The sequence below is a fragment of the Megalobrama amblycephala genome, linkage group LG7, assembly GCF_018812025.1.
Source record: "Megalobrama amblycephala isolate DHTTF-2021 linkage group LG7, ASM1881202v1, whole genome shotgun sequence".
Classification (NCBI taxonomy): domain Eukaryota; kingdom Metazoa; phylum Chordata; class Actinopteri; order Cypriniformes; family Xenocyprididae; genus Megalobrama; species Megalobrama amblycephala.
The window spans coordinates 13309786-13418607 of record NC_063050.1 but is presented as its reverse complement, the minus strand read 5'-3'; the positions used below and the strand labels follow the sequence as shown (position 1 = coordinate 13418607).

General features: G+C 38.6%; 5 protein-coding genes and 1 pseudogene across 15 annotated transcripts; 4 read left to right on the top strand and 2 right to left on the bottom strand.

Annotated features, from left to right (window-relative positions):
* The first annotated feature begins 1582 nt into the window (after positions 1-1582).
* Positions 1583-11763, top strand: LOC125271715 (B-cell receptor CD22-like). 6 transcript variants are annotated; one of them, XM_048195896.1, is made up of 9 exons: positions 1583-1715; positions 1879-1922; positions 9762-10106; positions 10190-10435; positions 10515-10778; positions 10867-10951; positions 11031-11088; positions 11174-11245; positions 11322-11763. In XM_048195896.1, the coding sequence occupies exons 1-9, from the start codon at positions 1705-1707 to the stop codon at positions 11340-11342; spliced, it is 1146 nt and encodes a 381-aa protein (XP_048051853.1). In that variant the 5' UTR covers positions 1583-1704; the 3' UTR covers positions 11343-11763. The 6 variants fall into 6 exon arrangements, 1 of the variants encoding a protein (XP_048051853.1); XR_007185706.1 differs by lacking the exons at positions 9762-10106; positions 10190-10435; positions 10515-10778; ... (2 more) ...; positions 11174-11245; positions 11322-11763 and adding exons at positions 3775-4421; positions 4741-4804; positions 4902-5044; positions 5488-5602; positions 8517-9312 and having other exon boundaries at positions 1592-1715; positions 1879-2061; XR_007185704.1 differs by lacking the exons at positions 9762-10106; positions 10190-10435; positions 10515-10778; ... (2 more) ...; positions 11174-11245; positions 11322-11763 and adding exons at positions 3775-4024; positions 4741-4804; positions 4902-5044; positions 5488-5602; positions 8517-9307 and having other exon boundaries at positions 1605-1715; positions 1879-2061.
* Positions 11764-12736: 973 nt separating this feature from the next.
* On the top strand, positions 12737-64692 carry LOC125271711 (B-cell receptor CD22-like). 6 transcript variants are annotated; one of them, XM_048195892.1, is made up of 16 exons: positions 12737-13791; positions 13955-13998; positions 25975-26138; positions 26472-26534; positions 26711-26794; positions 26888-27058; positions 29448-29699; positions 45152-45499; positions 59587-59844; positions 60151-60489; positions 62673-62927; positions 63092-63358; positions 63437-63533; positions 63717-63765; positions 63888-63968; positions 64054-64692. In XM_048195892.1, the coding sequence occupies exons 4-16, from the start codon at positions 26480-26482 to the stop codon at positions 64156-64158; spliced, it is 2361 nt and encodes a 786-aa protein (XP_048051849.1). In that variant the 5' UTR covers positions 12737-13791; positions 13955-13998; positions 25975-26138; positions 26472-26479; the 3' UTR covers positions 64159-64692. The 6 variants fall into 6 exon arrangements, 1 of the variants encoding a protein (XP_048051849.1); XR_007185700.1 differs by lacking the exons at positions 25975-26138; positions 26472-26534; positions 26711-26794; ... (9 more) ...; positions 63888-63968; positions 64054-64692 and adding exons at positions 14346-14784; positions 15104-15167; positions 15266-15408; positions 15855-15969; positions 18207-18901 and having other exon boundaries at positions 13667-13791; XR_007185698.1 differs by lacking the exons at positions 25975-26138; positions 26472-26534; positions 26711-26794; ... (9 more) ...; positions 63888-63968; positions 64054-64692 and adding exons at positions 14346-14387; positions 15104-15167; positions 15266-15408; positions 15855-15969; positions 18207-18901 and having other exon boundaries at positions 13695-13791.
* Positions 19242-24409, top strand: LOC125273124 (B-cell receptor CD22-like). Its single transcript, XM_048198392.1, has 8 exons — positions 19242-19254; positions 19644-19808; positions 19892-20130; positions 20185-20485; positions 20559-20649; positions 22423-22468; positions 23662-23897; positions 24037-24409. The coding sequence occupies exons 1-8, from the start codon at positions 19242-19244 to the stop codon at positions 24080-24082; spliced, it is 1137 nt and encodes a 378-aa protein (XP_048054349.1). The 3' UTR covers positions 24083-24409.
* Positions 64693-74986: 10294 nt separating the features above from the next.
* On the top strand, positions 74987-95559 carry LOC125271717 (sialoadhesin). The gene is made up of 8 exons (XM_048195898.1): positions 74987-75020; positions 84968-85030; positions 85214-85549; positions 93341-93592; positions 93988-94251; positions 94330-94435; positions 94584-94835; positions 94921-95559. The coding sequence occupies exons 2-7, from the start codon at positions 84976-84978 to the stop codon at positions 94666-94668; spliced, it is 1098 nt and encodes a 365-aa protein (XP_048051855.1). The 5' UTR covers positions 74987-75020; positions 84968-84975; the 3' UTR covers positions 94669-94835; positions 94921-95559.
* LOC125273185 lies at positions 82067-82183 on the bottom strand (annotated as a pseudogene).
* Positions 95560-100812: 5253 nt separating the features above from the next.
* On the bottom strand, positions 100813-101825 carry LOC125271719 (macrophage mannose receptor 1-like). The gene is given in 2 exon segments (XM_048195899.1): positions 100813-101574; positions 101576-101825. Coding segments are annotated over 2 exon segments (762 nt in total). The 5' UTR covers positions 101771-101825; the 3' UTR covers positions 100813-101007.
* Positions 101826-108822: the final 6997 nt, after the last annotated feature.

The following is a 108822-nucleotide window of genomic DNA, read 5'->3' as shown; positions in this document are numbered from 1 at the left end:
AACTGAACAGTTTTAGGGCACCATTGACTTCCATAGTAGTTTTTTCCTACTGTGGAAGTCAATGGTGCCCCAAAGTGGCCTGGTTACAAACTTTCTTCCAAATATCTTTCTTTGTGTTCAACAGAACAAAGAAAGAAAATTATACAGATTTTGAACAACTTGAGGGTGAGTAAATGATGACAATTTTCATTTTTGGGTGAACTATCCCTTTAAGAGGACTGTTGCTATGGTCACGCGAACGCGCCTAAATAACTTTAAGCTTAAAGGGATAGTTCACTCAAAAATGAAAATTGTCATCATTTACTCACCCTCAAACCTGTGTGAATTTCTTTGTTCTGCTGAACACAAAGAAAGATATTTGGAAGAATGTCAGTATCCAAACAGATCTCGCTCCACATTTACTGCCATAGTAGGAAAAATAAATACTATAGTCGTCAAAGGGGGGCGAAATCTGTTTGGTCTTATAACTGGTCTCTCAGTTTTGTCAGGCTTGTCTATAGGCTGATTTTAGAGGCACTTTCAGAGACTAGTTAAGAAATATATTTCTTCATAGTCATTCCACTCGCTATGATAATGTGGTGCAGTTACATGTATCTTCCTCTAGAGGGCGCGTCAGGTCGGTGAGGCTGTAGAGGTGCGCAGTGACGCGCTGTCCGAGGTGCTGATCAAAAAAACTAAAATAATAATATTTATAATAATTAAAAATAAACATTCATCAACAGTGACGTGTGTGGAATATTCAGAGTTCTACTGCTACACAATAAACTCGTTTGAGATGCTCAGTAGACCTATAAGAGTAAACAATAAAAACAAATCTGTTCTTTAAAATAAAATTATTAGTGATTTTAACAGTATATAAGAAGAATGTCACTGCAACTTTGTCTTTCATCTCACAGTGTTTTTGCACCACTTTTGTAACCTATAAAGGCCCAAAGTCTTGTTCTGAAAGAGCTGGTGAAACTGGTCAAGAGCTTCTTCTTTTCGTTCAGCACATTGAGCTTCAGTTCACACACCTCATGACATCAAACCCCAGAAACACCTTCTGTAAGAGCCCGTTTGACTTTACACCGTGAGAGCATCTTGAGCTCAATATAGTTAAACACATTCACTAAATTACAGTATAGCTATAGGATTACAGTCAATTATCAGTTATTAAATCATCAAATCTTTGACTCTGTTTATGTGAAATATCTGCTGATTTGTGTTTGTGTTGATGATGTTTAGATGAAGTCAAAGAGAAGCTGTTCCTCAAGACGAGATGTTACACATTTATCTTGCATCAGTATATACTAAAAAAAGAAAAGAGGAAGTGTCATTTTTCCAGTGCATGTGAACGTCACATTGTCTGAGTTTCCACAGTATTTCAGTGAACTTCAGTTCAGCTCCTCTGTGACTGAATTAATGCATTAATACTGATTCAAAGAGGCTTGAGCGACTTCTGTAAGACATTTGTCAGACATTTTCATCACGGTTTGCTAAATCATATTTTCAAAAAATTGTCTGTATACACACACACACACATGCACATATGAATATATATATATATATATATATATATATGTGTGTGTGTAAATCTGCACAAGTGTCATGTGACTGTGAGGGTTTTGCACTCATTCAGAGGAAGTGAAGAGAGACAGGATGTGTGAAAACAGTTAAACTACTGCATTCAGATCATAGAGTCATTTTTACACACAAACACTGCAGATGAAAGTAAGGTAGGACAGATATATTTTACAATGCAAAAAACAAGTTTTTCTACAGTTTCAATAGAGAGATTATTGAATATGATATATTAAGTACTTGTTTCATATGTATCTCCTCATGCAAACAAAAGTTTTATATTTGTGTAATTGTAACAATCTTCCTCGTGTCTTCCAGAATGTTTCGTCTTTTCTCTCTGATTTCTCTGTTTGTGATTCCTGGTGAGTCTGAACATAATTCATATTTTCACACACACACTGAAGAAACCTCCATCTTTCAGGATGTTTTGTCTGTATTTAATATCAAGAAAGTGTAGAGTTCACAGTTCTGCTAAACTGATACAGACACTTCAATATATGGGTCATTCTACAGAAACGTCCACTTTTGGTATGACAAAATGTCTTAAAATGTATTTCTTTTTCTAACATTTAAACTTAGACCACATTATTATATTACACTTTGAATTTATGAATACACATAAATGACAGCTTAATGAGTTTTTATTTTTTTTGTACATTTATTTAAAGACTGCATGTCCCCTTTTTTGTCACTGGTGTTACCTTACTTCTCTGGTATTTTTCATTTTTATGAAATATTATTTCTCAATTTTTTCAGCACATGCAGTCAGAGTTACAGAATAATAATGATAATGCAAAAAATAAGGAGATTATGTGTTTTTTATTTTAATCAGGTTAGTTAAAAGTGTGATTGAATGATAATAATTCAATTTCGCAACCATGTATTTGCTATAACAATGAAAATATTGGAAAAATAGTTATAAAAAAGTAATGATGCAATCCTTTAAATCTTAATTCTTGAGTGTAGCAGAATTCAATGGATGTAAAATTATTATCATGTCACATGACACATTTTATTTAATGTGACAGACAAAAAACAGTAACACCAGTGACAAAATGAATCTCCAGTGACGTATACATAGGACCAAAGATCCTTAATTTTTCAACTATAATTAAGTAGATTGGACAAAATTTTTACATTTGGTGTACAATAAAAGACTATCATTGACACTTAGTGAAAACAGTCAGAAAAAGATCATAAACAACATTTTAAAACTGTCTGTAAAATACGCTGTCTGTAAAGTCGCTGCACTGAATTTAGCCAAATACCCTTAATTTAGCCATATCTGCCCAAAGGAGGATTAACAATGAGAAAGAAAAGTTAGAATCATGTAATCTTAGTGCTATCTTATGCAAAAGAACTAAATGAATAGCTTTAAATAAAGTTTATCTATAAATGGGTAACACCAGTGACGGTAACACCAGTGACAATTTCATAAAAAGGTAACACCAGTGACAGTAACACCAGTGACATTTTTCATGAAAAATGCATTTTATAAAATGGCTGCTGCAAGGTGTCAACCCACATGTTGTCAATCATGATATATTCACTAAATCAAGTAGTTTAATCCATTTGTATTCTAGTTTTTTATAATTCCCTAGCAATAAAGTAGGTCACACCAGTGACTTCAACTAAAAGCTTCGTATGAAATTATGATTTTCTAATTAAATTTTCTGATAATTGAAAAGAGATAGAGGACTTTCCATTGACCTTTCTTCACTGATCTTCAGGAAATAGGAAGGAGGAAGTCAAGTGATGTCATCAGTGTGATTATTTATTTCAAAATAAGAGATTTTTGTTAAAGGTAAAACCATTGACACAACACCAGGGGACAACTACATTCATTATATATTTTATAATATTTATTTGGCATTTGTTTTTTTTATGTTATTTACATTATATATTTGATAGTTATGCATACATTATTGTAATTAAAATGGTAGAAAAACCTGTTTCTGAGCTCAAAATAAAGCACTTTCCCTCTGTATATGACTGTGGGGACGAGTACTTCTGTGGCGCTTGGAATTTTTAGAATTAATTAAAAAACAAATATTGGCACATTGATGGCTCAAGAAGGTTTAATTGTTCATAAACATATTGTTTCATATTAAAATATATATAAAAAAATGTAATCCTAAAGTGTTTTTCAAGTGTAATATTTCTGTAAAGTCTAGGGACAGAAAAGTGGACGTTTCTGTAGAATGACCCATATAGTAACAGATCAAATTAGTCTTTTTAGACGCTTAAAAAACGTTGGGTTATTTTATTAACCCAACCGTTGGGTTACACATATTGGGTCACTAGGTTGGGTTATTTACCAAAAATGTTGGGTCATTTTTAAAATCGTTGGGTTATTTTTATTAATAACCCATCTGTTGGGTTAAATGCGGATCCCGTGACGGTTCAAATTTTAACGGTCCAGGGACAGTCAACGGAAAGAAGCTGCTGCAGCCTGATTATGAAGGTAAGCCATGTCGTTTTCGTATATAAAACTTTTATAACATTAGGTATTGTGTAGTGAAACATTAACTTACGTATATTCTACAACTGAATTTTATATTTTTACTAAGGAAGAGTAGGTCTCCGCAATCACTATCCAATATTACGCATGTTTTACGGTCTTCGTGATAATCTTTCATAATATGACAACTAAAATTGAGCTTCAGGCTTTAAAAAAGTAACTTACTTTTTTTGTACAGATCTTTTAGAAATGCGGAACGAAAGTGCCGTTTGAGCCGAGCCGCGCCGCACGGACCGTTTATCAGCTCGGCCTACGCAGCGCGAGCTCGGTCATCGATCCTCGATCATACGGCACCAGCACCACAACAGTGCTGTTTGAATTCGCTAAAATCTAAGATATTGTAAGATGAAAGAGCGCAATATTCCCAACAGCTTCTATGCAAAAGCTGGAAAAACGTTGTGCAACCAATGAACGATTAGTTCATGAGTAGTTATCGATAAATAACTTACTGTTTATTAGATTTACTGTAGTAACACTAACTGCAAATCTGGTATTTGCAGAAATGTGGTATATTAATAATGCATGTTCTATATAGTAATGCATGTAAATGTATTACAGGGGTATCTGAAGCATCTTTGTACTATTATTTCTTATGAAGCTAACGTTATGTTAGTTCTTGCATTTGTGTTGTACTAAATGTGTTTATACTTGTGTTTTAGACAAATGGAATAATTTGTGAAGCAAAGACTACAACAACCTGCTATTTAATGGAAACATTTGAAGGTAAGCTATTTAAATAAGTGACAACTTTTTTAAAATACTGACAATATTTTTAGTATTTATTTATATACTAAAATATTTTAGTTTTATTGTAACACAGAGCAAGAAGTGGATGAAAGTTTTATGCTGCTGGATGACCGTGGTTCTCAACTGGTCCTAGATTATCCCCAGCAATACACATTTTTGATGTCTTCCTTATCTGACACCCTTTTCCGGCCTTGGAGTCTCTCTGCTAACAAGCTGGTAAGTTAAATCAGGATTAGAGAGACAAAATGTCCAGTGCTAGGGCTACTACAGAACCAGGTTTGGGAAACACTGGGGTACAGTTTATTACTCTTGTTTTGTTTTTTTCTCAGTTGTCTTCCTTCATTTTAATACATTATGTTTTAATTTAAATAGAATCCAAGTTGTTTAATGACTGACAACGATTTAGTATCAAAAGAACGCAAGAAGTCCTCACAGCCAAGCTAATGTGTTCATTAGATGTACAACACCTCAACAAACTGCATGGATTTGATGCTTTGGAACAAAAACTATTGAAGAAATGGAATGCTGAGTTTAATGATGTTCAGAATAGTGAAGGGTTGTTTTATTTTGGGAAAAAATGTATTGACCATGTCATGCTTGTGAAATTTGTCCACACACACATGGTATAAATATTTTTTTTTTAAACTTGTCTTTCAAAGATGGTCATGGAGAAACTGCCTTCAAAACCCTTCCCGCTGTCCTGCCATCATCGCCATGTCTCACAGTTGGGAAAATGGTGCTGAAATGAAGCACAGCTTAACTGACAATCACTCTGTAAGTAAAAGCAACACTGCAAAATTAGCTTTGATAAATTACACTGCTCTGTATTGATTCTGCTTGTTAATGTGTTAGTTTACCCAAAAATGAAAATTCTGTCATTAATTTCTCACCCTCATGTTGTTCCACAACTATAAGACCTTCACTCATCTTTGGAACGCAAATCAAAATCTTTTTAAAGATATTTAAAGAAATTTCTGTCCCTCCATTAAGAGTCCACGCAACTAAAATGTTTAAGGCCCAGAAGGGTTATTTGAAATTATTTAAAGGTCCCGTTCTTCGTGATCCCATGTTTCAAACTTTAGTTAGTGTGTAATGTTGTTGTTAGAGTATAAATAAAATCTGTAAAATTTTAAAGCTCAAAGTTCAATGCCAAGCGAGATATTTTATTTAACAGAAGTCGCCTACATCGAACGGCCAGTTTGGACTACATCCCTCTACTTCCTTCTTTAATGACGTCACTAAAACAGTTTTTTGACTAACCTCCGCCCACAGGAATACACAAGAGTTGCGTTTGTAGAGTGTGTTTGTCGCCATGTCGTCGAAACGCTGTTATTTTCATCCCGCAGTCCAATCACCGGGTCTGATTCCGGCTCAAATTGATAGGGTAAAATTAAAGACATGTTTACAATAACACTGAGCGCGTGCATCTCCCCGTTATGGTAAGAGGCGTGACTTTTCCGGGCACGGTGCGCTCAGAGCTGTCGAATCACAACACAGGAACCGCTGTCACAATCAGAACTCGTTACGTATTTCTGAAGGAGGGACTTCATAGAACAAGGAAGTCATCAGCCCGTTTTTATGACAGTGGAAACAGCGGTATACAGATAAGTAAATTATGTGAAAAATACTGTGTTTTTTTACACACGAAACATGAACACATGTTATATTGCACACTATAAACACAATCAAAGCTTCAAAAAACCACAAAAAACGGGACCTTTAAAAAATGAAAAGACACTTTAAACCTGAAATTAAACCCGCCAGTAGGTGGCAGCAAGTCCCTGCTAATGAGCGAGTCATTGAGATTCAACTGAATTCAACCGATTCATTCAAACGGCTGATCGATTCAGGATTGATCAGTGCTCAGAGACGCAAAACAATTCTGTGGACTTTGTTTGGAACTATTTTCGTTGGCGAAATAGAGTGAAACAGGCGATTTAGTGTCTAAAATGAAAGTCCATTGATATTAAGTTATTGTTCATTAAAGGTCCCGTTTTTCGTGATCCCATGTTTCAAACTTTAGTTAGTGTGTAATGTTGTTGTTAGAGTATAAATAAAATCTGTGAAATTTTAAAGCTCAAAGTTCAATGCCAAGCGAGATATTTTATTTAACAGAAGTCGCCTACATCGAACGGCCAGTTTGGACTACATCCCTCTACTTCCTTCTTTAATGACGTCACTAAAACAGTTTTTTGACTAACCTCCGCCCACAGGAATACACAAGAGTTGCGTTTGTAGAGTGTGTTTGTCGCCATGTCGTCGAAACGCTGTTATTTTCATCCCGCAGTCCAATCACCGGGTCTGATTCCGGCTCAAATTGATAGGGTAAAATTAAAGACATGTTTACAATAACACTGAGCGCGTGCATCTCCACGTTATGGTAAGAGGCGTGACCTTTCCGGGCAAGGTTCGCTAAACTGCTGTCGAATCACAACACAGGAACCGCTGGCACAATCAGAACTCGTTACGTGTTTCTGAAGGAGGGACTTCATAGAACAAGGAAGTCATCAGCCCGTTTTTATGACAGTGGAAACAGCGGTATACAGATAAGTAAATTATGTGAAAAATACTGTGTTTTTTTACACGCGAAACATGAACACATGTTATATTGCACACTATAAACACAATCAAAGCTTCAAAAAACCACGAAAAACGGGACCTTTAAACTGTACACCGAATAAAATCAATATCACATTTGTAATTGTTGATATTTGGAGAAAAATGGCGCTGTGTAATACTGGTTAACTATATTAAGTGATATAAATATAAAAGATATACTGGAGCATTTTTGCCCTTTACCTTGAATTCTGGGTCATTCTAAAGGCATTTTAATAGACTAAACCACGCACAGTGAATATTTACACTCTAAATATGCATGCGCACTAGTCTAACCTAACTGTTACTAGACTATGTCACATATTGCATGCGTGCGCTCAATGGGTGTGTTTTTGTTTGGTTTTGTAAATTGAGGGACATACTTGATAATTTCAGATCGTTAAATCAACAATTGCGATATCATAGACATAGACGATATATATCGCATACCCTACAACACTGGCCCGATCAGACAAGTGACCGTTCCGTCTACTGTCCCGAGCGTCGTTCACACTGGCCCCGGGCCATCGGGCAGTCCTTATTGTCGAGCCCTGAAACTTCATCCACTGTTCCCTTAACGCTGTGCTCTCTGGGAAGCTGAAAAAGGCAATCTTTCCATCACAACCAAAAACACACTTCTTTGGTGACCACTGTTGAAAAATCTCTCAGCTTCCGTATCCCGAACGAAATGCGTTGATGGGCGTGCTCTTTATCAGAGAGAAGTGCCCATACAAGGAATTCCGCCCTTTATTATGTGATAAGGGATACGATAAAGGGCCATGCTCGAAAAAAACTATCCGAAACCATCCAACTCGTGTTTTGAAATTTTGGCCATGTTTAGCATGGGAATACAACTCTTTAACAGTGTAAATAAGTCAGAATACATGAAATAGCATTAGACCCCCCTCCCCCCTTTATGTAAAATGTAAAATTTTACATGGGGGGGGGGGTGAACTAACCCTTTAACAGCAGGTGTAATGCAGTGACTATATTTTAATTCAGTATAGCACTGCTTCAGTGTAACTTTTGCATAATTTTACATTGCTTATGTTGTCACAGTGCATGCCAACTAAACTTTACTTATTCTTTGAAGGTTGGCACTAATATAATGCATTACCTGAGCAGTGAGACAAGCCAGGATCCACATGACTTGATGCCTTGAGGACAAAGAGAACTCCCAAGTTTTTAACACATCAATGCATACAATGTACAGTGTTGACCCACAAAATAGAACCAGAGTCCTATTCCATTATTCCTACCTGTGGCCGACCTTATTGCGGACCTTAAGCGCCTGCTGTACGCGATATGTTTATTTATTGAAGGATTTAATGTTATGAATTTATGTGTACTCGTAGTTTTTCATTTAGTGTTCATTTTGTATTTGTGTGTTCTGTATATGTGCATATTTTATGCATGTTTTGAGTTTACATGGTTGCGAAAGTTTTAAATATAGGTTTTAATTGTGTACTGTTTGCAAATTTATAGGTTTTGAATTTAATATTTACTGTACACTTTTGTGTAGGTTTAAATAATGTTCATTTTGAATTTTTGTGTTCTGTATACATATTTTATTTATGTTTTGAGTTTACTCTGTACATGTTTGTGTAGGTTTTGAATGTGTAATGTTTGTACGAATTTGCATAGGTTTTGAATTGATTTACACTTGTGTGTTTTGAATTTAATATGTACACTTATATTTACATTAAATGGCTCCACAATATTTAATTTGTAATTTAAAATATATTTGTTAAAACATATTTTATACAAATAAACAATCTAGAAAACAAAGTGTATTTTATATATTAAAATAATGTCATGAATAAAAGTTAATAGTCATAGTTAGTAAATAACCCAACAAGTAACCCAACTATGGGTTAACATAGCACCTTCCCAACTGTGGGTTATTTTTAACCCAACTGGCTTTTAACCCAACCATTGGGTTAAAAATAACCCACAGTTGGGAAGGTGCTATGTTAACCCATAGTTGGGTTACTTGTTGGGTTATTTTTAACCCAACATTTTTTAGTGAGTGTAAATACTGGCTATTGATGCCATTTTTTTGTTTGTGTAAAGTGTTTATTATATTTGTATTTGTGATATATTTGTGACATAGAGATTGTTAGTACGATCAGCAGACATCTTATATGTTGATGTTGTTGTATTTTGTCTTGTGGATGATTACAATTACTAAACCTGAAGAGTAAAGCAATGTTTTATTAACTATATAACAAGCAAAGCAAATCCTGAAGTAGAAGAACTGTTTCTGTGATCTTGAGAAAAGTAAAAACACAAACACAGTATGGTCAAAATCTGTATTTGCCTGTTTTATATTTTCCAGGGATTTGCAGTCAGGAATGGGAGATTCAGTACTCAAATATGATGAAATGTGTCCTAAAGGGTTCAACAACAAGTTTATCAGGCACTTATAAACACCCAGATCGTCTCACTATGACAGAGATATATTGGACCTTAAACCCAGTTAAAGATCAAGAAAACATCAATCTGTTGAATCTCCCAGATTACAGAGACAGAGTTCAGTACTTCCCCAATAAAGACAAAACATTCGTTCTCACTCTCAGTAATGTGAGACATGAGGATGAAGGAAGGTACTGCCTCAGAATTGTGACAAATAAAGAAAAACAAACATATCTTGGTTTTCCTGGGATCGAGCTCAGAGTCACAGGTACAGTCAAACTGATATTGCACTGACAGATTTGACTCTGTTCTTTCATATAAATATTAAATCTGTTTTGTCTGTGATTTCAGAGCTCAGAGTGGAGATTCCTGAAGAGGTCGTTGAGAAAGATTCACCTGTTTTATTCTGTAACACCACCTGTATCCTCTCAGGAACAGACTTTATCTGGTATAAAAACGGCAAGCGTTTATCAGAACGGAGCGGCACGAATCAGCTGTTGCTGCAGTTGGTCAGCAGTGATGATACGGGAAACTACAGCTGTGCAGCGAGAGATCAGGAACATCTGCCGACTCCTGCCGTCACTCTCAGCGTCAGATGTACCGCACACTTTCACCTTTCAGTTCAATCCAGACTGATCAAATGATCGACTGTAAGTCATTCTTACTCTTTTTTCAGATCCTCCAAAGAGCGTCTCAGTGTCCATCAGTCCGTCTGGTGAAATAGTGTCAGGAGATTCAGTGACTCTGAACTGCAGCAGTGATTCAAACCCTCCTGCTCTGAACTTCAGCTGGTTTAAGGAGAATGAAACCTCAGCTGTTGGATCTGGACAGAGTTTCAGCATCTCCAGCTTTAGCTCCAGTTTCAGTGGACGCTTCTACTGTGAGGCTCAGAATAAATATGGATCTCAGAGATCAGAGTCTGTTTCTCTCACTGTTAAAGGTGAGAATGGTCTCAGTTTTGTAGGTCATTGTCTGTATTTAGTGAGTGAAGCACTGAGTTTCTCTTTCTCTCGTCTGCACGCCTGAAGAAAGCAGCTGGTCTCTGATCACAGTCACAGTGGGAATCACTGCAGCTGTTGTCATGACTGTGATTGTGATGCTGTTGATCAGAAGGTGAGAGAGACTCTGTGTCTGTACCGTCATGAAGATCACAGTCAGTTTGTGTTCATGTTCATTGCTTCTTCTCTCTCAGGAATCGAGTGACTCCATCAGAAGAGCAAAAGCACAGAGGATCACGACAACATAAAACAGTGTGACAATCGTCTCCTGCTTCTTCTCATTTGTGTCCTGTCAGTTATGAAGGCAGAATTCATTCTCTCATCATTGTGTCGTCAGGTCGAGTCTCCTGAGGACGCCTACATGACCCTTGACCCCAAGTCCAGATGTTCTGAATACGACACACTGGATGTGAGTTCTTCTGCTGTTGTTGTGAAGGTGTTACATGAGATCTTATTTCTAATGCATATGTTCACTTCTTCTCTAGAATATGAAGAGACGAGCCTGAAGATCAGGATTCTACATATTATAACATGGGCAAATGATTATTATATCTTATATTAATTTAATTTCACAGTTCATTTCACATTCATTTATAATGTTGTGCTGCTAAAAATGAGAGAACATCTCAAGAGTCAAATACATCAATCTAGTGGATGTTCATGTTGACGCAGCATTGCATATAAATCACAATTTGCAACTAACTCGAGCACAACGGTCATACGATTGTGTAGCGCATGTTTAGAAAAGCGGAAGAAAAGCAGCACAGTTTAATGCAAAAACACATTCTGTGTGAATTTTCCTTGCTATTATTGCCTTCAGCTTGTTTACGACAGACGACTATTATTGTCACTTTCCATTTATTTCTCTGCTTTAATGATATGCATTGTGAAAAAAGTGTTATACAAATAAAAAAATAATTGAAACGACATTGTGTTGTATCACTGTTTGCTTTATTTCAGTCAGTGTGAATTATACAGTGAATCTTCAGCAGTGATTATTTTAAAAAGTTATTTCTATCGGCTGTTTTCAGTGATAAATAGCGGCTGTTTTGTTGATATTCTGTGCAACACTGATCAAACAGAGAAATTTTTTTTTTTTAAAGGGATAGTTCACCCAAAAATGAAAATTCAGTCATCATTTACTCACCCTCAAGTTCAAAATCTGTATGAATTTATTTGTTCTGTTGAACACAAAGGAAGATATTTTGAAGAATGTGTTAAACTGAACAGTTTTAGGGCACCATTGACTTCCATAGTAGTTTTTTCCTACTGTGGAAGTCAATGGTGCCCCAAAGTGGCCTGGTTACAAACTTTCTTCAAAATATCTTTCTTTGTGTTCAACAGAACAAAGAAAGAAAATTATACAGATTTTGAACAACTTGAGGGTGAGTAAATGATGACAATTTTCATTTTTGGGTGAACTATCCCTTTAAGAGGACTGTTGCTATGGTCACGCGAACGCGCCTAAATAACTTTAAGCTTAAAGGGATAGTTCACTCAAAAATGAAAATTGTCATCATTTACTCACCCTCAAACCTGTGTGAATTTCTTTGTTCTGCTGAACACAAAGAAAGATATTTGGAAGAATGTCAGTATCCAAACAGATCTCGCTCCACATTTACTGCCATAGTAGGAAAAATAAATACTATAGTCGTCAAAGGGGGGCGAAATCTGTTTGGTCTTATAGCTGGTCTCTCAGTTTTGTCAGGCTTGTCTATAGGCTGATTTTAGAGGCACTTTCAGAGACTAGTTAAGAAATATATTTCTTCATAGTCATTCCACTCGCTATGATAATGTGGTGCAGTTACATGTATCTTCCTCTAGAGGGTCAGCTTCAGGTCGGTGAGGCTGTAGAGGTGTGCAGTGACGCGCTGTCCGAGGTGCTGATCAAAAAAACTAAAATAATATTTATAATAATTAAAAATAAACATTCATCAACAGTGACGTGTGTGGAATATTCAGAGTTCTACTGCTACACAATAAACGCGTTTGAGATGCTCAGTAGACCTATAAGAGTAAACAATAAAAACAAATCTGTTCTTTAAAATAAAATTATTAGTGATTTTAACAGTATATAAGAAGAATGTCACTGCAACTTTGTCTTTCATCTCACAGTGTTTTTGCACCACTTTTGTAACCTATAAAGGCCCAAAGTCTTGTTCTGAAAGAGCTGGTGAAACTGGTCAAGAGCTTCTTCTTTTCGTTCAGCACATTGAGCTTCAGTTCACACGCCTCATGACATCAAACCCCAGAAACACCTTCTGTAAGAGCCCGTTTGACTTTACACCGTGAGAGCATCTTGAGCTCAATATAGTTAAACACATTCACTAAATTACAGTATAGCTATAGGATTACAGTCAATTATCAGTTATTAAATCATCAAATCTTTGACTCTGTTTATGTGAAATATCTGCTGATTTGTGTTTGTGTTGATGATGTTTAGATGAAGTCAAAGAGAAGCTGTTCCTCAAGACGAGATGTTACACATTTATCTTGCATCAGTATATACTAAAAAAGAAAAGAGGAAGTGTCATTTTTCCAGTGCATGTGAACGTCACATTGTCTGAGTTTCCACAGTATTTCAGTGAACTTCAGTTCAGCTCCTCTGTGACTGAATTAATGCATTAATACTGATTCAAAGAGGCTTGAGCGACTTCTGTAAGGCATTTGTCAGACATTTTCATCACGGTTTGCTAAATCATATTTTCAAAAAATTGTCTGTATACACACACACACATGCACATATGAATATATATATATATATATATATATATATATATATATATATATATATATATATGTGTGTGTGTAAATCTGCACAAGTGTCATGTGACTGTGAGGGTTTTGCACTCATTCAGAGGAAGTGAAGAGAGACAGGATGTGTGAAAACAGTTAAACTACTGCATTCAGATCATAGAGTCATTTTTACACACAAACACTGCAGATGAAAGTAAGGTAGGACAGATATATTTTACAATGCAAAAAACAAGTATTTCTACAGTTTCAATAGAGAGATTATTGAATATGATATATTAAGTACTTGTTTCATATGTATCTCCTCATGCAAACAAAAGTTTTATATTTTTGTAATTGTAACAATCTTCCTCGTGTCTTCCAGAATGTTTCGTCTTTTCTCTCTGATTTCTCTGCTTGTGATTCCTGGTGAGTCTGAATATAATTCATATTTTCACACACACACTGAAGAAACCTCCATCTTTCAGGATGTTTTGTCTGTATTTAATATCAAGAAAGTGTAGAGTTCACAGTTCTGCTAAACTGATACAGACACTTCAATATATAGTAACAGATCAAATTAGTCTTTTTAGACGCTTAAAAAACGTTGGGTTATTTTATTAACCCAACCGTTGGGTTACACATATTGGGTCACTAGGTTGGGTTATTTACCAAAAATGTTGGGTCATTTTTAAAATCGTTGGGTTATTTTTATTAATAACCCATCTGTTGGGTTAAATGCGGATCCCGTGACGGTTCAAATTTTAACGGTCCAGGGACAGTCAACGGAAAGAAGCTGCTGCAGCCTGATTATGAAGGTAAGCCATGTCGTTTTCGTATATAAAACTTTTATAACATTAGGTATTGTGTAGTGAAACATTAACTTACGTATATTCTACAACTGAATTTTATATTTTTACTAAGGAAGAGTAGGTCTCCGCAATCACTATCCAATATTACGCATGTTTTACGGTCTTCGTGATAATCTTTCATAATATGACAACTAAAATTGAGCTTCAGGCTTTAAAAATGTAACTTACTTTTTTTGTACAGATCTTTTAGAAATGCGGAACGAAAGTGCCGTTTGAGCCGAGCCGCGCCGCACGGACCGTTTATCAGCTCGGCCTACGCAGCGCGAGCTCGGTCATCGATCCTCGATCATACGGCACCAGCACCACAACAGTGCTGTTTGAATTCGCTAAAATCTAAGATATTGTAAGATGAAAGAGCGCAATATTCCCAACAGCTTCTATGCAAAAGCTGGAAAAACGTTGTGCAACCAATGAACGATTAGTTCATGAGTAGTTATCGATAAATAACTTACTGTTTATTAGATTTACTGTAGTAACACTAACTGCAAATCTGGTATTTGCAGAAATGTGGTATATTAATAATGCATGTTCTATATAGTAATGCATGTAAATGTATTACAGGGGTATCTGAAGCATCTTTGTACTATTATTTCTTATGAAGCTAACGTTATGTTAGTTCTTGCATTTGTGTTGTACTAAATGTGTTTATACTTGTGTTTTAGACAAATGGAATAATTTGTGAAGCAAAGACTACAACAACCTGCTATTTAATGGAAACATTTGAAGGTAAGCTATTTAAATAAGTGACAACTTTTTTTAAAATACTGACAATATTTTTAGTATTTATTTATATACTAAAATATTTTAGTTTTATTGTAACACAGAGCAAGAAGTGGATGAAAGTTTTATGCTGCTGGATGACCGTGGTTCTCAACTGGTCCTAGATTATCCCCAGCAATACACATTTTTGATGTCTTCCTTATCTGACACCCTTTTCCGGCCTTGGAGTCTCTCTGCTAACAAGCTGGTAAGTTAAATCAGGATTAGAGAGACAAAATGTCCAGTGCTAGGGCTACTACAGAACCAGGTTGTTTGGGAAACACTGGGGTACAGTTTATTACTCTTGTTTTGTTTTTTTCTCAGTTGTCTTCCTTCATTTTAATACATTATGTTTTAATTTAAATAGAATCCAAGTTGTTTAATGACTGACAACGATTTAGTATCAAAAGAACGCAAGAAGTCCTCACAGCCAAGCTAATGTGTTCATTAGATGTACAACACCTCAACAAACTGCATGGATTTGATGCTTTGGAACAAAAACTATTGAAGAAATGGAATGCTGAGTTTAATGATGTTCAGAATAGTGAAGGGTTGTTTTATTTTGGGAAAAAATGTATTGACCATGTCATGCTTGTGAAATTTGTCCACACACACATGGTATAAATATTTTTTTTTTAAACTTGTCTTTCAAAGATGGTCATGGAGAAACTGCCTTCAAAACCCTTCCCGCTGTCCTGCCATCATCGCCATGTCTCACAGTTGGGAAAATGGTGCTGAAATGAAGCACAGCTTAACTGACAATCACTCTGTAAGTAAAAGCAACACTGCAAAATTAGCTTTGATAAATTACACTGCTCTGTATTGATTCTGCTTGTTAATGTGTTAGTTTACCCAAAAATGAAAATTCTGTCATTAATTTCTCACCCTCATGTTGTTCCACAACTATAAGACCTTCACTCATCTTTGGAACGCAAATCAAAATCTTTTTAAAGATATTTAAAGAAATTTCTGTCCCTCCATTAAGAGTCCACGCAACTAAAATGTTTAAGGCCCAGAAGGGTTATTTGAAATTATTTAAAAAATGAAAAGACACTTTAAACCTGAAATTAAACCCGCCAGTAGGTGGCAGCAAGTCCCTGCTAATGAGCGAGTCATTGAGATTCAACTGAATTCAACCGATTCATTCAAACGGCTGATCGATTCAGGATTGATCAGTGCTCAGAGACGCAAAACAATTCTGTGGACTTTGTTTGGAACTATTTTCGTTGGCGAAATAGAGTGAAACAGGCGATTTAGTGTCTAAAATGAAAGTCCATTGATATTAAGTTATTGTTCATTAAAGGTCCCGTTTTTCGTGATCCCATGTTTCAAACTTTAGTTAGTGTGTAATGTTGTTGTTAGAGTATAAATAAAATCTGTGAAATTTTAAAGCTCAAAGTTCAATGCCAAGCGAGATATTTTATTTAACAGAAGTTGCCTACATCGAACGGCCAGTTTGGACTACATCCCTCTACTTCCTTCTTTAATGACGTCACTAAAACAGTTTTTTGACTAACCTCCGCCCACAGGAATACACAAGAGTTGCGTTTGTAGAGTGTGTTTGTCGCCATGTCGTCGAAACGCTGTTATTTTCATCCCGCAGTCCAATCACCGGGTCTGATTCCGGCTCAAATTGATAGGGTAAAATTAAAGACATGTTTACAATAACACTGAGCGCGTGCATCTCCACGTTATGGTAAGAGGCGTGACCTTTCCGGGCAAGGTTCGCTAAACTGCTGTCGAATCACAACACAGGAACCGCTGGCACAGTCAGAACTCGTTACGTGTTTCTGAAGGAGGGACTTCATAGAACAAGGAAGTCATCAGCCCGTTTTTATGACAGTGGAAACAGCGGTATACAGATAAGTAAATTATGTGAAAAATACTGTGTTTTTTTACACGCGAAACATGAACACATGTTATATTGCACACTATAAACACAATCAAAGCTTCAAAAAACCACGAAAAACGGGACCTTTAAACTGTACACCGAATAAAATCAATATCACATTTGTAATTGTTGATATTTGGAGAAAAATGGCGCTGTGTAATACTGGTTAACTATATTAAGTGATATAAATATAAAAGATATACTGGAGCATTTTTGCCCTTTACCTTGAATTCTGGGTCATTCTAAAGGCATTTTAATAGACTAAACCACGCACAGTGAATATTTACACTCTAAATATGCATGCGCACTAGTCTAACCTAACTGTTACTAGACTATGTCACATATTGCATGCGTGCGCTCAATGGGTGTGTTTTTGTTTGGTTTTGTAAATTGAGGGACATACTTGATAATTTCAGATCGTTAAATCAACAATTGCGATATCATAGACATAGACGATATATATCGCATACCCTACAACACTGGCCCGATCAGACAAGTGACCGTTCCGTCTACTGTCCCGAGCATCGTTCACACTGGCCCCGGGCCATCGGGCAGTCCTTATTGTCGAGCCCTGAAACTTCATCCACTGTTCCCTTAACGCTGTGCTCTCTGGGAAGCTGAAAAAGGCAATCTTTCCATCACAACCAAAAACACACTTCTTTGGTGACCACTGTTGAAAAATCTCTCAGCTTCCGTATCCCGAACGAAATGCGTTGATGGGCGTGCTCTTTATCAGAGAGAAGTGCCCATACAAGGAATTCCGCCCTTTATTATGTGATAAGGGATACGATAAAGGGCCATGCTCGAAAAAAACTATCCGAAACCATCCAACTCGTGTTTTGAAATTTTGGCCATGTTTAGCATGGGAATACAACTCTTTAACAGTGTAAATAAGTCAGAATACATGAAATAGCATTAGACCCCCCTCCCCCCTTTATGTAAAATGTAAAATTTTACATGGGGGGGGGGGGGTGAACTAACCCTTTAACAGCAGGTGTAATGCAGTGACTATATTTTAATTCAGTATAGCACTGCTTCAGTGTAACTTTTACATAATTTTACATTGCTTATGTTGTCACAGTGCATGCCAACTAAACTTTACTTATTCTTTGAAGGTTGGCACTAATATAATGCATTACCTGAGCAGTGAGACAAGCCAGGATCCACATGACTTGATGCCTTGAGGACAAAGAGAACTCCCAAGTTTTTAACACATCAATGCATACAATGTACAGTGTTGACCCACAAAATAGAACCAGAGTCCTATTCCATTATTCCTACCTGTGGCCGACCTTATTGCGGACCTTAAGCGCCTGCTGTACGCGATATGTTTATTTATTGAAGGATTTAATGTTATGAATTTATGTGTACTCGTAGTTTTTCATTTAGTGTTCATTTTGTATTTGTGTGTTCTGTATATGTGCATATTTTATGCATGTTTTGAGTTTACATGGTTGCGAAAGTTTTAAATATAGGTTTTAATTGTGTACTGTTTGCAAATTTATAGGTTTTGAATTTAATATTTACTGTACACTTTTGTGTAGGTTTAAATAATGTTCATTTTGAATTTTTGTGTTCTGTATACATATTTTATTTATGTTTTGAGTTTACTCTGTACATGTTTGTGTAGGTTTTGAATGTGTAATGTTTGTACGAATTTGCATAGGTTTTGAATTGATTTACACTTGTGTGTTTTGAATTTAATATGTACACTTATATTTACATTAAATGGCTCCACAATATTTCATTTGTAATTTAAAATATATTTGTTAAAACATATTTTATACAAATAAACAATCTAGAAAACAAAGTGTATTTTATATATTAAAATAATGTCATGAATAAAAGTTAATAGTCATAGTTAGTAAATAACCCAACAAGTAACCCAACTATGGGTTAACATAGCACCTTCCCAACTGTGGGTTATTTTTAACCCAACTGTTGGGTTATTTTTTAACCCAACTGGCTTTTAACCCAACCATTGGGTTAAAAATAACCCACAGTTGGGAAGGTGCTATGTTAACCCATAGTTGGGTTATTTTTAACCTAACATTTTTTAGTGAGTGTAAATACTGGCTATTGATGCCATTTTTTTGTTTGTGTAAAGTGTTTATTATATTTGTATTTGTGATATATTTGTGACATATAAGATGTCTGCTGATCGTACTAACAATCTCTATGTTGATGTTGTTGTATTTTGTCTTGTGGATGATTACAATTACTAAACCTGAAGAGTAAAGCAATGTTTTATTAACTATATAACAAGCAAAGCAAATCCTGAAGTAGAAGAACTGTTTCTGTGATCTTGAGAAAAGTAAAAACACAAACACAGTATGGTCAAAATCTGTATTTGCCTGTTTTATATTTTCCAGGGATTTGCAGTCAGGAATGGGAGATTCAGTACTCAAATATGATGAAATGTGTCCTAAAGGGTTCAACAACAAGTTTATCAGGCACTTATAAACACCCAGATCATCTCACTGTGACAGAGATATATTGGACCTTAAACCCAGTTAAAGATCAAGAAAACATAAATCTGTTGACTCTTCCAGATTACAGAGACAGAGTTCAGTACTTCCCCAATAAAGACAAAACATTCGTTCTCACTCTCAGTAATGTGAGACATGAGGATGAAGGAAGGTACTGCCTCAGAATTGTGACAAATAAAGAAAAACAAAAATATCTTGGTTTTCCTGGGATCGAGCTCAGAGTCACAGGTACAGTCAAACTGATATTGCACTGACAGATTTGACTCTGTTCTTTCATATAAATATTAAATCTGTTTTGTCTGTGATTTCAGAGCTCAGAGTGGAGATTCCTGAAGAGGTCGTTGAGAAAGATTCACCTGTTTTATTCTGTAAGAGCACCTGTATCCTCTCAGGAACAGACTTTATCTGGTATAAAAACGGCAAGCGTTTATCAGAACGGAGCGGCACGAATCAGCTGTTGCTGCAGTCGGTCAGCAGTGATGATACGGGAAACTACAGCTGTGCAGCGAGAGATCAGGAACATCTGCCGACTCCTGCCGTCACTCTCAGCGTCAGATGTACCACACACTTTCACCTTTCAGTTCAATCCAGACTGATCAAATGATCGACTGTAAGTCATTCTTACTCTTTTTCAGATCCTCCAAAGAGCGTCTCAGTGTCCATCAGTCCGTCTGGTGAAATAGTGTCAGGAGATTCAGTGACTCTGAACTGCAGCAGTGATTCAAACCCTCCTGCTCTGAACTTCAGCTGGTTTAAGGAGGATGAAACCTCAGCTGTTGGATCTGGACAGAGTTTCAGCATCTCCAGCTTTAGCTCCAGTTTCAGTGGACGCTTCTACTGTGAGGCTCAGAATAAATATGGATCTCAGAGATCAGCGTCTGTGTCTCTTTCTGTATCATTTGCAGGTATTGATTTGTGCCGTTGGCTCTTATGCTGGTGTCTTTATCAGTCGTGTGAATGATGTTTCTCTTCACTCAGGTGGACGGACCGCAGGTCTCTATGCAGCTGCTGGAATCGGGGCTGCGCTCATCTGCATCTGCATTATTGTTGTAGTAATAAAGATCATAAGGTACGAGAAAACTGCTGTGGAACATACATATTTATAACTTATATAAATCACAAATCATATTCATTACTTTTATGACACTTTTAATGATGTATTTTCACTTTTAATCTTCACATTTCCATGACAAGGATACTGCACAGTAAAATCCCCAGTGTTAAATTAACACCCCAAAGTGTACATATGAGTCCATCTTGCCGGGTGTTAAAAAGTAACACTGAAGCAGTGTTAAAGTTAATGAGATAATTGATTGATGATTGAGTGATGATTGACAATTAGTGGAGACACCTGATGATAATAAGCAGAATCATTGAAGGAAAGAGAGAAAAAAGGTGTTAATTAATGTTTTATGAATGTTTCATTTCAAGTCACCATGAAAGAGGTCAGCGTTTGCTTTAGTTGGGCTCTTGACTCTTTACCTTTTATTATTAGTTTTTCTCTGGCTGCTCCAACTTTGTGTTTGTAAAGCACATTTGTAATGGTCAGAGAAAATATGATCTGGTCACAATATAATTTGATGATGATATAATCATCATGTGATGGCCTGATGTCGTTTAGAGTCTAAATCTCTGACTGTGTGCTTGATGTGTAGCTTTAGTATTAATGATTGTAGTCCTGTGATTTTACAGCTTGAGATCCAACAGCAGGATGTCTTTTTTTTTTAAGAATATTATATCATGCACTGAAGCTTCAGCGTTTAAACACACACAGACATCAAGAATCAGCATCTGATTCTCAAGAACGGTGACGATAAATACAAAATACTGACAAACAGATCAACTCTGAACATCACAAAACAAGCTACTGTCACAACAAAACAACAGAAAAATAAAAGCAAACATGAACAATCTACGAAAATTACAGGACAATTTAGATGCATAATTTATTCATGCAGCAATGCATGATGGGAGCCATGGATGAGTTTTGATTGGTGGCTCCCATCATGCACTGCAACATGAAGCACTTTGTTTCATTGTCACCATTGTTGAGGGTCATATGCTGATTCTTGATGTCTGTCTGTTCTTGATGTGTGTTTAAAAAAAAACCCTTCAGATCATAAAAGCTCTGCTGGATCTCAAACGGTAACAGAGATTTACTATAAAGAAATAATATAACATCTACATGACTAGTTAATACTGGATGTCACCAATGAATCTGGCCATTTCACAATGAGAAAACACAACCATTATGACTGTGATTCCCAAAGCATTGTAAACCTAAATTGATGAACTTTGGCTCACAGCACTTTTGGGAAATACAGCTCAGATCAGAGTTTCTCTGGCCATAACAAATGTGCTCTACAAACACAAAGTTGGAGCAGCCAGAGATAAATTAATGTTAATAAACAAGTCAAGAGCCCAACTAAAGGAAATGCTTTTCACCATCATGGTGACTTCAAACTAAACTTTCATTAAAACATTAACATCTAAACATCTGTTAATTCTCAATAAGAACTTTTGTTGATGTATGACAGAAATCAAATCAAACTGGTCAATAATAAGTGTAATAATGTTTAATGGCTGGAAGTCAGTTGTAGTTGTTGTGTCTCTCTCTTTTTCTCTTGTTGTTTCTTCAGTGTTTCTGCTTATTAACATCAGGTGTCTCCAGTAATTGTCAATCATCACTCAATCATCAATCAATTATCTCATTAACTTTAACACTGCTTCAGTGATACTTTAACACCCAGCAAGATGAACTCATATGTACACTTTGGATGTTAATTTAACACTGGGGATTTTACTGTGTGTATGTTTCTATAAATATTGTTCTTCTCTCCAGTAGGAAAACAGGAGATACTGGCGTCAGAGGTGGCGTTTCAAAACAGGTGTCTTATTTCAGCACTTTTTCAGGCAATTATGATCCCAATGGGTGAACGCAATTTCACAAATTATAACATGTTCCTGGATCAACATTCCCATCAGCCAATCAGATTTGAGGAACAAGTTTACAGTTCATGTCAAGTTCAGGCTTAAAGGATTAGTCCACTTTTAAATAAACTTTTCCTGATAATTTACTCACCCCCATGTCATCCAAGATGTTCATGTCTTTCTTTCTTCAGTCGAAAAGAAATTAAAGTTTTTGATGAAAACATTCCAGGATTTTTCTCCTTATAGTGGACTTGAATGGGCACCAAACGATTGAAGGTCAAAATTAGTTTCACTGCAGCTTCAAATTGTTCAACACGATCTCAGACGAGAAATAAGGGTCTTATCTAGAGAAACCATTGCTCATTTTCTGAAAAAAATTGAAAATTATTTAAGTTTTAACCTTAAATGCTCATCTTGAACTAGCTCTCTTCTTCTTCTCCTCCATTTGAATTCCAGCAGTGTAGATGCTGCTAAGTGTATTACTGCCCTCCACAGGTCAAAGTTTGAACTAATTGTTATATACTATTGAACTAGCATATTGCATATAAAAATTAGTTCAAACTTTGACCTGTGGAGGGCAGTAATAAACTTAGCAGCATCTACACTGCTGGAATTCAAATGGAGGAGAAGAAGAAGAGAGCTAGTTCAAGATGAGCATTTAAGGTTAAAACTTAAATAATTTTCAATTTTTTTCAGAAAATGAGCAATGGTTTCTCTAGATAAGACCATTATTTCTCGTCTGAGATCGTGTTGAACAATTTGAAGCTGCAGTGAAACTAATTTTGACCTTCAAACATTTGGTGCCCATTCAAGTCCACTATAAGGAGAAAAATCCTGGAATGTTTTCATCAAAAACATTACTTTCTTTTCGACTGAAGAAAGAAAGACATGGACATCTTGGATGACATGGGGGTGAGTAAATTATCAGAAAAAGTTTATTTAAAAGTGAACTAATCCTTTAAAATCAGTGTTAGGAGCTTCTACATCAGTGTTATTCACCATCATTTCCCTCTGATTTTAGGGATAACTTATAGGTAGGGTTAAGTTTAGGAATATGGATAGGGTTAGGACTAAATTTTCAGTCAGGAATTTTGTTCCATGTCTTACGTGGCAGAATCCCAACATGATGATCTGGACTGTGTTTATTCAGGAGAACAGCAGCGCAGCGGTGACGGATCAGATGAGCACGAGTGATTCAGGCGTTCAGAATGACGTGATCTACTCAAGCATCGATCACAAGAGACCCAGGAAGCATCAGAGCGCTGGAGATGAAAACGAGCTTCAGTACGCCAGCGTCCATCACCACAGAAACACAGGGAACACGAGTGTGAAGGCTGAAGGTCCGTCTGGAGATGTGAGGGATCTCTGTCCTGCTGACTCTGTCAGGTGAGGCGCACTTCATTATTTACACTTCACTCGATACGGTTACAGATGTGAACGAACCCTAAACTCAGAGGAACAGTGTTTCATGTGTACGCATTCATCTGGTTCATCTTATTTAGTGTTTTTTACACTTATTGAACAGATCGGATGATTCCTCTGTGATCTACAGCAGCATCAATGTCACATGAAGAATTTGAGCATCTGATCACAAACATCTGAACTGCTGAAAACATCGTGTCGACAAACTCCTCATCTGAAATCTCCTGAATGAGGCGTGAAATGGAAGTTGCAACTAACTTTACTGCCATTTAGTGATTTATTTCCGAGTGAAGCTCTTTTGTGTGTGTGTGTTACTGTTTTAGATATAGATGGTCTGTATAAATTGTTTTTACCAGAGTGTGTTGCTTATTCACAAGCTGCAGCTGCTTCATCGCATACATATTGTGGACTGTAAATATCACTTCATCCAGCGCTTTTTTTTTGTGTAATAAAGTATCCAGATACAATATGAAAAACCGCTACAGTGCACGAGTGAACTGTCTGAATGAAACTGAATCTCAAACAATTTCAGGCATTTCCTAGATTTAAGAGTGATTCATAAAGTGTCAAGACTAATTTATTTAGGAGAGCTGGAGAGGTCTCCTAACCTAGTAACAAGATGGTAGAAGAGACACATGCTTTCTGACCTAATAAGAAATGTAATAAATTTAAATAAATGTAGTATTACTTAAACAATAATTAATACATTTAATACATTATAATAAATGTAATAACTTTGAATAAACTTTTTACAACTTTAAATGTAATAACTTCTCCCACTCTATAAATCAATGCTCTGACTGTAGAAATGAAAACAGTAATTACATGTTTTGGTGACTGTAAGAATGCAGCAGTGGTGATGATTTGAGCTCATCAGTCACAGTAAACAGGCTCTTAAAGAGCACTAGTGCTAAACTTACCACACCAAACAGATAGTAGTGACCAAAACTGATGTGCGAAGGGGTTTTTAATGACACAACAATTTTGCTCAAACCATCAAAATATGATTAAAGTATTTATATTTTTTATGTTTATATTATTTAAATGTTTTAAAATATGAGGGAAGAGTAAAACACTAAACTAAGAAAAGTATTTATCTGACAACATTTTTGGCAAAAAGCCAAACTACAGCTACAGGTTTCAGAAAAACTAAAAGCTAAAAAAAGAAAGAAAGAAAAAAAGCACACATTGACTAATAAAAACATAATCCGTTTTTAATATTTCATTGGTCCTCTCGTTTTGCATGTGTTCATAATTTCTTATAATAATGTCTGCACAATTTCATGTTTCATTTCATCATCACAAATGAAACAAATGAAACAGCACTTAAGAATCAGTCTTACACTTTACTAACAGTTGCTTTTAGCTTCTTTATAAAAGTCTCCTACTCTTAAAAAAGTCCTTGTAACATTTTTAACACTTTAGTCAAAGATAAAGACAACTCTCAATAACATTTCTGAGAAGTTTTATACACACGAGTCCAGATGTAAAAACAGCTGCAGTGATGGGCAGTAAAGTGCACTACATCTTTTTGGCCACTAGATGACAGTAAAGTCAATGGAAGTGAGTAGTGAATTCAATTCCACCATATATATATATATATATATATATATATATATATATATATATATATATATATATATATATATATAAATAATGTATTTGTGTTTTTTTGGACTGTCAATACTATTTTTCCTGTATCTGTTGTCAGTCTGGTGTCTCAATGCATGTGTTTTCTGTCAGAAACTGGCACTGACCCACTTAAACACAATGTAGTTGCTGATGGTTAAGACTGTGGTACGAGTGTGTGTGTGTGTGTCGTCCACCACTTCATGTGTCAAACACAAAGTTTGTGTGAGAAAGAGGAAGAGGAAGTGAAACTAAGAGTGGTAAAGCTTGACCTCTGATGCTGCTCATCTTTAACTGTTCTTTCTCAAAGCAAACATCTTTCACATATTCTCTCACAAAGATTTAACAATAGTGAGCTCTACAGAGATAAAGCTTGTGTTTGACATCTGGAGACATTAACTCTCTTCTCCAGTTGTTCTTGTGTAGTTGAGATGATGGTCACACATCACCAAGAAGAGGAAGACCAACATTTAGCTGCACTTTATAAAGTGTGAAAACTGCAGGCGTTTGACGGCTTAAACTGATGATGATTTTGTCATTTGTGCGTCGACACTGACACACTGACACTGCAGAGCGGTAAGAACATTGTTACCATTATTGTTTATGAGTTAAAATAATTCAGTAGGGCTACAACTGATATTTATCAAACTGTTTTAGGTGAATGTTGATTTGATGAAGTGATTTGAGCTCCAGAAGCTCAATATCTGTTGTAGATTCATGTGTAAATATTGTGTGAAGCTCTTTAGACACACGAGGCCTGACATGAGAAACATCATCAGTTCACGTCAAGCCTTCAATGAGCCGTGAATTATTCTGAAATCATCATGTGCTTTATCTGTCAAATAGAGTTTGTGATGTTGTATAGAGATGAGGCTCATAATGTGATAATTGTCAGTTTTCTGATTGCAGAAGTCACTATGGTGTCGTCTCTCATAAAGTCTCTTCCTCTGATCGTAGTGATCATGACTGCGGGTGAGTCTTCAGTTTCACTCACTATACAGATATTTGAACAAAAGATGACTGAGATCTTCACACTTACAAACTGACATCAGTGTTTTACTGTCAGCTGACATAAAAATGGTCAAAAGTGAAAAGTTATTTGTTTAAAACACCTGAAAGTCTCTTCATTTCTCGTTTCTGTGTTTCAGGGGTTGATGGTCAGCAGGATCGGGGAGTGAATTACAGCCCTTCATATGTTTGTGCATTAAAGGGAACAAAAGTGAAAATATCCTGTACTTTAAAATATCCTCATGGTCATGTGATCAGAACAGCCTTCTGGACCAAACATGTTGTAACTGATGGAGAATCACCTGATCTGTGTTCAGATCCAGAGGAGAGAGGAGGGATTCAGTGTTTGAGTGAAGATAAAGACACTCACAGCATCACTTTGACGAAAGTAACAGAAGCTGATAAACACGTCTACTACTGCAGATTTACTACAAACATTGATGGTGGAAATTGGATGGGGATTCCTGGAGTTCAGCTTGATGTCACAGGTAAAACTAGTGAACTCTCAGAAATAGACCACAGAAACACACATATTACTCATTCAACAAATTGAATTCACAGTGATCTAACAGTGTAACCTCACAACACACTCACTGTGTGCTCATACTATGGTCACAATGTGAGGTCACCACAGACAGAAATTCTATTGTTCTAGAATGTTCTGAGAATATTATATTAAGTTCTTGTAATGTTTTGAGCAGCTAGATTTATTTTTGTTACCGGAATGTTCTCCTGAAAGGTAGGATAACATCCTCTAAAAAACATTCTAAACATGTTTAGTGATAACATTGATAGAACATCATCTCCTAACATTCTTATAAAGTTTTAGCGGGAAGTTTCCCAGCAGAGACTGGACTCCAACATTGTTCCGATATAAAATTTTGGTTGAAAGTGAAAATCGTGTTGAAGTCAAGCTCCATTATTACAAACAAGATGAACTTTATTTTTATCAAATGTGTACAGAAGTTTTTATTGACATTAGAGTTTTAGATGTTGAAGTTTGTTTGAAAGTAATATTATAATAAATCATTATGTAGAAAATGGGGGGGGGGGATCAATAATCAATATATGAATCTCAACAATGGTGACAATCAATGAAGCTTTTTTTGTGACTTTAGTAGCTTGTTTTGTGATGTTGTGATGATGTTTTTTTGTCACCATTGTTGAGATTCATACGCTGGTCTGCATGACTTTGACAGAACATTTTCTGCATAATGAGTTAATAAAATTGTTTATAGTATTACAGCACTGCAGTAGTATTTGCATTTTACATTACAACTAATATTAAATAATTTAATCAGGGATCTGAGGTTTTTTTTTTTCTTTTTCTAATTTCTAATGTCAAAGAGTCAAGAGTCAAGAGCCCAAATAAAGCAAGCTCTGACCACCAGAACGGAAACTGTTAATTCTCGATAAGAACTTTAATATGAAATAACTGAATGAAAATGGACTGTAATAAGTGAAGATGCTTAGATCTTGAGAGATCTGTTAGTGTTTCATGTTCTGTTGGGATTTAAAGTGTTTCTGTATCGTGTGTTTTGTGGGTCACCATTGTGCTGGAGAGTAGAGCCTGTGCTTCAGTCCAGGATGAGCCAGAAAACACTGGTGTTGTGCTGCATATTGCTTTATTTTCAGAGGGAGTAACATATAGTTATATTAATTCATTCATGTGTGCTCTTTCTGGTTAAATACAAGAGATTCACATTTTACAGTGAATGTCTTTTGTTAGTAACAATTTAAGATATACGTGTAAAACAACAGTGTTTTTTCTGTAAGAGTGTTTTGCACTTTATTTAAATTAGAATATTTTACATTTATTTTACAGGCTTTGATTGGCAGCCGTTGCTGAAAGTCATTTGACCGTTTTTTTTTTTTTTTTTTTTTTTAAAGATTGTGTTTTGCAGTGAAGGTGTTTTATTATAATAATTCAGGGAATACCTGTAAATAACATTGTTTTTCAGTAGAAACATTTTAATGAAAATTTCTATTAAAGTTTTTTACACTTTACTTAAATTAGAATATTTTACTTTAATTTTAAGGTTTGTTTGGCAGCCGTAGCTGACAGTCACTGACCATTTTTTACGATTTATTTTTTTTACAGTATATGCTGTTTACGTTGTATAGACAGTGCAGCATTTCCAGGTTCTACATCCAAACGCCGGCTCATTATTGCCGACACATCCGTGTGATGCTTCTGTGTCAGCATCACATGGATGTGTCGTTCTGCTCACGTGAACAGCATCAGGCAATAAAATAAAAGCAATATAAATGGAATTTTTTAGTTGCTCATGAGGAGCTCGACAGCTCTACATCTTTACATGGCGCCGCTCCAACCAGAAGTCTGAAAAACTGGTTAAAATTATGTGACTTATGACTTATTTCCACAAAGAATCAACACAAAATGCACTAACTGGCAAAAAAGCTCAATGAGGGAGCTCAGCCACAAAAAATTAATACAATTTTAAAAAAGGAAGGAAAAGTTGTACTTCTTCAATGTTTTCTGGTTGTCAGTTCTCAGTCTGAACTGCTGTTCTCAAAAACTCTCATGCAAAGTCAAGATTTTCACTCAGTAATAAACTGCACTAAGGTTTCTCATCAAACCCTGTTGTATGCCTTGTGAACTCCTGAATGGTACAAGTTGTGAGGGAATGTTTTCTGATGTCTGAAGAACATCACCGTTCACATTTCATTTTGTGTTCAGTTTAATTGCTATTAAACAGTTGCAAGCAGGATTTTTTTTTTTTTTGGTTGAATTTTTTTCAGCATTCTGAAAAAAGGAGGTCGTGTGGCTTTAGAACAACACAAGGGTGACTGATTATTATTGAGTCTCACTTTAAGCTGACAGTGAATCAGTTGTTGTTGTTGTTGTTGTGTCAGACCTGCAGGTGGAGACACAGCAGAGAGTGAAAGAGGGAGATTCAGTCACTCTGACATGTAAAAGCAGCTGCTCTCTGACTGAACAAACAACATTCATCTGGTACAGAAACACACTGAGATTCACTGAAGGAATTGAGAAAGAGAATCAGCTTCATCTTCAGTCAGTCAGTCGTTCTGATACTGGATACTACAGATGTGCCGTAAGAGGAAATGAACATCTTCACTCTCCACCTGTTTATCTCAAAGTAGATTGTGAGTACAAACTGATTCATTAACAGTGAAATATTTCACACACTTGGAATTTCTAAATTCCATTTGTTGAATATGTAAATCTATTGTAGGCCCACAGAAATTGGGAAAATAATATTTAGTAGTGTGTTGTAAAAAGTGCAGAAGAAAATGAAAGTTTTCTGTGTTTGTTGCTGAAACTGTCTTTAATTATTTTCCTAATTTCTGTGTTTCAGGGGTTGATGGTCAGCAGGATTGGAGAGTGAATTACAGCCCTTCATATGTTTGTGCATTAAAGGGATCAACAGTGAAAATATCCTGTACTTTAAAATATCCTCCTGGTCATGTGATCAGTACAGTCTACTGGACCAAACCTGCTATAACTGATGGAGAACTACCTGACCTGAGAAATGACCAAAGAAAAAGAGGAAGAGTTCAGTATCACAGTGAAGATAAAGACACTTCCAGCATCACTTTGACGGATGTAACAGAAGCTGATAAACACGTCTACTACTGCAGATTTACTACAAACATTGATGGTGGAAAATGGACGGGGATTCCTGGAGTTCAGCTTGACGTCACAGGTAAAACTCGTGAAGTCTCAGAAATAGACCACAGAAACACACACACACACACACACACACACACACACACACACACACACACTGAGATAATTTGTTATGTAACTGCCACCTTATTCATTCTTTATCACACTGAAGTGAGGCTGGGTTCACACTGTCCGTTTTTGGGAATGACGACTGGATTTACTTGTGTGAGTGTGGAAATGTCCCGTTCTCACAGCAGCTTACAGTAGCGCCTCAAATACTGTATGTATGAATGAGAGTCAAGCCGTATACAGTGCTGTGTAGAAACTGATGTGATCATGTGATCTGGATTACATCATCACATTAAAAAAATTAAGTACTTGTAATTAGTTTAAATTACATTTTAGATTAAAATGTAATTCACATTATTTCATATTTACATGCAATGCAGGGATTTTTTTATTATTTAAATAATAACTCTTCATTAAACTCATAAACCTCCTGCGGTTCCATCAGAACCCCTTCATGTTTTATGCATATTTAATGCACTTCATGTTGTTGATAAAGAATGGTATATATATATATATATATATATATATATATATATGTAGGGTAGGTTTAGGGTTTAGCATTGCCTGTAGCATTGCGTAGGAAATCAGCACTGTGATTGACATGAATTGGCTGCAGGGTGGAGTTTATGCTGAACTGGATTGTGGAAAAAAAAAAAAAAAAAAGCATGCATGTGTGTCATGTGCCTCTCTGTCAATTGGAGGAAGTTACGCCCTATTTTGGAGCTCCAACAAATATTAAGAATACTTTCTTGGTGCCTAAAACCCAAGGTTGGCAGAAACTAAACTGAATACCTGGCTAGCCCTGGTTTACATTGTTATAACTTTATGTTGTTATTCAAAATGAGAGTTGTTGTTGTTGTTGTTGTTGTTGTTGTGTCAGACCTGCAGGTGGAGACACAGCAGAGAGTGAAAGAGGGAGATTCAGTCACTCTGACATGTAAAAGCAGCTGCTCTCTGACTGAACAAACAACATTCATCTGGTTCAGAAACACACAGAGAGTCACTGAAGGAATTGAGAAAGAGAATCAGCTTCATCTGCAGTCAGTCAGTCGTTCTGATGAAGGAAACTACAGATGTGCTGTAAGAGGACATGATCATCTGATCTCTCCACCTGTTTATCTTAAAGTTTAATGTGAGTACAAACTGAATCATTAATATCAGAGAATCTCAGATTATTCAGAATAAATTTTAGTTCAGTTTTGTTTTAAAATGTCAGACTGCATGATTAAACATGATTTATTCTTACTAAAGTAAAATGAATTGATGAATCAAGAGTCTGTGATTAGAGGCTCGCCATGAATCTAAAGTTGATGAATCAGTAAATATAAAATTGTTTATTGTGCATCAGTTCAGATTTTCACCTTTCAGATCTCATCTCTCAAATAAAATCTCTTGATTTCTACTTAGAGATTCACTTCAGTAATCGTTGGTAACAATAAATATATATTTCTGTATTTTACATGTATTTCATGTAGATCATCTGTCCATCAGCAGACACTCTTTCAGGTTCATCTGTCTCACGTGTGAAATGATCTTCATGATCATCTTGTTTCAGGGGTTCAGAGAGCTGCTCTGCACACAGTTTCTGGGATCGTAGCGGGATGTGGAGGATTGATCTTCATCATCATCATCATCATCATCATCATCGTATTCATAAAGTAAGTGAAGTTTATCTGCACACTAAATCTAAGTCAATTCACTAAGAAATCTACAAAAATCAATCTCACATCTAAAGTAAATGGACTCTATTTCAATCATTTTCTTTTTTAATATATTTTAATACATTTCTAATCGTTTTCTGTTTTCAGGAGGAAGAAGAGGAGAGAAGGTGGATCTGAAGACGTGAATCAAAAGCAGGCGAGTCGACAAACACACTCCTCCATCTACAACTGAAACACAGTGTGATTGTATTGTTGTATTGAACTATGAATACAATAGTGTACATGAAGCAATATAAGTGCAGAAATCTCTCTCTATAGACGGCTGACGCGAGTGACGATACATACACAGCTCTGGATCCAGCGTCCAGAACATCTGCTGACATTTACAGCACAATCGCAGTCAGTAAATGTCTCCAACACTTTTTACAGTCAGATTCAGCAGATCCACACATAAACAGGCTGTTTGTTGATCTGTCTCTCACAGTCTGTTCAGTCCAGAGCTCCTGATGACACCTACACGGCTCTTGAGCTTCAGTCCAGATCTTCTGAATATGAGACTCTAGCAGTGACTTCAGCAGATCCACATTAAACTCTCCTCACTGTATTACTGCTAATATGAAACAACTGAAGCTCCTCAGAAACTGCCCATCATCATCAGCTCATGAACATCATTTCATCATCAATAACATTCTGATTTATTAAACTGTATATTGTAATTGAGCTTATAAGAGTTTGCAGAATTATTTTTGTACATCTATATTTTAGCCTGCATGTCATATTTTATGATTGTGCTTCATAAGCAAATGCATTTTAGGAGAAAACTTGTTGAAACTGCTTCACTGGAGTATTAAAATTGAATTTATGTATGTTAATTTCACAGTTAAGCAGTATTTTCATGTTAAACTCAGTTCAGTCTGAATCTGATTGTATTAAAGTCTCAGTTTCTCTGTCATGTCTGACGCTCTGTTGACTGGATTTTATTCTACTGTATCTTTACTGGAGGAACTTAATCATTTTTGTAGTGTTTAAAAGACTGAGATCTCAAATAAACATTTCTCTCATAGCTGCTGTTTATTTTATTATTATAACTGACATTATAACTGATATTTCATGTGTGTTCAGACTGACATCTAGAGGATATTAGTCACGATAATAAACATATAGGTTTTGTTAAGTAATGTATGTATTAAACGGCCAGCAAACTCTGCTCCTGGAGGGACATGTCCTGCAGAGTTTAGCTTCAACCAACTCCAACTCTCCTGCCTGGAAGTTTGTAGTAATCCTGAAGAGCTTGATTTGCTGGATCAGGTGTGTTGAATTCTACAGGATGCCCTCCAGGAATTGAGTTTGAGACCATTTCCAGAAGTAAAGTAGTGATGAATTAGAATATTAGTATTGTGATTCATCACTACTTTACTTCTGGAAATGGTCTCAAATACTTCTGGATTGGTCAAAATATAAATACTCAAACACAGTGATCCAGAATAGTTCATAATTAATGGTATGTTAAGGGTTAGTAATTTATTAAATTCTACTTTTTAAATTGTATAGCAGTACAAAAATAACCAGACTGCACCACTTGGAAAATCTGAGTCCTCTCCACAGATAAGTGGTCCTCTCCAGACTTTCCAATACTGGCTACAGAAAAAACAGTCAATGGAAAGAACTGACTTATTTTCATTGTTTGTTTGTCTATCAATGCAAGCAAGTGTCATTTGGTGATTACTTGTCTTTCGAATACTTGGGTATTGTGTTAAAAGGTGCTCCTCGCATTCTACTTATAGTTATTTACAGGCCTCCAAAATACTCTCCAGCCTTTGTGGAGGACTTTACAGAACTGTTATCAGCAATTTCTATGGCAAGCCGTTTTGATTTTTATTCACATCTCAGGATATGAATTCTTGATATCAACAATTCAGTTCTTGATATCAGGAATTACATTTCCACTAGTAACAATGTTACTTCTTGATATCAACAATTTAATTCTTGATATCAACAATTCAGTTGTTGTTGAATGGCAGCCTATGGTGACATTTCACTAGTGAAAATACAATTACAGATATCAAGAATTCTGGTTTTTACTAGTGGAAATTCAAATGTTGATATCAAGAATGAACATTGTTACTAGTGGAAATGTAATTCCTGATATCAAGAACTGAATTGTTGATATCAAGAATTACATTTCCACTAGTAAAAACTTCATTCTTACTAGTAAGAATGAAGTTTTTACTAGTAAGAATGTAGTTTTTACTAGTAAAAATGAAGTTTTTACTAGTAAGAATGAAGTTTTTACTAGTGGAAATGTTAATTCTTGATATCAACATTTGAATTTCCACTAGTAAAAACTAGAATTCTTGATATCTGTAATTGTATTTTCACTAGTGAAATGTCACCATAGGCTGCCATTCAAATTCAATTGTTGATATCAAGAATTGAGTTCTTACTAGTTGAAATTCCAATTTCACATATCAGAAATACAATTCTTGCTAGTAAAAACTTCATTTTTATTAGTAAAAACTTCATTCTTACTAGTAACAACTTCATTCTTACTAGTAAAAACTACATTCTTACTAGTAACAACTTCATTCTTACTAGTAAAAACTTCATTCTTACTAGTAAAAACTTCATTCTTACTAGTAACAACTTCATTCTTACTAGTAAAAACTTCATTCTTACTAGTAACAACTACATTCTTACTAGTAACAACTTCATTCTTACTAGTAAAAACTTCATTCTTACTAGTAAGAATGAAGTTTTTACTAGTGGAAATGTAATTCCTGATATCAACAGTTCAGTTCTTGATATCAACAATTGATATCCTGGGAATGAATAAAAGTCAAAACGGCTTGTCGAAGTGTAGGTAAGGCGCGTTAAAAATAGTTTTGACGCAAATTGACAGAGGTTCGAATCCGCCTTTTGCCGAACTCGCTCTTCTTCCTTTTCCCATCCATCAGATTGGAAAGGCATTTATCTTCAATAAAAATGAAGATATAAAAATAAGATATTCGAAAAGTGTCGAACTTACGAACTTAAGAAATTAAAAAGACTTCCTATTTCTGCGGTTTGTGCATTTTTTTATAAGTCAAACTGCATCGTTGACAAAGTGGATGTAAACTGACTACAACGCACTGTACCATGCAGCACCAAAATTCGCAATAATGGAAGTATACCGCTCAATTAATTTAGTGTATTTATGTATATTGATACACCGTTTACTCTTTTATGAAACTATCATAGTTAATGAAGCCCAAGTGCCACCTACAGGCCTATTAGTGTAGGCTGGTATCACAGGTTATAAAAAATATTAAGCAGCACAACTGTTTGTAACATTGATAATAAATCATCATATTAGAATGATTTCTGAAGGACCATGTGACACTGAAAACTGGAGTAATGATGCTAAAAAATGCAGTTTTGTTTCACATAAATCAATATATTTTGAAGTGTATTAAAACAGAAAACCATTATTTTAACTGTAAAAATATTTCACAATATTACTGTTTTATCAAATATATGCAGCCTTCTTGCAAAAACATAACCTATATATATATATATATATATATATATATATATATATATATTACATTGCCCCTTTTTTACATTTGAGCCCCTGCCCCTGAGGAACTCTCTGCATGTCCCTGTCTGTTATTATTGCACCGTTTAATGTACAACAACACTAATGTACAAATATTATCTGACACCATTTATAAGTAGCCTGTAAATATAGCATCTAACTACTATGTGCACTTATTGCAAAGAGAATACTTTTTTATAGGGCAAATAGAATATTTAGCTTTTTTCACTTAGTGTAAGTAGCATATAAGAAATGGTGCTATTTTCACTTAGTGTAAATAGATTCTGTTGCTATTTTCACTTAGAGCTATTTTCACATTTCGCAGTTTGTTCCCACGGATTTAAACTGTACTCGTCCAAGAAGAGAACAGGCTTCCGGGTTATCGCAAATAAAATAATGATATTTTTATATAGGGCAAACAGAATGAATCTTAGGCCAATTACTTTTTGTGTAGGCCTATGTGGAATGCATCAAATTGTCTTAACTGCATGCTTAAAATAATTCTCTGAAGCACTTTTTTTCTAACTCAGAAAACACTGATTTTAGGGTAAGGTCAAGAAGGGATACAGCTACGGACACTGGGAATGCACTAAATTAATATTTGGTCATTTCATTACTGTATGAGCACGAACAGCCCATTACCAACACATGTATATCAAACTTATAAAAACTTTGTAAACATAGAGAACAATAAATGACCACACATGCTGAGTTTTATGAATTTACGATGCTGGTGGTGAGTGTAAAATCAAATTCAAAACAGCCATTTCACCTGGAAGATTAAGGCTGTGATATTACTGTTGGCCACTAGAGGGGGCCATACGATAAGGAATCTTTTAACCTTAATCTTTTCTCTATCATTTTTTTCTTTGTTTTTTTACTTTTACATGCCCCAATAAAATATTATTTGTCAAGTTTCCAGACATGATTGCTGTAGGCCTACATTTAAAATGAAGAGACCATTTTATTCATCTCTTTTAACATAACATACACGATTCCATTCTATTCCGTATTGTTTTGCAGGCAAAAGCTCTGTAATGGAACAGTAGAGGCACTTTACCAAAACAGAAAAAAAAGTTTACGAATAAAGCATTCATTAGTTATTTTATGATACTACCATTGTTAGGTTTTAAGGAAACATTATAGTTATAAAGTAAAACGACAATAACAACGACAACAACAATAATAATAACAGGCTGACAACCCGATGGGCAAGATTACATTCTTATTAAATCATTGTCTCTTCCACTCCAAACCCACTACAATTGAGAGACATTCCAGATGCATATTTCATTCAAATATATTATGCAACTGGACTATCAGACGAGTTATCCAGTGTTATATTTAATGTGACATTAAAATGGCCGACGGGAATAGGAAAGAGGTTTAAAAAGACTTTATCATTCATCTTGTCCAATGTGGCCCTATACTTCAAGTTAATGGACAACATATTACTGTAAATAAAAATAATACAAGTTATTAGCACATTACAGTGTAGCTATCATGCCATATTTACGCATCCATTGGACAGAGAGTGCAAATATTTCGGCTCATTATTAGGCTATCCCATATGAGAAGGTGTCGGTGTACATAATACATCAAAATGTACAGTAAAAATGTTCAGTAGCCAATAACGTTTCATTACACTGTTTTACAATGCACAGGCCTTTAATCAAAGAGAAACACCGGCACGAATTTGGGCACAATGACGACACATTCTGTATTAGAGCCATATGTAAATGTCATGGATGGAACAACAAAAAAATAGTCCATTGATGCATTAGACAGTGTAATGAAAACAAAAATAAACATGAAAAACGACATGAGGTTATTTTTCTTATGTTCATGTCAATGGTAAAATAAATGATACATGAATGCCTTGTTCATTTTTTCCCCTTAATTCTCAAAAGGACCCCGTGGCCAATAAAAACAAACAGGATGAAACTACTTTTTTTAACAATTAAAAAAAAAAAAAAAAAAAATCAAGCCATAATATAATTTTTATGTTTTATTAACTAAACAAAAAAATAAAGGAGCCATTTCTCTGGACGGATGTTCTTCCTCCATCTTTGGCTTACAGAGGATTATGCGAAAACCACATCTCATTAATATTCATTAGCTCATTACCATAGCTATTTTTACCTGTAAAATTACCTGTTTTTTTTTTTCTTTACCTGTGTTTACCCGTTTCTAGATATCAGTAATTGAATTTTCACTAGTTGCAAGAGCAATTTCGGATATCAACTCTCTTTGTTGATATCAATAATTACATTGTTACTAGTAAAAATGCGAATTTTTTGATATCAAGAATTCAGTTGTCACTAGTTGAAATGTCAGTTCTTGATATCAACAATTGAATTGCTAATAGTAAAAATTTTCATTTTTGATATCTGAAGGTGCATTTCTGATATCAACAATTTCAGATATGTAAAATGGCTTTCTTACTAGTAATAATCACATTCATGATATCAGAAACTAACATTGTCACTAGTGACAATCAAATTATTGATATCAAAAATGAACATTGTTACTAGTAGCAATTCAATTGTTGATATCAAGAACTGACATTTCAACTAGTGACAACCGAATTATTGATATCAAAAATTCGCATTTTTACTAGTAAGAATTGTATTTCTGATATGTGAAATTGGAATTTCAACTAGTAAGAACTCAATTCTTGATATCAACAATTGAATTTGAATGGCAGCCTATGGTGACATTTCACTAGTGAAAATACAATTAAAGATATCAAGAATACATATTTCTGCGAGTGATGACATCATTGTTGATATCAAGCATTAACATTTTTACTAGTGGAAATTCAAATGTTGATATCAACAATTGTCATTGTTACTAGTAGAAATGTAATTCCAGATATCAAGAATTAACATTTTAACTAGTGAAAACTGAATTGTTGATATGAAAATTTCATATCCTGGGAATGATTAAAAGTCAAAACGGCTTGCCTATTGCCTTTCCCAGGATATAAATTGCTGATATCAAGAATTCTAGTTTTTACTAGTGGAAAATAATTCTTGATATCAAAAATAAGCATTTTAACTAGTGAAAATTGAATTGTTGATATCAAAAATTAACCTTGTTACTAGTGGAAATGTAATTCCTGATATCAAGAATTAGCATTTTAACTAGTGAAAACTGAATTGTTGATATCAAGAATTCATATCCTGAGAATGAATAAAAGTCAAAACGGCTTGCCATAAATTTCCTCAGAGTTTGACTGTTTTGCTGTTACTGGGGATTTTAACATCCACATAGAAATGCAGAATCCAATATGGCAAAAGAAATCCTAACAGTTTTGAATACTTTTGATCTGACTCAGCAGGAACATGGACCCACACACAATCGTGGACACACTCTGGATTTAATTATTAGTAAGGGTCTAAACATTTCATCCATTGTCATTAAAGATGTAGCGCTATCTGATCATTTCTGTATTTTCTTTGATATATTGATCTCTCCGACTGTTGAAGATAGATCTATCTCGGTCAAAAAGCGATGCTTAAATGAGAATACTAGTGCACTGTTTATGAAGGCTATATCTTTAACACCAAGCATATCTGCAGACACTGTTGATTTTCTCCTTGATTCTTTTAACTCAAAAGTACAGAATGTTATTGATAACATTGCTCCTGTGAAAGTCAGGAAGAAAAGTGGCAGACAAAAAGCACCGTGGAGAAACTCAACAGCAGTGCAAAATATGAAAAGACAGTGCAGAAAAGCTGAGCGCATGTGGCGAAAGACAAAACTTGAAATCCACTATAACATCTATAAAAATATCCTTCATGCTTTCAATGTGGAACTAGGCAAAGCTAGACAGACCTTCCTCTCAAATATTATAAACAGAAACTTAAACAACACCCACACTCTTTTTGCTACTGTAGAGAGATTAACAAACCCCCCAAGTCAGATTCCCAGTGAAATGCTCTCAAACAGCAAATGCTGTGAGTTTGCTTCCTTCTTCTCTGAGAAAATTAATAATATCAGAAAGGCGATCAGCACATCCTTGTACTGAGGTAAAACAGATCAGTTCACAGCCTCAGAAAGTAGCTATTATGTCTGTTTTCAAAGCAATTGATGATACAATTTTGGAAGAAACAGTACAGCACCTTAAAATATCAACCTGCGCCCTTGACACACTTCCCACATCTTTTTTCAAAAGCGTGTTTAACTGTTTAGTAGCAGATCTCCTAGAAGTGGTAAATGCCTCACTTCTCTCTGGGACTTTTCCAAAATCCCTGAAAACTGCAGTTGTTAAGCCCCTCCTGAAAAAGAGCAATCTGGATTACACCATATTGAGCAACTACAGACCAATCTCAAATCTTCCTTTCATTGGCAAGATCATTGAAAAAGTTGTTTTCAATCAGCTGAACAAGTTCTTAAGCTTGAATGGATATTTTGACAACTTTCAATCTGGTTTCCGACCGCATCACAGCACAGAGGCAGCACTCATAAAGATAATAAATGATATTCGCCTAAACACAGATTCAGGTAAATTATCAGTGCTGGTTCTACTCAACCTCAGTGCTGCGTTTGACACTGTTGATCACAACATCTTTCTTGACAGGCTGGAAAACTGGCTTTCTGGGATGGTCCTTAAATGGTTCAGGTCATACTTAGAAGGGAGAGGTTATTATGTGAGGATCGGTGACCATAAGTCTGAGTGGACATCCATGACATGCGGAGTCCCTCAAGGTTCAATACTTGCACCCCTCCTGTTCAACCTATACATGCTGCCACTGAGCCAAATAATGAGAAAGAACCAAATTGCATATTACAGCTATGCAGATGACACCCAGATTTACCTAGCCCTATCACCTAACGACTACAGCCCCATTGACTCCCTGTGCCAATGCATTGATGAAATTAAAAAATTGGATGTGCCTAAACTTCCCTCAGTTAAACAAAGACAAAACTGAAGTCATTGCTTTTGGAAACAAAGATGAAGTTCTCAAAGTGAACGCACACCTTCACTCTAGGGGTCAAACAACTAAAAATCAAGTCAGGAATCTTGGTGTGATTTTGGAGTCAGACCTGAGTTTCAGTAGCCATGTAAAGACAATAACTAAATCAGCATATTATCATCTCAAAAATATTGCAAGAATTAGATGCTTTGTCTCCAGTCAAGACTTAGAGAAACTTGTTCATGCTTTCATCACCAGCAGGGTAGATTATTGTAATGGGCTCCTCACTGATCTTCCCAAAAAGACCATAAGACAGCTGCAGCTCGTACAGAACGCTGCTGCCAGGATTCTGAGCAGAACCCGGAAACATGAACACATCACACCAGTCCTCAGGTCCTTGCACTGGCTTCCAGTTGCATTTAGAATTGATTTTAAAGTACTGTTTCTTGTTTATAAATCACTCAATGGCCTAGGACCTCAATACATGGCAGATATGCTCATAGAATATAAACCTAACAGATCACTCAGATCATCAGAATCAAGTCATTTAGAAATACCAAGGGTTTACTTAAAGCAAGGAGAGTCTGCTTTTAGCTGTTACGCCACGAAATTTCCAAAGGGGAAATTTGAACTGCATTGCATAGATAAGATATCTCCGGAAGGGGGATTAGGGCTGTGTGAGGTGTCTTGGCAAAAGGGGAGATTGAAACTTTGTTTATCAGTTTGAGGTGCCTTAACAGGTAGTGGTCCTGTCATGTGAGGAAGATCCATTTAGATCTGCTCTGATGGACAACAACAACAACAACAACAACAACAACAACAACAACAACAACAACAACAACAAAAACCTCCCTAAGACTTCCTTGCTCATCCATCCAGATTGCAAAATTCTCTGTTTTTACTGTTATTTCTATTCCTTATGTTCTATTTTTCTTCTTCTTCTTTATGTAAAGCACTTTGAATTACCATTGTGTATGAAATGTGCTATACAAATAAAATTGCCTTGCCTTGCTAGTTCATAGTCGAGTTTGCCTTGTAAAGTAATACCTTTTGTCTTCTGTTTAGTTCCAATTATAGATTTTACTCCATCCCAGGCTACATGAGATCTCCCGTTAGTAAACATAGTTTCTATTTTTTCCTTATACCGCAATTTTGCTAATTTTATTTCTTTTTTCACTAGTTTATGGGCTTCTCTGTATCGAATACTGTTACCATGTTTGAAATAACTATTCCTTACCATGACTGCATTCCTAACCTGTTTAGTGATCCAAGGCCTGGTAATTGGAAATACTATGCACTTTTTCTTTTGAATTACCAAGTCTTCAAAAAATACAATAGAATTTGATACAGTCTCTGTGAGATCATCTAGATCAGTACACACTTGTTTAAACAAATCCCAGTCTGTACAATCAAAGCACCCCCTCAGCTTTTGAATTGAGTCCTCAGACCACACAGGAACTACTCTTATCTCAGTCTTTTCCCTTTTGAGGACAGGTTTGTAAACAGGGGCCAGATAGACAACATGATGGTCGGACAGGCCCAAAGGGGCTCTCAATGATGACTTTAATAGACCCATAACAAAGATCCAGACATTTCCCATATCTAGTAGGAGGATCCACATACAGGGAGTGCAGAATTATTAGGCAAGTTGATTTTCTGATCATATTTTTTTTCCAAGCACATTTTACCAATTCCAATCCACATCAATCTTAATAACTACTATTAATATTGTTTTTAATCATTTATAAGTGATATATAATTGTTCATGAAGGATGGAAATGAAAAATGCCTCATATTCAGGTGTGCAGAATTATTAGGCAGGTTTTCTTTTACAGGCAAAATGAGCCAAAAATAAAGATTTAACTCAAGACTGAAAAGTCAAAAATTATTAAATGCTTATGAGAAGGACGCAATACTAATGCAATACTAGAAATTGCAAAGTTAAAGCATGACCAAGGGACAGCAAAATGCTCATTGGGTCAGCGGGGTCATACAAAAACAAGTGGAAAAGAAAAGACGTGTTAACTGCAAAATAATTAAGAATTAAGGTGAAGAATTAAGTGTGAAACCATCAGGAACCCTTTAGTCTCCAGCGCCACCATTTTCCAGAACTGCAACCTACCTGGAGTCTCCAGAAGTGCAAGGTGTCAGGATCTCAGAGACTTGTGTTAGGTAAAGAAACCTAAAAAATGACCCGCTCTTAATAAGAATCACAAGCTGGTGTTATAAAATACATGAAGACTAAGTTTTTATAGGCCTTATAGACAGACTGCTTGAGAATGACTCCTGAAGGACCAGCACCACATCCTCTTGTACCACTGTTTGAAGAATTTATCTTCCAAAATCTGGCAGTAAGATGTGGGAGTTCACTTTTAGTCTATCTATTATCCTGAAATGTCTGTCTTGCAGAGATGGACTAAAAATGATCTTCCAAAACTTACTGCCAGATTCTGGAAGATAAATTCTTCAAACAGTGGTACAAGAGGATGTGGTGCTGGTCCTTCAGGAGTCATTCTCAAGCCGTCTGTCTATAAGGCCTATAAAAACTCAGTCTTCATGTATTTTATAACACTTCAGCTTGTGATTCTTATTAAGAGCGGGTCATTTATTAGGTTTCTTTACCTAACCCAAGTCTCTGAGATCCTGACACCTTGCACTTCTGGAGACTCCAGGTAGGCTGCAGTTGGTGAAAATGGTGGCGCTGGAGACTAAAGGGTTCCTGATGGTTTCACACTTAATTCTTAATTATTTTGCAGTTAACATGTGTCTTTTCTTCTCCACTTGTTTTTGTATGACCCCGCTGACCCAATGAGCATTTTGCTTTCCCTTGGTCATGCTTTAACTTTGCAATTTCTAGTATTGCATTAGTATTGCGTCCTTCTCATGAATATTTAATAATTTTTGACTTTTCAGTCAGAGTTAAATCTCTTTTTTGGCTCATTTTGCCTGTAAAAGAAAACCTGCCTAATAATTCTGCACACCTGAATATAAGGCATTTTTCATTTCCAGCCTTCATGAACAATTATATATCACTTATAAATGATTAAAAACAATATTAATAGTAGTTATTAAGATTGATGTGGATTGGAATTGGTAAAATGTGCTTGGAAAAAAAATATGATCAGAAAATCAACTTGCCTAATAATTCTGCACTCCCTGTATTGGTCAAAAAGTGATTTCTTCATTTTACAATGGTTAAAGTCTCCCATCATGATGTTAGGTGCGTCTGGAGAAATGCTCTGCAACCGATGCACCGTTTTACATAAAATATCAGATGCATTTTCCACATTAGCCCTTGGATGAATGTAAACAACAGAGATAAATATTTGTGGAAACTCCTGTGGTTTGGAACAAGAGTTGAAAAAGTTGAAAGCACGGCACTCCATGAGAAAGTCACGACTATAATGAAGCCGATCTCCATTCCCGCGTGGTCCTCTCACAGAATATCCAAGAAATAGCCAAACAATCAGATAGTTCATAAACATGCAATATATCAAACATGCGATGATACCATCGATATAATGGACAAAATTGTATTATGAGTACATTGTAGTTGCGAGTACACCAGAATCCTATGCAATTATTCTTGACTCACTAAACGCCGCAAAGTGTCCTCCTTTTTGTTGTTATGGAAATGGCCACACTAATTGGCACTGACCCACTTAATCATTATGTAGTTTCTGATGGTTAAGACATGGTGTACGTGTGTGTGTCGCCCACCACTTTATGTGTTAAACACAGAGTTTGTGTGAGAGAGAGGAAGAGGAAGTGAAACTAAGACTTGTAAAGCTTGACCACAGATTCTGCTCAGACGCTCCTGCAGACATGATGAACATCTTTACTCTTTCTCAAAGCAAACATCTTTCACATATTCTCTCACAAAGATTTAACAATAGTGAGCTCTACAGAGATAAAGCTTGTGTTTGACATCTGGAGACATTAACTCTCTTCTCCAGTTGTTCTTGTGTAGTTGAGATGAGGTCACACATCACCAGGAAGAGCAAGACCAACATTTAGCTGCACTTTATAAAGTGTGAAAACTGCAGGCGTTTGATGGCTTAAACTGATGATGATTTTGTCATTTGGGCGTCGACACTGACACACTGACACTGCAGAGCGGTAAGAACATTGTTACCATTATTGTTTATGAGTTAAAATCATTCAGTAGGGCTACGACTGATATTTATCAAACTGTTTTAGGTGAATGTTGATTTGATGAAGTGATTTGAACTCCAGAAGCTCAATATCTGTTGTAGATTCATGTGTAAATATTGTGTGAAGCTCTTTAGACACAGAAGGCCTGACATGAGAAACATCATCAGTTCATGTCAAGCCTTCAATGAGCCGTGAATTATTCTGAAATCATCATGTGCTTTATCTGTCAAATAGAGTTTGTGATGTTGTATAGAGATGATGTTCATAATGTGATAATTGTGAGTTTTCTGATTGCAGAAGTCACTATGGTGTCGTCTCTCATAAAGTCTCTTCCTCTGATCGTAGTGATCATGACTGCGGGTGAGTCTTCAGTTTCACTCACTATACAGATATTTGAACAAAAGATGACTGAGATCTTCACACTTAGAAACTGACATCAGTGTTTTACTGTCAACTGACATAAAAATATTCAAAAGTTAAAAGTTATTTGTTGTACATTTGAATTTGAAACACCTGAAAGCCTCTTCATTTCTCATTTCTGTGTTTAGGGGTTGATGGTCAGCAGGATTGGGGAGTGAATTACAGCCCTTCATATGTTTGTGCATTAAAGGGATCAACAGTGAAAATATCCTGTACTTTAACATATCCTCATGATTATGAGATCAGTACAGTCTTCTGGACCAAAACTGTTGTAACTGATGGAAAACTATCTGACCTGAGAAATGACCCAGGAAAAATAGGAAGAGTTCAGTATCACAGAGAAAATAAAGACACTTCCAGCATCACTTTGACAAATGTAAGAGAAGCTGATAAACACGTCTACTACTGCAGATTTACTACAAACATTGATGGTGGAAAATGGACGGGGATTCCTGGAGTTCAGCTTGACGTCACAGGTAAAACTAGTGAACTCTCAGAAATAGACCACAGAAACACACAAACACACACATCAAACACTTTCTTATGTTACTGAATCTGATGAATGACCTTCTTTATTTGTTGGAACACAAAAGGAGATATTTTATAAAATGCTCTGATCGCTCTTGTTCATATAATGACAGCTGACTCCTTCTTCAAGCTTTAAAAAAGGTGCAGAATTATCCTAAAATCATGTGACATTTGACTGATATTCAAGTGTTGTGAAGGTGTGCAATAGAGTTTAATCGAAAAACAGTAACAAACTACAATGTAATGTCTTATTTAGCACAAATCTTCACTTCGGTCAGGTTGAACTGCTGTTCTCAAACACTACATGAAAGAACATAATTTGTAATGTAGTTCCAAATGTAGGTTCGGGAGGAGCCTAAACATTCAGTCCTGTCAATCCTCATTACGAGCGTATATAAGCAGCAGTCACTGCGTCATCCTAGTGCAATTCTTCCAGCATTTGGTCCCGCTTCGTTGTTTGAATGCATGTCCCAACCCAGCATTTTACCTTCAACAAAGAGTGTTCTGCAGAATACTCTTCCGTTTTCAAGTTACACCAGGATCCTCTACCTCTGGTTCCCCTTCCACACACAACAAGGGAATGTGAGCATGTCATCCTCGGCGTCCTCCTGCAAATTTGTTCAGGCGGCCATTAAAACCCAGGGCTCCTCGGGCCCTCGGCTAGGCATCAGCGCACCCCAGCTCAGCCGCTTTCATCCAGTCAAGTTATTTGCCGCAGCGAACTACCAATTTTCACGAAAGACGAACAAAATCCCTGCTCTCTTTTTCCTCGATTCGCAAATGGGCCAATTGATCCGTCGCCCCCGATGATTTTAATGATTTCATGCTGTTAGATCAAAATCTCAATAATAGGTAGAATATTTGTAGTGTCAGTCATCAGTTAAGAAACAGGCGCCTCAACCCCTGTGATGTGTGGCAGCAGCAGCGAGAGATATCTCAGGAGAATGACCAAGCAGACACAGATCAAGTGTGGTACAAAGCATTCTCAGATTTATTCAGGAAGAAGGGTCATATTTATAGACGTAGGTCAAACAACAATCTCCAGGATGGCTTGAGCATCCAATCATATGACTTAAGAATCAATGTATGGCATTTCAAGAAAAATAATAACAAATAAGAAATGTATGTGTGTAAATGTGTGTGTGTCTTCAACTTCTGGTTGTGTGTGAGAGTGTCGGTGTGTCCAAGGACTACTACTTCTTGTTTTGTCTAGGTAGGTACATGAGCTGCACAATGGAAAAATCCCAAGACACAGAGAAAGTCAAAAAGTGAAGCCCAAGAAATAAGAAATTATTTAATACATGCCTAAACGGTAAAGCACGGGCCGCTCGTTGCTCGTAGCCTTGCCCACACATGCCCATCTCTGCTCCCCTCCATTTTTCTCCTGCATTTTTCCCAGCCGCAACAAGGAACTGCTCTGACTCCTCCTTTCTTCCTATAACTTTCCTTTAATTAACACTGAACCAGGAGAGAGGCTGCCCCTGCAAACAGTGCCTGCCTCTGCTATACCCTTCACTAGCTATTCACTACCTACATCAACTCAAATGCCATCTCACCCCCTCTTTACAGCTGCCCTAGTAGCAAACCCGACCCACAACACCGCTATGGAACTTCTGCTTGTTCTCATTTTCAGGAGCCTAAGCATGGTTCGCTGGACTTTTTGGCCCATATGTTGAACATCTCAGATCTCAGATCCTTCTAAAAGAGAACCGATAGCATCTCGGCTGGTGGTCTGAGTATGGTTTACTTTCAGCTACAGGTACATTTCACTAAAATCTTGAATCGTGAATGCAAATCACTCTCCTGACATTTTTCATTTGCTAATTCCAACTGGTTTGGTCATTAGATGATTCTCGTACAAATCTTAATCGTCATAGCTGCTGGTTCTGACAGATCTCTACAAGTTGTTTGTTTATGACATACATGTGCCAGCCACATCCAAATTGCAAGAGAGAGAGCCTCTCATGTTAATTTCATGTTAAATCCACAAGATGATATTTATTGATGTTCTTAAACCACTGTGTGAATATTTCCATGCTGATGTCACTATTGCTTTGTTCAATTAATAAACATGATTCAAGGAAAACAATCCAAAATAAATGTGACTAATTATAATAATAATTTGTGATCCCCCTTTTAAGACTGTATGTACAAAAACAGCATGAGAAAATCAGTGCTACCGCATCATTCTATTTCTAAAGATGGACTGCTCCGTTCGGGATTAGTAAACCACATCTGCGCTACAACTGGACACATGCTGTGATGCTACAAAAGTTTGGCTTGTGATTGGAATCTTAAAAGCTATCTTCATAATGCCATATCTGCACCACCAGCGCGTTCATTTATAACAAACACGTTTGACAAGACAGCAGCTGTACAACATCTAATGCTATGAAGAAATATACTTAGAGCGGCCTGTATCATCATTATCTGATATCTCACCTGTTACATTACCATTACATATGCAGCTTTTTGATTAAACCGTGCTACTTAACTGCCGCAGCAGAGATTTCTCCCTCCTCTTTTCACAGCCACTATCCTGTGGGGGAAACAATGGGCCTCCAAAGCATTCTCTTCTATTTGCAACAACTCCAACGCTGTCTACTGCATCAACAGATCAAGTTCCTCTGAACTAATGCCATTCATCAGACGGCTAATCTGGTCTTCCACTAGCGATTCATTTATAAATAAAGCAGAATGTGTAGCAGAATTTAAAAATCAATTGTCCAAATTCTGCCCTTCAGAAATTTAGGACATTGGCTCCATATGCAAGCTCGTCATGCACCCCGGTGCCACTCTACGTGGATCTGACATTCCAATAAATAATATTCTCAATCATCTCATTTTCTCCTACAATATAATTTTTGCCAGCAAAGCTCCTGCTATTAATAGCTCGCAAATTTAAATATCTGAACCCAGCCTTTTAGATTCTCGTTTGTCACTCGTAAAGTATTAAGCAAATGTTTATTCGTCCTCTGCAGAAAATCACTAAGAAAACATCACCAGAACAATCAACACTCTATTCATCCTCTCATTCTTTAGATTTTTCAAATGCGCAGAATCTACTTGCAATTCCAAATTTGATCCACAACACAGATCCATTTGTCTTTCTCCAACCTCCAAGTATTATACAGCGACACCATCCACAATATCAAGCCTAGCAAAACAGATCAGTTAATGAGCAGCCATTCAATTTTCATTGTTAATTTACTCATAGCCCTCCAAACAAACCAGTCCGTTTCCTTATTTTTAGCCCACAGAAGTTTCAAAAATTGAATTTCCTGCTGATCCCCTCTTTGTCAACAACAATAATACTCCCAACTCTTTGAAACATTGTTCCAAAACACTTTCCAAACAGACTTCAGTGCAAGACTACCTAGCATGGGTTTCCCTTCAGGCTCTCCAGTTAGACTTTTGTTTCTCACTGCCACAGCAGTAATTTCTCCCCTCATTAAAAAATAATCTTTTAGCAAACACCAATGCTAAATTTTCCATATATTGTAATCAATTTTCCCAGCTTATAATAATTAATGTAATGAGCCCATTGTTTCTGGCGTAAATTAATACATTTTTAGATAACTGTGTGATTTGTATAGGCTATGTACATTTCTGAAATACATTACTTGGACACAGTGACCTCTGATAATAGACTACACTAAATTGTAATGATATTTCTGTAAAGCTGCTTTGAAACAAAATGTATTGTGAAAAGTGCTATACAAATAAATGTGAATTGAATAAATTTTACTACCACAGCAGGTATTTTGGCCTGTGCTATTGCAACCGCTTTCAGATTAAACTTTATTCCCCTCTGCCGCAGCAGTGATTTTGGCCACCACTCTCGCATCAGGTTTCAGACTAAAACTTTATTTCAATCTACCACAGCAATGATATCTCCCCCACTGCTCTCTAAACTTATTACTCATTGCCACAGCAGTAATTTCATCCTCCACTCTGTTCCTGCAGGAGCCTTCATTTTCTCTTTTAGCTCCGGCAGGAAATTCATCACACAAGCTGCCTTATTTTTTCCTCAGTACGGCAACAGCGAAAAATATTCTGCTCATCTTTTTTAGTCTTCTGTACTTATATTGCTGAACTAGTCTTAGTTGACTGTCCAGCTTGCTGTCCTTGTAAATATCTTTTGGGGGGTTTAACTTGGAGCTTGAGCCGAGCCTCCTTCGAGGACAACAAGCCAAGTTTGTTTTACCATTAACCATTCAGACTGAACAAACATTCCAAGACTGAACATTCCAGCAACATTCCAAACATTCCAGACTGAACAAACATTCCAAACATCCTAGTGCAATTTTTCCAGAATCCCTCCTCCTTCCCATCTCCTCCTCTATTTCTCTAATTCTCCCTCTATGCAGTACTGTTATAGGGGGGTTTAACTTGGAGCTTGAGCCGAGCCTTGGGTTCGAGCCTCCTTCGAGGACAACAAGCCAAGTTTGTTTTACCATTAACCATTCAGACTGAATGGGCAGGCGAACTTGTGAACTCAATAATAAACTGCACTGGTTTCTTTCTCATCAGAGATTGTTGTTTGCCTTCAGAACACTTGAATATACGCACGAGTTTCATACGAGTGTTTTGATGTTTTTATATTCTTTTTAAATCTTGAGGAAGGTCATTATTCACATCTCATTTTGCTGTTTACCTGAACAAGTGACTTGTATTCAGCTTCTGAAATACTGAAGCAAGTCGCTTACGGGCACGCCGGGAGTATGGCAGGGCGACGCAGCGATTCAGGGAACTAAGGTTATATACATAACCGAGACATTTCCTTTCAAGGGAACTTGCGCTGCGTAGTCGCTATGGGAACGATAATCCCAACGTCGCCATATGAGCAAGTGACCGTTCGTGTGAAGCCGAAGCGCACAACTCACAGTAACACCTGCACCCCTGGAGTGGAGCCGAGATCTACTTCATAGAACCTTACAAATGTATGCGGTGAGGACCAGCCTGCCGCATCACAAATGTCATTAAGGGAAAGCCCTGAAATTAAAGCCTTGGAGGCAGCCATACTCCGAGTCGAATGAGCCCTAACAGCCAATGGTGAAGGCTGTCCAACTGACTCATAAGCAAGTGAGATGGCCTCGACCACCCACTTGCTCATTCTCTGCTTGGATGCTGGGAGACCCTTCCTAGGTGCTCCAAAACATATAAAAAGCTGTTCAGCCTTTCTCCACATGACAGCTCTGTGGACATACGCATCCAGTGCCCTAACTGGACACAGCAGATTAAGCTTTTCCTGGTCCGATGACACAAAAGGAGGAGGACAGAAGGCCTGCAGCACAATCGGTCTCACAGGATTAGTGAGAACCTTGGGTATATATCCCGGTCTGGGATACAGGAAAGCCTTAACATTACCAGGCGCAAACTCAAGGCACGATGGAGATACCGACAGGGCCTGTATGTCTCCAATTCTCCTGAGAGACATAATAGTAATAAAAAACACTGTCTTTAATGTTAGGAATTTTTCTGGAACCTCTTCGATGGGTTCGAAGGGAGCCATAGAGAGGCCTTGTAAGACGACGGCCAAATCCCAAGCCGGTACTCTCGTGCGTGCTGCAGGTCTAAGCCTCAAAGTGCCACAAAGGAAACGAGTAATGAGCGGGTGTCTCCCCAAAGATACCCCACTGAAAGGAGCGTGGTAAGCAGCTAGGGCCGCCACGTACACCTTTAGCGTGGAGGGGGATAACCCTGAAGAAAATCTATCCTGCAGGAAGTCCAGAACTGCGCTAACTGGGCAGTTAACTGGATCCCACTGGTGATTTTCACACCAAGAAGTGAATATTCTCCACTTCAAGGTATAGAGTTTCCTCGTGGAGAGAGCTCTGGACTGAGAACCAAACTCGGGCCGGCCAGAACGGGGCTATTAATAACAGACGGACCCCATCCCGGCGAACTCTCTCCAGAACTCCCGGGAGCAGCGCAATCGGGGGAAATGCATACAGCGGTAGCCTCGGCCACGGCTGTACCATAGCATCCAGCCCAAGAGGTGCTGGGTTTGACATCGAGAACAACAGTGGACAGTGAGTTGTCTCTCGAGACGCAAACAGGTCAACTTTTGCTTCGCCGTAGTTCTCCCATAAGAGCTTCACCACCTCGGGGTGAAGTCTCCATTCCCCGGGCCTCGGCCCCTGCCTCGACAGGATGTCTGCTCCCACATTCAGGTACCATGGGATGTACACTGCCCTGAGAGAGCAATTTCCCTTGGGACCAAAGGAGGATCTGATTCGCCAGCTTGTATAAGGGGCGTGACCTCAGACCCCCCTGATGATTTATGTATGAGACCACCGATGTGTTGTCTGAACGGACTAGCACATGATGATCCCTGAGGTCTGGGAGGAAGTATTTCAATGCTAGAAATACCGCCATCATCTCCAGGCAGTTTATGTGCCATGAAAGATGATGGTCCTGCCACAGACCTCGAGTTGAGCGACCACTCATGATCGCCCCCCAGCCCATGAGGGATGCATCTGTCGTTAGCGTGACGCGATGACTGAGAGCCCCCAACACAGGTCCCTGGGACAGAAACCAAGGTTGCTTCCATATGACTAGAGCACGTAAGCAACGCCGCGTGACTCTGATCATACGAAATAGATTCCCCCTCGGAGAGAACCCCTTGGTTTTGAGCCACCACTGCAGTGGTCTCATGTTCAGCAGGCCAAAGGGTATCACGTTGGACGCTGCTGCCATAAGACCTAACAGTCTCAGAAACTGTTTGACAGTGAGTGACTGGCCTAGATTTATGTCTGAGACGGTAGTGAGGATCGATTATATACGAGCCGGAGATAAACGGGCGCGCATAATCACCGAATCCCATACCACGCCTAGATAAGTGGTTCTCTGAGCTGGAGAAAGCACACTTTTCTTTGCGTTTAAACTCAACCCCAACCTTTTCATGTGAGCGAGAACAACATCTCGTTGTTGAACCGCCATCTGCTCTGATTGAGCCAGAATCAACCAATCTTCTATGTAGTTTAGAATGTGGATGCCCTGCATACCCTCTCTATAGCCTCCTTTCGCAAGAGTGTCTGTACTTCTTGTACCAACACCAGAGCCTGCTCGGGTTACAGTAGTCAGAATCCCATTGAATCGGGGTGGGCGTGATCTGAACTGAATCGCATACCCCTTTTCTACTGTGCGCAGGACCCATTGAGATACTTTTGACAGATTTTTCCACTCTGACAAAAAATCTACTAAGTGAAGCAGCCTCTCGAGGCTGGCCTCTGGTGGAATATGGGCAGCCAGCACAGTGCCCTGAAGCGGAGCCCCGGCAGGGAACAACTGGCATGGCTGCAGAGAGAGCGCGCCACCCTCGGGTGACACGTGGGGAACTACTGCGCCCCGGCAATGTGGCGGGGTTGGCAGAGCGCCCCCCTGAGGTCACCGAAGGCAAACGGGCACCGTATAAAGAGGTGAACACCGATTGCCTCCGGAGGGGACCACCCTCAGGATCCTGACTACTCTGGCGTCAGGATTTCTTAGACGAAGCCCTCTTAGCAGCAATGACGGCCCTCAGATCCGTCTTGCCCTTAGAAGGCTTCGCCTGAGAGCGTTGCCCCGCATCACAACTCCTCGGAGGGGGAGTATGGGTAGCAACACTCTGCTTCTGTTGTTGTCTGTATTGCGAGGAGCTCGTAATCGGCTTCTGCTGCTCCCGCCCAGCAGCAGAAGGGACTTGGGCCCGACGAGGCAGAAACTGCTGCAATGCGGCAGACTGTTTCTTGGCCTCTTGGAACCTCTCAGTGACAGATGTAATAGCGTCACCGAAAAGGTTGGAAGGATCAAGTGGGGCATCCAAGAGAAACGTCTTATCCTTGTCCTTAATCTCAGTGAGATTAAGCCACAAATGCCGCTCCGTAGCCACCAGGGCTGCCATAGTACGGCCCACTGACTTGGCCGTCTCCTTAGTGGCACGGAGGGCTAGATTGGCAGTGAGACGTAACTCTTGAATGAGATCTGCCCCCACTTCATCACTTTCCCCCAAGTCCTTCAGCAGGTCAGCTTGGTATGCTTGCAAGATAGACATAGTGTGCAAGCACGCCGCAGCCTGACCTGCTGCCGAGTACGCTTTGCCCACCAGCGCTTAGTGGGCAACGTCGGGGCTTTAAGGGACGACGCCGCCTGCAGAGAGAGATGGCTCGCAAGCGTCTCCTCCGCTCTTGGCATCGCCCCATACCCGTGTCTCCTCAAACCAGCAATGTTACTGTAGACAGAGTTCTGAGGGGTATAAACACAGGTATAAACTGGTCTTTTCCACGACCTCGACACCTCAGTGTGGAGGTCGGGAAAGAACGGTAAAGCCCAATGTGGAGGTTGAGCAGATCTAGACAGTAGGAAGCGTTCGTCTAGCTTACTTTTGACTCGCTGCTCTTGCTTCTCGGCTGGCCAGTCGATGTCTAACTTGGCAACAGCACGAAAAAGCACCTCCATGAGCTCCTCGCTCGCGGGAGATTGAAGTGGTGAGTCTTCAGAATCTCCCGTTGCCACGCTGACAACATCCAGCTCCTCGGAACTAGACGCCATCAGCGTGACTGTATCTACCGGAGCATAAGAAACCTTCCTGCCTCCGAATAGATACACTGGATGCAGCAGGTGAGGGCAGAGATAAGGCAGGGCCCGTCTCTAACCCCGCTGCTACATCCATTTGCGAGCCCCAGGACATAAGACGCCGTTCTGCCTCAGCAGAAGAGGGCTCGGCGGGAGCGCAGCGTCCTCATAGGAAACTGCTCACAATCCACGCAGGCAGCCCCCTCGAGAGCTGCCTGGGCATGCTGCACTCCCAGACAAACAACACAAAGGTCGTGTGTATCCCCACTCGTAATAAAGCGAGGGCAGGGATGAACACACTTCCTAAACTGCTGTTCACTCGCCATGATATCAAAGAAATCAATGATGGTAGACAGACAACACTAAATAAGACAGGCTCAAGATCACACGTAGCGCTTGCTGAAGACACAGAAGCTGAATATGAGTGTTTTCGGGCTCATTATAATACCTCCTGTATATTTCCTGAAAATGGAAGTTTTTTTTTTTTTTTTTCTTCTCTCGCTTCCTTGTTTATGCGCTCTTTTTTGTATTTTGTTTCAAATCTATTTCATGTATCCCCTGTATGCTGTTTAATAAAAAAAAAAAAAAAAAGAGTGTTTTCGGGCTGACTTTATAGTTCCTGGTCTGTGACATCACCCGCCTATGACATTCCGTCTCCCGATTGGACAGATTTCATACGTGCTTCATGACTACGCAGCGTGAGTTCCCTTGAAAGGGAACTGCAAAAACGTGAGTAAAACAAACATTTACACTAAAGGTTGGGCTAGAAAGTGTTTCTTATAACATGTTAAAGAAACCTAATCCATGGATATTGACATGCAGCCAGGAGTCGTGTTTCCTGACATTAATATGTGCCTGATTTCAACGCTGAGGAAATACATAAAGCAAATCTGCCTGTGAACACTTTATATAAATACTAGGTAGGTTTAAATCGCAGTGATCACTTATATCCATGTTATATATCGTCATATCGTCCAGCCCTAAAATTTGTTTTTGTCAGCATTTATTTAAAAACACCCTGTCACAGACTGACTGTGACCTAGGACTTATATTTTGAAGGGACTGAGCATGGGTATGTGCACACACTTTTGGGATTAAAACCACTCTGTGCATTTTTGTACCCTGCTACTTTTTTTTTTTTTTTTTTACACCTCTGGCTGCTGGTACATCCTAACACACCCAATTATGCAGAATATAAGATGGTAAATATTTAATGAGTTGTCAACACAATATATAACAATTCATTGTATAGGATATGATTTTAAACCAAAATCCAACATTCGGACACAAAATGATAACTGCAAATCCATGTTTCTCTGTCTGGAGTCCAGCTGTTTCTGTGAATTGCAGTGATCCATTTGCTTCTTTTTTCTGTAGCTTCCGGCAGTCTGTAAAAATATACCTCAGATTTTGTGTCAAATCTTTTTGTACAGTCGATCACAAAGCTCTTTCCCGTTTTGGATGTGTTTTGTGTGTTTTTCGCAGCATTCACGCTGGAAACCATAGTGCCACTCAGTCTTTTTGCCACTCAGTGGGCGTAACCGCAGTCACAACGGACAACGGTGACATCATGTGCATACCCTCTATTCCCTGATAATGTCCGTCGTCAATAGGTTGTTTGCACATGACGTCACAGCAGCAGTGCAAATGAGTCTGGAGGGCAGGGAGTGATTTTTCTATATAGGAATCCTATCAAAACCTCAAAATTCATTTGTTTTGCATCGTTTATGGTTGCTCAAATCGATAAAATCGAGAACCCAGAAGGTGTTTATATAATTTACATAACTTATAGCGTTTTTTATAACTTATATAGTTTTTTAACTTTAAAAGTTGTCGCCTTTAATAGTGTTTTGCTCTGTTGATACTCAAATGAATATGGACACCTGCTTACCTTTAGTATATCATCGGTTAAATATTCACATACTTCGTTGTATCGTTTGCAGGGAAGAGAAGATATTTTATCCCATTGAATGATAATTTGGAGTTTTCACTTCAGTTTTGTAGTATTCCGTTCACAATGTTGATCTGGTTACCATGAGAACAGTGTCACGTGCTGCTGCTTCAGCCATCATATGGTAGAAAATGCCCAAATAAATAAATGTTTAACAAGCTGACAGAAGTCGATTCAACAACAAAGACAACACTTTCAAAAACATTTATTGAGTGATAGGGAGTGTGTTACATCAGCGACATTATTAGCTTTGATATATGGCGTCTTCCCGTCACCTCCTCAACCTGCTTCCCTTAGTGTGTTTTTACATGTATAAAAGGCAACAGTTGTATTACACCGTCCAGTTTTTTCCATGAACGATGATATGAGCTCCTCTAGCTATTCTCGATTCAGCATAAATGACCTACAATGGCGACATTTTTCACAATCGCGACAGAAAATCAAAATACTGCCCTAACTTCACTTGTAGAAAGACAGCGCGAACACGGCGCGACGCAGCTTTACATCCTCTATATTTACCTCCTCGATGGCAATCAAGTCTTTCAATTCAGTGGAAAAGTCGCTCATCTTCATAACATAAAGATCACGTCTAACATATGTTGTGATTTTCTGTTTATACCATTCTAATCCAGCACAGTACAGACTTTTCTCCATCTCTTCCTTTCTAATTTTCACTGCTTGCCCTCCACCGGTATTATGCACGTCACCAGAACCACGTGACTGCAAACAACCTATAGAGTGGTGCATGTATGACGTCATTTTATAGGTCAATCGGCAGTTCGCATCACACTGGTTCCCTCGACAAAAACCCAATAGGATTTTTCCTTAAGCTTTTGGATTACCGCAAAAAAAAGCTCTGTGATCAACAAAGGTTTATGATTCTTACATGTTTTGTCCAAGATAATTTTCACAGATAAACATGAATTTTGAAGCCTAAATGCAGTCGCCAAAAGTAAAAAGCTAAAGGTAGGCTATAAACGAACTACTCCATGGTTGCACGATTTCAACCTCCCCATCACTAAGCTTCAGACACCTATTTCAGTTTTAATCTAAAAACATTTTCCCAGCACGTCTGAGTTAGAATAGTTCATAAGAGTACAATTATGAGCATAACAAGGCTGTAAAAGCAGACTGATCTTACCTTCTCAGCGTGATGACCTTTAACACTCTGAGGTCTGAGGGTATTGCCGGCGATACCACCGCGGTTTTTTTCTTACCAGTGTGAAAGAGACTCAAAATACTCCGTTAATGTTGCACATACAATTAAGAGTTATACACCATTTTAATCTGTGGAATATCTTCTTTTATTTGTGTACACTCAGAGTAAAAACAAAATGTTGTGCTTTTTGTAAGATAAAGAAAACTAACATGATGCGTGATCTCTCGTCTCCCTCTGAAGGAAGTCCAATCTGATAGTTCTCAGAAAATGAACTGTAACTTAGTGAATACTAATCACAAAAAAATTAGACTTATGTCTAAAAAAACGTTGAAATGTCAGGTTTTAAATCATGTAAGTCAAATCGAAAACAAACATTCTGTGTTTATGTAATCTGTATGAAAAGAGAGCCATGTCAGAAATCCGTGATTCAGCTCATTATCCGCTAATGTGGCCACGCCCACGGAGGGAGCGCTATTCAGACGCAAATTCAGTCAATAAATGCATACATTGTCTCAATCGTGTATTTATTGTCTTGAAAAGTGTTTTGAATAGCCATAGTTAGCTATCTCTGTCCTCTGTTAGTTCGGTTAGTTCCTGGATTGCCTATTCTTCTTTAGTGCTCAGGCATTTGTGGACTAAAGGTGTACAGAGCGCCCTCCGGCTGCAAGTATGAATTGAAAACACAGTATCCAGCACTCATAGTAATGACAATAAATCCTGAATAAATATTACTCTTCTGTATAGAAAATTGACAAACATATGAGAATCCATCAATATTTCTCCAAATGTGCATGCTTTTAAGCTAAAAGCCTATATGAAATGCCATAGAGGTAACATAATTGTTCAGACACTTTGCATCACAGAAATACATTATATTTTAAAGAATATAATAGAATACCATTATTTTAAATTGTAATAATATTTCACAGTATTGCTGTTTTTTCTGTATGTTTGATTTATACCATGATGAGATTTGAATCATGATCACAGAGGGTTTTTTTCACAGCCTACCTGACTGAAAGGCCTCATTAATATGCAAGTCATTTCAGGTCATTATTATGTGATTCTTTTGTTTTCTCAGGTGAGAATCACCCATTATACATGAGGATTCACGCCTCCACGCATACTGTGTTTCTTGACCAAAGATGTTTTAGAAAATTTAAATCTCTCTATTGTTTTATATGAACAAGCAGGCAGCATAATTTTTTACCTCATTTTGAAGCAAAAACTTTAGTCTACAACCTCAAATACCCAGAAGTCTTATGAACAAAGATTTAATATATATTTTTTGGCTTTATTTCAGTGACTTAAGTTTTTTGTTTTTTCAATAACCATGAATAAACGTTATTCCTTCAAAAACACAAACATGTACATACATGTTCCTCACATATTATTGTAGCCTAGTTTGTGCTGAATACAGTGTAATGACACTTTTTCCATTAATATGTTTATGAACAACTGAAAAAAGCACAAATGTCAGGGCATGTCAAAACTTCTCCAGGGTCCCAAAAATCCTCAGACCCCTGAGGGTTAATATCCCAGAATGCCTGTGTAGTCCCATTTACCCACTTGTTATTAACCGTTTTTAATGTGAAACCACAGACTTTATTTCAGCCATTTGACCAAAATCCCATTTAAAAAAAAACAAAAAAAAACATTGACTTTGAGGAGGTGGAATCGGAAGTGCTAAAATGCTAACTCGCTTCTGCGTTTTGGCCTACAAAGAGATGTCATACCTGCACCACTCTATAGCAACACTGTAATGGCAGACCTACGGTAATATTGTTGAAGTGATTGTCTTATTGCTAGAATGATTGTTCACTGTAATGAATTATAAGATAATAATCAAATATTTTCTTTTCAAATCAATATTTCATGTCTCCATCATTATTAATGTGGTGTAAAGCTGTGTAATAAGTGATATGACTGTACATTATCTTCAAATGTCCATCTTGTTTGATCTTGTTTGTTGGTCTCGACTCAAAGCTTTCTTCACAGAAGCTTTGTGTTTAACGAAGTAATAAAAGATTTCAACTTAAATCAACATTTTGTGTCTAATTATTTACTTATGTGGCAATTATCAGAAGTATCAGAAGTATCTGTGTAATAATGTAGATGTAGATCCAGCCGGTTGTTAATCCCAGAATAATCCCTGACTGTCACTCGTCCTGATCAACCTGATGAAGTTTATTTTGCAAAAACAACCGACTAGATGTATGAGCAGTCTCCTTTTGTGTTCTGAAAAAAGAAAGATTTGCAGCTTTAGAAAAAAAAAAAACTCAAATAATGATAAAAATTACTGATTTTAATTTGTGAACTCTCACTTTAATCTGACAGTGAATCAGATGTTGTTGTTGTTGTGTCAGACCTGCAGGTGGAGACACAGCAGAGAGTGAAAGAGGGAGATTCAGTCACTCTGACATGTAAAAGCAGCTGCTCTCTGACTGAACAAACAACATTCATCTGGTACAGAAACACACAGAGATTCACTGAAGGAATTGTGAAAGAGAATCAGCTTCATCTGTGGTCAGTCAAACATTCTGATAAAGGAAACTACAAATGTGGTGCTGTAAGAGGAAATAATGATCATCTGATCTCTCCTGCTGTTCATCTTGATGTTGAATGTGAATACAAACTGATTCATTAATATTAATTAAATATTTCACACTATATAATTGCGAGAGAACACAAAAGCATTGAAATATACTTTTTCCTCCCATCTCATATTTTATTTTATTATCATGTCCCATTAGGCACTCCATAAAATACATCATTTATTTTCCGAACATAGTATTCGGCTTCAGACACATCTGTTCTAGACACCAACTGAAATCTCTGATAGTGTGTTAAAAAAAGTGTAGAAGAAAATTAAAGATTTCTGTTTGTTGTTGAAAGTCTCTTTACTTATTTTCCTCATTTCTGTGTTTCAGCGGTTGATGGTCTGCAGTATTGGGGAGTGAATTACAGCCCTTCATATGTTTGTGCATTAAAGGGATCAACAGTGAAAATATCCTGTACTTTAACAGATCCTCAATATCATAAACTCGTAAAAGCTTTCTGGACCAAACCTGTTGGAGAATCACCTGATCTGTGTTCAGATCCAGAGAAGAGAGGAGGAGTTCAGTGTTTGAGTGAAGATAAAGACACTCACAGCATCACTTTGATGGATGTAACAGAAGCTGATAAACACGTCTATTACTGTAGAATTACAGATTATTATCAGAATAAAAGATGGACAGTGATTCCTGGAGCTTGGCTTGATGTCACAGGTAAAGTGAACTCTACGAAATTGACCACAAAAACATTTTTATTATCTTTTGAATAAACTATCATCTGTTCCTCAGAAACATCAAGCTGTTTATTATAACTGCTGTCTGAAGTGCTTGAATTTAGTGTTTTAATGTTATTATTTCAGTATTATCACATGATGATGGGGGTTTTCCAGAAAGCAAGTTTAACTTATCTTCACATAAACCCTGAACTCTCGTTGATTAATAAACCTTGATACTCGAGGTCTGGAGTAAGTTCAGCCAACCTGCACTGAAAAAATGTTTTCATTCATCCACATAAAAATTTAGGTTAATGGTTCACATCTATATTTTATAACTTGAAATAAGATAAAAAATAAATTCATGTTATTTCTTAAATGATAATTTTTGTTTTGATTAAATCTATATCTTTTTGTTTAGATCAAAAATAGAATTTAAATTAATTGACTTTCTTCAACAAGAAAAATATACTTTGAGCCAGGTTTTATAAAATAGTTTTCAAAGGCATAAGAAATATTGTTAGAGCAAGTTATTTATTTTTCATTGGCTCAAGTTACAAAATATAGATGTGAACCATTAACCTAAATTTTTTATTTGGATGAATCAGTGCAGAGTATGAAACTCAGAGTTAACGGTGACCATATGAAGACATTCTCAACCTAGAGCGAATCCAGGAGTCACCATGGAAACGGACTCTAAGAAGAAGTTTTCCATAAAACTTCTTTCTTCTTCTTTTGTTAAAGGGTTAGTTCACCCAAAAATGAAAATTATGTCATTAATGACTCACCCTCATGTTGTTCCAAACCCGTAAGACCTCCGTTCATCTTCGGAACACAGTTTAAGATATTTTAGATTTAGTCCGAGAGCTTTCTGTCCCTCCATTGAAAATGTATGTACGGTATACTGTCCATGTCCAGAAAGGTAATAAAAACATTATCGAAGTAGTCCATGTGACATCAGTGGGTTAGTTAGAAGTTTTGAAGCATCGAAAATACATTTTGGTCCAAAAATAACAAAAACTACGACTTTATTCGGCATTGTCTTCTCTTCCGGAATCCTTTCCACTGAATTGATTCCACTGAATTGATTCCATTGAATCCTTTCATCTGTCGGCTTTGGTAATGCACTTTTACGTCGTTGTTTTTGGCGATTAGGACATCTGCGACATGCACACTTACGCACCATTTTAAAAAATAGCTTGAATACAGCATGCGTCTCCCTCAGACTGTAAACGAAACTCTGGCACACCAGATAACACGTCAGCAGTGCACTGCGGTTCACTGAGGAGTCGTGAACCCGGATGAACAACAGACCCGGAAGAGAATACAATGCTGAATAAAGTTGTAGTTTTTGTTATTTTTGGACCAAAATGTATTTTCGATGCTTCAAAAACTTCTAACTAACCCACTGATGTCACATGGACTACTTTGATGATGTTTTTATTACCTTTCTGGACATGGACAGTATACCGTACATACATTTTCAATGGAGGGACAGAAAGCTCTCGGACTAAATCTAAAATATCTTAAACTGTGTTCCGAAGATGAAAGGAGGTCTTACGGGTTTGAAATGACATGAGGGTGAGTCATTAATGACATAATTTTCATTTTTGGGTGAACTAACCCTTTAAAGAAGAAACAAACCCACCTACTGGGCGGTTTTTCTATTTTTTTTTTTTTAATCTTATCTTTTAATTTTAATCTTTCATTAATCAGTGTTTTTTTAATTGCTGTGAACTATAATTATATTATTTTTTTGATGCTAAATATATAAACGAAGAAAAAAAAATAGATGAATTGACCTAAAAACAGTCTGCTTTCAAAGGTAATATGGCTGTATCAGTTTTTATGAATGCATGATCTGAATCTATGATGCGTGAGAAGAGAATAAAAACTCTGTTCTGCTCACTGGAGCCTCATCATACGCTGAACACTTCTGAAAGAAACTAACGCTGAAACACAAGCTGCTCCAGAGCAGGTTTTGTTCAGAGAGTAAGTTATTTATGGTTACTTACATACCCTGAAAGTGACCTTTCTGGAACTGAAAGTTGAGGTTATCTATTTACTCTGAGTAAACTTACCCGGATATGTTAGATAACCTGCTTTCTGGAAAACTGCCCTGATGTTGTGATGATGACAGTCAATCAGATGTTGTTGTTGTTGTTGTTGTTGTTGTTGTGTCAGACCTGCAGGTGGAGACACAGCAGAGAGTGAAAGAGGGAGATTCAGTCACTCTGACATGTAAAAGCAGCTGCTCTCTGACTGAACAAACAACATTCATCTGGTCCAGAAACACACAGAGATTCACTAAAGGAATTGAGGAAGAGAATCAGCTTCATCTGCAGTCAGTCAGTCGTTCTGATGAAGGAAACTATCAGTGTGAAATAAGAGGAAATAATGATCATCTGATCTCTCCTGCTGTTTCTCTTAATGTTGAATGTGAGTACAAACTGATTCATTAATATTAGTGAAATATTTCACAGATTATTCAGAATTCAGAATTTCCACTTACAGATACACTTCAGTAATTGATAATAATGATTATGGAAGGTCATGGCATTAATAAAATAATTATTTTTCTGTTTTATATATATTTCATGTAGATCCTCCAAAGAGCGTCTCAGTGTCCATCATCAGTCCGTCTGGTGAAATAGTGTCAGGAGATTCAGTGACTCTGAACTGCAGCAGTGATTCAAACCCTCCTGCTCTGAACTTCAGCTGGTTTAAGGAGGATGAAACCTCAGCTGTTGGATCTGGACAGAGTTTCAGCATCTCCAGCTTTAGCTCCAGTTTCAGTGGACGCTTCTACTGTGAGGCTCAGAATAAATATGGATCTCAGAGATCAGCGTCTGTTTCTCTCACTGTTAAAGGTATTTTCTATAAACAGACACTCTTTCAGGTTCATCTGTCTCACGTGTGAAATGATCTTCATGATCATCTGGTTTCAGGGGTTCAGAGAGCTGCTCTGCACACAGTTTCTGGGATCATGGTGGGATGTGGAGGATTGATCTTCATCATCATCATCATCATCATTGTGTTCATAAAGTGAGTGAAGTTTATCTGCACACTAAATCTATTCACTAAAAAATCTACAAAAATCAATCTCACATCTAAAGTAAATGGACTCTATTTCAAACCTTTTCTTTATTAAAAAAGTATTAAAATATATTTAATATTCTTTTAAAATATATTTTAATACATTTTTAATAGTTTTCTGTCTGTTTTCAGGAGGAAGAAGAGGAGAGAAGGTGGAACTGAAGACGTGAATCAAAAGCAGGCGAGTCGACAAACACACTCCTCCATCTACAACTGAAACACAGTGTGATTGTATTGTTGTATTGAACTATGAATACAATAGTGTACATGAAGCATTAACAGTGTAGAAATCTCTCTCTATAGACGGCTGACGCGAGTGACGATACATACACAGCTCTGGATCCAGCGTCCAGAACATCTGCTGACATTTACAGCACAATCACAGTCAGTAAATGTCTCCAACACTTTTTACAGTCAGATTCAGCAGATCCACACATAAACAGGCTGTTTGTTGATCTGTCTCTCACAGTCTGTTCAGTCCAGAGCTCCTGATGACACCTACACGGCTCTTGAGCTTCAGTCCAGATCTTCTGAATATGAGACTCTAGCAGTGACTTCAGCAGATCCACATTAAACTCTCCTCACTGTATTACTGCTAATATGAAACAACTGAAGCTCCTCAGAAACTGCCCATCATTATCAGCTCATGAACATCATTTCATCATCAATAACATTATGATTTATTAAACTGTGTATATTGTAATTGAGCTTATAAGAGTTTGCAGAATATTTTTTTTATTTGTTTTGTAAATCTATATTTTAGCCTGCATGTCACATTTTATGTTTGTGCTTCATAAGCAAATGCATTTTAGTAGGGAAACCTTTTACAAAATATTTAAAGTAACATCATAATAACATGTAGTCATACTTTAGTTTCTGCTTCACTGGAGTATTAAAATTGAATTTATGTATGTTAATTTCACAGTTAAGCAGTATTTTCATGTTAAACTCAGTTCAGTCTGAATCTGATTGTATTAAAGTCTCAGTTTCTCTGTCATGTCTGACGCTCTGTTGACTGGATTTTATTCTACTGTATCTTTACTGGAGGAACTTAATCATTTTTGTAGTGTTTAAAAGACCGAGATCTCAAATAAACATTTCTCTCATAGCTGCTGTTTATTTTATTATTATAACTGACATTATAACTGATATGCACCCGCATATACTACATTCCCCCCCTTTTAGGACATTTAAGAAAAAAATGCAGGAAAAGAAAAATACTGATTCACCAACATGTAATAAACAAGTATGACCACTCAATTATTATACAATTCAAAACAACTGGAATAATAAACAGCACCTGTTTACATGTTTGTTATTTGTCTTTCAACAACAACAACAAAAAAACAAACACTCAGAACACAAACATAATATATTTTCTTAAACTTCCCTTTTTCTTCTTCTTCTTAGCCCATTTCAAAATCACTGAATCTAATTGGCTTTTTCACAAGCCTCTCACTCCTAGTACAATATCCTTGCTCAGTGTTTTCATCCACCACAGTTTGATCTTGCACATTGTCCTCCTGGATTGACCGCTCTGTATCATCTCTTCAACTTCCTCCACAACATCTGGTAGAGCTTGTTCTTTGCTTGCACACAAGTGTCTGCTGTTCCTTCTGTATGTTGACCAGAATCCGTCACAATGTTGAAGGAACGTGTCTCCGGCCTTTGTTCTGTCACCATTGCCGGCTTCCAACCCTGTGATGTTTCCACCCTAACGACTGATCAACAGTAAGGAGAAATGACTGACCTTTGAGCTTGAATATATCCACACCCAACTTGTACCATGGAAGCTCTGGCAGTTCATGGGGTTTCAATGGCTCTTTTTGGTTCTTTGGCATTAGCTGCTGGCACACTGTACATCTTTCAACCATGTTCTGGATCTCTACAGACACACCTGGCCAGTACAAGTCTCTCCTCGCATGTTCCTTGGTGCGTTGTACTCTTTGATGAGCTGCATGTAGTCTTTCCAGTATTACTGGCCGCATACCTCTTGGGATGATGAATTTGTCATTATCAGTCCGTCACAGATTCTTATCGCGTCTTTGAAGGGCCAGTAGTGACTGGGCGTTCCTGTTGCAGTAAACATGCACCGAGGCCATCTTTTGATGCGTCAGCTTGAAGCACAATTTGCTGGTCCGGGTCAAAAAACCTGAACACGAGAGCCTCAGTGAATGCTTTTTTTAATCTGTCCAGTGCTGCATCATGCTCAGGCATCTGCAACCATTGTGAGTCTTTCTCAGCAACTGTCTTAATGGAGCCGTCAAAACTGCTTTGTTTCTTATGTACTGTAACAAGTATTTTGTCATGCCCAGCAGTCTCTGTAGGCCTTTTTTGTCTTCTGGAGCAGGCATGTTGACAATTCCTTCTACCTTTTCACTGTTCAGTTGAACACCCTCTGCTCTTATTATGTGGCTCATGTATCTCACTTTTGTGACTTTGTACTGTACTTTGTTGAACTTGATGTTCAGTTCTTTGGCTCTGTCCATCACTTTCTGTGTGCTCCTTCTCATCAACCGCTGCAATGATCATATCATCAGCAATCACATGCACACCACTAATGTCACCAAAGCCTCTCTGTTCTTTTGCTGGAACACCTCACTGGAGGATTTTAGGCCAAACGGAGGATGTTTGAACCTGAAGGGTCCCCAAGGTGTTCAATTCAATTCAATTCACATTTATTTGTATAGCGCTTTTCACGATACATAACATTTCAAAGCAGCTTTACAGAGAATGCATGTCAACATCACAATTTAAAGAATGCAGTTAGCAAATAATGTAATAATTTAGGCAATTAATTTACAATCACTGTTAGCAGTTTAACTGAACGTAGAAGCAATGAGCTCCTGGAAAAATGAATTACATTAACAATAATTAGGATATAGAAATTTGGGAATGTGCATGTTGATCCAGATGATTGCGTCTTCTGAAGTCCTCGCAGGAGTTGGCACCGTCTCTTCATAGGTGTTGGTCATTTGAGGTCTTCTTAAGGGGCTGGATCCAAACTGAAGCTGATGTCCTCTCTAGTCACCTCGGGACGAGTGTCCCAAGGTAAAACAGAAAAGCAAATGGAGAATAATTAGCGTAGCTACTGTTCATAACATTAAGCAAAGATAGTCACATGCAATTGATCTGATATGAGATGCATTATGTGAATGCTTGGCTAAAGAGATATAGCCTGGTAATACCAGACTCTGCTACTTCACTTTGCTTCGTAGACAGAGTCTGGAATGGCATAATAGAGAAGTGTTTTCTCTCTCGCTAGGGGACGCTTGTCTGAAGTTTAAAATCATTGGTTACCCGTAAGCCAATTAGATACGTTTAGTTATGACGTATGTTATGGGCCTGTACAGCCGCATCGAAGCACAGACATCATGCATCGAACTCAAATCTATGATTGAACTTCCACTGTAAACCTGTTGTAAACACATGATGATGCGAGCGAAATACCGGAGTGAACATGGCTGTAAACGACTTTTGCAGATTATGCGAAGTTAATGCATCCCGAAGTTTGCATCCCGTGTCTCGTTTCCCATTTCCGCGGTCGTTTCGGTTTTCGATTTCTCTAACCTACAATGTAAAACTCGGCGCTTAGCATTACGTCACGGCTCTCAGCCCGCCCTCTGTTCGTTGATTGGCCCGGCTGTTTCCAGACCGGTGGCAAACACAAAGCTCTGACGCTGTATCAGACTGAGTACAGAAGCGAAATGAAATTGAGCGGAAGTAGGAAGTCTGACGTAGTCAGGCTAAAAGAGATATGTCTTTAATCTAGATTTAAACTGGGTGAGCAAGTCTGAGCCCCTAACATTATCAGGAAGGCTATTCCAGAGTTTCGGAGCCAAATGTGAAAACGCACTCCCTCCTTTAGTGGACTTAGATATCCTAGGTACAGGAAGAAGTCCAGAGTTTTGTGATCTTAAGGAGCGTGAAGGATTGTAGGGAGATAGAAGATCAGTTAAGTACACAGGAGCTAAACCATTTAGAGCCTTATAGGTCATTAACAATACTTTATAATCGATACAGAACTTAATAGGTAACCAGTGTAGAGATAAAATTGGTGTTATATGATCATATTTTCTTGACCTGGTAAGAACTCTAGCAGCTGCATTTTGTACTAATTGTAGCTTGTTTATTGAGGAAGCAGGACAACCAGCTAATAATGCATTACAGTAATCTAGTCGAGATGTCATGAAAGCATGAACTAACTTTTCTGCATCAGAAATAGATAACATATTCCGAATCTTAGCAATGTTTCTGAGGTGGAAGAAGGCTGTTTTTGTAACATATGAAATATGATTTTCAAAGGACAAGTTGCTGTCTAATATAACACCCAGGTCTTTAACTGTCGAGGATGGAGTAACAGTACATCCTTCTAAATGCAGATTGTAGTCTGAGAGATTCTGTGTACAGGTTTTTGGCCCAATAAGTAATACTTCAGTCTTATCTGAATTTAATAGAAGAAAATTACTAGTCATCCAATGTTTTACTTCTTTAATACATTCTGTCAGATTGGATAATTTAGAGATTTCATCTGGTTGTGTTGAAATATATAACATCGGCATAGCAGTGAAAACTAATTCCATGTTTTCTTATAATATTGCCGAGTGGCAGCATGTATATTGAAAATAGCAGAGGGCCTAACACAGATCCTTACGGCACTCCATAGTTTACTATTGTTATCTTAGATTTTTCCCCGTTTATATAAACAAAATTATGACGGTCTGATAGGTATGACCTAAACCACCATAATGCCTGGCCCTGAATACCAGTGTAATTTTGTAGTCGATCTAGGAGTATTTTATGATCTATAGTGTCGAACGCAGCACTGAGATCAAGTAACACTAGTATTGAGACACAGCCTTGGTCAGAAGCTAGGAGTAAGTTGTTTGTAATTTTAACGAGCGCAGTTTCTGTGCTGTGATGAGATCTGAATCCTGACTGAAATTTTTCATAGATAGCGTTTTTTTGCAAGAAGGAGCACAATTGGACTGACACCACTTTTTCTAGTATTTTAGACATAAATGTGTGTTAAGGTGTGTTAAAAGTACACAGCAATGATGAAGCTTTGTTTAGCTTAATCTGCCACTTCCCATCCTTTTCGTCCAAAATTGTGAACAGTTTGCTCTGTACATCCTCTGGTGTTGGTATGGAGTAGTGCTGGCGTCCGATTGCCCTTTTTAGTTCACGAGGATTAAGACATAGTCTAAGCGAGTCGTAACAAAGAACAACTTGCACCTCCATATGCCACAGCATGGTCTCTGTGGGTTTGAATATGACATCACCAGGACGCTTTCTGATTTGTTCAAGTGGCAGGACATTTGCATCAGCACCGGAGTCTAGTTATATTCAATAGGGATACCTCTGATAGTCATGCTTGTGTACCAAGATTCTTCATTTTTACATATTGCATTTATCTGTATGCATTGAAGTGTCCCCATAAACAAACTATCAACAGCTTACAGATTTCATCTTGCATATTTTTGCAGAATGGTTGGCTTTGCCACACACTCTGCATTTAGCCCCATATGCTGGACACGATCTTGGTGTGTGTCTGTCCACATCTGGTGCCGCTGACTTTCTCTTTTTTGTTGTGTGACGGTGTGGCTTTAAAGGGCTTGTTTTTGTATTTTGCTCCTTTAGTCATGTCAAATGCATGCACTTCACTTTCCTTTTTCGCTGATGCCATTATGTTTAGTCTTTCCTTGGCAATCTCAGATGCTCTGCATGTCTATGGCCTTTTGTAGAGTCAGATTTGGTTCTCTCAGCAGTTTTTTTTTAGTCTGTCACAATTTTAAAGACAATTTTGTCTCTTATCATGTCGTCCTCTGAGACTCCAAATTCACAATTTTTGCTTTTTTGCCAGAGTTCTGTAACAAACGTATAAATCTGCATTGGCTCATGCATCATGCATGTCCAGAACTGATGTCTCTCACATTTGGTCTGGATAAGATTAGTGAATTAATCTATTTTATGATGCTGAAAATTATATCACCTGATCATCTTTGGTTCTGGGTTTCTTTGCAAGAAATTATGTGTTTTGGTAAACACTGTTACAAAGACCACAACCTCACATAAAAAAGCCAAGAGTCAAACTGCCCAAAGAAAGGTAACACTGATCACAATATTGGTGACCAAACATTGTCAATAAAACAACATCTAAACCTCTGTTGATTCTTAAATAGAAAGATCTCGAGATATTTGTTGTCTTCTTTTATTTTCAGTTGATTTCAGGCTGTGTATCTTTAAGTCAGTTGTTAATTGTTTCATTTTCTGAGAGAGCAAACATGATGTTGAACCAACATCACATTGTAACATTGATTCAATGCCATTTCCATTGATAACATTGATAACTAATTGTTGTCCTTGAAAACTAAAAAAGTAGTGCTTGAAATGAATTTCATTTTACAGATCTGTACGAACCCTGTAAGGAGATTCATGTCAATTTTGCTTAAAATTTCAATATTATTTTACACAAAATTATTAAGTTGCCTTTATGTATCAGCAAATGTTTCCCAAGCTATGAACAAGAGTAAAATATTGTTTTAATCACTTCTCTTATTCATGTTGAGACAGATGTTTTGTTCTAAGACACAATTTTTTTTTTACTATCATGCAAGATGTGTATAAAAACAACATTGTTAGGATGATCTTTGATTGTGTGTTCATAGTTTTTTTTGTTTTGCACAGTGAAATATTTATGTAAAAATTCTAAAAAGTGGTGGTTCAAAACCCAACAACAGAGAATGTGCTGCTGTGTAGTGAGAATACAATCCTGATATCCAAAGCAGTCGACCTGACCTGTCACAGTACATGCAAATATGGGAATAGTGTACAGAAAAGCTGAACAAAACAAAGTGGAGGAACATTTGTGGTGAGGTAAACATAACATACAAGTGAGCAATTCCTGTTATAGTCCATCAGATTGTATTGTTTTGTTTATTTCCATTTATTTGGAAAGGGACAGATCCAATAAACATTGATCAAACTGAGACAACAGCCATCCAATGCAAGTATCATAGTGCTTTTAGCTAAAGCTAATTTACAACACTCATCTGTAGAAAGAGTTTTTATTGACTACAATTACAGCGACACTAAAAATAAACAATAAAATAAAAATAAACATAAACATGAATGCAAGTTTGTTATTAAAACTTGCAGCAGATTTTAAATGATCAGGGAGTGAATTCCAACTTTTTGCACCTTTCACTGAATCTGAACAAAAGATGTTTTACAGAATAAAATGTTTCAGTTGCTGCCAGAAGCCGCTCTGGTGAATCTGAACCACTGCAATCTCTTGAAAAATGACATAACGGTGAGGGGCAAAACCATTTAAACATTTGAATACAAGATTTACATACTGAAAATAAACAAAATGAGCAAAACTTACAATCTTATTTTACAATGATAATATCTTATTTGCTTCCTAGCCAAAATAAATATAAAGACATTAAATCTGATAAATTACAGACGGGTTAATCTGAGGCCAAATTGTTAATCCATATGATTTGTGAAAATATCACTGAGTTTAAAAACAACAAAGCATGATCAAAAGTTAAACAATTTCTTATCATAAAGCTAATAAGACTGAGCTTGATTGTTTTACATATCTTTTATGGCTATTAAAATCTAACTGACAATCTAAATCTTTATTTTTATAATAAATCAAACATATAATTTATAATGTCTCTGCAAGCCCATAAAAGATTTTGACTAAACATTGTTTTACAAGACAATGTATATGTTGACACGACTAAAATGAATGATTAAAAAACATTATTTTTAACAACCATACATACTACTGTAAAGCAATAGATTTCTATTGATTCATGATTTATAAATGAATCAGTATCATATATAGGCCTACATGAAGAAATGTATGTAATGCAACATGAAGCACATTTATAGCTTTTTAAGACAGACAAAGTTGAGTTTATCCTCACAATTTTTGGGTGTCCAAATATTATTTTGTCTCTCCAGAGCTCCACAGCGCAGTTTTCTGGCAGGACACTGGAGCTCCCCCTCCACAGACCAGGCTTTATATTGAAGATTGTGTCCACTGACCCAGAACCAATGACCAGCCATGAAGCGCAGGCCGGTCCACACAGAAGCTGTCTGGGATGATGTAGTGATATTTATCACCTCTGCCATAATCATCTCAGATCTTAGACTCACCAGGTCAATGTAGTTCTGTCTGCAGTAGTCCAGGGCTTCATCCCACGTCTTGTTCTGATGCACCAGAATGGGCTCAAAGACCCGCATACAGTAAAATGGCAGAGTCCACGAGCAAAGAACGTTGTGCAGTTTATAATTATATTTTCTTACAATGCAACACTCTTCAGTGTTTTTGTTCGGTTCCCCAGTGTCCCAATTGTCAATTTGTTCATCCTCACCTCCAGACCAAATCCATTTTTCTGGGTTGTTAGGACTCATGTGCAGTCCAATCCAAAAATATAAATGATTGATTTCTGGATTTCTAGAGAGCAGTTGTGCCTCTTCTTTATTGACGGTGGACAGGTCATCATGGTGTTCTCTGCAGTACGTCTGTGCATCTTTCCAGGTCATTAATTTATTCACAAACACGTGTTTTCTGTGGAGACTGAAGCTCAGTCCAGAGAGACTCAAAAACAGGAGCAGAGTGACGACAGCCTTCATTTTTTTCAACAGATGATCTACTCAGCGCAGAGTTTGTGTGATCTCAGTGATGAAGGGGCAGTTTTTATTTCTGTGAGAGACAATAAAAAAACTGGAAGGCACTGACCAACCAGATGGCCAGATTCTTCAAGTATTTGTGTAGCAAATATCCAAACCAAATGAGCTGGAACAAAGAAAACATGCAAGTGAAGGAAAAAACACACACTTTAGTTTTCAAAAAACAAACAAACAAAAAACTGCAAATTTGTTTTCTTAAAAATCACAAACACACTCTCTCTCTCTCTCTCTCTCTCTCTCTCTCTCTCTCTCACACACACACACACACACACTTTACACATGGAATGCAAGAACAATGGGGAAAAATCTACAGAAATATAAAATATAAATATGAAACATACTTTTCAAACATTTTCTGTAATAAAATAAAAACAAACAATCAAACTACAAGCAATAGCACAAATAAACACAATAAAACAAAGATACAAATTAAATAAACAGCTTTTCAGGTAGATCTAACATCAGTTAGATACAAATTACTTACAGAAATTGAATAAAGTAATCAACTGTAAAATAACACTGCATTAACTTCACTGTATGAATGAAATATACACTGTTTGATTCTCCGTTGTCCCAGCTGACACTTGTTTCCGTCTCACCACCTTTGTGAATGCTCAGCATTAATGCCTTGTTCAGAGGGTGAGGCTTTTAGTATTTGAGTAGCAAATGTTCTGTCACGAATGCAGGACAATCTCTTCATTCAAGCAAATAAAAGATTAACAATCTGAGTGACATCTTGATTTTATTTCTGGGTTAGGAAGCCCAAATTTGAGCAAAATCTTTGATCTGCTCTGAAACAGACTGGTTCAACCATGGTCAGATATCATGTAGATCGCTTTGAAGCTGCACTGAAACTGTAATTTTGACCTTCAACAGTTTGGGCTCCTTTGAAGTCCACTATAAGGAGAATAATCCTGGAATATTTTCATCAAAAACATTAATTTCTTTTCGACTGAAGAAATAAAGACATGAACATCTTGGATAACATGGGGGTGAGTAAATTATCAGGAAAATGTTATTTGAAAGTGAACTAATCCTTTAAAAACAAGGTGCGTCCATTCAAGAGCTCATTTTCCACTCACACTGAGGAAATGAAGAAAGACAGGAAGTGTGTTAACATGTTTGAAACCAAGTTCTCCACCCTCCAAACTCATCAAGTTGAATATGGTACTACATTTTAAAATCTTTATTTTCTTGTTTTATATTTTTCAGAGATTTGCAGTCAGAAATGGGAGATTCAGTACTTGAGTATGAAGAAATGTGTCCTAAAGGGTTCAACAACACATTTCTCAGGCACTTATAAACACCCAGATCATCTGGACACAGACACATTTTGGACTGTAAACCCAGTTAAACACAAGACACTCGTCAATCTGTTGAATCATCCAGATTACAGAGACAGAGTTCAGTACTTCCCCAATAAAGATCAAACATTCATTCTCACTCTCAGTAATGTGAGACATGAGGATGGAGGAATGTACTGCCTCAGACCCATGATAAATAAAGAAAAACAAAGATATCTTGGTTATCCTGGGATTGAGCTCAGAGTCACAGGTACAGTCAAACTAATATTGCACTGACAGATTTGACTCTGTTCTTTCATATAAATATAAAATCTGTTTGTCTGTGATTTTAGAGCTCAGAGTGGAGATTCCTGAAGAGGTCGTTGAGAAAGATTCACCTGTTTTATTCTGTAACACCACCTGTATCCTCTCAGGAACAGACTTTATCTGGTATAGAAACGGCAAGCGTTTATCAGAACGGAGCGGCACGAATCAGCTGTTGCTGCAGTCGGTCAGCAGTGATGATACGGGAAACTACAGCTGTGCAGCGAGAGATCAGGAACATCTGCCGTCTCCTGCCGTCACTCTCAGCGTCAGATGTACCGCACACTTTCACCTTTCAGTTCAATCCAGACTGATACCTGAAAGTTTTTTAGATTTTCTATTGTGTTTTATTTAATAACGTAAATTTTATTGATGATATTGTCCTTTGTGTTTGCCATGTAAAACCTCAGCTGTTGGATCTGGACAGAGTTTCAGCATCTTCAGCTTTAGCTCCAGTTTCAGTGGACACGAGAATGAACCTCATTGGTTACACAGCAGGTTTGAGTTTCCGGAAGAGGTTTGTTCTTATGCATCATTCAGGTTAGGTTAAGCTTTTGCTTATGTTCACTGATCAATGTTTATATGCGAGTATCTATTGAATAGATGATGTATTAGTATTTTTTTGGACGGTCAATACTATTTTTTTCTGTATCTGTTGTCGGTCTCGTGCTTGTGTTGTCTGTCAGAAACTGGCACTGACCCACTTAAACACAATGTAGTTGCTAATAGTTATGACTGTGGTCATGTGTGTGTGTCGTCCACCTCTTCATGTGTTAAACAGAATTTGTCTGAGAAAGAGGAAGTGAAACTAAGAGCTGTAAAGATGCTGCTCAGACGCTCCTGCAGACATGATGAACATCTTTAACTGTTCTTTCTCAAAGCAAACATCTTTCACATATTCTCTCACAAAGATTTAACAATAGTGAGCTCTACAGAGATAAAGCTTGTGTTTGACATCTGGAGACATTAACTCTCTTCTCCAGTTGTTCTTGTGTAGTTGAGATGACGGTCACACATCACCAGGAAGAGGAAGACCAACATTTTTAGCTGCACTTTATAAAGTGTGCTGATGATTTTGCCATTTGGGGCGTCGACACTGACACACTGACACTGCAGAGCGGTAAGAACATTTTTACCAGTATTGTTTATGAGTTAAAATAATTCAGTAGGGCTACGACTGATATTTATCAAACTGTTTTAGGTGAATCCCAGCTAACAGAATTTTGTTATAAGAACGTTCTCTAAATATTCAGTGTTGGTTCTGGAAACGTAAAAAACGTACAGTTTTCTTGATGTTCCAGGAACGATTCTATAAGGTATAATGTTCCTCAAACGTTCTTTCAACTTAATTTTGATCTAAAATTCAACATTCTAGGAACGTTGATTTGTAACATTCCAAGAACATAAAAAATGTTCAGTTTCCTTAATGTTAGTAGAATGTTATTTAAAGGTTAGTATGATTTTCCTGAAACATTCTTTCAATCATTCAAACACCTGCTGTGAACAAACACTGAAAGAAAGAGAAATAAGAACACAAACTACAACTTTCTTCAGCCACAGCCTTAGATGAACTGAAGATAAAAGACATTAAATCTCTGAAGATCTGATTAAACAACTCAACAAACAGCATTACCAGCTTCACTTATTACTAACCAGACTGACTTTATTTCTGTCACACGTCTACAGAAGCTCTTACTGAGAATTAACAGAAGTTTAGACGTTTCGTTTGAGGTCACCATCATGGAGGTTGGTGGTTGCTTTAGTTGAGCTCTTGACCCTTGTTGTAAAGTCGCTTCTTTATCAGCAATCATGTTTTCAAAAAATATTTCTGTATTGATAAAGAAGATCAACATGTCTGTTTCAATAACAGACAAATAACTGCATTAAGGTGGTTTAATCAACTGCTATATTGTAGTTGTATTTACAAACCCGATTCCAAAAAAGTAGTGATGGGCAGATCGAGGCTTCGTGAAACACTGGAACAGTTGAAACAAATGTGCCGTAATGATTCGAGGCTTCGAAACAATCTGACACCTGTCTCCACGGTGACCCCTAGTGGTCAGAACAGTGGAAATGCAACAAAACTCAGGCCAAAACATGCATTAAAAATACCCTTTAACAAATGTATTGCAAAAGTTTTATTGAAAGTAAAATCAATCAAATGGAATGAACTAATCATCTAATAAGATTAAATATAGAGTGTCTGTATAATATGTGTTCTTTTATCAATTTTAAAGGCTTGTTTTTTTGTTCCATGGCTCAAGCTAAACAGGCCAATAAGAGATTAATAACTACCATTATTAATATTAATTATTCTAATGTATAATTAAAACATCTACAAATGTATAAAACTGATCGGAGATCAGGCAAAACCATAGGGTAAAGCCCTAGACACTTGTTCAATAGTTCTCAGTGAATCTGCATGATTCATGGGCTCACTTTATCATCGCCCTCTATCGGTGAACCATTGAAATTTCGAACTGTTTCGAAACAGTGATGACGTAACAGCCTCGTTTACTAAAATCACGTGACTTTAGCAGTTTGATTCATGCTCCGAATCACTGATTCGAAACAAAAGCTTCATGAAGCTGCGGAGCTTCATGAAGCAGTGTTTCGAAATCGGCCATCACTACAAAAAAGTTGGGACACTGTACAAATTGTGAATAAAGACAGAATGCGATGATGTGGAAATTTCAGTATTTTATTCAAATTTCATGGCATCGACGCATCTCAAAAAAGTTGGGACAAGGCCATGTTTACCACTGTGTGGCATCCCCTCTTCTTTTTATAACAGTCTGCAAACGTCTGAGGACTGAGGAGACTGTTGCTCAAGTTTAGGAATAGGAATGTTGTCCCATTCTTGTCTAATACAGGCTTCTAGTTGCTCAACTGTCTTAGGTCTTCTTTGTCGCATCTTCCTCTTTATGATGTGCCAAATGTTTTCTATGGGTGAAAGATCTGGACTGCAGGCTGGCCATTTCAGTACCCGGATCCTTCTTCTACGCAGCCATGATGTTGTAATTGATGCAGTATGTGGTCTGGCATTGTCATGTTGGAAAATGCAAGGTCTTCCCTGAAAGAGATGACATCTGGATGGGAGCATATGTTGTTTTAGAACTTGGATATACCTTTCAGCATTGATGGTTCCTTTCCAGATGTGTAAGCTGCCCATGCCACACGCACTCATGCAACCCCATACCATCAGAGATGCAGGCTTCTGAACTGAGTGCTGATAACAACTTGGGTTGTCCTCGTCCTCTTTATTCCAGATGACATGGTGTCCCAGTTTTCCAAAAAGAACTTGAAATTTTGATTCATCTGACCACAGAACAGTTTTCCACTTTGCCACAGTCCATTTTAAATGAGCCTTGGCCCAAAGAAAATGCCTGCGTTTCTGCATCATGTTTAGATATGGCTTCTTTTTTGACCTATAGAGTTTTAGCCGGCAACGGCGAACGGCACGGTGGATTGTGTTCACCGACAATGTTTTCTGGAAGTATTCCTGAGCCCATGTTGTGATTTCCATTACAGTAGCATTCCTGTATGTGATGCAGTGCCGTCTAAGGGCCCGAAGATCATGGGCATCCAGTATGGTTTTCCAGCCTTGACCCTTACGCACAGAGATTGTTCCAGATTCTCTGAATCTTTGGAGGATATTATGCACTGTAGATGATGATAACTTCAAACTTTTTGCAATTTTTCTCTGAGAAACTCCTTTTCTGATATTGCTCCATTATTTTTCGCCACAGCATTGGGGGAATTGGTGATCCTCTGCCCATCTTGACTTCTGAGAGACACTGCCACTCTGAGAGGCTCTTTTTCTACCCAATCATGTTGCCAATTGACCTAATAAGTTGCAAATTGGTCCTCCAGCTGTTCCATATATGTACATTTAACTTTTCCGGCCTCTTATTGCTACCTGTCCCAACTTTTTTGGAATGTGTAGCTCTCATGAAATCCAAAACGAGCCAATATTTGGCATGACATTTCAAAACATCTCACTTTCAACATTTGATATAATAATAATTAATAATTCCTTACATTTATATAGCGCTTTTCTGGGCACTCAAAGCGCTTTTACATATGGAAGGGGGAATCTCCTCAACCACCACCAATGTGCAGCATCCACCTGGATGATGCGACGGCAGCCATATTGCGCCAGAACGTCCACCACACACCAGCTTATTGGTGGAGAAGAGACAGAGTGATGAAGCCAATCTGTGTATGGGGATGATTAGGAGGCCATGATGGACAGAGGCCAATAGGAAAGTTTGGCCAGGATGTCGGGGTTACACCCCTACTCTTTTCGAAGGACATCCTGGGATTTTTAATGACCACAGAGAGTCAGGACCACGGTTTAACGTCTCATCCGAAGGACGGTGCTTTTTGACAGTATAGTGTCCCCATTATTATACTGGGGCATTAGGACCCACACAGACCAGTCAAGTCAAGTCAAATTTATTTATATAGCGCTTTTACAATTGGTAATTGTTTCAAAGCAGCTTTACATATTAGAAGCACAGAAAAAAGGGAAGTGGTTAAAAATAAGCTGTACAAACAAGCGTGGTAATATGTAACATATACAAGATGGTGCTACATTAAGCCAATGTCGGCTGACTCCCAGGGGTGGAAAAAAACCCCTAGGAGAAAAACCCAGCGTGCTAACACTGGGAAAAAAGTCCTAGGAGGGAAAAAACCCCTTGGAAGATATATATAATATATGTAAATGGATATGGAGATCAAAATCTGAATTATACATTTTTATTATAGAGATTAAAAATAGATTATATATAAATATATGTAAGTGGATACGGGGATTAAAAATCTGAATTATAGATGCAGCCAGAACTGGATCTGTAGGCCCATTGTCTCCTGGGCTACGTTGTAGTCAGGTCCAGACACAGGTTCTCCATCTGATCTGGATACGGCCTGGATCCAGCACCCGGAAAACCTCAGGATAAGCATAGAGACAGATATTAGCGTAGATGCCATTCTTATTCTGATGTACAGGTATATCTAGTGTTATAGGAAATGTTCTCGGTTCCGGCCGACCTAATTATTGCAGCGTAACAATCCTTTAACGGATTTGAAAAATGTTAATGTATTGATAATGTGTTATGTGTATGCAAGAGCAAAGAGATGTGTTTTTAGTCTAGATTTAAACTGACAGAGTGTGTCTGCTTCCCGAACAATGCTAGGAAGATTGTTCCAGAGTTTAGGTGCTAAATAGGAAAAGGATCTGCCGCCTTCAGTTGATTTTGATATTCTGGGTATTATCAACTGGCCTGAATTCTGAGATCGCAATAAACGTGAAGGACTATAATGCATTAAGAGCTCACTTAGGTACTGGGGAGCTAAACCATTTAGAGCTTTATAAGTAAGTAGCAAGATTTTAAAATCTATACGATGTTTAATAGGGAGCCAATGTAATGTTGACAGAACTGGGCTAATATGGTCATACTTTCTGGTTCTAGTAAGAACTCTAGCTGCCGCATTTTGGACCAACTGTAGTCTGTTTAAAAGCTGAGCAGAACAACCACCCAGTAGAGCGTTACAATAATCTAGTCTTGAGGTCATGAATGCATGAACCAACTGTTCCGCATTTGTCATTGAGAGCATATGTCGTAATTTAGATATATTTTTTAGATGGAAGAAGGCGGTTTTACAGATACTAGAAACATGACTTTCAAATGAACGATTGGTATCGAAGAGCACACCCAAGTTCTTAACTGAGGACGAAGGTTTAATGGAGCACCCGTCAAGTGTTAGAGAGTATTCAAGGTTTTTTCGTGAGGAAGTTTTTGGTCCAAAGATTAGGATATAATTTTTTTCTGAATTTAATAATAAGAAATTTCTTGTCATCCAGTTTTTAATGTCAGCTATGCATTCTGTTATTTTTGTGAATTTGTAGGTTTCGTCAGGGCGCGAGGAAATATAGAGCTGAGTATCGTCAGCGTAGCAGTGAAAACTAACACCATGCTTCCTAATTATCTCTCCTAAGGGCAGCATGTACAGAGTGAAAAGCAACGGTCCTAGTACTGAGCCTTGTGGTACTCCATATTGAACCTGTGATCGATACAACATCTCTTCATTAACTACTACAGACTGATAACGGTCAGATAAGTACGATTTGAACCATGCCAAAGCAATTCCACTAATGCCAATATAGTTTTCAAGTCTTTTTAAAAGAATGTTGTGATCGATAGTGTCAAAAGCAGCACTGAGATCTAATAACACTAATAGAGAAATACAGCCACGATCGGATGATAGGAGTAGATCGTTTGTAACTCTAACGAGAGCAGTCTCAGTACTATGGTATGGTCTAAATCCTGACTGGAAATCCTTACAGATTCCATTTCTTTCTAAAAAGGAGCACAGTTGTGTTGAAACTGCCTTTTCTAGTATCTTTGACAGAAAAGGTAGATTCGAGATTGGCCTGTAATTTACTAAATCTCTCGGATCTAGTTGAGGTTTTTTAATAAGAGGTTTAATAATAGCCTGCTTAAAGGTTTTTGGCACGTATCCTAGTGTTAAAGATTAATTAATTATATCAAGAAGTGGACCTACGACCTCTGGAAGCATTTCTTTCAGTAGTTTAGTCGGCATTGGGTCTAGCATACATGTCATTGATTTTGATGATTTGATAAGTTTAGATAATTCTTCCTCTCCTATAGCGGCGAATGATTCTAGTTTTACCTCAGGGACACTACAGTGCACTGTCTGAAGCGAAACTGTAGACGGTTGCATGTTTTTAATTTTCTCTCTAATATTATCAATCTTGCAAGTAAAGAAGTTCATAAAGTCATTACTGCTGTGCTCTATGGAAACGTCAGCAGTTGAATCTCTGTTTCTAGTTAATTTAGCCACTGTGTCAAATAAATACCTAGGATTATGTTTGTTTTCTATTAAGAGATTTGAAAAATAAGTAGATCTAGCATTTCTTATAGCCGTTCTGTACTCAATCATTTTTTCTTTCCACGAAAGGCGAAAAACTTCTAGTTTTGTTTTCTTCCAACTACGTTCAGCTTTTCTCACAGCTCGTTTTAGGGCCCGAGTGTGCTCATCATACCACGGCGTTGGATTAGTTTCCTTAATCTTCTTTAGACGTAAAGGAGCGACTGCATCTAATGTGCTGGAAAAGAGAGAGCCAATAGTTTCTGTTGCAGCATCGAGTTCTTCTAAGTTGTCAGGTATACTAAGGCGATGAAACTGCTCGGGGAGATTATTTATAAAGCAATCTTTAGTGGTAGACATGATGGTTCTACAATATTTATGGCTGGGTGGTGGTTTTGTAGCCTTGGCTAATTGTATTATACACGAGACTAAATAATGATCTGATAATCATCGCTCTGCTGTAGAATTTCAACAGCATCAATATCAATTCCATGCGACAGTATTAGATCTAGGGTATGATTACGACAATGAGTGGGTCCTGACATGTGTTGTCTAACTCCAATAGAGTTTAAAATGTCTGCAAATGCCAATCCAAATGCGTCTTTATTATTATCTACATGGATATTAAAATCACCAACAACAAGGACTTTATCCGCAGCCAGTACTAACTCTGATATAAAATCAGCAAATTCTTTGATAAAGTCATTATGGTGCCCTGGTGGCCTGTATACAGTAGCCAGCACAAATGTCAACTTACATAATGTTACATAAAGCACCATCACTTCAAAGGAATTATATTTGAAATTCTTTTGAATGATTCTGAATATATTACTATAAATTACAGCAACACCTCCCCCTTTGCCTTTCTGTCGAGGATTGTGTCGATAATCATAACCTTGAGGACTAGATTCATTTAAAGTAATGTAATCGTCTGGTTTTAGCCAGGTTTCTGTCAAACACAGCAAGTCTAGTTTATTGTCTGTGATAATTTCATTTACAATAAGTGCTTTTGAAGAAATAGATCTAATATTCAGTAACCCAAGCTTTATCATTTGTTTATCTGATTTATCTGTGATTTTCATTTTTTGAACATCAATTAAATTTTTACCCTTAAAAGGTTTCGGAAGTTTTTTGTATTTACTAGTTCGAGGTACAGACACAGTCTCTATGTGATAATATCTAGGTGAAAGAGTTTCTATGTGCTGTGAATTATTTGAGTTCTATTTGAGTTTCCACAGGGTGAGCACCCCCTGCTGGCCTCACTAACACCTCTTCCAGCAGCAACCTAGTTTTCCCAGGAGGTCTCCCATCCAGGTACTAACCAGGCTCAGCCCTGCTTAGCTTCAGTGGGCAACCAGTCTTGGGCTACAGGGTGATATGGCTGCTGGGATATATCTATATTTTATTGTGAATAAAATATAAGTTTATGAGATTTGTAAATTATTGCATTCCTTTTCTATTCACAATTTGCACAGTGTCCCCACTTTTTTGGAATCGGGTTTGTACTTTTGGTATTGAAGTGTTATGTGAAAAGGAAATAATAAACTCAAAAGTGATACAAATAAGTCTAACACTGAACTAATTTATATTGGATTGTCCGAAACTTTTTAGATTTTAAAAAAAGAAAACACTTAGACATCAGCGCTCATTTGTCTGTTATTAGACCAGACATGTTGAACTTCTTTATCGGTGCAGAAATGTTTTCCAAAAACGTGCGATTGCTGATAAAAAACAACAACTCTAAAAAAAGTCAGGGGTCAAGAGCTCAACTAAAGCATACACCAACCTCCATGATGGTGACTTCAAACGAAACATCTAAACTTCTGTTAATTCTCAATAAGAGTTTCTGTAGACGTGTGACAGAAATAAAGTCAGTCTGGTTAGTAATAAGAGAAGCTGGTAAGGCTGTTTGTGGAGTTGTTTAATCAGGCTGCGTTTACATTGGCACAAAAAATGCGATCTTTTGCTCACATCTGACACAGATCGGAATTAGGTGCACACGTGTAAACACAAAAATCCACGAGATCCGATTTTTTTCGCATCCGATCTGAGCCACTTCCAAATGTGGTTTTAAATCCGATACATATCCGATCTGTGGACATGCGACCTACGTCTAAACACGCACAGGTAGCTTTAATGTTGTATTATGAAGCAGATGTGCTTGTATGCACTGGCACTGAAAATTCACAGCTTTATTATTGAGGTGGGAACTTTATATGTCTAACGTTATCTATTTTTCTAGAAAGAAATTGCGCACACACACATACATTCAGCAGCTGAATTTCAACCTTTGCCCGGTTAATTTAAAAGAGAGCGCCGTGTTGTTTTTCTTCACTGTAGCTACTCTCTCTCGCTCGTGCTCGCTCTCTAGCTCGCTCGAACTCATTAAAAAAAATGAAATTCTAAAACTGATAAAACTGTAGATAAAATATCAAACGCAAATTACCTTTATTTTCCGGTCTATATCCGTTCAGTCAGAATTCACGCTGCAATACATCCATGACACTGACAGCTGTTAACTTATTCATTCTGGCAGGTAGCCTAGGCTAATCATGGCCACGCGACGTGAAATATATAAATAATTTTAATAGAACGGCCATTCAAAACCCGAGGATCTACTATGTGCATGTAAAACTATTAATGACAATTATTTTGGGACAGGAAGTAATGTAAACACAGATATCGGATACCAGTCGTGTCTAAAGTGAATGTAAACACGCTGGCCAAAAAATCGGATATGGTCAAAAGATCGGATCTGTGCATTAAGACTTGCAGTGTAAATGCAGCCTCAGATCTTCAGAGATTTAATGTCTTTTATCTTCAGTTCATCTAACGCCGGGTTCACACTACAAGCGGCAGCAGAGCGGAAGCAGCGTTAGCAAAGTCTATTTTTGCTGCGCTGCTAACGCTCAATTTAAGTGAAAGTACACCTTTGATGGACAAAATAAATATTATTTCACACAAAAAGTGCTCAAAATGCACAGAATATGCATATCTAGTGTGTTTAAACAAGAATTGAAGTATGTCAGGAAAGAAAATTAATATTAAAACATATTTATAGATTTACTCATTTAAACTTGTTTTTAATTATTCAGTTTGGGTTAAAGTATGGTATATTATAGAAAACTAAACTAAACTAGCCAGAAAATATGATATATAAACATTATTTTAGTTATTACACAGACAGCCATATAGGCTCTTGCATACCCAAATAAAACCCGAGTTCGCAGTCTTGTAAACATGTTCGTGCGGCAGATGATGTAAAACACAAAGCTTACCTCATTCGTGTGCAGCAATGGATGACACAAGGCTTTTATTTATTTATTTTTATTTATTTTATGTTTATATGTGAGTGTTGTACACCTTGCATGTTAACAAACTTTCAAGACTATCAAGTTTAACAATGACCAATTATAAAAACTAATTTATAGCTGTCTTTGTAAAGAAATGCTCACTTATGCAGCTTCGAGCCGCTGCTGTGACACTGTACAAACGCTTCCAGTGTGAATACTCGCGCGTCTCTGCAGCTGCAGTTCACGCTCACGCGCTGCTTCCGCTCTGCTGCCGCTTGTGGTGTGAACCCGGCCTAAGGCTGTGGCTGAAGAAAGTTGTAGTTTGTGTTCTTATTTCTCTTTCTTTCAGTGTTTGTTCACAGCAGGTGTTTGAATGATGGAAAGAATGTTTCAGGAACATCATACTAACCTTTAAATAACATTCTACTAACATTAAAGAAACTGAACATTTTCATGTTCTTGGAATGTTACAAATCAACGTTCCTACAATGTTGAATTTTAGATCAAAATTAAATTGAAAGAACATTTGAGGAACATTATACCTTATAGAATCGTTCCTGGAACATCAAGAAAACTGGACGTTTTTTACGTTTCCAGAACCAACACTGAATATTTAGAGAACTTTTTTTTAACAAAATTCTGTTAGCTGGGATGTGATGAAGTGATTTAATCTCCAGAAGCTCAATATCTGTTGTAGATTCATGTGTAAATATTGTGTGAAGCTCTTTAGACACACGAGGCCTGACATGAGAAACATCATCAGTTCACGTCAAGCCTTCAATGAGCCGTGAATTATTCTGAATTATCTGTCAAATAGAGTTTGTGATGTTGTATAGAGATGAGGCTCATAATGTGATAATCGTCAGTTTTCTGATTGCAGAAGTCACTATGGTGTCGTCTCTCATAAAGTTTCTTCCTCTGATCGTAGTGATCATGACTGCGGGTGAGTCTTCAGTTTCACTCACTATACAGATATTTGAACAAAAGATGATTGAGATCTTCACACTTACAAACTGACATCAGTGTTTTACTGTCAGCTGACATAAAAATATTCAGAAGTTAAAAGTTATTTGTTGTACATTTAAAACACCTGAAAGCCTCTTCATTTTTCATTTCTGTGTTTCAGGGGTTGATGGTCAGCAGGATTGGGGAGTGAATTACAGCCATTCATATGTTTGTGCATTAAAGGGATCAACAGTGAAAATATCCTGTACTGTAAGATATCCTGATGATCATGAGCTCGTAACAGCTTTCTGGACCAAAACCTTTAGAGAATCACCTGATCTGTGTTCAGATCCAGAGAAGAGAGGAGGGATTCAGTGTTTGAGTGAAGATAAAGACATTTACAGCATCACTTTGATGGCTGTAACAGAAGCCGATAAACACATCTACTACTTTAAATTTACTACAAACATGGGTGTAAAATGGACGGGTGTCCCTGGAGTTCAGCTTGACGTCACAGGTAAAACTAGTGAACTCTCAGAAATAGACCACAGAAACACACAAACACACACATCAAACACTTTATTATGTTACTGAATCTAACAAATTACCTTCTTTATTTGTTGGAACACAAAAGGAGATATTTTATAAAATGTCCTGATCGCTCTTGTTCATATAATGACAGCAGGCTCCTTCTTCAAGTGCAGAATTGTCTTAAAATTGTGACTTTTGACTGATATTCCAGTGTTGTGAATATGTGCAATAGAGTTTAATCGAGAAACAAAGTAACAAACCACAATGTAATATCTTATTTAGCACAAATCTTCACTTCGGTCAGGGTGAACTGCTGTTTTCAAACAAATTCATACATGTAAGATCAAGATTTTTTCTCAATAATAAACAGCACTATGATTTCTTTCTCATCAAAGCTTGTCATTTGATTATACCGAACACTTGAATGTTCAGCAAGTGTGTTTTGATGCTTTCATATTCTTTTTAAAGCTTGAGGAAGGTCATCATTCAGATCTAATTTTGCCTATTTAACTGAACAAAAGACTTGTATTATTTTAGAGCATATATTATTGTTCTTTATTAGACTGTAAACAATGCCAGGAATTACAGCATTAAATTATTTTATGATAAATTACTTTAGTCAGATATTTTACAGTGAAATTAATGCATGCTGGGTCTTTTTCTTACGAATTACTGTTGAATGATGCTGACATCACAGTAATTTACTGCTCTTGTTTTACTGTGAATTCATATTATAAAGTTGTCTTTAACCATGCCACAGTAAGAAATTATATTGTTTAGTACTGTAATTGATTTAAAGTCACCACAATGGTGATCGGCGTTCAATTTGCTTGGGCTACTGGACCGTGTATTTTCATATTCAAATTTGTGATCTAGCCAGGGGTGGATTAAGGTGGTCAGGGGCCCCTAGGCTGCTCTTTGTGTGAGCCACCAACCCATCATACCAACCAATCATAAATGTATTTAGTGCCATACATGGTCCACACGCAAATATTAAGGTTAACTGGCATACACACACACATTGAGACAGCCAATACAGTTTTTCTTGTGTGGACCACCACAGTATGAAAATTACCACCACACCATATAGGAAATTAAATATCATAATAAATCATATATAATAAACCACTATATAATACATGGCCTAATCCGGTTTCATACGAATTACATAATCTGAGAATATTAATTTTCCATTTGAATTGGTTCGATTAAAAGTAGATATTTCAAGCTTTATATTTCTAATGTCTGTGAGGGAAGTAGGCTACGATTCATGTTTGTTACATGCTCAAGTTCACAGAGATGGCAGAATGTGGATCCTGGTTTTCATTTTACAAAAGCACAAAGTTTTGCTGTTATTGTGAGTTTACAGAAATTAAAGTAGACCCTTTACAGTTTATATTACTCTTATCTGTATGACCAAAATGACGGAGTATTTTAAGTTAAATGCAATCGATTGTTACATATCCCTTGTCTCCCGGACTCCATTTCCCAGGATCCTCTTGTTCTCCACACCTGCACTCACTTCCCTCGTCATCTCCCCATCATCACTGATCACCTGCACCTGGACTTCCTCATCAGCACCTTCCTATATACATGGACTCACTCCCTTCACTCTTTGTCTGTTCTAAATGTTATATTGAATGTGTTGGTTGTTTGTTATGCTCCTGCTTTCATTAAATACCCTTTGATTGTGGATGTCCGTATACGTCTCGTCTCTACAACCCAGCACCAGTAACAGAAGAACAGACCTTAACCGACTGGACATCCACAAATTGAATCATGGGTTTGTTTCTGGTTCCCGTGGCTCCTACTCCCCCTCAGCCCCTCACAACTACATCAGCGGCTAACCGGCTCATCGGGCTCTTCCAGGTTGGCCGTTCACTGGAGAGGTATGTGGAGGAGTTTGTAGAGCTAGCTTTTCTGACTAACTGGTCAGATGCACGTTTGAACGCCCTGTTTCTGGATAAACTGGATGATGACACTATCCGTTTTGATGAACCTGAAGATTCTTTTTCCTTGAGCGAAACCATTAATCTAATTTTGTATTTAAACGGATCTAATTTCCTTGTTGATGAGGTTCAGGATATGTGTCCTTCTCGTCCAGTCCCTCCAGAAACAGAGGTGGCCAGCTCCAGCCGCCGCCGAGCCAGCATCTCCAGACTCCGCCGCCGAGCCTGCATCTCCAGTCTCCGCCGCCGAGCCTGCATCTCTAGTCTCCGCCGCCGAGCCGGTAACTCCATGCTCCACCGCCCAAAAGCCCACTCCTGCCCACAGAAACACTCCCTTCCTCAAACTTTTAAAAACTATCCTAAACCTCCCAAAGTATTTTTTTTTGGGGGGGGCAAGTACCCGTGGGTGGGATACATGTGGGTGGGCCTTAAGGAGCTCCAGGGCCATCCACGGCTCCTGACCCGCCATGGCTGCCCGCTGCACCTGACCCGCCATGGACTTCCTCATCAGCACCTTCCTATATACATGGACTCACTCCCTTCACTCTTTGTCTGTTCTAAATGTTATATTGAATGTGTTGGTTGTTTGTTATGCTCCTGCTTTCATTAAATACCCTTTGATTGTGGATGTCCGTATACGTCACGTCTCGTTTCTACAACCCAGCACCCGTAACAGCGATCACACCGTTGCCTCCATGTCATGGAGTAAAGCGCGCTCCACGCAAACATGGATATGCGCCTAATAATAACGCACATTTATCTAGGACTAGGCTACTGCTACTACTTACATGTTTCAAGTGATAAGCCGTATTTGAGGTTGATGAATGATAGACGAATGTTTGGATTTCCTGCCATTAACGATCTCTCCCTCACAAACTGCATGACTTTGCCACTTTGATTTGATCAGCAGCTGATTGGACAGATGTGACCCAAATGTCACATCTCTCCAATCACCTGCTTATTTTAGTTTTGTTTCTTATGGGCCAGTTAGGGTCTTTTTTTTGTTCACGTTGAAGTAAATTTAAAATAATAATAATAAAAAAATAGTCTGGCCAGTCCGGGGCCCCTGCACACATGGGGCATAAAGTTTTAATGAAGTTCCAAATGTAGGTATGGGAGGAGCCTAGACATTCAGTCCTGTCAATCATCATTACGTGGATACTATGTAAGCTGCAAACACCGTGTCATTCCATTGACAAATTTTTCCGCCATTTAGTCCCGCCCTATTCCATGAAACATGTCCCAACCCTACGAAATATAGCTCTTTACCTCAGACAACGAAATTCCTGCGATGCAGCATCTTCTGTGTCATAGAACCGACTCTAGGATAATCCAACTCTTGTTGCTCTAATTCTGGACAAAACAATGGGAATCGAGGTCGTCATTCTCGACATCCTCCAGCAAATTCATCAAGGTGCCGCCATGGAACTCACTCTTCCCCACCTTCAGCTAGGCGCCCACGCACCTGAGCCACATCGATTTCTCCTTACACGCCAGCTTATCCGATGACGTCTGGATCATCTCCCATACCTGAAATTACAAAATTTAACGTTAACGGGCAGTGGTATGCACTCGTGGCCGCAAGCATCCTTTTTCCCCGAAGACAAACCAAAGCACAGTTTTATGAGCTTTACCTGAATTCTCAAACGTGCCAGATTCCACCCGATTCTCTGCCCAAAAGGGCCGCCGGTCATCCATCCAAGAGAGTTCGGCGCACTCCTTCCAACCAGGTAGCCGCGTCTGCCTCGAGCTCCATTGACGTCTTTTCCATTCCTGGCATGCATGCGCCACCAGCCACAATGGCTTCCAACCCCACCCTCCCTGTTTCTAGCACAGGGGGCAGGGCCTCCAACAAACTTAGCTCAACAATCCCACACCTTCCTAGCACCCTCAGCTTCCTCAGTTTACAACATTGCTCCCCCGTACAGCCCCACCTGCCACCCACCTCAGATTTGCTTAATCTCCCCCATAACTCAGCAACCTTTGTTCCTTCCAGGAGGACCTGCTCCCTTTCCAACCGTTCCCAGAGTGGTCTCAAGTGTGAGGCTGCCTCTGCACACAGGAACTGCTCCAGAGCCTTCTCTGCATCTTATCATTCCCTCTTCCTTAAGCCTTCCCTCTATGAGTGCAGAACCCAGCATGAGGCAGCCTCTGCACCCGGTGCCTGCCCCGTCTTCTCTCCCTCCTAATTTCCCCCCTCCTACTTCAGCCTGTCCACCTTTCTATTAACTGTTCACGGCCGTACTAACAGAAACACCCACCCACGCAGTTGCAATGGTGCCCCTACCTGTCTCTAACCTAAATCCAAAACTCAAAAAACCCTCAGCCAACCTCCTCCGATGTTAAATCCACCTCATACGTGCCACAGTCCGGGCATGATCGCTCTCTTTCTGGAAAACAAAAAGCAAGTTTTCATTCTAGTTTAATTCATCAGGTCTGCAACAATTTCAATGATTTTTGTTGCTTCAGACAAAGATGCCGTTTTTTGCACGTTTGTATATTTTTGTGGTGGTGCGCATACCCGCCCTGTCTGTCCTGTGTACAAATCCTCAGCAAAAACAATAAAGATTCTTCTCTTCTCTTCTCTTCTCTTCTCTTCTCTTCTCTTCTCTTCTCTTCTCTTCTCTTCTCTTCTCTTCTCTTCTGTTAATGTCCCTCTCTTAGTGCACTAAAAAACACCTTAACCAGCAATTCACTCACTACCTCCTTTCTGGTTTACAACAAGGTTTTGATCCAGTGTTAGAAAGCCTACCAAATGCAACTTACGTTTGTAATAATTTAAAGTTTGCCCTGACAGATCCGGATACTGTAGATGCCCTCCTCGCAAAGGAGGTGAATTCTAATTTCATGATCGGCCCATTCGATTCCCCCCCATTTGAAGTCTTCCGCATTAACCCCATTGGAAAAAATCTCAGGAAAAAAGCGTATTATTATCGATCTCTCTGCTCCCCACATCTGCTTCGTTCCAAGCATCAATAGCCTAATCCCTCTGCCAGAGTTCTCTTTGAACTATCACAATGTTGTCCAGGCAATTCAGCTAATTAAATCTGCTGGTCACAGAGCCTGGTTAGCCAAACTTGACATCATGTCAGCCTTCACGGTTATGCCAATAAATCCTGATTTCTGGCATCTCTTTGGAGTGTGCTGGTGAGATAAATATTATTTTGCCATTCGTCTGACTTTTGGATGTAAAAGCAGCCCAAAAATCTTCGACACGCTGTCCGAAGCCCTATGCTGGATCCTTGCAAATCCGAGAAAACTGAGGGACCTGCCACCTCCCACGAGTTTCTTGGAATTAATCTTGATTCAGTCAAGTTCCAGGCTTCATTGCCAAAAGAAAAAAATTAGCTCCCAATTAGGGATGCAGTGATTAACCGATTTCACAATTAACTGCAATTTAAAACGTCACGGTTAAATAATCGTAAAGGCTTTGTGACACCAAATGTTTCTGTTGTATAGAACTGTTGCAACTTGCACAAAATGAAAACAAAGTTACACTAGCCGTGCACCAGCTTAAAGTGTCATGCTTATCAGAGACACAGAGGTTACTACTCCACACACTACTAGATTAACTATGGCAGAGGAACCAAACAGCGAAAACAGACCCCTAAGAGATTCCTCCACCAAAGAAACGGTCTCATGTGAAGCAATCCTATTAGTAGCATGGGAGGCTGCGGCCATGAGGCCCAGGAGCCTGTGACAGGTGCTTACAGAGACATGATGTCCTAGTCTGAAGCAGGCCAAACATGTAACAAGACTGGAAATCTGGGCAGGGCCAGATGGGAAACTAGAAAGTAGTGGCTGAACCTCTTCTATTGCCCCCTTGAGGAGGAGGGAAGATAGTTCCTGCTGTAGCACAGAAGCCTCTGAGGCGCTGTTCACTACAGTCAGAAAAACCCAGTTGAAACTGGGGGGTGGGGGTGGGGTATGCGACAGAACTGGAGTGTGTAACCAAACTGCACTGTTTTTAGAATCCAAGGCACAATGTAGAGGACATACCTGTATTAGAGAGTAGAACTGGTCCTTGCAGGGTAGCATGGGTGACCGCAAAGGAGAGCGCCCAGCGTCCTGACGTGGAACGAGAGGGCCCACAGCCTGTGTGACTCATATGGAGTCTGCCGGTTCCTGAATAAAACCGTACGTGTCTCCGATTACGCAAGCAGCAGGCAACAAACAAATCGGAGGTGAGGGGAGAAAGTTTAGCACCTCTCCTATCTCCCGTGATGAAAAGGGGTGAGGCTGATCGAATGTTGCACACCAAAACGCGCTGGGTGGCGGATGTGACAGAGCTGAATGAGGAGAGCGAGTGAGAGGTGGGCAGAAATGCTTGCGTGGTCTGACTCAACCTCAGAAGGCAGGGGAAGCTCTCCCCTTCTGGTGTGAGGGTCAGGAGTGAGTCGAAGGAGCTGGAGTGGAGGCCGCTTCAGCTCAAGACGCCTATGGGGTCACTGGCAGGGCAATGGGCGACCAGGGGCTCCCCAAACCATAGTCAGTGGGGGATGAACTGGGTCACTTCTCCTACTGGCGGACTCCTTCCTATGCAAGGAACGCTCTCTGTGTAGATAAGAGGAGGGGATGAAAGAGTCTCTAACTCTCCTGGGCATAAACTGCCTGAAAGCAGCCGACTTGGACTTGGCGACCCGAAATTCCTGAACAGTCTGCAATTACAGAAAAAAACATTTATTTAAACCACTATAATGCAGTCATTTGTCTGTTATTAAAACAGACATGTTGATCTGCTTTATCAATGCAGAAATGTTTTCTGAAAACATGCGATTGCTGATAAAGAAGCAACTCAACAAAAGTCAAGAGCTCAACTAAAACAAACACTGATCACCATGAAGGTGACCTCAATAAGAGCTTATGCAGTTGTGTGACAGATATAAAGTCAGTCTGGTTAGTAATAAGTGAAGCTGGTAATGCTGATTGTGGAGTTGTTTAATCAGATCTTCAGAGATTTAATGTCTTTTATCTTCAGTTCATCTAAGGCTGTGGCTGAAGAAAGTTGTAGTTTGTGTTCTTATTTCTCTTTCTTTCAGTGCTTGTTCACAGCAGGTGTTTGAATGATTGAAACAATGTTTCAGGAACATCATACTAACCTTTAAATAACATTCTACTAACATTAAGAGAACTGGACAATTTATGTTCTTGGAATGTTACAAATAAACGTTCCTAGAATGTAAAAATTTTAGATAAAAATTAAGTTGAAAGAACATTTGAGGAACATTATACCTTATAAAAACGTCCCTCTAATGTCAAGAAAACTGGACGTTTTTTATGTTCCCAGAACCAACACTGAATATTTAGAGAATATTCTTATAACAAAATTCTGTTAGCTGGGATATTATTGAAACATTACTGCTGAAATCATGTGACTTTGGCACTCCGAACAACTGATTCAAAACAAAAGATTTGTAAAGCTTCGAAGCAGTGTTTTGAAATCACCATTGCCATCGGACCAAGAGCTCAGTGAACAAAGATCTTACGGGTGTGGAACGACATGAGTAATAAATAACATAATTTTCATTTTTGGGTGAACTAACCCTTTAAACTGACCACGTACAGGTCTCTGCAGGACAGTAATGATCAGTGGGCAAAGCCATAAACAGAGGGGCGTTTTTGAGAGCGTGACCTAATTTGCCCACGTCAGAGTGTGGGTAGGGTTTAGGGTGGGGTCGGGTGAAGGGGATCATTTTCATTGCATGATATATAAACACCCACCAGTTTGAAAACACCCACACATACAGAAACGCCCACTTTTGTTCCGCAGCGATCTCATTCTCAAGCTGACAGTGAATGAGTTGTTGTTGTTGTTGTTGTTGTGTCAGACCTGCAGGTGGAGACACAGCAGAGAGTGAAAGAGGGAGATTCAGTCACTCTGACATGTAAAAGCAGCTGCTCTCTGACTGAACAAACAACATTCATCTGGTACAGAAACACACAGAGATTCACTGAAGGAATTGTGAAAGAGAATCAGCTTCATCTGCAGTCAGTCAGTAGTTCTGATGAAGGAAACTACAGATGTGCCGTTACAGGACATGATCATCTTCTCTCTCCGCCTGTTTATCTTGATGTTGAATGTGAGTACAAACTGATTCATTAATATTAGTGAAATATTTCACAGATTATGCAGAATTTAGTTCAGATTTGTTTTATAAATTCAGGCCCAATCATACAGACTGCATGACATTTTTGTTTATTAGACATGATTTATTGTTATTCATTTATCATTATGCAAAATTAATGTAAATCATGAATCAGTGTTTAGTGATTATTTTTATGAATCTTGTGTTGATAAATCTGTAAATATGATATTGTTTTATTGACTTTGCACCAGTTCAGATGTTCATTTGAACCTTTCTCATCACTATTTTAAATTCTACTTGCATTTAGACTTCAGTAATTTAATAATGATAATGGAATTAATGGCGTAAATAAAATCATTATTTTCATGTTTTATATATATTTCATGTAGATCCTCCAAAGAGTGTCTCAGTGTCCATCAGTCCGTCTGGTGAAATAGTGTCAGGAGATTCAGTGACTCTGAACTGCAGCAGTGATTCAAACCCTCCTGCTCTGAACTTCAGCTGGTTTAATGAGAATGAAACCTCAGCTGTTGGATCTGGACAGAGTTTCAGCATCTCCAGCTTTAGCTCCAGTTTCAGTGGACGCTTCTACTGTGAGGCTCAGAATAAATATGGATCTCAGAGATCAGCGTCTGTTTCTCTCACTGTTAAAGGTATTTTCTATAAACAGACACTCTTTCAGGTTCATCTGTCTCACGTGTGAAATGATCTTCATGATCATCTGGTTTCAGGGATTCAGAGAGCTGCTCTGCACACAGTTTCTGGGATCGTGGTGGGATGTGGAGGATTGATCTTCATCATCATCATCATCTTCATCATCATCATTGTGTTCATAAAGTGAGTGAAGTTTATCTGCACACTAAATCTATTCACTAAGAAATCTATAAAAATCAATCTCACATCTAAAGTAAATGGACTATATTTCAATAATTTTCTTTTTTAATATATTTTAATACATTTTTAATAATTTTCTGTCTGTTTTCAGGATGAAGAAGAGGAGAGAAGGTGGAACTGAAGATGTGAATCAAAAGCAGGCGAGTCGACAAACACACTCCTCCATCTACAACTGAAACACATTGTGATTGTATTGTTGTATTGAACTATGAATACGATAGTGTACATGAAGCAATATAAGTGCAGAAATCTCTCTCTATAGACGGCTGACGTGAGTGACGATACATACGCAGCTCTGGATCCAGCGTCCAGAACATCTGCTGACATTTACAGCACAATCGCAGTCAGTAAATGTCTCCAACACTTTTTACAGTCAGATTCAGCAGATCCACACATAAACAGGCTGTTTGTTGATCTGTCTCTCACAGTCTGTTCAGTCCAGAGCTCCTGATGACACCTACACGGCTCTTGAGCTTCAGTCCAGATCTTCTGAATATGAGACTCTAGCAGTGACTTCAGCAGATCCACATTAAACTCTCCTCACTGTATTACTGCTAATATGAAACAACTGAAGCTCCTCAGAAACTGCCCATCATTATCAGCTCATGAACATCATTTCATCATCAATAACATTCTGATTTATTAAACTGTGTATATTGTAATTGAGCTTATAAGAGTTTGCAGAATTATTTTTTTCTATTAGTCTTGTAAATCTATATTTTAGCCTGCATGTCACATTTTATGTTTGTGCTTCATAAGCAAATGCATTTTAGGAGAAAACTTGTACAAAATATTTAAAGTAACATCATAATAACATGTAGTTATACTTTAGTTTCTGCTTCACTGGAGTATTAAAATTGAATTTATGTATGTTAATTTCACAGTTAAGCAGTATTTTCATGTTAAACTCAGTTCAGTCTGAATCTGATTGTATTAAAGTCTCAGTTTCTCTGTCATGTCTGACGCTCTGTTGACTGGATTTTATTCTACTGTATCTTTACTGGAGGAACTTAATCATTTTTGTAGTGTTTAAAAGACCGAGATCTCAAATAAACATTTCTCTCATAGCTGCTGTGTATTTTATTAATATAACTGACATTATAACTGATATGCACCCGCATATACTACATTCCCCCCCTTTTAGGACATTTAAGAAAAAATGCAGGAAAAGAAAAATACTCATTCACCAACATGTAATAAACAAGTATGACCTCTCAATTATTATACAGTTCAAAACAACTGGAATAATAAACAGCACCTGTTTACATGTTTGTTATTTATCTTTCAACAAAAAACACTCAGAACACAAACATATTTTCTTGAACTTCTCTTTTTTACTTCTTCTTCTTCTTAGCCATTTCAAAATCACTGAATCTAATTGGCTTTTTTTTTTTTTTTTTACAAGCCTCTCACTCCTAGTACAATATCCTTGCTCAGTGTTTTCATCCACCACAGTTTGATCTTGTTTGATTGTCCTCCTGGACTGACCGCTCTGTATCATCTCCTGCAAATTCCTCCACAACATCTGGTAGATCTTGTTCTTTGCTTGCACACAAGTGTCTGCTGTTCCTTCTGTATGTTGACCAGAATCCGTCACAATGTTGAAGGAACGTGTCTCCGGCCTTTGTTCTGTCACCATTGCCGACTTCCAACCCTGTGATGTTTCCACCCTAACGACTGATCAACAGTAAAGAGAAATGACTGACCTTTGAGCTTGAATATATCCACACCCAACTTGTACCATGGAAGCTCTGGCAGTTCATGGGGTTTCAATGGCTCTTTTTGGTTCTTTGGCATTAGCTGCTGGCACACTGTACATCTTCCAACCATGTTCTGGATCTCTGCAGACACACCTGGCCAGTACAAGTCTCTCCTCGCATGTTCCTTGGTGCGTTGTACTCTTTGATGAGCTGCACGTAGTCTTTCCAGTATTACTGGCCGCATACCTCTTGGGATGATGAATTTGTCATTATCAGTCCGTCACAGATTCTTATCATGTCTTTGAAGGGCCAGTAACTCCTCAGATCTTTGTCGAGCTGTTTCTTGTGGACAGGCCATCCTCGCTGGTGCACTTCTCTTAGCTTTGAAGATGTTTCATCTGCTTTTGTCTCTGACTTGAGCCTTTCAAGCATTTCAGTGCCCATGACCTCAGTGGCTTCCATTGCATAAACTACTCTCTCCTCACCATCCATGTTTTCATCATGCAGTCTGTCTTCAGACAGAAATGCCCTGGACAGAGTGTCAGCTATCAGCATGTCTTTTCCTGGTGTGTGGCTCACCTGCAGATTCTAGCGCTGCAGCTGCAGAAGCTTTCTTTGCAGACGGGCTGGAGCTTGACTCAGAGGCTTTGTAAAATTTGCCTCCAGCGGCTTGTGATCAGATTGTTGTAATGACTGAGGCAAATCAGACACAATTATTGGTTAGTTAACCAATAGTTTTAAGCTCACTCTGGAGTCTGTCCCCATCCCCCGGGAAGTTTTCAGTTACAAGTTTATTACGCTGAGGAATGTGGTTGCCGCATGGAGAACAGAGTAGAGACACAGAAAATCTGCATCTTCCCTGCATTTTCCACACAGAACACAGACTCTATGGCATTAATGTATAGACAGACTGTGCTATAAATGATTCCTTCTCAGGAAATGGTATCCATTATTACTGATGTTGTATTGTACTCATTGTATTTACATGTTTGATGATTGTTAAATGTTATGACCTGCACGGTAACTTCAATCATGCCATGTTTAGTGTCTATACGTTCGTAGCGGGAAGATTTAAATGCTTGTGTATGCGGTATGTCCATACCTGTGCAACACATCAGTATTACAAGAATCTATAATAGATCTGATTCAAGAACTCAGCTTGTTAATCTTTCTGGGTTGTAAAAGCCCTGACAGGAGGGGTGTTGCCACCCGGAATTACAACATCTTCATTGGTCCGGTCAACAACTGAGAGGTGTGACTTTGACCAGAGGTTAAAACCCAGTGAACAGTGACACTCCTCTCTCTTCTTCCTTGCTTCTGGACCGAACAAATCTCCTTGCGGCCGGCCTCTCTAGGCCCGGCCGCAAGGCTGGTAGGCCCCTGGCCTACAACACCCAGCCATGTGCTCATCACCCAACAGACTGGCAACAACTTCAGACGATAACGTCAAGAGTTATCCTCAACTTGCAGATCCGACGCTCCTCAGCCTAAGGGCATCTTGCAAGTATCGTACATTTTAACACTAAACAGCGAGTTAGTATTAATTTGTAAGACTTACCTTGCTATTGCTGAAGAAACTGATGATTCCTTTCCAGATTGCCTTTGACATTTCATGTAGCTCTAGTAACAGCATCTCTTCCGGTTCAACACTATCATTACTCATTCTGACTTGCGTGTGTGTGTGTGTGTGTGTGTGTGTGACCCTTTATGTATGTTATGTTATGTGTTTGTTAGTTTAGTTATGTGTTTGTGAGTTAGTTAATAAAGATTGTGCACAATACACGTTTGGTTCTGACTCCGTCTGCTAATGAATTGCCTCTTAAGTGATAGATCCGGACTACGTGAGTAGTACAGTACAATAAGAAATATTATTTTTCCATAACTTGGAAATTGACATTTCTTAGAATTAATAAACAATCAACACTGAGCGTTCACTGGACGAACAGGTTAACTGATTGTAATGTTAATTTAATGTAGCTACGTCCAGTTAATCTGATTAACGGATTTGCATATTCATAATTAATCATAATTAATAATCATAATGAGTTATGAATAATTATTAATATTTCCCCTTTGAGTTAATTTTCGCTAAATTGTACAATCACAGATGCTCCAAAAACTTACAGATGGAAAAACCACCGCGAGCAACTCTGCAATCTGCACGTAATTGCGCTCAGCGTCTGTCAGTGCTCTTGAGGGATATGTGACTGGGCGTTCCTGTTGCAGTAAACATGCACTGAGGCCATCTTTTGATGCGTCAGCTTGAAGCACAATTTGCTGGTCCGGGTCAAAAAACCTGAACACGAGAGCCTCAGTGAGTGCTTTTTTTAATCTGTCCAGTGCTGCATCATGCTCAGGCATCCACAACCATTGTGAGTCTTTCTCAGCAACTGTCTTAATGGAGCCGTCAAAACTGCTTTGTTTCTTATGTACTGTAACAAGTATTTTGTCATGCCCAGCAGTCTCTTAGGTCTTCTGGAGCGGGCATGTGGACAATTGCTTCTACCTTTTCACTGTCCAGTTGAACACCCTCTGCACTTATTATGTGGCCCATGTATCTCACTTTTGTGACTTTGTACTGTATTTTGTTCGCATTGAACTTGATGTTCAGTTCTTTGGCTGTCCATCACTTTCTGTGTGCTCCTTCTCATCAACCGCTGCAATGATCATATCATCAGCAATCCCATGCACACCACTAATGTCACCAAAGCCTCACTGAACACCTCACTGGAGGATTTTAGGCCAAATGGAAGACATTTGAACCTGAAGCGTCCCCAAGGTGAGTTAAAAGTACACAGCAATGATGAAGCTTTTTCTAGCTTAATCTGCCAGTACCCATCCTTTTCGTTCAAAATTGTGAACAGTTTGTTAGCGACCAGTTTGCTCTGTACATCCTCTGGTGTTGGTATGGAGTAGTGCTGGCATCTGTTTAGTTCACGAGGATCAAGACATAAGCGAGTCATTTTTCTTTTCAGTTTCCACCAGACTGTTGACCCATTTTGTTGGCTCTGGCGCAGTGACATCATTCTGCACTAACTGATCCAGAGTTTCTTTAGTCTGTTCATTATGGCCAGGGGAATCTTTCTACATCCATGAACCACTAAGGAACCTCTGGATCAATGTATATGTGTAATTGTCCAAGCCCTTGGAACACCTCTGTGTGGCTTTAAGTCAGTTGTAGTTGTGTTTCATTTTCTGAGAGAGCAAGCATGATGTTAAACCAACATCACATTGTAACAATGATTCAATGCCATTTCCATTGATAACATTGAAAACTAATTGTTGTCATTGAAAACTAAAAAAGTAGTGCTTGAAATGTGCTTGAAATGTGCTTGAAATGAATTTCATTTTACAGATCTGTACGAACCCTGTAAGGAGATTCATGTTCATTTTGCTTAAAATTTCAATATTATCTTACGCAAAATTAATAAGTTGCCATTATGCATCAGCAAATGTTTCCCAAGCTATGAACAAGAGTAAAATATTGTTTTACTCACTTCTCTTATTCATGTTGAGACAGATGTTTTGTTCTAAGATAAGGATTTTTTTTTTACTATCATGCAAGATGTTTATAAAAACAACATTGTTAGGATGATCTTTGATTGTGTGTTTATAGTTTTTTTTTTTTTTTTTTTTTTTTTGCACAGTGAAATATTTATGTAAAAATTCTGTTCAAAAAGTGGCGGTCCAAAACCCAACAACAGAGAATATGCTGCTGTGTAGTGAGAATACAATCCTGATATCCAAAGCAGTTGACCTGACCTGTCAAAGTACATGCAAATATGGGAATAGTGTACAGAAAAGCTGAACAAAACAAAGTGGAGGAACATTTGTGGTGAGGTAAACATAACATACAAGTGAGCAATTCCTGTTATAGTCCATCAAATTGTATTGTTTTTTTTTATTTCCATTTATTTGGAAAGGGACAGATACAATAAACACTGATCAAACTGAGACAACAGCCATCCAATGCAAGTATCATAGTGCTTTTAGCTAAAGCTAATTTACAACACTCATCTGTAGAAAGGGCTTTTATTGACTACAATTACATCAACACTAAAAATAAACAATAAAATAAAAATAAACATGAATGCAAGTTTGTTATTAAAACCTGCAGCAGATTTTAAATGATCAGGGAGTGAATTTCAACGTTTTGCACCTTTCAGTGAGTCTGAACAAAAGATGTTTTACAGAATAAAATGTTACAGTTGCTGCCAGAAGCCGCTCTGGTGAATCTGAACCACTGCAATCTCTTGAAAAATGACATAACGGCTGAGGGGCAAAACCATTTAAACATTTGAATACAAGATTTACATACTGAAAATTAACAAAATGAGCAAAACTTACAATCTTATTTTACAATGATAATATTTTATTTGTTTCCTATCCAAAATAAATATAAAGACATTAAATCTGATAAATTACAGACGGGTTAATCTGAGACTACATTGTTAATCCATAAAACTAATCATATCATAAAACTAATAAGATTAGATTAAGGTTGATTGTTTTACATATCTTTTTAACATGGCTATTAAAATTTAACTAAGAATGTAAATCTTGTATTTTTACAATAAATCATACATATAATTTATATTGTCTCTGCAAGCCCATAAAAGATTTTGACTAAACATTGTTTTACAAGGCAATGTATATGTTGATATGACTAAAATGAAAGATTAAAAAACATTATTTTTAACAACCATACATACTACTGTAAAGCAATAGATTTCTATTGATTCATGATTTATAAATGAATCAGTATCATATATAGGCCTACATGAAGAAATGTATGTAATGCAACATGAAGCACATTTATAGCTTTTTAAGACAGACAAAGTTGAGTTCATCCTCACAATTTTTGGGTGTCCAAATATTATTTTGTCTCTCCAGAGCTCCACAGCGCAGGTTTCTGGCAGGACACTGGAGCTCCCCCTCCACAGACCAGGCTTTATATTGAAGATTGTGTCCACTGACCCAGAACCAATGACCAGCCATGAAGCGCAGGCCGGTCCACACAGAAGCTGTCTGGGATGATGTAGTGATATTTATCACCTCTGCCATAATCATCTCAGATCTTAGACTCACCAGGTCAATGTAGTTCTGTCTGCAGTAGTCCAGGGCTTCATCCCACGTCTTGTTCTGATGCACCAGAATGGGCTCAAAGACCCGCATACAGTAAAATGGCAGAGTCGCTGAGCACAGACCATTGTGCAGTTTATAATTATATTTTCTTACAGCGCAACACTCTTGAGTGATCCTGTCTGGTTCCCCAGTGTCCCAATTGTCAATTTTTTCATCCTCACCTCCAGACCAAATCCATTTTTCTGGGTTGTTAGGACTCATGAGCAGTCCAATCCAAAAATATTCATTTCACATTCATATTCACTTCTGGATTTCTAGAGAGCAGTTGTGCCTCTTCTTTATTGACGGTGGACAGGTCATCATGGTGTTCTCTGCAGTACGTCTGTGCATCTTTCCAGGTCATTAATTTATTCACAAACACGTGTTTTCTGTGGAGACTGAAGCTCAGTCCAGAGAGACTCAAAAACAGGAGCAGAGTGACGACAGCCTTCATTTCTCAACAGATGATCTACTCAGCGCAGAGTTTGTGTGATCTCAGTGATGAAGGGGCAGTTTTTATTTCTGTGAGAGACAGGCACTGACCAACCAGATGGCCAGATTCTTCAAGTATTTGTGTAGCAAATATCCAAACCAAATGAGCTGGAACACACACACACACACACACACACACACACACACACACACACACACGCAAGCAGATACTAGTGTTTTTGTAGATTTTGAAGAAACACTTTCATTTTGTCTCTTCAGTCCTCTGATTTTTTTATTTTACTTGCCAGACTTTGTACATGGAATGCAAGAACAATAGGGGAAAAAACTACAGAAATATAATGTAAAATATTAATATGAAACATAATTTTCATATTTTCTGTAATAAAATAAGAACAAATAATCAAACTACAAGCAATAGCACAAATAAACACAATAAAACAAAGATACAAATTAAATAAACAGCTTTTCAGGTAGATCTAACAGTAGTTAGACACAAATTAGGTACAGAAATTGAATAAAGTAATCAACTGTAAAATAACACTGCAGTAACTTCATTGTATGAATGAAATATACACTGTTTGATTCTCCATTGTCCCAGCTGGCACTTGTTTCCGTCTCACCAGCTTTGTGAATGCTCAGCATTAATGCCATGTTCAGAGGGTGAGGCTTTTAGTATTTGAGTAGCAAATGTTCTGTCACGAATGCAGGACAATCTGCTGATCCATTCAAACAAATACAAGAATAACAAACTGAGTGACATCCTGATGCAACACTTTTAAATCTGGGTTAGGAAGCCCAAATTTGAGCAAAACCCTTTGATCTGCCCTGAAACAGACTGGTTCAACCATGGTCAGATTCAGAGAAGAAGATATTGAAATATATAATATCGAATCAATAATCAAAATTCAGTTTCAGTGTTGTGTATTATGTTTTGTCTTTGTTGGGCAGAATATTGATCTGCGGCAGACATTGCTGTCCAATAAAGCCACAGGAGCTGAGAAGATTCAAGAAGAGGGAAAGGGGGGCGCTGCGTGAAACGCATTGGGAACCTTCTGCGTGATATCGTCATTGAAGCACTCCTGTATCCAACCAATTGTGTAACGAGACGTCAGAGACGGGTGACGTCACGGACCAGGAAACTATAAAGCATGCCCGGATGCAGAGAACACTAGCTTCTGCTATCTTCAGCAAGCGCTCCATGTTATCCCGTGTCATATTTAGTGTTTGTCTGTCTTTCCATTATTTTGGTTTCACTCTTCGTCTGAGGACAAGAGTTCCAGCAACACTTGTGTGTATATCTGTGATCGCTGTTTGTGCGTCTTATTTAGTGTTTGTTTGTCTGAGCTTCTCTTTGTCTGAGGACAAGAGTTTCACAACACTATATACATATATATACACACACTAGACACAATATATAAAATGGCGGATGAAGGCAAGCGATTCAGGAAGTGTGCTTTTCCCTGCACCCGCTATATTCCTGACGGGGATACACACGATATGTGTGTCGTTTGCCTGGGGGTTGAGCACGCGCAGGCAGCACTTGAGGGGGCTGTCTGCATGCACTGTGAGAAGCTCACCCTCAGAGTGTTGAGATCTCGCCGGGCACTCTTTGATAATAAAGAGAGTGCCTCGGTTGGTGTTCCCCGCAGATCGGGTCCCGCTGCTGCCGAGGCAGAGCGGAGACTCCATTCGTGGGGTTCACAGATGGATCTGGCGGCGGGGGTTGAGACGGGCCCCGCCCTATCTCTCTCTTTAGCCGCCAGACCCAGTGTCTCTCCTGCCGTGGCGAAAGCACGCCCAGCGGTTTCTTCCCCGCGGGGAGAGACATCGGCGCTTCATCTATCTTCATCTGAGGATGTTGATGTGATGAGCGTCGAAGCAGGGGAAGAGGACCCGCCATCCTCTTCCCCCGCACATGAGGAGCTCTTGGAGGTAGTGACCAGAGCTGTAGCCAAATTGAATATCAGCTGGCCAGAAGCAGAGTGGGGAGATGTAAAACCAAAAAGCAAGCTTGATGAACGCTTTCTCCCCGCGCGGTCACTACCCCAACGTCGGTGCTTACCATTCTTTCCAGATCTACACACTGAGGTGTCTAGATCTTGGAACAGACCAGTTCAACATCGAGTTTTCAGCCCCCAGACTTCAGTCTATAGTAACATCGTGGGGCTGAAACAGTATGGTTATGCAGCGATGCCCCGGGTTGAAGAGACGCTCACGGGCTATCTCTCGCCTGCGTCGGCATCGTCCTTAAAAGCACCGACGCTGCCCACCAAGCCCCTTAAAACTACATCTAAGCTGGTGGGCAAGGCTTATGCGGCGGCAGGTCAGGCAGCAGCGTGTCTCCATACCATGGCGCTGCTGCAGGCTTACCAAGCCGACCTGCTGGGGGAAATTGATACCAGCGGGGAGGCCACATTCGAGTGCATCCAGGAACTGCGCAAGGCGACAGACCTGGCTCTCCGTGCCACCAAGGAGACAGCTAAAGAGGTGGGCCGTTCTATGGCAGCCCTGGTGGCCATGGAGAGGCACTTGTGGCTGAACCTCTCTGACATAAGGGACAGAGACAAAGCTGCCCTTATGGATGCGCCGCTGTCTCCTGTGGGCCTCTTTGGTGACGCAGTTACAACTGTCGTCGAGAGGTTCCAGGAGACCAAGAAACAATCTGCGGCGTTTCAGAGGTTCCTCCCCCGCCGGTCTAAAGTCCCCGCCGAGAATGTTGAACGGGAGCAGTCTCGGTCCGCAACGAGCTCCTCAGCGCACCACAGAGCGCAACAGAAAATAAGTGTGGCCGCCCGTGCTCCCCCACGTAGATTCTGGGGACAGGGGCGAGCCGCACAACAGAAGCCTTCCCAGGGCAAGACGGACCTGCGGGCCGTCATTGTAGCGCGGAAGGCTTCTAAGAAGCGGTCCTGATATCTGTGGGTCAGGACCCAGGAGGGCGGCCCCCATCTGGAGGAAGCTTGGCGTTAATACATCTGACACCCGCTTCCCTCCAGCGCCCTCCGGGGACCACGCCATATCCGTCATCCAGTGTGCATCAGGTCCCCACCGACCTTCCGAGGAAGGACGGTTGTCACTTGATTCGGCTGACTTCTGCTGCCGTGCCGTTTCAGAGCGCCGAGCCAAGTGCTCAAAAAACACCAGAGACCAGTCTCGAGAGACTGGTTCCCTTAGTAGATTTTCTAGAAGAATGGAAAACTCTACCGAATATATCAAATTGGGTGCTGCTCATGATAGAAAAGGGTTACAGAATACAGTTCGGGTCTCGCCCGCCCAGATTCAACGGGGTCCTTCCCACAGTGGTGACCCCCGAGCAGTCTCTGGTTATGGAACAGGAAGTTATGACACTTTTGCAAAAAGGAGCTATAGAAAGGGTTCCTCCTCCCAGCAAGCTGTCAGGTTTTTACAGCCGCTACTTCATAGTTCCAAAGAAGGATGGAGGACTTCGTCCTATCATAGCTCTGTGTGTGCTAAATCGGTCTGTACAGAAACTGAAATTCAAGATGCTTACACTCAAACAGATCATTCCCCAAATCAGGTCCGAGGACTGGTTTGTGACGATAGACTTGAAAGATGCATAGTTTCATGTGTCCATCCATCCTTCTCACAGGAAGTTCCTCAGGTTTGCTTTCGGGGGCGAAGCTTACCAGTACAAGGTTCTTCCGTTTGGCCTATCATTATCACCCCGCACATTCACGAAGTGCGTGGATGCAGCCCTGGCTCCCTTGAGACTCCAGGGCATCCGCATACTGAATTATATCGACGATTGGTTGATTCTAGCTCACTCAGAGCAACAGGCAGTTCAACATCGAGATGTTGTTCTGTCTCACATGAAAAGGCTTGGGCTGAGGCTCAATGCCAAGAAGAGTGTGCTGATTCCGGCTCAGACCACCAATTATCTAGGTGTTATGTGGGATTCCACAATAATGCGGGCACGTCTGACTCCTACCCGTGTGAGCTCTGTTCTATCAGCCGTAAAAGGGGTGAGGTTAGGCCAGGCACTCACTGTGAAACAGTTTCAGAAACTGTTGGGTCTAATGGCAGCTGTGTCCAACATAATTCCTTTCGGCCTCCTGCACATGAGACCCCTACAGTGGTGGCTCAGGACCAGGGGGTTTTCCCCAAGGGGAAGTCCTTTCCGTACGATCAAAGTCACATGGCGATGCCTTCGTGCTCTAACCGTGTGGAGAGACCCCTGGTTCCTGTCCCAGGGACCTGTGTTGGGGCCTCTGGTTGTCGCGCAATGCTTACGACAGACGCTTCCCTCACGGGCTGGGGAGCGATCATGAGTGGTCGCTCAGCCCAAGGTCTTTGGGAGGACCATCAACTCCCTTGGCACATAAATCGGCTGGAGTTGATGGCGGTGTTTCTAGCACTAAAACACTTTCTCCCGGACCTGAGAGACCACCATGTGCTGGTCCGCACAGACAACATGTCTCCTATATAAACCATCAGGGGGGTCTACGGTCTCGCCAACTAAATTACTTGGCCCGTCAGATCCTCCTGTGGTCTCAGGGGAAGTTGCTCTCACTGAAGGCAGCTTATATCCCCGGGAGTCAGAATGTGGGGGCAGACGCCCTGTCGAGGCAGGGGCCGAGGCCCGGGGAGTGGAGACTCCATCTGGAAGTGGTGGATCTCATTTGGAAGAACTTTGGTCAGGCACAAGTAGACTTGTTTGCTTCGGGAGAGTCAACCCAGTGTCCTCTCTGGTACTCCCTCACGCATCCAGCACCTCTGGGTCTGGATGCCATGGTACAGACGTGGCCGAGGCTACGTCTGTATGCATTTCCCCCGTTCGCTCTGCTCCCACGAGTCCTGGAGAAAGTACGCCAGGAAAGGGTGAGCCTAATACTGGTGGCCCCGTACTGGCCGACCCGAATATGGTTCTCGGACTTGGTGTCCATGATAGACGGCTCTCCAATGGAGCTTCCCCTAAGGCTGGATCTTCTATCTCAGGCGGGCGGCGCGATAATACATCCCCGTCCGGAACTATGGAAACTGTGGGCCTGGCCTCTGAGGGGGCCAGGTTCATAGAGGCTGGTCTCTCAACTGAGGTTGTTGAGACCATACTTAGCTCCAGGGCTCCCTCCACGAGGAAGCTTTACTCCTATAAATGGAATCTATTCTCTATTTGGTGTAGACAACATGAAACGGACCCATGCTCCTATTAGCTCTGTGCTATGCTTTCTCCAAGAAAAATTCTCGGAAGGCCTATCGTATTCAACCTTAAAGGTTTATGTTGCGGCTATATCAGCCTATCATGTTGGGGGGGATTCCTCGGTGGGTCGAGACCCCCTCGTGTCACGCTTCCTCCGTGGTACACTGAGGTTGAGGCCTCCAGTGCGCACAAGGACCCTGGCTTGGGACTTATCAGTGGTTCTACGAGGGTTAGCCGAGGCTCCCTTTGAACCACTGGAGGAGGTGTCTATAAAGTTTCTGACTTTAAAGACTGTATTTTTGCTTGCTATTACTTCTCTAAGAAGAATTGGAGATCTTCAGGCCCTTTCAGTGGCCCCCTCGTATCTGGAGTTCGTTCCTGGAATGGTGAGAGCATTTCTTCATGCTAGACCTGGCTATGTGCCGAAGGTCCCCACCAATGTCCCGGGTCCTATTGTGCTTCAAGCCTTCCATCATCCTCCATTTATATCCTCGGATCAGGAAAAACTGAATCTGCTCTGCCTAGTAAGGGCTTTGGATGCATACGTCCACAGAGCTGCCCTGTGGCGTAAAACAGAGCAACTGTTTGTCTGTTATGGTTCCCCTAATAAAGGCGGACCGGCGTCCAAGCTGAGGATGAGTAAGTGGGTGGTCGAGGCCATCTCACTTGCATACAAAGCGGCTGGACAGTCTTCTCCATTTAACGTCTGTGCTCATTCCACAAGGGGTATGGCGGCATCAAGAGCTTTGATGTCTGGCGTCCCTGTGAGTGACGTCTGTGATGCAGCTGGATGGTCAAGCCAGCATACATTTATCAGATATTATAACCTTGATGTGGGCTCCACTCCGGGGTCCTCCGTACTTTCGAGCTAACATGAACAAGCATTTGAAGTACGGCACAGTTGGGATTGCGTTCCCAATGCGTTTCACGCAGCGTCGATAGTTCCCACGAAAGGGAACGTCTCAGGTTACAGATGTAGAGACGCGAGACGCTGCGTCTCTTGCCGTACCCCTGCATGCTTGCGAGTGCTTGCTTCAGATTTTCCACAGAAGCTAGTGTTCTCTGCATCCGGGCATGCTTTATAGTTTCCTGGTCCGTGACGTCACCCGTCTCTGACGTCTCGTTACACGATTGGTTGGATACAGGAGTACTTCAATGACGATATCACGCAGAAGATTCCCAATGCGTTTCACGCAGCGTCGATAGTTCCCACGAAAGGGAACACAGCTTTATTCAGAACTCAGTATTTGTTATTTTAAAAACAATTCTTAAAGACTTGCAAAATGCCAAGTCAGTTTTTTTGTCTGCAATGCAGCAGTCCTGAGCTGAAGAATTTTGTTATAAGAACGTTCTCTAAATATTCAGTGTTGGTTCTGGGAACATTAAAAACGTCCAGTTTTCTTGACGTTACAGGAACGTTTTTATAAGCTATAATGTTCCTCAAACGTTCTTTCAACTTAATTTTGATCTAAAATTCAACATTCTTGGAACATTGATTTGTAACATTCCAAGAACATGAAAATGTTCGGTTTCCTTAATGTTAGTAGAATGTTATTTAAAGGTTAGTATGATGTTCCTGAAACATTCTTTCAATCATTCAAACACCTGCTGTGAACAAACACTGAAAGAAAGAGAAATAAGAACACAAACTATAACTTTCTTCAGCCACAGCCTTAGATGAACTGAAGATAAAAGACATTAAATCTCTGAAGATCTGATTAAACAACACCACAAACAGCATTACCAGCTTCACTTATTACTAACCAGACTGACTTTATTTCTGTCACACGTCTACAGAAGCTCTTATTGAGAATTAACAGAAGTTTAGATGTTTCGTTTGAGGTCACCATCATGGAGGTTGGTCGTTGCTTTAGTTGAGCTCTTGACCCCTGACT

Bases quoted from the DNA above. Each gene is read 5' to 3' on its own strand.
- LOC125271715 (XM_048195896.1), top strand. The intron at 1,923-9,761 runs GTGAGTCTGAAC...TATATTTTCCAG, and splicing joins TTCTCTGTTTGTGATTCCTG to GGATTTGCAGTCAGGAATGG. The intron at 10,779-10,866 runs GTGAGAATGGTC...GCACGCCTGAAG, and splicing joins TGTTTCTCTCACTGTTAAAG to AAAGCAGCTGGTCTCTGATC.
- LOC125273124 (XM_048198392.1), top strand. The intron at 20,650-22,422 runs GTACGAGAAAAC...TCTTCTCTCCAG, and splicing joins GTAGTAATAAAGATCATAAG to TAGGAAAACAGGAGATACTG. The intron at 23,898-24,036 runs GTGAGGCGCACT...CTTATTGAACAG, and splicing joins TGTCCTGCTGACTCTGTCAG to ATCGGATGATTCCTCTGTGA.
- LOC125271711 (XM_048195892.1), top strand. From the start codon at position 26,480: ATGGTGTCGTCTCTCATAAAGTCTCTTCCTCTGATCGTAGTGATCATG. The intron at 63,534-63,716 runs GTGAGTGAAGTT...GTCTGTTTTCAG, and splicing joins ATCATCATTGTGTTCATAAA to GAGGAAGAAGAGGAGAGAAG. The intron at 63,969-64,053 runs GTCAGTAAATGT...TGTCTCTCACAG, and splicing joins ACATTTACAGCACAATCACA to TCTGTTCAGTCCAGAGCTCC.
- LOC125271717 (XM_048195898.1), top strand. From the start codon at position 84,976: ATGGTGTCGTCTCTCATAAAGTTTCTTCCTCTGATCGTAGTGATCATG. The intron at 94,252-94,329 runs GTATTTTCTATA...ATCTGGTTTCAG, and splicing joins TGTTTCTCTCACTGTTAAAG to GGATTCAGAGAGCTGCTCTG. The intron at 94,436-94,583 runs GTGAGTGAAGTT...GTCTGTTTTCAG, and splicing joins ATCATCATTGTGTTCATAAA to GATGAAGAAGAGGAGAGAAG.